Raw genomic sequence first — 144,179 nt, 5'->3', positions numbered from 1 at the left:
AGTTTTTTTTAGAGATTTTGTTACTGATGACCTATCCTCAGGTGCCTTCTCAAATAGCTGATCGGTGAGGGTCCCAAGTGTTGGACCCCCACCGATCAGATAATGATGACCTCTCCAGAGGAGAGGTCACCAGTGTCAAAACCTGGAAAAAACACTTTAATTGTTAGCAGCAGCTGCAGGTTTTAGGAGTAAACTATGTACGGAGCCTGAACACCACATCTCCATACAGTGTGTAGTGGCAGTTTTTCTTCACTGCAGCTGATGTTGCTATTTAAATGAATGGGAGCCAAGATGCAGTACCAAGAATGGCCACTACACAGTGTACGGTGCTGTGGTGTTCAGGCGCCGTACACTGTTTACTTTGGTAACCTGTGACTGCTGCTAATAGCTGATCAGTGGGGGTGCCAATTGTTGGACCTCATTGATCTCATATTGATGACCTACTCTATGAATAGATGAAAATCAAACAGCGGTGGCAGCATCTCCCATCATTCCATCTTTATTAGGGCTTCACAGCATACAAAAAATCAGCAAAGTCAGCAACGTTTCGGCTGTACAACAGCCTTTGTCAAGCATGCTTGACAAAGGCTGTTGTACAGCCGAAACGTTGCTGACTTTGCAGATTTTTTGTATGCTGTGAAGCCCTAATAAAGATGGAATGATGGGAGATGCTGCAACTGCTGTTTTATTTTCACATATTTTCTGGCTGATTGGATGAGTGGCTGGTGCGGGGCAGTTGCAACTCCCTACAACAAGGATGGACTGTTGAGTGCTGCTCCTGCACTATTGTTTCTACTCTATGAATAGGTCATCAGTTTGTTAGCTCCAGAGGACACTTATATAATGTTGTCCAGTTAAAAAAAATAAAAAAAAATTAATCTTCTGGTTCTGAAGAGCACTTTCTTTATAATCTCAGCACTTTTGACTTATAATAATACATGTGTCTTGACTATGATAGGAAATATCTGGTTTTATTTTAATTTCATAGAACTGATATCCAGACAGAAACCTTGACCTTCAAAGACATAGCAGACAAAACATTAAAAAAATATGATATCAGGATTGAAGAAATTTCTAGATTTGTGGACCATCTGAACAAACAAATTAAATTTATGGAAGCAAAATTGCACGATCGGTCCTCAATGGCAAGGGAGCTGCAACAAAAGAGACAAGGTATAGTTGTGAAATATTCTGTCATGTTTGATTCACTTATGTAAACTCCTTCAGTAAAAAGCTGTTATCCCAACTGGACATTTAATGGCATATTGATAGGATTTGCCAACAATCTCTGATAGGTGAGGGTTCCCCCTCTCGTGTGCACGGGCAACTCTCCAGTCTCTGCTATGAGACTTCCGAAAATAGCCGAGCCAGTTGACTATTGTGAGAAGTCCTATAGCAGTCAATGGCGAAAGCCACGGATGCGATTTGTGCTCTCCATTCTTGAGATAGCATCTTAAATAACCTAGATGGTAATATTCCTTTAAACAAAGAGCACTTGCACTCTAAGATATCATTGTAAATATGTCCTTAGGACCTTGAAGGCCAAAAGGTACATTTTGATTACCAGCAGGTGCGGCCTAGCCATAGCTCTCTCAGGGAAATTTCCCAGTGGGCCTAAGCCCTCCTCATGGCCCCCGGCTGGGTACATAATGATCTGATGCTTTCAGCATTAATGCATGCTAGGAGCTTAAGGTACTTAGGCTCCTAGCCAGTGCCCACCTAAATTCAATTTTGTCACCATCCTCAGGATGGCATCAATTTGGACCTTCCGGTCCTTCTGTCAATTTTGACCCACCTACAAAAAGGCCCTCATACTTATTAACTTATTTTTGGTCGAACCCACAGTTTTCAAGACCGGCCAACAATCTAATGTTTTTGGGGAGCTTCCAACTGACAGATAAAGCCTAGGGAGAGGAAGGATTGTTCTTACTGTATATAAGCCTCCGCCAGAGTTGCCTGGCAGTGGATTTCTCCTCTCTCCCCATTGAAAACAATACATACTGAGCCAATATTAGCATGTACATGTATGGGCAACTTAAGGGTAAGTCCAGATGTAGCAGATTCCACAGTGCAAGTACAGTCATGTGAAAAAATTAGGACACCCTTTGAAAGCATGTGGTTTTTTGTAACATTTTTAATAAAAGGTTATTTCATCTCCGTTTCAACAATACAGAGAGATTAAAGTAATCCGACTAAACAAAGAAAACTGAAGAAAAGTCTTTTCAAGATCTTCTGTAAATGTCATTCTACAAAAATGCCTATTCTAACTGAGGAAAAAGATAGGACACCCTCACATGTATTCCCTCTTAAATTGGCTCAGATCTCACACAGGTATATCACACCAGGTGCACATAATTAGTAGATCGTTACTCTGCATGTTGAATGAGGCTTGCCCTATTTAAACCTCAGACATTTAGTTTGGTGTGCTCCTGACTGTTGAAGTGAGAGTGAGCACCATGGTGAGAGCAAAAGAGCTGTCAGAGGACTTCAGAAAAAAGATTGTAGCAGCCTATGAGTCTGGGAAGGGATTTAAAAAGATCTCAAAAGATTTTGAAATCAGCCATTCCACTGTCCGGAAGATAGTCTACAAGTGGAGGGCTTTCAAAACAACTGCCAACATGCCCAGGACTGGTCGCCCCAGCAAGTTCACCCCAAGAGCAGACCGCAAGATGCTAAAAGAGGTCTCCAAAAACCCTAAAGTGTCATCTCGAGAACTACAGCAGGCTCTGGCTACTGTTGATGTAGAAGTACATGCCTCTACAATCAGAAAGAGACTGTACAAGTTTAACTTGCATAGGAGGTGTGCAAGGAGGAAACCTTTGCTTTCCAAGAGAAACATCGAGGCCAGACTGACATTTGCCAGATATAAAGTTGACAAAGACCAGGACTTCTGGAATAATGTTCTTTGGACAGATGAGTCCAAAATTGAATTATTTGGACACAACAGCAGAGGACATGTTTGGCGTAAACCAAACACAGCATTCCAATCATCAGTTAGAAAATTAAAGCTGAAGCGGAACTGGACCATGCAACATGACAATGACCCAAAAACATACTAGTAAATCAACCAAAGATTGGCTGAAAAAGAAGAAATGGAGAGTCCTGGAATGGCCAAGTCAAAGTCCAGATTTGAATCCCATTGAGATGCTGTGGGGTGACTTGAAAAGGGCTGTACGTGCAAGAAACCCCTCAAACATCTCACAGCTGAAAAAGTTCTGCATTGAGGAGTGGGGTAAAATTTCCTCAGACCGATGTCGAAGACTGGTAGATGGCTACAAGAACCGTCTCACTGCAGTTATTTCAGCCAAAGGAGGTAACACTCGCTATTAGGGGCAAGGGTGTCCTATCTTTTTCCTCAGTTAGAATAGGCATTTTTGTAGAATGACATTTACAGAAGATCTTGAAAATACTTTTCTTCAGTTTTCTTTGTTTAGTCGGATTACTTTAATCTCTCTGTATTGTTGAAACGGAGATGAAATAACCTTTTATTAAAAATGTTACAAAAAACCACATGCTTTCAAAGGGTGCCCTAATTTTTTCACATGACTGTAGGTAGCAAATTGCATTACAATATATGTGGATGGGGTTTTGGAAATGCCATCCACATGTTTTCTCTGTGCAGAAAACTAACATTTGTAGAGCTGTCACAGATTTTCACAGCAGATATCCTCAGTGAATTTGTAATGCAATGCATAGCAAAATCCTCCTATAAAGCAAGCAGATTTTGCGGTGGAATTGCCTTGGATTTCCCCCAGATTTGCAGCAAGGTTCGTGGTGAAAAAATTCTGCCACATGTTGTCTTACCTTTATGGGGTCATAGGGCATCTGAAAAGAAGCATGGAAAGGCATTTGCTGCAGTGTCCCCCTGGTAGATCATGTAACTCAGCCTCCACAAATAGATCCTTTGCTATTACAGCATTGTTTCAGTACAATATGCTGATGTATATTGCCAGGCCTTAGTGCACTGATATACTGTATCTCAATTCTGTAGAGCAAAGACTTGAAAAACGAAGAAAATTCAACCAGAAGATCACTGACAATTACAACAGCGTCTGTGAAGGACTGGGAAATCTATTTGGACAAGAGGATGTTGACCTTGCCAAAATGGCGAATCAATACTCGTTCAATGACATGAAAAATTATTCACTTTTCACATACGTCAATGTCCTGAATAGCGATGTGGAAATGATTAAACAGGAAATCAAAGCCACTGAGGTAAGTCCCTCATAACTCGAAGGAACTTTATCGTGTTGAATATGGCTTTTCCTTAACTTTGCATGAATTTAGACGTGCGTCGATGATATAACTAATTGTGCTTCCTGTTTAACTAGGATGAAATTTGTAGTATTGAATCTCAGAACGAAAACCTCCTGAATGAGCAACTGATCAGCCAAAAGCAGCTACAGGTAAGAGACTGTTATTATGGCGGATGAGTATGGTCACTTCGGTCCAGCGCAGCCTCAGTGATGCTCAGTGTATGGAATGGCATGTGCGTACCGTCATTTCAGGAGGATGATCGCGTCAGGCGTTGCTTTTCCAGGATGGACTGGGGACAGATATTGTGGCTCCTCTGCCACAGTTTATTCCACACCACAGTCCACTCTTGACTTGAACAATCTCTGTAAAGTCCCTGTCACCACTCCTGACATGCCTGTTTTAATAGCTTCATGCATTCCCCGTGTAATAACAATTCTGGAGCATCTATTCTTAAGGCTCTATGTTGTGCCATCCCTTTATTATTTCTACAAGAAGTTATGAATGAATTGCTAGCAGTCTGCAGTAAGGGTACAGAGGGGTGGTGACAAGTTGGGGGGTGTACCTGCACAGCCTGACGATGGCAGCACTGATTGGATAGAGTCAGTCTGTGCAGGTACACACCCCCAACTGGTTACCTCCCCTCTGTACCCTTACTGCAGACTGCTAGCAATCCATTCATAACTTCTAGTAGAAATAATACAGGAATGGCACAACATAGAGCCGTAAGAAAAGATGTTCCAGAATTGTTATTACACAGGGAATGCATGAAGCTATTAAAACAGGCATGTCAGGAGCAGTGACAGGTTCTAGTTAAGCCCATACATAGTGGTATTAGTTTGCCAAGGTACTGGATTCGTTTAAAGGGGTTCTCCAGGATTTACATATTGATTACCTATTTTCAGGATAGCTCATCAATATGAAATCGGTGGGGGTGCAACTACCAGGACCCCGGCAGATCAGCTTTACAAAGAGGCGAGCCTCTTAGGCCATGTGATGTCACAATCTTCAGTCACATGGCCTAGACTCAGCTCAGCCACAATTCAAGTGAATGAGTTGCAGTACCAAGCATAGCCACTATACTATGTACGGTGCTGTGCTTGGTAAGCTGCGCGAAAGCCGTGGCGCTCACAGGAGCGCTGCATCCTCATCAAACATGTGATTGGCAGGCGACCCAGTAGTTGGACCCTCGCTGATCTTATATTAATGAACTATTCTGAGTCATCAATATGTAAATCGCAGAGAACCCCATTAATGCGTAGTCTGCATAGTAATATTTTTTCCACACGAACAATAATATTCTGTATACCAACATATATAGTAATTACGGTACTTCATACTTCAATGTCAGATTGGTTCAAGTCAAAAGAAAAAAGTCTAGTACCGTGATAGCTAGTAGAAGGATGGTTTATTAAAGATAAGAGCCTTGCAGGATTGATATCATTTAATAGCAAAAATAGAAGCAATGATGTTACATAGTGAGCTTTCCAGACAACTTACGCATGTCCCACAGTTGATCAGTGGGGTAGCTGGGTGTCAGACCCAAACCAAAATGATTTTGATGGCCTATCCTGAGGATATGTTAGTATCTAAGTTACAGAAAACCCTTTAGGCTACTTTCACATCTGCATTTTTGCTGGTTCCGTCATGGGTTCAGCAAAAACGCATCCGGTATATCATACAAAATCTTCATGCATTTACAACAGATCTGGTTGTATTATATCCCAAATGAACAAGACTGATGCGTCACTAATCCACTGTAAGTCAATGGGCGCCGAATCATTATTATTTTTTTCGTGTCTGAAAAAACAGATCCGCTGCCATTGACTTTGAATTGTGTTTCATGACAAATCCATCTTGATGAGTATCCCATGACGCACTCAAAAACGCTGCTTACTGCGCTTTTGTGTGCGGCGTGGGAATGCAATGGAACGGAATGCATTCAGGTGCACTCTGTTCTGTTCAGTTTTATCCCCCTTGACAATGAATCGGGACAAAACTGAAGCGTTTTCCTCCGGTTTTGCGATCCTATGACGGATCTCAATAGCAGAAGGGAAAAGTGCAGATGTGAAAATAGCCTACGTGTTAATGGAGATGTTTGTAGGTGTTATTGTAGCATCAAATGATTTATGACTCTTGGAAGATTGCTCATCTTCACTCATAGCCTTAATTCTGTAAAATCCTCACAGGAAGAACTGCAGAAAACCTCCGAAACAACAGAAAAATACAAAAACAAATATATGGAAATGACAATAGATTTGAATCGGATCACATCAGCTACCGAGGATTTGGTGAAGAATCTTGGTTGTGACTTAGCATCAATGGAGAAGAACCTATGGTTTAAAAAACTTACGTGCCATGAAAAGCTAAAGTGTTTCAGTAAGTATTGTGTAATCCACAATCATCACATCTGTTACTGTATAAAGTGGGAGACGGTTTTATATGTTTTGGTAGATGATTTGTTCAGTCTCTGCTCACATGTTTGTGCCCCAATAAGACCACCGCACCTACATTACGATACTAGTTTTAAAGGGTCAAACATTATAAAGACTATGCAATATCTGCAGTGGTGGGAATAATGTTCTGTATAAAGCAATGCTCCTACCTACTGTTGTATTGCCTGCTATAAAAGCCGACTGGAAACTGAGATCATATAACTTAAAGGGAACCTGTCACCGGGATTTTGTGTATAGAGCTGAGGACATGGGTTACTAGATGGCCGCTAGCACATCCGCAATACCCAGTCCCCATAGCTCTGTGTGCTTTTATTGTGTAAAAATGACTCATCTCAGGTTAATTTGCATATGTATCAAATCAGGTTTTTTACACAATAAAAGCACACAGAGCTATGGGGACTGGGAATTGCGGATGTGCTAGCGGCCATCTAGCAACCCATGTCCTCGGCTCTATACACAAAATCCCGGTGACAGGTTCCCTTTAAAGGAGTTGTCTGACAAGCTTTGTAATAGTTTAAAATAAAAAAAATCATCTTATACTTAACCTTTTCCCCAGCGCCGTTCTCTTTAGCTCTGGTCCAGTACTCCTACCACTGCTTGTTTAGAAACTGTAGTGATGGCTAGTGATGAGCGGCAGGGGCTATATTCAAATTCGCGATATTTCATTAATATTTTGTAGAATATTCGTCATATATTCACGAGTTCCGAGAATTCGAGATTATTTTATTGAATGCGATAAATCGGCAATGTAAAAATCACGTAATGCGAATTCGTAATGCAAAATACAGGCGTGGGTCACTTTGGCTAAATTTTTTTAAGCTGGTACAAGTTTCCTGAGACTAGAGAAAATGGTTGGCACGGCAGAAAATTAGAATAGCTTCATATGCAGATAGTCAAGTGCTGCAATATACAAAAGATAAGAACTACTCTAAACCCCGATTTGATCCACCGCAGATACAAGTGGAGGTATCAAATGTAGAGAGAGAGTTATATCCACAAGAGAGAAGATTGGAGGGAGGACAAAATACCAACTATAGTCAGGGAGGATATAACATACCAACACATAATAGATATGAAACCTTACAAGACAAGTATTTTTTAGACAGGACTCCACCACATCACAAACCACGGATAAGACACAGATCACCCTCATTAAGACCAAATCAACACTCACAGACACCACTAAGGAATCACACACGTCAAACCCCACCAATTCATCCATACAATCTGAGACAGCGGAAATTGTCCCCAATACAATATCAACAATCATACAAACGACCATACAGGGGACAATACCAACAATATCAACACACAAATTTAGAGAAAGAAAGACAAGAAGAGGACAGAGGAAGAAGGGGGAGAGACAGAAGGAGAAACTAGCAAACACATTAGATTCAATAGTCAATATAAGTTCCACAGTACTTACGAATACACAGATGAAACTCCTAGACAAAGGATTGAAATTTGCACCCACATCCAAACTTAATAAGTTCGACACATATATAGGTCTTCAAAAATTTATGAGGAAATTATGTCTACGGAAATATTTCCAAAAAAATCCCATAATAGTAGAACCTCTAGTACGAGATGATAATGAGGATAGGGGAAAAGTACAACATACTAATTTGAAGAACAAGTCACGGAAATTTCCAAAAAATGAGATTAGCCATGATATGGCAACATTTCAAAGATCAATTGAAAACGATCTGAGAAAAATTAAAGATAGACAGAGTCAAAGAAATAACTTAACAGGGGGAGAAATTCGGGCCATAAAGGAACTGCAGAAACAGGAGAATATCACAATACGCCCCGCAGATAAAGGCGGGGCGATTGTAGTTATGAATACCACACAGTATGTAGATGAGTGTCTTAGACAATTGGAAGACACCAGGACATACAAAAAATTAAAAGCAGACCCAAGTCAGGAATTCAATAAAAATCTCACAAATTATTGTGATGGAGGTGTAAGCGACAAAATTCTGTCTGATCAGGAACGGAATTTTATTTTGGGCACGCAGGGAAGACTTCCAGTCTTCTACTGCCTGCCCAAAATTCATAAAAATTTGGAACAGCCACCTGGACGTCCCATAATATCTGGGATAGGATCTATGACCTCGAATCTCTCCCAGTATATTGATGTACTATTACAGCCTGTGGTGAGGAGAACTAGGTCGTACATTCGAGATACCACAGATATTGTTGGGACGTTAGAGAGTCTTGATGTAGAACCAGGTTGGATCATTGGGACATTGGATGTCCAGTCCCTCTATACCAGCATAAGACATGATCAAGGTATAGCAGCAGTCAAGTCACAATTAGAAATAGATGGGACTCTATGCCCTAAACAAATTGAATTCCTGATGGAGGGTATTCAATTCATACTCCATCACAATTATTTTTATTTTGAGGGCGATCATTACTTGCAGCTGTGTGGGACGGCCATGGGGACCAGGTTCGCCCCCAGTTATGCAAATTTATTTTTGGCACAGTGGGAATATGAAAACATCACCCCCAAACTGGGGACGGACCTGGCCCTATGGCGTCGTTATATAGATGACGTCCTGTTTATATGGAGAAAAGATGAACATCAATTGCAAGAATTCCTAGAGGCCCTGAATCAGAATGACAAAAACTTGATTTTTCTGTCCAAAATTAAGGAAACATCTATAGAGTTTCTGGACATCCAGATTACACAGTGTGACAATAAATACAGGTGTAATACCCACTATAAACCAACAGCAAAAAACAGCTTTATACCATTCACAAGCTGCCATTTACCCCAGTGGCTACTAAATATTCCCTCAGGACAGTTTCGCCGTATAAAGCGAAACTGTACCGAGGAAGTGGACTTTGAAACTGAGGCCCTGAAAATGAAAGATCAGTTCGAATGTAAAGGTTACCCCGAAAAAATCCTTACAGATGCTCTGGTAAAAATAAGAGAAACAGAGAGAGGGACCTTCTTTCAGCCAAATATTCACAAAAACACCAATAAGGAAGGGGAATTAAGAATTATTTTACCTTACAGTTCACAATCCAAACAAATACGGTACATCATAAATCAACACTGGCACTTTTTACTAAGAGATAAGGTCATTGGACCCATGTTGCACACTTCCCCACTTATCACTTTCACCAAGGCACCTAATTTAGGTTTAAAAATAGCACCCACTATAATTAATCACAAGAAAAAAGAGGCACCCACACTTCAAAAATGGCTGAATATGAATGGGTTTTTCAGATGTGGGAGATGTTCGGGGTGTAAAAACTCCACATTCCCAAAAAAGATAAGCAAGGTCCAATCCACTCAAAATGAATTTAGTTTGGATATTAAGGGTTGCCTGACATGTGACTCCTCCAGTGTTGTCTACCTTTTCCAGTGCCCCTGCCAGAAACAATACATTGGCAGAACAAAAAGACCCTTGAGAGTGAGAATAACAGAACATCTAAACAATATTAGAAAAGGATATGAAAATCACTCTCTATCCAAACACTTTAAAGTGTCACACAATAGTGACCCCAAGGGCTTTTCTTTTGTGGCCCTGGAAAAGGTGGACATACACTGGAGAGGAGGTAATCACATTATGAGGATGTCACGAGCTGAGTCCAGAAGAATTTATGATTTTGGCAGTCTCCTCCCTGCGGGGTTGAACTCAGATTTGGAGATTTTTGGTTTTATTTAGACTATAAGATTCTAATCATTTACAGCAGTATAGATGAGAATAGAGATGAATTTTAGAAATGAAAATATAGTAACATCTATTGAATCCAAAATCCCCTAAATAGAAGGAAGATAAAACCATTCTCTATATATGTAAAAAATCAAAAAACATTTTCCAAAAAAAACCGCACCCCCAGAAAAACCGCAGAGAAAAATTGGGAAAAGAAACCGCATGAAAAAACCGTAATATACAAAAAACGCTAAACTTCTAATAAGTATAAGAAAATCGCATATACGAATTATATTGAAATAAGGAATAAAGACTAAAGAAAAAATATATACAAGAAAGAAAAATAGATTGAAAATGAGGACCATATCCCGAAAAGGAACAATTGAATTTTAACAATATTCTGAGATTTAGCCAATCAGCCCTTAGGAGGATGGTGATTGATATATGCCCCTCAGGACTGATATGTAAAATATCTCACATTTTAAGATACTAATAATGGAATATGTGGGCGGATAATTATTCACCACATGATGGTGATATAAAAACATTTCCCCACAATGTAGGATTTCAAATGTCTGCCAATATATATTTTTTATACTCTTTTATACTTCTTATATTATATATATATTTTTTATATTTGATTATATAGTTACCATATGTGAACAAATATATATATGCAGAGATGTTTGATATTACTAATGCCATTGAAAGAGGACTCTAAGATAGAAATACTATATGGTAAAGAAAAGGTTAATGAAAAGCAAATCCTCTATGCTCTTACACAAGTCTTGGAACAGGTGAAAGGAATCAATTAATTAAGATGAGAGTATATCAAACACAAGAGCAGTGCTCACAGGTCATACCCACTGAGGAAGAGATAAGATATCTCGAAACGCGTCTGGGCGTATTACCTGTGAAAGAATCATCTCAGCGGTACATGGCCATGTACTAAAAGGACGGAGAGAACACATCCACCTATAGAAGATCAGTAAGTGTTGTAAGACTCACCGAAGCGAAACAGCTGAAATAGCTAATACAGGTCTAACACAGGTCTCTCACGAGAGTAGAGACGGGATTCCATAAAAACTGGACCCGACACAAATACAGCGGAGAAAGGCTAAAGCGTGGGACGCCACGGCAGAAACCCCTCCACAGACCTAACCGAGTGAGCCTACACGGAGACACAGTGAGTAACATCAAGTTCAGTGGAACTATACAGATTCTTTGCATGAGAGACGGCACAGACACTGTGATTACAGACGTGCTGGACAAGTGTCTTTGAATCTGAGACTGTTATCTGATGCTGGACAATCCATTCATGGTTCAATATACAGACCATATTTGACTATCTTCTATCCCTTACCCCAAATTTAGGACTATGTGGGATATAGACTATTGAATATATTTCAAATACATTAATCTGCTTTGTCACAGACGTCTGCGATCTAATTACCTTACCCAACTGGGGGGGATACGGATGCAGCTTGCTGTGCCCAACATTTAAGATTTCTCTATATCAGAGATATTTATTTTTATATGCCTTTTATGTCATTTTTATGAGTTTACCCTGATGTACACAGAATATAGCTTATTAAGCGTTTATTGTTTAATAAATAATTTTAATTTATTTCCACGCACAATCCGATTGTTTTGAGTGCCGGTTCTATCCAATCTATATATATCCAAGTGCTGCAATATATTCGCGATTGCGCTAATCGGCAGTGATTAGAATATTTTTTCGCACAACGTGCTACTTCACATTTTAGCAGGTCTGACTACAGATTACTGATTGGTGCACTAAGTATCGTTGTGAACTTGACATTGCTTCCTTCTCATTGGCCCACAAGCAAGAAGCAGAGAGGAATCATGTGTTCAGATGGAAACAAAATGCTGAATATTCGATATAATGAATATATAGCACTATATTCTAAATGTTTGCGAATTCTCGATAAAAATTCGCTATTCGAATATTCGTGCTCAACACTTGTGATGGCATGCCGGTATTCTGCATGTGACTACTGCAGCCAATCACTGCCCTTGGCAGTCTAACGCTGAGGACAGTGATTGGCTGCAGGGGTCACTTGTACACCTGCACATCACTGTGGATGTCACTGAAACTGTGACGTGCCCAGTGAGGTGCAGTTCTATGAAACATCACTGCTGAAGCCAGTCACTGTCCTCAGCATTAGACAGTTGAGGACAGTGATTGGCTGCAGCAGTCATGTGCTGTATACCAGCATGTCCCCACTACAGTTTGTTAAGAAGCAGCGGTAGGAGGACTGGAACAACGCTGCAGAATGAACAGCGCTGGAGAAAAAGGTGAGTGTAAGATTATTTTTTATTTTTAGGGCTTATTCAAGATTTACAATTAACTGAGACAACTTCTTTAATCATTAACAATGAGTGCTTTATCTGTTATAAGCAGGGGTGGATTGGTAATGTACCTCACTGGAAATTCTCTCCGCGGGCTGTGCACTCACTCTTTAACACACATCGCAGGCAGCCAGCATGTTGGGAGTCCCTGTGCTGATTAGGAGTCTTCTGTCTAACTCAATATTGGCTAACTCCATATGGAGTCAGTGCTCTGGGAGTCCTATGCTGGCTCCCTATATGGCTATTTACATATATAGAGTATCCCCAAACACTTAGAGTATTCTGGCAGTGTAGATTTAAAATGCACTCAGTCTTTACTTTTAAATTGTTACTACAAGGTCACAAACTCATGGCCTTCTGTATGGGAGACTGACACCTTACCAGGGTGCTACAGAGCACAGGAAGTCCTAAAGAACTAAATATATAAAAACCTTCTGTAGTATTCATGTACAATATATTGGTATATATAAATACATCTCTATATACCAGTACTTTGAGATAACGGTAATAGTCTAATTTAGTAAATTATAATAAACGCAGCTCTCTTTATACAAGGTTTCTGCCTTCCATACAGAAGGCCCTATATAGATATATAGGAATGTTCTCAAGCATTATTATAATACTGTAGGCCCTAGTTATCTGGGGTAATTACTTTTATTTTAACCCTTCTTGACCTCCACCATATATGAACAGTCGGGACTTTAACCCTGGTGCCCTCTCCGAAGCAGTGCTGGCACCATAGCTGCTGGATTCCGGCTGCTTTACACAGCAGGCACCAAGGGGCATTGTCTGCGATTTGCGTCAATCACGGACATTTAACCCCTCACATTGCTGTGGTCAATTGCAACCATGGCGTCTGATGGCATCTTTCCCCTGAAGCTCTGTGATACCTGGGCCAAACAGATCCCCCATGCCGAGATCGAGGGAGCTGTTCGGTTACTATGGTAGTGTTGGACTCCTTGGGGACTGAAGTGAAAAAAAGTGATTTGTAACAATCATATAGAAAGAGAAGAGAAATGGTCAGCACTACCTCATTGCAGTCTTGAATACAGGAATTAGGGGTGAAGCAGTTCGGTTAAGCACCACAATAATATACAGTGTAATTCCAATAATCCACAGTTCATGAAGAAGAATGATGCAGCACTCACCTCTGTAAAATCCAAGTACTTTATTCTTCCATTAAAACCGGGCTGACAAAGGTGCAGAATGTGATATAGGCAACGGCCGTTTTGCGGCAATATGTTTCTGTAGGCATTGCTGCAAAACAATGTTTCCTCTGTTGCATTCTGCATCTTTTGTCAGCCCGGTTTTAATGAATGAATAAAGTATTGAAATTTTACAGTGGTGAGTGACGCATCTTTCTTCTTCATAACTGTGAAAAAAACTTTTTAAGATTCTAAAAAAAAATAAAAAATTTCAAATCAGCCCGTTTCTCCATATAAAAAATAAACAATAAAAGATAAAGATCGTTGTCATTGTTGTGCACAAAATGCCCAAACTAATAAAATATAAATGTATTCCATATGGTGAACGCTGTAATGAAAAAAAAAGGATTTGACTTTTTTTTGTCACTTCATTTCCCCAAAAACTTTAAAAAAAGTGATCAAAAAGGCATATACATTCAAAAGTGGTATCAATAAAAACGACAGATCGACCCGAAAAAACCTCGCCTACTTGGCTTGGCCACACCTCCTACACAGTGATGTTGATCAGGGTCCTCTTCCACTTATCTTAGATAGTCTTTAAGGGGCTGTCTGGCTGTTTAAAGACTGTGCATGGTGTAACATAAAATAATTCATATCTTTTCAATCTTCCACTGTTCCCATTCCGACACATCATGGTCTCTCTCGTCTACTTCCAAGAGCATTATCTAAGTTGCCACCTTGATCTTCACCCTTTCATCCTTCTACAAGGATCTGGACTTCACTTCAGGGGAACCACAAAGCCGCTACCTCTTGGAGTAGTCCCTGTTCAAGTGACTGCTGACTCACAGCAGTCAAGAGACACCGGTGCTGAGCACCCAAGGGATCAGGCAAAACCATAGTCAGAGGCAGGCCGAGTTCAGGGCAGGCAGAATTAGTACAATCAGATAAACATTTTGAGGTTAGAGTTGGTAACTCTGGGTCATTAGAGAGGTCAGGCAGAGATCAAGTCAGACAGCAAAGGATCAAATCCAGAGGTCAGGCAGAAGTTGGTATGCAGAACAGGCAAACAAGCTAATCACATACCATTGCAGGAAACTAGCATACTAGAACCTATTGCTCAGGCACCCTTCCACAGGGGAGGCTGACTAAAATACCCCAAGGTGAACAGCCATAGGCTGAGGAAGAACAAGATGCACACATTGGTCCATTAAGATCAGGAGGGTATTATTCTATACCAGATAAAGCCTTTAAACATTTTAGACTACCTGACCACCCCTTTAGTGCCTATGCCATGCATGGATACATTCTTTGCACTGTAAGAACAAAATGTATAGTGGAGGCCCACCCAAAGCATAGTACAAGCATCAAAAGGAGGTGAAGGATAACATCAACGAGAGTCAAAAAATTTAGAATAGGTTTTCAATCATTGTCTGGGGCTGTCAGAACATGAACAATATCTATTTATGTATTCCTGTTTTTCCTAGGAATTCTGGAGATGAAAATGGATGACCTTATACAGATTCTCAATTTTTGTGCATTACGAGACATGGCTGAAGACGATTTTTCTTTTATCCCCATTGACCCCATTTTGGATGCATCTGATATGTCTGTGGTGCACAAGAGGATTTCTTTGCCATCCATGCCAAAAGTGATCAAACCAACTGATGATTCCGGTATGTTTATCTATTTCATTATAAGCAATGGATTGTATTAATGTTGCACATCTGTTCACTGTGAGCCATTATTTCCATGTGTGCTGGTTGCCGAATATTTGTGGAGGTGTATCTAGGGCTATATGTTGGTGTAATATTGCACATCTGCCTCTGTTCTATGCATACTGGCCACGGATTACTTGTGAGTGGGAACAGTTCTATTGTGACGTGTGCTCTCTCCAATCTGGTTCCTTATGGGTTAATTCCACAGTCTGTGTCTGAATCTGCACCTCAATCTGCTATTAAGTTCCTGAGCTCTGTCTGTTTGGAGTAAGTTTTGTCTGAAGTGTGTGGCCAGACCCTGGCTGTGCAGCCATGTTTGCGCCTGAAGTCTCAAGCCTGTTCCTGACGTTTTGTCTTGTATCTGCCTGTTCCTGCTTAGTGTGCCTGGGTTCCTGCAGTTCCTTGTCTACCTGCTATTATCTGGTATGTTCAGTTTCCTGAAGCTACTGCCATGTGTGCACTGGTCCCTGCAGTTGTTACTGTTTGGACCGGTCTTCTTTGATATGTACCGGTTCCTGAAGTCATTGCCATGTCTGCTGCTACTATCATCTGCTTGGGTTCCTGAAGTCATTGCCATGTCTGCTGCTACTATCATCTGCTTGGGTTCCTGAAGTCATTGCCATGTCTGCTGCTACTATCATCTGCTTGGGTTCCTGAAGTCATTGCCATGTCTGCTGCTACTATCATCTGCTTGGGTTCCTGAAGTTCTTATCCAAGTCTGAACATGTTCCGTCTATCTCTTTATGCCTTGATTCCTGAAGTTACTATTCTAAGTTTGATTGAGTTCCAAGTTTATGTCTCTAAATGCCTGGGTTCCTGAAGTTACTATTCCAAGTCTGAACATATTCCTAGTCTGCCCAGTCCTGAATCTTTCTCTGCCAAAGTGTCTGTTTAGTCTGTTTTGTTCTGTCCAGTAGGACAGCTGCTTTCTATCTGGAATCCACCCTTATGGTGTTTTCCAGTTTTAGACACAATGGCTCCACTAAATCCGTAACAACTAATAATTATAACCTAAATTAAATAGTAAATTCGTTGCTGTGATTCTTTTAAAATAATTCAAAAGCAATAAAGAAATACGATTCCAAATACTGAAAACTCTCCACTTAGTACATGCATAGATTGCACATATCAGGAATGGACCAAGCAAGGATGAGAGGCCAGAAACCTGAGTGTCCTGATGCCGGGACCCTCAACAATCAGCTATAGGGCTCATGCACACAACCATATGTATTTTGCGGATGCATGTTACTGCTTAAAGTCTGAGACACATACCATTACTAACTTTGCCTTATAAGTGTACCTGCACACGTTGCAGAATACGTGCGTTCTTTCTGTGCTGATTCCTGTGCAGAAAAAACGCTGTTTATTACAGTACCAGCAGAGCATATTACACTAATCTCATATACACTTTGCAGTTTTTTGCCGTATGCAAATTGACCTGCAGTGCAGATTTCAAGATTTTAAATGGAAGGATGAGATCTGTGACAAAACTGCATCAAATCTGCACTAAAAACCGCGGATGTTGCAGAAATTTGCCAACAGAAGATCAGTTTCATTCATTTGAATGGGGCAGCAGACACATGGATTTCTGCCCCATTTAGGGTTGTGGAATTATTGTTTTAATATTGCATTATACTGTATGTTAAAGGATATCTGTCAGCAGATTTGCACCTATGAAACTGGCTGACCTGTTACATGTGTGCTTGGCAGCTGAAGGCATCTATGTTCGTCCTATGCTCATATGTGCCTGCATGTCACGGCCTCAGTGTTGTGCGCTGTGACACATTTGCTGTGCATGCTGTTGCCTGTGGCAACGCGTTGTTGCTGCTGCATGTATGTGGTCTGCCCCTCATAATATGGTTCCTCCCTGTCTGGTGCTGGATGGGTTAACTACCTGGCTGGGTGTGGCCACTTGGTGTTTATCTTGCTTGTGGCTTCCAGGTTGGAGTCAGTTGTACTCCAGCTTCTGTTTGGGCTGGAGCTATGCTCCTGTCCTGGGTGTTCTATCTGCCCAGTCTTTGAGGGCCCCCTAGTGGGACATCAGTGTCTCCCCAATGTCTACCTTCCCTTCACTACCCTTGCATATGTTTGGTGATGTTTAGGTATGGGTGGTTGTTGTCTTATCTAGTGGTTGTTGTCTTATCTAGTGGTTGTTACATGTCTGGTCTGTTGGTGTCTGTAGTCCAGCATGTTTGCTAGACATGTTCCTGTGTTGTGTACCTCCGAAAGGGGGTCTCAGGATTCCCCGGAGGGGGAACCACAAGTCAGTGGGCAGCCCTGCCGGGGGCCGCCATGCATTCTGTCCGCATGGGGGTCCGGTTGCCGTTGTTGTCGCGGCAGGTAAGTACATGTTGTCTGTTGGCTCTTGCCTGCCAATTTAGTAGCGGTGCACTGTCTGTCCTTTCTGTGGCAGCTAGGCCAGTGAGACTTCTGTTCATCCGTGTCTGGGATGAACAGGTCGTCTCGACCCTTTCTCTATTTGGGTAATTTCACACTAGCGTTATTCTTTTCCGGCATTGAGTCCCATGCTAGGGGCTCAATACCGGAAAAGCACTGATCAGTTTTATCCTAATGCATTCTGAATGGAGAGCAATCCATTCAGGATGCATCAGGATGTCTTCAGTTTAGTCTTTTTGCCTTTTCAGGATGGAGATAATACCGCAGCATGCTGCGGTTTTTATCTCCGTCCAGAATTCTGGAACACTTGCCATTAATGCCGTTTCCAGCCCCGAGTGTTCCAGGAAAACGGATCAATATTTGCGCATGCTCGGACCACAAAAAATTTGAAAAAATTAAATGCCAGATCTAATTTTCCGGATGACATCCTGATCCATCTGACAAATGCCATCAGTTTGCATATGTTTTGATGGATCCTGCAGGTAGTTCCGGCGACAGAACTGCCTGCCGGAATCCTCTGCCGCAAGTGTGAAAGTACCCTTTGAGGGATTATCAGGGCGACTCGGGGTCCTAGGTTTCCTGGATATGAGCCATCCTACCATCCAGGTACGCTCATACGGTGAGGCGTTAGGGCGAGGATTAGGGGCGCTTTAGGAGGTGACCTGATCCAGGCCTAGTTGCTTTCCCGTCTGGCCCTCATGAAACGTTGGGCAATTTCCCCAGCGTGACACTGCATTGCTTGATGTTTTAATATATGAAAATTAGCCTCCGGGAGCAAAGGGGGCGTTGCCGTTACACTTAGAGGCTCTGCCTTCTCTGCAACTGCTCGGCGCGGGAGTTGCAGAGATAGCAGAACCTCTAGGTGTAACAGCAGTGCCCCCGTTGCTCCTAGGGGCTCATTTGCATAAAAAAATTAAATTCTCAGCAAGGCTATTTTATACAGTATATATATATATATCTGTGCAATTGTTTTTCTTCCTGAGTGTACCAGGGTTTATCCAGTGCACTCTGCACAAATAATACTCCATACTGTAGTTTTGGTGATTAGTCATATATTATAGGGTATGGCAGAGGTTGAACCCACTCCTATCTTAAGAATGGGGCCCCGACACACTCCTCTATGTTGGGAATTCCCCTAGCAGTGAATGGAAAGGACACATGCGCAGCCATTCCTCAATTCACTGGAGGGACTTCTGCACAGCCAAGCCAGAGGTGAATGGAGAAAGCATACATGTGTGGCTTGCTCTCCGTTAACCTCTGGACCCTGTCTGTGATAGTTTGTCCCAGCGGTGGGACCTGCACCTAACAGACATTTATGGCGATATGCTATAAATGTCCAGATGGGAATACCCCTTTAAAGAGTTTTGGGCTAGACTTCTACTCTGGAGAGTCTTGTAGGTTGAGAATATAAAGATAGCCAAATGTCCAGATGGACAGTATGACAATTTATGAGGACTGTTTGCAATTATAATATCCAAGTGAGCAAGACATCATTGGATGGGGCATTCTGTGATATACATATAAATGATCTTTTTTTTTTCTTCTAAAGTTGTTGAAGTCCTGGATTTAGCAGAACTACGGAAAAAGGTTCTGCGTGATGTGAGCTCCAGACAAAAGAAGGCAAAGAGAAAGAGACAAAGAAAAATGGTCTAAATAAATATGGACCTGGAGGAAACATCTAACATTTCTGCAATAAAAAAAAATATTACTTTAACACGTGTACCAAGGTTGTAAATTTAGACAATTACATTGAAGAGCTGCGTTCACAGTACATTTGTCATGTATACTACCTGAATAACTTCCTTTATATGAATGGAAATGATTTGATAATATTGAAGGGTAGAGGCAGGATATAAAGTTCTCAGAAGATTTCAGACACCATTTACATACGGTGCTGTTACAGTGTGGTAATACTTCTACTGTAGATGTGATATGCCCACTGCTATCAAGACATGCTGTATATTAGTGCACTTGTGTAATGGCATCTTAAGACCTCTTGGATCATGAATAGTCCTCCACTCCCCATCCTTATAGGTGCTGCTGGTGGTAACCTTGACACATTTACCCATGAGCATAAAATGTGAGATATATACATCAGGATGGGCGCGTGGACACATGATTGCCAGTAATCATGTCCATGAGGGCATTCTTAACCACTTTAACCCCGCTAGCTAAAACCCCCTTAATGACCAGAGCACTTTTTACACTTCGGCACTACACTACTTTCACCGTTTATTGCTCGGTCATGCAACTTACCACCCAAATGAATTTTACCTCCTTTTCTTCTCACTAATAGAGCTTTCATTTGGTGGTATTTCATTGCTGCTGACATTTTTACTTTTTTTGTTATTAATCAAAATTTAACGATTTGTTTGCAAAAAAATAAAAATTTTCACTTTCAGCTGTAAAATTTTGCAAAAAAAACGACATCCATATATACATTTTTCACTAAATTTATTGTTCTACATGTCTTTGATAAAAAAAAAAATGTTTGGGCAAAAAAAAATGGTTTGGGTAAAAGTTATAGCGTTTACAAACTAAGGTACAAAAATGTGAATTTCCGCTTTTTGAAGCAGCTCTGACTTTCTGAGCACCTGTCATGTTTCCTGAGGTTCTACAATGCCCAGACAGTAGAAAAACCCCACAAATTACCCCATTTCGGAAAGTAGACACCCTAAGGTATTCGCTGATGGGTATAGTGAGTTCATAGAACTTTTTATTTTTTGTCACAAGTTAGCGGAAAATTATGATTTTTTTTTTTTTTCTTACAAAGTCTCATATTCCACTAACTTGCGACAAAAAATAAAAAATTCTAGGAACTCGCCATGCCCCTCACGGAATTTAGGGGCCCATATGTGTGAGAAGTACTTTGCAATCAAAATGTGTAAAAAATGGCCTGCGAAATCCGAAAGGTGCACTTTGGAATATGTGCACCTTTGCCCACCTAGGCTGCAATAAAGTGTCACACATCTGGTATCGCCGTACTCAGGAGAAGTTGGGGAATGTGTTTTGGGGTGTCATTTTACATATACCCATGCTGGGTGAGAGAAATATCTTGGCAAAAGACAACTTTTCCAATTTTTTTATACAAAGCTGGCATTTGACCAAGATATTTATCTCACCCAGCATGGGTATATGTAAAATGACACCCCAAAACACATTCCCCAACTTCTCCTGAGTACGGCGATACCACATGTGTGACACTTTTTTGCAGCCTAGATACGCAAAGCGGCCCAAATTCCTTTTAGGAGGGCATTTTTAGACATTTGGATCCCAGACTTCTTCTCACGCTTTCGGGCCCCTAACATGCCAGGGCAGTATAAATACACCACATGTGACCCCATTTTGGAAAGAAGACACCCCAAGGTATTCCGTGAGGGGCATGGCGAGTTCCTAGAATTTTTTATTTTTTTGGCACAAGTTAGCGGAAATTGATTTTTTTTTTTTGTATTTTCTCACAAAGTCTCCCTTTCCGCTAACTTGGGACAAAAATTTCAATCTTTCATGGACTCAATATGCCCCTCACGGAATACCTTGGGGTGTCTTCTTTCCGAAATGGGGTCACATGTGGGGTATTTATACTGCCCTGTCATTTTAGGGGCCCTAAAGCGTGAGAAGAAGTCTGGAATATAAATGTCTAAAAAATTTTACGCATTTGGATTCCGTGAGGGGTATGGCGAGTTCATGTGAGATTTTATTTTTTGACACAAGTTAGTGGAATATGAGACTTAGTAAGAAAAAACAAAAACAAACAAAAAATTTCCGCTAACTTGTGCCCAAAAAAATGTCTGAATGGAGCCTTACAGGGGGTGATCAATGACAGGAGGGTGATCAGGGAGTCTATATGGGGTGATCACCCCCCTGTCATTGATCACCCCCCTGTAAGGCTCCATTCAGAGGTCCGTATGATTTTTACGGATCCACTGATACATGGATCGGATCCGCAAAATACATGCGGACGTCTGAATGGAGCCTTACAGGGGGGTGATCAATGACAGAGGGGTGATCACCCATATAGACTCCCTGATCACCTCCGTCATTGATCACCCCCCCTGTAAGGCTCCATTCAGACGTCCGTATGATTTTTTACGGATACATGGATCGGATCCGCAAAACACATGCGGACGTCTGAATGGAGCCTTACATCAATGACGGAGGTGATCAGGGAGTCTATATGGGTGATCACCCCTCTGTCATTGATCACCCCCCTGTAAGGCTTCATTCAGACGTCCGCATGTGTTTTGCGGATCCGATCCATGTATCAGAGGATCCGTAAAAATCATACGGACGTCTGAATGAAGCCTTACAGGGGGGTGATCAATGACGGAGGTGATCAGGGAGTCTATATGGGTGATCACCCCTCTGTCATTGATCACCCCCCTGTAAGGCTCCATTCAGACGTCCGCATGTGTTTTGCGGATCCGATCCATGTATCAGTGGATCCGTAAAAATCATACGGACCTCTGAATGGAGCCTTACAGGGGGGTGATCAGGGAGTCTATATGGGGTGATCAGGGGTGATCAGTGGTTCATAAGGGGTTAATAAGTGACAGGGGGGGGTGTAGTGTAGTGTTTTGTGGTACTTTACACAGCTACCTGTGTCCTCTGGTGGTCGATCCAAACATAAGGGACCACCAGAGGACCAGGTAGCAGGTATATTAGATGCTGTTATCAAAACAGCGTCTAATATACCTGTTAGGGGTTAAATAAATTACATCTCCAGCCTGCCAGCGAGCGATCGCCGCTGGCAGGCTGGAGATCCACTCGCTTACCTTCTGTTCCTGTGAGCGCGCGTTCACAGGAAATCCCGGCTCTTGCGAGATGACGCATATATGCGTGACTCTGCGCAGAGCTGCCACCTCCGGACCGCACATCTGCGTTAGGCGGTCCGGAGGTGGTTAAAGGGGTATCCCCTTCAGGGTATATCTACTGTACAGTCGTGGCCAAAAGTTTTGAGAATTACACAAATATTAGTTTTCACAAAGTTTGCTGCTAAACTGCTTTTAGATATTTGTTTCAGTTGTTTCTGTGATGTAGTGAAATATAATTACACGCAATTCATACGTTTCTAAGGCTTTTATCGACAATTACATTACATTTATGCAAAGAGTCAGTATTTGCAGTGTTGGCCCTTCTATTTCAGGACCTCTGCATTTCGACTGGGCATGCTCTCAATCAATTTCTGGGCCAATTCCTGACTGATAAGCAACCCATTCTTTCATAATCACTTCTTGGAGTTTGTCAGAATTAGTGGGGGGTTTTTGTCCACCCGCCTCTTTATTCATGGCTGTGTTTTTGGGCAAAATTGTGAGTGAGCCCACTCCCTTGGATGAGAAGCAACCCCACACATGAATGGTCTCAGGATGCTTTACTGTTGGCATGACACAGGACTGATGGTAGCGCTCACCTTTTCTTCTCCAGACAAGCCTTTTTCCAGAGGCCCAAAACAATCGGAAAGAGGCTTCATCAGAGAATATGACTTTGCCCCAGTCCTCAGCAGTCCATTCACCATACTTTCTGCAGAAGATCAATCTGTCCCTGATGGTTTTTTTTGGAGAGAAGTGGCTTCTTTGCTGGCCTTCTTGACACCAGGCCATCTTCCAAAAGTCTTTGCCTCACTGTGCGTGCAGATGCGCTCACACCTGCCTGCTGCCATTCCTGAGCAAGCTCTGCACTGGTGGCACTCCGATCCCGCAGCTGAATCCTCTTTAGGAGACGATCCTGGCACTTGCTGGACTTTCTTCGACGCCCTGAAGCCTTCTTAACAAGAATTGAACCTCTTTCCTTGAAGTTCTTGATGATCCTATAAATTGTTGATTGAGGTGCAATCTTAGTAGCCACAATATCCTTGCCTGTGAAGCCATTTTTATGCACTGCACGCATTTCTTTGCAGGCCACCATGGTTAACAATGGAAGAACAGGCCACCATGGTTAACAATGGAAGAACAATGATTTCAAGCATCACCCTCCTTTTAACAGGAGTCTGCCATTTTAACCCAATCAGCCTGACATAATGATCTCCAGCCTTGTGCTCGTCAACATTCTCACCTGAGTTAACAAGACGATTACTGAAATGATCTCAGCAGGTCCTTTAATGACAGCAATGAAATGCAGTGGAAAGTTTTTTTGGGGGATTAAGTTAATTTTCATGGCAAAGAAGGACTATGCAATTCATCTGATCACTCTTCATAACATTCTGGAGTATATGCAAATTGCTATTATAAAAACTTAAGCAGCAACTTTTCCAATTTGCAATATTTATCTAATTCTCAAAACTTTTGGCCACGACTGTATATACCAGGGATCAGAAACCTCCGGCGCTCCAGCTGTTCTAAAACTACAACTCCCAGAATCCTGCTTTCTCTTCTATGGGAGTTAAAAAAAAACAGCCAAGCAAGTGTGCATGCTGGGAGTTGTAGTTTCACAGCAGTTGGATTGCCAAAGGTTGCTGACAACTGGTATATACTGTAAATGTCTGAAAGGAAGGATTTATTACTGCTAATGCCAAGGTTGATATCTGATAAACATTCCCCTGTGATACTGTCTGTATGTAGTTACTTATCGGTACATATACAGTACAGACCAAAAGTTTGGACACACCTTCTCATTCTAAGAGTTTTCTTTATTTTCACGACTATGAAAATTGTAGATTCACACTGAAGGCATCAAAACTATGAATTAACACATGTGGAATTATATACATAACAAAAAAGTGTGAAACAACTGAAAATATGTCATATTCTAGGTTCTTCAAAGTAGCCACCTTTTGCTTTGATTACTGCTTTGCACACTCTTGGCATTCTCTTGATGAGTTTCAAGAGGTAGTCACCTGAAATGGTTTTCACTTCACAGGTGTGCCCTGTCAGGTTTAATAAGTGGGATTTCTTGCCTTATAAATGGGGTTGGGACCATCAGTTGCGTTGTGGAGAAGTCAGGTGAATACACAGCTGATAGTCCTACTGAATAGACTGTTAGAATTTGTATTATGGCAAGAAAAAAGCAGCTAAGTAAAGAAAAACGAGTGGCTATCATTACTTTAAGAAATGAAGGTCAGTCAGTCCGAAAAATTAGGAAAACTTTGAAAGTGTCCCCAAGTGCAGTGACAAAAACCATCAAGTGCCACAAAGAAACTGGTTCACATGCGGACCGCCCCAGGAAAGGAAGACCAAGAGTCACCTTTGCTGCGGAGGAAAAGTTCATCCGAGTCACCAGCCTCAGAAATTGCAGGTTAACAGCAGCTCAGATTAGAGACCAGGTCAATGCCACACAGAGTTCTAGCAGCAGACACATCTCTAGAACAACTGTTAAGAGGAGACTGTGTGAATCAGGCCTTCATGGTAGAATATCTGCTAGGAAACCACTGCTAAGGACAGGCAACAAGCAGAAGAGACTTGTTTGGGCTAAAGAACACAAGGAATGGACATTAGACCAGTGGAAATCTGTGCTGTGGTCTGATGAGTCCAAATTTGAGATCTTTGGTTCCAACCACCGTGTCTTTGTGCGACGCAGAAAAGGTGAACGGATGGACTCTACATGCCTGGTTCCCACCGTGAAGCATGGAGGAGGAGGTGTGATGGTGTGGGGGTGCTTTGCTGGTGACACTGTTGGGGATTTATTCAAAATTGAAGGCATACTGAACCAGCATGGCTACCACAGCATCTTGCAGCGGCATGCTATTCCATCCGGTTTGCGTTTAGTTGGACCATCATTTATTTTTCAACAGGACAATGACCCCAAACACACCTCCAGGCTGTGTAAGGGCCATTTGACCATGAAGGAGAGTGATGGGGTGCTGCGCCGGATGACCTGGCCTCCACAGTCACCGGACCTGAACCCAATCGAGATGGTTTGGGGTGAGCTGGACCGCAGAGTGAAGGCAAAAGGGCCAACAAGTGCTAAGCATCTCTGGGAACTCCTTCAAGACTGTTGGAAGACCATTTCAGGTGACTACCTCTTGAAGCACATCAAGAGAATGCCAAGAGTGTGCAAAGCAGTAATCAAAGCAAAAGGTGGCTACTTTGAAGAACCTAGAATATGACATATTTTCAGTTGTTTCACACTTTTTTGTTATGTATATAATTCAACATGTGTTAATTCATAGTTTTGATGCCTTCAGTGTGAATCTACAATTTTCATAGTCATGAAAATAAAGAAAACTCTTTGAATGAGAAGGTGTGTCCAAACTTTTGGTCTGTACTACATAATATATATATATATATATATATATATATATATTAGTACACATAAGGAAAGGCAGTTTTTCAGCTATTATTCTGAACTATGCTTCTTCATGTGGCAGTGGTGACGTTCAGTAATAGCTTTCAAAATTGTTTTACAAGAATTCCATTATAGTCACTGGGGCTCATTGGCTCGTTTACTGCTCTGGGGCTCAAGCTTCACCCTATTTTACATTTTATTTTTTACTTTCATCCTATTCTTAAAGAGGTTGTCGAAGTTATTTTTTTGTTCTTTGTATGTTTCTAACTAAGCAAATTTAAGGGGTTTTCAATTCACTTCCTTCATCTACAGTTTATCTCCTAGTTTGCTGATATCACGTGACTTGTGATGTCAGCTTCTTTCCTTGCTCTGATGATGTTCCATGCACAAGCCTGAGGAGCAGGAGGAGCAGGTCTGCCTCTATGCAGGGAGCGTCACTGTGAAGTCTGTGCTGGCTTAAGGGGTTATCTCAACATTACTAAGCGAGATGAGACACAGTTCTGATTACAGTTCTGACCACCTCCCGGCCGGGAAACATTGTCCTGGGCCTGGATGGCATCCTGTAAACCATTGCAGCAATCACTGGCCTCAGTGGCAGTGGCGTACATAAAGAAGTAACAGCCCCATAGCATTGGGCCATTTTTACACTGCTTAATTTGCTAAAAGTTGTTCCTTTAGAGGGTAGAGTCCTGACCGAGTTTTTACCTCCAGTAGAAGATGAGATAATCCCAACTAAGACTGGGCCCTCTCTTGCCCTGGGCCTCATAGCAGTCGCATGGTCTGCCGCTATGGCAGTTACACCCCTATTTAGTGGTGTACTGGATGTGACTGCTGAGGTCAGTGATTGGCTACAGATGTGTACATGATATTACTGCTGCAGCCACAACAATATGTCACTAGCTATAGACAAGGGAAAGGACAAAGTCTTAGATTGAAGGGGCTTGGGAAGGTGAGTGTAAGTGAGGGGCGGCCACAGCCCAATCGGTACAGACTGTTCATCCGACAGCTATTGAATGTCTATGCTCAACTTTATACAGTGCTAATCTCTGGGCTGTTGATGTTAACCATGAACATGGGCAAAAAGCAGTATAATAATATTACAAGCAATAAGAGTAATGTCAATGGAAGCAATTATATGATGATAACAAACAACAGTACCATAACATAATACTAGAAACGAAAAAGCCACCCAAAAATTGAAATACATGCAAAATATTGAATGTAGAAAGCAATATCACCATGTATGATAGACAGTGGAGGGGTAGCAACAGGAGGGGTTGGGACCAACCTGTCACCACCAGACATCTGAGAAGCTCTGTCAGACGTTCTTCAGAACCTCATGCTTGAGGTTCCTTTTGTTTTGCTTTCGTTTTCTCATCTCGTTAGCCTCTCTCAGCTGTCATGTAGTTGCACTGATTGCATCCCTTTAAATCCCTTCCCATACTGCATCACTTTGCGGTTTATACAACTTCCTGGAGTGTGTGCATGCTGGATGCTACTACTGAGTCTTCTATAGATAAGTTTGTTCATTCATTTGTGTTTTTCTGTTTGCTGGATCCTAGGTGACCCTGACTCCCTCCGTATTAAGTGTAGGGAGCCGGTGGTCGTGTCCCCTCACTATTATAGGGTGTTCAGGATTCATACAGTCGAGGAACGAGGATATGCAATCATCTACCATAGAGATTTTTGCATAGGCTGAGCAGTAAGGGAGAGAGCCAGGTCTGTTACAGGGCTTACCCTCTGGTTCCTTAGTTTTGGATCCAGTCAGTCGGATCTTCATTTTGTGTCTTCTAGTTTCTGTACACCTTCCGTGACACAACCTTTATTATCCAGAGTTGAACACAGAACAACTGGCTGATCACTAGAATGTCCTGAAAAGGGGTTGTTGACCTGAGAAAACCCCTTTTCAAAAACTTTCTAATTAAATTAGAAAACAATTATTAGAAACGGCTCCAATCGTGACTATTTACATCCATTTAATGGCTCTAGCAGAAATTCCTAGAAATGCAACCCTATGTTGTTCCAGTTGACCGCAAGGGTTTGTTTACTTGGCTCAAGGCTCTATTGTACTGAAACTCAGTAGTAGTGTTCCTGTTTGGTGTGATAAGATATTGAATCTCCAATAGAAGAAAATTTAAAAGGACACTCCCATCAAATATATGTGAATATCCTATGTATTTTTTAATGGGTGGATGGTTTTCTGGATACTGTAAAAAAAAAAAAATCTTTAAGTCACTTTATGTATACTAGATTCTGTCCTAGCTTTTACTTTCTCTCTGTCTGGTCTCACCGAAGGCTAGGGCTACACGACGATCTTGGCCATGTCACCCAAGACATGACAAAAGATTGATATGCTACAGTTCAGCCATTGAACCGAATTGGGTAACAGCACAACTTTTTTTGTGATTCCGGGGTCTCCGTCATTGCAACTTGGCAGTCTCACTGCGATCCTATTCAGTTCAATGGCTGCACTGCTGCACATTGATCTTTCTGGTAGTTTAGGGTAGTGAAGGGGTTAATGCCAGCCATCTTGGTAGTCTTGCAGTTTAAGTTTTTTTTGCCAGCTTCGCTGTGGTCTATGGTAGTGTAGAGGGGTTAATACCAACTTCCCTGATGGATTGGGTTGTAGTAGAATGCTTGGTTTAGGCTACTTTTACACGAACGTTTTTACTGGATCCGGCAGGGTTCAGCAAAAACGCTTCCGTTACTGATAATACAATTATCTGCATCCATTATAAACAGATCCGGTTGTATTATCTTTAACATTGCCAAGACGGATCCATCATGAACTCCATTGAAAGTCAACGGAGGACGGATCCGTTTTCGATTGTGGCAGAGAAAACGGATCCGTCCCCATTGACTTGCATTGTGGGTCATAACGTCTTGCTCCACATCCCAGAAATGGAAAGCAAAATACAACATGTTGCAGTTTGCTCTCCGGTATGGGAACGCAACTTAACGGAACGGAATGCATTTTCGAGCATTCTGTTCTGTTCAGTTCAGTTTTGTCCCCATTGGCAATGAATAGGGACGAAACTGAAGCCTTATTCTCCGGTATTGAGCCCCTATGATGGATCTCAATACCGGAAAACTAAAACGCTAGTGTGAAAGTAGCCTTATTGTTGGTCAACGGTTTTTGGTGGAAATAGAAGTTATACAGCACATTTTCTCCTGTCAACTGAAACCTGACGGAACTAGCACAAACTTAAAATCTTGAAATTCATTTTGTTTGTTTCTGATTCTCTAGATCGGTCCAAAAATTTGATTTGGGTCACTCTAAATTAGTTTTACCTGAATCAAAAGTGCTTCAGTACGCCTGAAAATTGCCACATTGAGGTCTCCTAGAACGCATATTTCTTATGTCTTTTTCCATTTTTTTTTCTTTTTTTTTCACATTTTTGCTCCCCCTCCCCTTTAAGCGCTTTACCGCTATGACAGTAATAGTAATCAATGACAGAGTAACACTGACATATGTAATGATAGGTAAACGCATGGTTGACGGTGTTAAGAAACAGCCTGTTTAAAAACACACTGTGCATGTGTTATACTTTTTAAAATACAATAATGGCATAAAAAATGTTCCTTACTGAGGACAGATGCCTGGAGGTGTTTATACACACACAGTAGCAGTAGTGGTCTGAGCAAGCGCCCTAAAATTCTCCCTTTATTTGGGAGCAGCAGTGCCGTGCAGAACCGCACAGACAAGGCAGGAGATATGTAGCTGTTTAGGTAGCGGCATCAGGCAGAGTAGCAGCTGCAGTATAATATAGAACGTGATGGACAGGTCAGCAATGACAGATCTGCTCATTGTCATCAGCCATGGTTGTCAAAATCCTCACAGATCCATGTGCCTGATTCATTTTGACAATCTAGAGAGAGTTCAGAGAAGAGCTACTAAACTAGTACATGGATTGCAGGATAAAACTTACCAGGAAAGGTTAAAAGACCTTAACATGTATAGCTTGGAAGAAAGAAGAGACAGAGGGGATATGATAGAAACTTTTAAATACATAAAGGGAATCAACTCGGTAAAGGAGGAGAGAATATTTAAAAGAAGAAAAACTACCACAAGAGGACACAGTTTTAAATTAGAGGGGCAAAGGTTTAAAAGTAATATCAGGAAGTATTACTTTACTGAGAGAGTAGTGGATGCATGGAATAGCCTTCCTGCAGAAGTGGTAGCTGCAAATACAGTGAAGGAGTTTAAGCATGCATGGGATAGGCACAAGGCTATCCTTCATATAAGATAGAGCCAGGGACTATTCATAGGATTCAGATATATTGGGCAGACTAGATGGGCCAAATGGTTCTTATCTGCCGACACATTCTATGTTTCTATGGACACTTGTACAGGACAAATTTGCCCACTTTGGAGAGAAGACGCTACCTGCTGTGCTCGAAACCCTCTCTGACAGTACGCTAGTGGCTGGACAAGACAGTATAGCGATAGAAGTTTAGAGGTAAGGTTTATTACATGACTGGCACAAAGTGCAAGTACCAGTCACACGGTTAGAAAAACGGATAACCCTTTGTGACAGAATGGCTCAATATTTGTAATAAAGGCCAATTGAAAAAATTATTTTTAGCCAAAAATGAGTAAAATGAAATCATAAACAAAAATTGCCTTCGAAGGACTACATAGCCTTTAAGGCTTTACGTTTTTGTCTTATATTTAATGTATACAAAAAACATATAAGTTTAACGGATGCCTCAGACAGATAACATATAGTGGCACCCGTCACCATAGGGTTCCATTGTAAAAAAAAACATATACGTTAATGCATACATTTTTTGTCAGATACTGCAGGATGGAAAAGCGTGGTGTGCTATGCATCAATTTTTTCTCCAAAATATATGTTACAGGTAGTGCAAAAACATGATGTTTTTGTTTGGTAGTATCTTGCAAGGTCTTCATTCAACAAACGGGTCTACTTGATCCGAAGGATTAATCTAAAGGATTACCATGTTCATATAACCTGTAGCTAAATATGTCAATTCATATAATAAAATCCACAAAAAGAATTGGCATCCACGAGCCTACTGTATAGGGACTGCCCTTGTAACATAGATTTGACACATTTTGGACTTTTTCTAGTGAAATGTGTGTGGTTATGGAACCGTCACCACAATTGTGTGGTAAATGAAAGAGTTTCTCAGTTAAATACATAGCGGGGGTCACAGACAGCACCACGTTTATCATATGTTACGTTATTTTTGGCCCAGCTTCGCAAAAGTCAAAGAACATGAAATCACAGCCTGCACGTAAAAATTATACATTCCCTCCCCCCAAAAAAAGAACAGGTCATCTTATTGCATATTAAAGGCAATCTTTTAACATAAATGTCTGTAATGTAGAAAGAATGATCTAAGGCACTGCTAACACCATCTCCACTCCTTCTCATCAACACAACCACCACAAGAATTCATCTGATTCTCATTTTCCAAACATTTTTCCACTGACTTAAGATAAAGCATGTGCAAGCCCACAGACTCAAGGATCTACCAAAACCCTGCCCCCTGATTGGCTCGCAGGTTGTCTGTAAGCCTCTGAGTTAATCAGGGCAAGCCCTTCTCTCTACAAGGGTCATTTGATACAACACAGGGCCGGGGCAAGGTATTTCGGCGCCCTAAGCGGAGCAGGCAAATTACACATGCCAATCAATTAAAAGTGACATTATTTCCTAATAAAAAGATTAAAACACATTTAAAAGAAGCAGTCAGGGGCAGATCCAGTGACTTACCCTGGGTTCACACCTGAGCGTTTCTGAGACGCGCGTAAAACGTGCGTATTTGTCGCGCGTTTTTATGCGCGTTTTTTGCAATAGTAAACGCGCGTTTGACGCGCGTTTGTGTGATTGACTGCAATGTTGTCCAATGAGTCTATGGCCCAAACGCGCGACAAACGCCCCAAAAAAAGCTCAAGAACTTGTTTAATGCGTCGGGCGTTTTACAGCACGTTCAAACGCGCTGTAAAACGCTCAAGTGTGAACCAGGGCCATAGGGAAGCATTGGTTTTCACGTGTTGAGCGTTTTACAGCGCGTTGAACGCGCTGTAAAACGCTCAGGTGTGAACTTAGGGTTACAGGTGACGTCTCAATGGATTTCAATTCTTCACTTTCCTTTTCTTCTCCATTTCGTCCAGACCATCAAACATAGACGTCTTTGGTCAGGGGTGTGCAGTCCCCTCTGCCATATAAGAGTAAGAAGACACCAGCATTACTATATTGCTGTTTTCACACCTAAACTATTTCCAGATGATCAGGTCCGGAGATTTACCAGAGTTGACCTTTCACACATGTAGCTATCACCCCAGAGATGTTCCATGTCTGGTGTGTTCTCACCACAGAGGAAATTTTCTGGAGCATTTACTGCTGTTTTCACACATGCGCTCACTCGGACATAGCCCGGAGTTAGTACTAGGCCTCTGGGGAGAAAGCGTCTGGGTAAAGTCCGGGACTGATATTGCGGATGTATGAGTTCACACATACAGCCCCTCCGGGTAAACTCCAGAAAATGTCAGGATTCCACTGTAAGTGGGAATGGGGCTTAGGCACATGGGGAATTGTTACAGATTCTGCAAATCAGCCCCCGAACTTATACAGATCACTGACATCCTGCTGATACTCCCAATACTGTGCCCGCTGTGCTCCCCTATCCCGACAAACACGGAACACATCCCGTAGAACCAGTATATCCCCTTAGTGACCACAATATGCCTTTTTACTGACGTAAGCAAAGGAGGTTTAAGACAAATAGCTGGTGTTAATCAATGATTATATATACCCAAAATGGTGCAACTTGTCCTGCAAAAGGTATATTAATGAAAAAACTAATAAGTTATAGCTCTTGAAATGCAATTTTGAAAAATTGAGTGTGGCCACTAAGGGGATATAATGCTTCCCCCCCATCCTAGTGGCCTGAAGCCTATGAGACTGAACGGCTTCAGATGCGGCCATGATTGTGCCCCCACTTCTGGGTAGCGAGGTTTCTCCCTAAGCGGGCGCCTTCCCTCGCCTGCCCTTTGACCCAGCCTTGAGCCAATATCTTCATCCTTCCTGCCCTGTTCCACATTAAAGGGCACTGGCGCCATTTTGCTCGTTTTGTCCGAAGTAAATTGCCAAAACTTCAGATTCATTTGGCAGCAGAATTTTTGTGAAATTCCTAACAAATCTGATTTGTTCAGAATCCATTTGCTGATTTTCAGGGTGATTTCATATTGTTAGTTTCTATTAACTATTGATACGTCATTCTGTTCTCAATGAATTTCATCTTGACTCTCGTTCATCAATATCTCATGTGAGATATGTATTCCTTAAAATTTTTTGATCAGTGTAGCTTTAGGGGAAAAAGGCAATTACTGTGAGTTAGGCCTCATGCACAAAACCGTAAGTATTTTGCGGTCCGCAAAAAACGGGTCCACAAGAAATACAGATGACATCTGTGTGCATTCGGTATTTTGCAGATTGGGACAGCTGGCACCTAATAGAACAGTACTATCCTTGTCCGTATTACGGACAATAATAGGAGATGTTCTACTTTTTGCGGAACAGAAATACGGACATACGGAAACGGAATGCACACGGTGAAACTTCCTTTTTTTTGCGAACACATTTAAATTAATGGTTCCGTATATGGTCCGCAAAAAAACGGAACAGACACGGAAAGAAAGTACGTTTGTGTGCATGAGGCCTTAAAGTATTCAGTCTCAGGCCTTGTTCACATTTCTATGTTCGTTTCACATCCTTTCAAGTCCTTAGGCCCCTTCCACACGAGCAATTTTTCTGCGCGGGTGTAATGTGTGACGTGAATGCATAGCACCCGCACTGAATCCTGACCCATTAATTTCTATGGATCTGTGTGCATGAGCGTTTTTTTCATGCATCAGTTCTGCGTTGTGTGAAAAATGCAGCATGTTCTATATTCTGAGTTTTTCACACAGCCCTGGCCCCATAGAAGTAAATGGGGCTTCAGTAAAAAAAAGCATTGCATCCGCAAGCAAGTTCGGATGCAATGCTTTTTTCACTGATGGTTGGTAAGAGATTATTGTTTCCGTCTTTTATCACGTGCGTGAAAAACGCATCAAAACGCATTGCACCCGCGCGAAAAAAACTGAACAAAGAACGCAATCGCCGACAAAACTGACTGAACTTGCTTGCAAAATGGTGCGAGTTTCCCTAAACGCACCCTGAACGCATCCGAAGCCAATCCGTATTGTTCATGTGAAAGAGGCCTTAGGCTTCATTCACGTTTTCGTTTTTCACAGATGTGTGCTTTCTACGTTTTCCGTGGACAGCAAACGTACCATTAATGCAATGACCTTGGGTCAGTGGAAAAATGTGGATAAATGCATTACTTTGGTCTACGATGTGGACCAAACACGCCCATTGAAGTCTACGGGCCCATGAAAAACCACTGACACAACACGGATGGCATCCATCTTCTGTCAGTGTTTCAATGATCATTGGTAGGAGATTATCTGGAAATGAAATTTCAGCTGAGTAGTGTGAGTGGAATATGGATGACACACAAAGGGCAAAAAAACTGACGCACAGACCAAGCACAGATGAAACACGGACGGATTTTCCTCAGACGTCAAATGGACACAGAAAGGAGGCCTTAGCTTTACACCATAACATCATCTCATGCTTCATCTTAATGGGGTTGTCCGGGATCAAAGTGTTTTTTAAAACATTATATCTCACCACGTCTAGCTGATTCAAGGTCCCCCTGTTGTTTTCCTGTATTTTTACCACTTCTCCAGTGCTCCTACGGTCCCCACTGATTGTTTACATGTTTGTATATGTGTGTGGTAACTTCCTGCCGCACTGCCTTGTGGGTCCCACAAGGCAGCCCAGCATTGCGTCGTCCGGGCTGTCCGCCATAGCAGTCACCACTCCTCCATGCATCCTCCCCCCTCATTGATATTCCGCCTCCTACTGCGTATATCCCTCCTCTTTACTCCTCCCCCTTCTTAGTTACGCCCCTAAACCCGCCCATTTCTACACCTCCACGCATAATGTTCTTGTGTGCCTGTGACATCACCAGACCATAGGGGCGTTACTTAGCGCTGCCTGTTGCCGCCTACTAACCGCCCTCCCTGCGCTCTGAATAATGACTGTGGGTGCCGGTGACGTTACCGAGCTTGTTGCAAAGTGGAAGAAGAGGCTTCGCTCTCCACAAAGGGGCCCGGTACGTCACTCACTTGCAGAAAATCCGCACTTTCGGCTCAGAATTTTAAGATTTAAAAACTGGGCACAAAAGGAAAATAAAGGTAACATAGGCATGTACACTCACCTAAAGAATTATTAGGAACGCCATACTAATACGGTGTTGGACCCCTTTTGCCTTCAGAACTGCCTTAATTCTACGTGGCATTGATTCAACAAGGTGCTGATAGCATTCTTTAGAAATGTTGGCCCATATTGATAGGATAGCATCTTACAGTTGATGGAGATTTGAGGGATGCACATCCAGGGCACGAAGCTCCCATTCCACCACATCCCAAAGATGCTCGGTTGGGCATTCAATGCTTGGGTTGAGATCTGGTGACTGTGGGGGCCATTTTAGTACAGTGAAATCATTGTCATGTTCAAGAAACCAATTTGAAATGATTTGAGCTTTGTGACATGGTGCATGGAAGTAGCCATCAGAGGATGGGTACATGGTGGTCATGAAGGGATGGACATGGTCAGAAACAATGTTCAGGTAGCCCGTGGCATTTAAACGATGGCCAATTGGCACTAAGGGGCCTAAAGTGTGCCCAGAAAACATCCCCCACACCATTACACCCCCACCAGCCTGCACAGTGGTAACAAGGCATGATGGATACATGTTCTCATTCTGTTTATGCCAAATTCGGACTCTACCATTTGAATGTCTCAACAGAAATCGAGACTCATCAGACCAGGCAACATTTTTCCAGTCTTCAACAGTCCAATTTTGGTGAGCTCGTGCAAATTGTAGCCTCTTTTTCCTATTTGTAGAGGAGATGAGTGGTACCCGGTGGGGTCTTCTGCTGTTGTAGCCCACCTTTCTTTCCCATTCTGACATTCAGTTTGGAGTTCAGGAGATTGTCTTGACCAGGACCACAACTCTACATGCATTAAAGCAACTGCCATGTGATTGGTTGACTAAATAATCGCATTAATGAGAAATAGAACAGGTGTTCCTAATAATTCTTTAGGTGAGTGTATGTACAATTTAGGTGACTAAGGTCCACTTAAACAAATGTCACCAATCCTGGACAACCCCTTTAAGTCAAATGTGTGGAAAAGGATGAGCATATAAGTCCTGTGTTCATGAGAAGTAGTGGAGATTGTGTTAGCAGTGCCTTAGATCTTTTTTTTTTTTTACATTACAGACATTTATGTTAAAAGATTATCTTTAATATACAATAAGGTGACCTGTTCTATTTCTCTTGGGGAATGTATAATTTTTACGTGCAGGCTGTGATTTCGTGTTCTTTGACTTTCGAGAAGCTAGACCAAAAATAATGTATCATATGATAAACGTGGTGCTGTCCGTGACCCCCGCTATGTATTTAACTGAGAAACTCTTTAATTTACTACACAGTCCTGGTAATGGTTCCATAACCACATACATTTTACTAGAAAAGGTCCTAAATGTGTCAAATCTACGCTACAAAAGCAGCCCCTATACAGTAGGCTCGTGGTTGCAAATTCTTTTAGTGGATTCTATTATAGGAATTGACATATTTATCTACAGGTTATATGAACATGGTAATCCTTCAGATTCAAGTAGACCCATTTGTTCAATGAAGACCTTAAAGGCTACTGCCAAATAAAAAAGAAGTGTAAGGCATGTTGGGAGAACTTATGTAGGCTGGGTTCACATCATGTTTTTGCACTACCTTTAGTGTATACATTGGGAAAAAATCTATGCAGAAGAATAGCACACCACGCTTTTCCACCCTGCAGCATCTGGCAAAAAAAATTCTACATTAACATATATATTTTTTTTTTTTTTACGATGGAACTCTATGGTGACAGATGCCACTGTATGATATCTGTCTGAGGCATCCATTTAATGAATATGTTTTTTTGTGTACATTAAACATAAGACAAAAACATGATGTGAACCCAGCCTTAACCCCTTAAGGACCGGGCTCATTTTCACCTTAAGGACCAGGCCATTTTTTGCAAATCTGACCAGTGTCACTTTAAGTGGTGATAACTTTAAAACGCTTTGACTTATCCAGGCCATTCTGAGATTGTTTTTTCGTCACATATTGTACTTCATGATACTAGTAAAAAAAAGTAAAAAAAATTAATTTTTTTGCATAATAAAATACCTAATTTACCAAAAATTTGGAAAAATTAGCAAATTTCAAAGTTTCAGTTTCTCTACTTCTGTAATACATAGTAATACCCCAAAAAATTGTGATGACTTAACATTCCCCATATGTCTACTTCATGTTTGAATTATTTTGGGAATGATATTTTATTTTTTGGGGATGTTACAAGGCTTAGAAGTTTAGAAGCAAATCTTGAAATTTTTCAGAAATTTACAAAAACCCAATTTTTAGGGACCACTACAGCTCTGAAGTCACTTTGCGAGGCTTACATAATAGAAACCGCCCAAAAATGACCCCATTCTATAAACTACACCCCTCAAGGTATTCAAAACTGATTTTACAAACTCCGTTAACCCTTTAGGTGTTGCACAAGAGTTATTGGCAAATGGGGATGAAATTTGAGAGTTTCATTTTTTTGCCTAATTTTCCATTTTAACCCATTTTTTCCACTAACAAAGCAAGGGTTAACAGCCAAACAAGACTGTATCTTTATTGCCCTGACTCTGCTGTTTACAGAAACACCCCATATGTGGCCATAAACTACTGTACGGCCACACAGCGGGGCGTAGAGTGAAAGGTGCGCCGTATGGTTTTTGGAAGCCAGATTTTGCTGGACAGTTTTTTTGACACCATGTCCCATTTGAAGCCCCCTGATGCACCCCTAGAGTAGAAACTCCATAAAAGTGACCCCATCTAAGAAACTACACCCCTCAAGGTATTCAAAACTGATTTTACAAACTCCGTTAACCCTTTAGGTGTTGCACAAGAGTTATTGGCAAATGGGGATGAAATTTGAGAATTTCATTTTTTTGCCTAATTTTCCATTTTAACCCATTTTTTCCACTAACAAAGCAAGGGTTAACAGCCAAACAAGACTGTATCTTTATTGCCCTGACTCTACTGTTTACAGAAACACCCCATATGTGGCCATAAACTACTGTACGGCCACACAGCGGGGCGTAGAGTGAAAGGTGCGCCGTATGGTTTTTGGAAGCCAGATTGTGCTGGACAGTTTTTTTGACACCATGTCCCATTTGAAGCCCCCCTGATGCACCCCTAGAGTAGAAACTCCATAAAAGTGACCCCATCTAAGAAACTACACCCCTCAAGGTATTCAAAACTGATTTTACAAACTTTGTTAACCCTTTAGGTGTTGCACAAGATTCAATGGAAAATAGAGATACAATTTCAAAATTTCACTTTTTTGGCAGATTTTCCATTTTAATATTTTTTTTCCAGTAACAAAGCAAGGGTTAACAGCCAAACAAAACTCATTATTTATGGCCCTGATTCTGTAGTTTACAGAAACACCCCATATGTGGTCGTAAACTACTGTACGGGCACACGGCAGGGCGCAGAAGGAAAGGAATGCCATACGGTTTTTGGAAGACAGATTTTGCTGGACTGGTTTTTTGACACCATGTCCCATTTGGAGCCCCCCTGATGCCCCCCTAGAGTAGAAACTCCATAAAAGTGACCCCATCTAAGAAACTACACCCCTCAAGGTATTCAAAACTGATTTTACAAACTTTGTTAACCCTTTAGGTGTTGCACAAGATTCAATGGAAAATAGAGATACAATTTCAAAATTTCACTTTTTTGGCAGATTTTCCATTTTAATATTTTTTTTCCTGTAACAAAGCAAGGGTTAACAGCCAAACAAAACTCATTATTTATGGCCCTGATTCTGTAGTTTACAGAAACACCCCATATGTGGTCCTAAACTACTGTACGGGCACACGGCAGGGTGCAGAAGAAAAGGAATGCCATACGGTTTTTGGAAGGCAGATTTTGCTGGACTGGTTTTTTGACACCATGTCCCATTTGAAGCCCCCCTGATGCACCCCTAGAGTAGAAACTCCAAAAAAAGTGACCCCATTTTAGAAAGTACGGAATAGGGTGGCAGTATTGTTGGTACTAGTTTAGGGTACATATGATTTTTGGTTGCTCTATATTACACTTTTTGTGCGGCAAGGTAACAAGAAATAGCTTTTTTGGCATGTTTTTTTTTTTTGTTATTTACAACATTCATCTGACAGGTTAGATCACGTGGTAATTTTATAGAGCAGGTTGTCACGGACGCGGCGATACCTAATATGTATACAATTTTTTTTATTTATGTAAGTTTTATACAATAACTTCATTTTGAAAACCAAAAAATTGTTTAGTGTCTCCATAGTCTAAGAGCCATAGTTTTTTCAGTTTTTGGGTGATTATCTTGAGTAGGGTCTAATTTTTTGCGGGGTGAGATGACAGTTTGATTGGCACTATTTTGGGGTGCATATGACTTTTTGATCGCTTGCTATTACACTTTTTGTGACGTAAGATGGCAAAAAATTGCTTTTTTTACACAGTTTTTTTTTTTTTTTTTTTACGGTGGTCACCTGAGGGGTTAGGTCATGTGATATTTATATAGAGCCGGTCGATACGGACGCGGCGATACCTAATATGTATACTTTATTTTTATTTATGTACATTTTACACAATGATTTTATTTTTGAAACCAAAAAAAATCATGTTTTAGTGTTTCCATAGTCTAAGAGCCATAGTTTTTTCAGTTTTTGGGCGATTATCTTGAGTAGGGTCTCATTTTTTGCGGGATGAGATGACGGTTTGATTGGTACTATTTTGGCGTACATGCGACTTTTTTGATCACTTTTATTACCTTTTTTGGGAAGTAAGGTGGGCAAAATTTCAATTTTCTCATAGTTTTTATTTTTTTATTTTTATGGCGTTCACTGTGCGGGGAAAGTAACATGACCTATTTTATAGATCAGGTCGTTACGGACGCGGCGATACCTAATATGTGTAGTGTATTTTATTTTTTTAATTTTTATTCAGTGATAAATGTTTTTTTTTTTTATCTTAACTTTTTTCACTTTTTATTTGATTTTTTTGACCCAGACCCACTTGGTTCTTGAAGATCCAGTGGGTCTGATGTCTGTAAAATACAGAACAGAACCTATATTGGTTTCTGCACTGTATTTTACTTACACTGAACAGGTCTATGCTTTCAGCACAGATCTGTTCAGCACCATGGACAGCAGGACGCCTGATCAGGCGTCCTGTTGCCATGGGAACCTTCCCCGTCTGCTCAGTTATGGTCAGAACTTCGCAGACGGGGAAGGGTAAGGACGGGGTTCTGGGGGGGCTGTCTGGGGGCTCTCTCCTTCTCCCATCGGGGGGCTGCAAAGGCACAGCAGCCCCCCGATCGGAGAGGGAGGGAGCTCCCTCTTACTGTTAACCTTTTCCATACAGCGGTCCGTACGGACCGCTGTATGGAAAGGGTTAAACGGCTGACATCGCATCAACGATGTCAGCCGTTTATACCAGGGTGCCAGCAATGTGCTGGCACCCTGGTATACCCACTGTACACCAACGATTATGCAATGGGAGGCGGGCGGGGGATCGCGATCCCGCCTGCCGCACCGCCCGCCTCCCGCAACGCCCCCACTGCATGCGACACCCCCCCTGCACCACCCGCCGCCATCAAATCGTGCAGGGGTGCAGGGGGGGGTTAACAATATTGATTTCGGGCACTCTGAAGTTTCTGATCCCCGCGGTCAGGGACCGCGGGGATCAGAAACGGCAAAAAGCGCAGCAAACCGCAGGTCTGAATTGACCTGCGGTTTTCTGCGATCGCCGATACGGGGGGGTCAAATGACCCCCCCCTGCGTTGTTACGGGATGCCGGCTGAATGATTTCAGCCGAAATCCCGTTCCGATTAACCCCAGCGGCGCCGGAATTAAGATTTTAAGTTAGGACGTACCGGTACGCCCTTGGTCCTTAAGGACTCGGGAAATAGGGCGTACCGGTACGCCCTATGTCCTTAAGGGGTTAATATCCCCGTAACTCTTTCTGCCATAATAGCACGTCATGACGATGACATGAGCTCAGGAGCTGGGCTTGCTCCATCTCTTTTGGGGGCCAGCTGTATTATACAGCCGGCACCATGCTCACGTTGCCAGGATCGGAGGTAACTCCAATCCCGGGAGTTTAACCTATCTGGTGCCATTGTCAGCCAGAGAAAGGCCTTGGTAAGAGATGTGATCAAGAACCCAATGCTTACTCTGACTGAGCTCCAAAGATCCTGTGTGCAAATGGGAGAAACTTCCAAAAGGTCAACCATCACTGCAGCAACAATCTGGGCTTTATAGCCAAATGACCAGAAAGATACCTCATGTAAAAGAAAGGCACAAGCCTGCCTGGAGTTTGCAGAGAAGCACCTAAAGGACTCAAATCTGGAGGAAACCAGGAACTGCTCATACCATCCCTACAGTGAAGCATGGTCCTCACTGGAGTGAAATTGCGACTTTTTTGCAACTTTTTTGCAACTTTTTAAATAGTCCCAATAGTAAATCTGTCTAGAGATTCATTTACATAAGAAAACACGCCCACTTTCAGAAAACTGGCAAATTTGTGAGCAGTTTTAGCGTTTGGGACTTTTTGGGGGACTTTTTCACTCCATTATTCTGACCTGAGCTAATGATAAATCTGGCCCTTTGTCTTCTAAGTTAGCAATGAGAGGTAAATATATGTTTGCTGAAAATCATGTAGTAATTTTCATTTTTTAGCCCAGACATGCTTATTACCAGGCATCCAAACTTGGCAAATTTCTAGCTTCTATTTATCTAGAGGGATGGAAATATAACAAGTAGTGCACACTCCCTCTCCCATTTAAACAAATACTAGTTATTTGATGCATATTTCTGGTGCATATGCTGTGTCATTTCACCTTTATAGCAATTTTTTAATCCATGAATAGACACTCTTAAGTAGTGATGAGCGGCAGGGGCAATATTCGAATTTGCAATATTTTGAAAATATTTGGGCGAATATTCGTCATATATTCGAGAATTCGCGATTATGTAATATGAGCGTATTGCGTGCGCAGTACAGGCGAGGGTCACTGTTGCTAAATTTTTCAAACTGCTAGAAGTTTCCTGAGACTGGAGAAAATGGTTGGCACGGCAGAACATTACAATAGCTTTATATGCAGATAGGGTGCTCCAATATATTCGCGATTGTGCAAATCGGCATTTAATGATGGACATATTTTGGCGCAATACGTGCAAATTCACATTTTAGCAGGTCTGACTACATATTACTGATTGGTGCACTAAGTATTGTTGTGAACTTGTGATATCACAGCTCTATGTATGTAGCATGTATGTATGGACAGCAGAGCCTATCACACTACCTAACACCCTGCACTGGAACCTATCAGCTACACTATATCAGGATATAACCTACACTGACTATCTCCCACTAACTATCTGTATTTTATATATATATATATATATATATATATATATATATATATACTAACTAACTAACTATCTAATGTAATTGAACAGTAAAGCACAGAGCTCAGCAATGACACTGCTGTCTCTCTCTGAACTCCATAAAACTACAAAAAATGACAGCTGGGGAGGTTCTTATATAGTAAGGGGTGGGCAACTTTCCTATTGGTTGTTAAGCTCAGACAAAGACATTGCAGCCTTTTCATTGGCCCACAAGCAAGAAGGGAGGTTACTGATGAAAAAAAAATCTATTTGTGATTAAAATTCGCGATTCGAATATTCGTGCCCAACACTATTCTTAAGCTCACCATTCCTATCACTTATATAGACCAGTAGTGGTGTTGGGAAAATGTACTTGAACTTTCAACAGATTATTTTCATGACAGTTATAAGATCATGGGGTATGACTCCCAGCACAAGAGCAGACTGGTTAGGTTTAGTGATGGCCAGTTCGCAGTGTTCGTCTGCGAACACTGCGAACTGGCCATCACTGGTTAGGTTACCAGAGTGATGGACTTGGTCCGCCCCCTGGTTAGTTAGTAGTGGACTTAGCAGAGCTACAGACAAGACCTACATGTGCAAGTTCCTGCAGACTAGGCTAAAGTCCAGAAAACTTTTCTCCCTGAGACTTTAGCTGCTAAAGAAGCAATTTTGTCATCAGAGTATCCCTGAAGGAAAGAGACTAGCCATCTTAGAAGGTCCATAGCCATTAGAGTCGTGCTTGTTTATCGCAGAAAGACTTTGCTGCTGTGGAAAGGGTATATTTCCTCTGGCACCCACCATACTTTGAGATCGACTGCCCATATGGATCTAGATCTGCACCCAGCAGTAGGGACTGCAGTACTGATTGCGAGACTATTGCACGCCTGTGGTTATTTGGAGAGACTGCCAAGAGTCCTTAAAAGGAGAGTCAGGGAGTACTACTGTTACCATTATTACCATTAGAGATGAGCGAATCAAATCCCACGAAGTGGAATTCGATCTGAATTTCAGGATAAATTTGATTTGCGTTATTTAATTCGTGTTAGTGAATCATATACAATGCAAGAAAAGAAATACCGCATAGAAGGCTACACCTCAGGTGCAGCCTTCTATGCGGTATTTCTTTTCTTTCATTGTATATGGTTTTGCAGCAATACCGTGTTTAGCACTCCTTCGCATTTGGTGTGCCCCCTAAACTCAGTTTCTTAATTTCGTGTTAGTGAATTGATTTAACCTGAAATAGTGTAAAAAACGATTGAAGATCTCAGTCAAAATCCCGTGCGCAGTGACGTATGACGTCACCATGCCACATGAGATTTCGCACCAGATCTTCAAGCAAGATGGCGGCTGGCCCGTCGCGAGGAAATGGAGGTGGTAAGTTTGATAAAAAAAATCTTTAAGTTTAATTTTACACAGTTTTTACACTCAGATGCCGTGATTGTGTATGAACGCGGCATCTGAGGCGTACAATGACGGGGGGCGGCACTATCACAGCTCCCTGTTATTGCACCCGCTGCTTTAAAAAAATGTTCTAAAAAAAAATTGCACCCTGCCTAACATCCACCATTAAGGGCACCCCACCTAACACCAGTAGGAGCCCAACGAGTGCCCTGAAGAAAGGAAATGTGTGCGCTCTATTTTTTGCACGGCCAGGATGAGGGCTGCCACCCTGAACTGTTAGGCCCCTTGCAGACGGGCGTTCCTTCCGCAGCGAGTCCGCATCCCAGCACTGATGGGTTTCACATAGCATTATATTAATTTATGATGCTATGTAACCCTTACAGTTCTGGAATGTATTGGATAACACGGACAGCATTATGCCAGTGTCATCCAATACATTCCTGAACTGTAAAGGTTACATAGCATCATAAATCAATATAATGCTATGTGACCCCCAGCAGCGCTGGAAGGTAAGGCTGAGAGCTGCATTGCGGACTGGCTGCGGGAGGAACGCTCGCCTGCAAGGGGCCTTAGGGCTGTTTCACATGAGCGGATGCCGTGCGTGGCATCCGCTCCGTGAAAGACAGCCAAGCCCCGCTCTGGACAGCAGAGACACGGAGCAGTAACATGACTGATAATGCTCCGTGCCTCTCTGTGACCTTTTTAATACAAAATCACAGTGACAACTTTACCTCACTGTGATTTTGTAGTAAAAATATCACAGAGGCACGGAGCATGATCAATCATGTTACTGCTCCGTGTCTCTGCTGTCCAGAGCGCGGCTTGGCTGTCTTTCACGCAGCGGATGACACGCGTGTGAAACAGCCCTTAGTACTGCAGTGCTACCACTCCTCCCATCCTCCTCTCCACTCCTGCAGGTTGCTGCATATGCATTAGATTCTTTTATAGTTTTCACCTCCCGTATTCTGACAGCAGTAACTTTTTTATCTTTTCTTTGCTGTTGCTGTATAAGGCCTTGTCTTTTGTGGGACGTGTTGGATTACTTTACAGAACTATTTCAGACTGGATTATAATTTTATGTTTAACCTTTGGAATGCATAGGTTATTTTGGTTAGTTTAATGAAACCCAAAAAGGTATTTTTATTTATGATTTTTTATTTTAAAAAGTAATGCATTAAAACTCTATTGTAGTGTAATGCATTAGTGTAATGACCGGCGTCACGCACAGGGAGGGAAAAGGGAAAGCCCTGCCCAAGGGGGAGGGAAAGGTGGTGACCCCTGACTCACCTTGCGGCTGGCACCTGACTGCCCTGACGTCCCTAGACGGGTTCCTCACCCGTGCGGCGATCACGTGCCTAAACCCTGGCTTTCCCTAAAATGAGCCCTAGATAGTGAACGGGCCGGTGGGATCGCTAGTCCGCACCACTGACACTAAGAGGAAAACACCAGGGAGAGGACAGACAATACAGACAAACATATAATCCCAGGTGGGCGACAACAGCAGACCACAAAGGCCCAACAGGGATCCGGAGGGTAACGTTCTGGACCAACAACCAGAGAACGCAGCAACACAGCTCCAGTGGGTATAGAAGTCCAGGCAGGAAGCTCTATATCTGGCAACCAGAGAAGTGGGAAAGGGGAATATAAGGAGGTTGGGAGTGCTGGACAAGGAACAGCTGAGGAGAAGGAGCTACGGATCCCTGAGTGAGCCAAAAAGGGTTGCAAAGCAAACCCAGAAAGCTACCATAAGGAAACCGCCCTATCTTACATAGAGCGCGCAGCCAACTGCTGCGACTTCCTGACCCCGGGTATAACGGAGTCAGGCGTGGCTCTTGACACCCTCGTGACAATTAGTGCCTGTCACTAAAATACTAACAGGGACCTGTAAGGCCATATCAAAGGTAATTGTGAGAGGACAGTATTAAGGGTCTCTACTGCAAACCCTTCATGCAGCACTGTATGGATGAGTTCAGAATATTAAACAACTTGGTAGCATAACTTTGCTATATTTAAATTTATGTCCATTCTTGACTTTGTAATCAGTATTTTACTGAATACGTAGAGGTAGTAATACAGCACAACTATAATACAGATACCTTTATTGCTTTTCAAACTCAAACTTTTCTTCTTTTCCATAGGTTCATGACTACTTACATTGTATCATCTATAGCGAACTTTGTGTTTCAAGTTTGGCGTACAAGGTTGGGGTTATGTAAGAATTCCGTTATGGATTCCGCTATCAAGCACCAGAAGTTATGCTCCATGGTAGCGGAATCCATAACGAAATTCTTAGATAACCCAAACCTGAACCTTGTACGGCGAACTTGAAACACAAATTCGCTCACCACTAATTACAATGCATTATGTGTAAGAAATAATATCATCTACAGGTGAAATGTGCTTGATTTTTCTCCGTGGCTTTATCCAGTCCAGGTTTAGTTGCATACAGAACCACAAGATAGAGCTGCCTATTACATGTATGATGTTATATATTAAATATAACAATAAATTATATATAATAGAAATTCAAGTACTTGGATAAAGTCGATTGATTGACAGTGCCTGCCAAGCCAGCACAATCAGCTTAATTTCTTAATAGATGTAATTAAAGGGGTTGTCAGAGATTATAAAAAATCTTAGCTAAAATAAAAATGATGTTATCATACTCATCCATTCTCTGTGCGGCTGGCTGGTTGTCCTATCGCTGTTGCGGTGACGTGCCAGTATACATTGTGTGATCACTGCAGCCGATCCCTGTCCTCAGCGGTCTACCTCTGAGGACAGTGATTGGCTGCAGTGGTTACACACTGTACACCTGCATGACACTGTGCACGTCACCCTAATCACTATAGAAACACCTACCTCAGCACTTTTATTTTGTGACCAAGTAAATCTCACACTAAGGCCTCATGCACACGACCGTTGTGTGCATCGGTGGCCGTTGTGCCGTTTTCCGTTTTTTTTCGCAGACCCATTGACTTTCAATGGGTCCGTGGAAAAATCGGAAAATGCACCGTTTTGCAGCCGAGGCCGTGATCCGTGTATCCTGTCCGTCAAAAAAATATGACCTGTCCTATTTTTTTGACGGACAACGGTTCACGGACCCATTCAAGTCAATGGGTCCGTGAAAGAACACGGATGCACACAAGATTGGCATCCGTGTCCGTGATCCGTGGCTTAGGTTGCTTTCATACAGACGGATCCGAAGATCCGTCTGCATAAAAGCTTTTTCTGATCTAAGTTTTCACTTCGTGAAAACTCATATCCGACAGTATATTCTAACACAGAAGCGTTCCCATGGTGATGGGGATGCTTCTAGTTAGAATACACTACAAACTTTGTACAAGACTGCCCCCTGCTGCCTGGCAGCACCCGATCTCTTACAGGGGGATATGATAGCACAATTAACCCCTTCAGGTGCGGCACCTAAAGGGGTTAATTGTACTATCATATTCCCCTGTAAGAGATCAGGGCTGCCAGGCAGCAGGGGGCAGACCCCCCCCCCCCTCCCCAGTTTGAATATCGTTGGTGGCACAGTATCGGGCCCCCCCTTCCTCCCTTTAATGTTAGAAATCGTTGGTGGCACAGTGTGCGCCCACCATCGCCCCTCCCCTCCCTCCCTCTATTGTAATAAATCGTTGGTGGCACAGTGTGCGCCCACCATCGCCCCCCCTCCCTCCCGGCTCCCTCTATTGTAATAAATCGTTGGTGGCACAGTGTGCACCCACCATCGGCCCCCCCTCCCTCTATAGCAGTAACAACATTGGTGGCAGTGTGCGGCCTCCCATTCCCCCCCCCATCATTGGTGGCAGCGGAGTTTAATCGCTGGGGCTCCGATCGGTAACCATGGCAACCAGGAAGCTACTGCAGCCCTGGTTGCCATGGTTACTTAGCAATAGTACAACAGTAGAAGATTCATACTTACCTGCTTGCTGCTGCGATGTCTGTGACCGGCCGGGAGCTCCTCCTACTGGTAAGTGACAGTTCTTTAGCAATGCGCGCACAGACCTTTCACTTACCAGTAGGTGGAGCTCCCGGCCGGACACAGACATCGCAGCAGCAAGCAGGTAACTATGAGTCTTCTACTATTGTACTATTGCTAAGTAACCATGGCAACCAGGACTGCAGTAGCGTCCTGGTTGCCATGGTTACCGATCGGAGCCCCAGCGATTAAACTGGGACTCCGATCGGAACTCCGCTGCCACCAATGATGGGGGGGGGGGAATGGGAGGCCGCACACTGCCACCAACGATTTATTACAATAGAGGGAGGGAGGGGGGGCGATGGTGGGCGCACACTGTGCCACCAACAATTTATTATAAATAGAGGGAGGGAGGGGGGGCGATGGTGGGCGCACACTGTGCCACCAACGATTTCTAACATTAGAGGGAGGAAGGGGGGGCCCGATGGGGGGCGCACACTGTGCCACCAACGATATTCAAACTGGGGAGAGGGGGGGGGTCTGCTCCCTGCTGCCTGGCAGCCCTGATCTCTTACAGGGGAATATGATAGTACAATTAACCCCTTTAGGTGACGCACCTGAAGGGGTTAATTGTGCTATCATATCCCCCTGTAAGAGATCGGCTGCTGCCAGGCAGCAGGGGGCAGTCTTGTACAAAGTTTGTAGTGTATTCTAACTAGAAGCGTCCCCATCACCATGGGAACGCCTCTGTGTTAGAATATACTGTCGGATCTGAGTTTCACTAAGTAGCTCATATCCGACAGTATATTCTAACTTAGAGGCGTTCCCATGGTGATGGGGACGCTTCAAGTTAAAATATACCATCGGATTGGAGAAAACTCCAATCCGATGGTATAAAAGAACTCCAGACTTTACATTGAAAGTCAATGGGGACGGATCCGTTTGAAATGGCACCATATTGTGTCAACATCAAACGGATCCGTCCCCATTGACTTGCATTGTAATTCAGGACGGATCCGTTTGGCTCCGCACGGCCAAGCGGACGCCAAAACGACTTTTTTTTCATGTCCGTGAATCCTCCAAAAATCAAGGAAGACCCACGGACGAAAAAACGGTCACGGATCACGGACCTACGGACCCCGTTTTTGCGGACCGTGAAAATAAACTGTCGTGTGCATGAGGCCTAACTATCTGTATTATATATATGAGCTAACTAACTAACTATCTAATGTAATCCAGATCCAGATGACTCCGCAAAGCACAGAGCACAGCAATGACACTGCTGTCTCCCTCAGAACTGCAAAAAACTGCAGAAAATGGCTGCTGGGGAGTTTCTTATATAGTAAGGGGTAGGCAACTTTCCTATTGGTTGCTAGGGATGTTGCTAAGCTCAGACAAAGATATTGCAGCCTTCTCATTGGCCCACAAGCAAGAACCAGGGAGGTTACTGATGAAAAAAAATCTTGAATTTTTGCGATTACGGAGATCTAGCACTATATTCTACATCTTCGCCGATAGTGCCGATATTCGCGATAAAAATTTGCGATTAGAATATTCGCGATCAACACTAAAAGTTAGGTCATCAGTATCTAAAAGCTAGAATACCCCTTTAATTTTTTTTTTATATATATAAAAGCAATTTCCTATTAAGGTATATATAATTTACAATCCAAAAACCTTCAATTAGACACAAGTGAGAAAAAAGCTAATACAGTAAAATCAAAGCCTTAACATCTATTCTTCCTTATACTGCCAACTAAATACTGGGGCTGTTTAGGCTGCCTACATTGTTTTTGGGAAGAGAAGGCTGCCATAATTTTGTATGACATTACATTTCTGAAGATCAAGCCCGTAATCTGGACATGTATGGGAAATATAAGCCAGGATTCATCAATAGACAACCTTTGCTTTAGATAATATAACTAATCGGTACCGAAGAACATAAAGATCACATTTCTAGAACTTGACTAAGCTGAAGAGCCATTGTAATATAATTTAGGTCCATCACTTACTGCTCTTGTTAAAATAACAGAGGGAAATCTGTTTTAATATTTTACAATGTATAGCATTAGATAATACGTATGACATATAAATATACCCCATAACAGACCCTAAAACACTCTGCAATCATCTTTTACATAAGTTAATTAAAGGGGTTGTCTCATCATGGACAATTGGGGCATATCGTTAGGATATGCCCCCATTGTCCTTTAGATGCAGGTCCCACCGCTAGGACCTGCACCTATATCGAGAACGGAGCCCCGCAAGTGAAGGAGGGCACACTGCGCATGCGCAGCCGCCCTCTATTCAATTTCTTTTGGGCCAGCGAAAATAGCCGAGCGCTGGCTCGGCTATTTCCGTCGGCCCCCTAGAAATGAATGGGGGCGGGGACCACGCATGCGCTGTACGCTAATATTCACTTCTATGGGGAGCCGGCTCTATGAGGACTCCGGTCCGGCCACTACCTTGCGGGGCTCTGTTCTCGATATAGGTGCAGGTGCCAGCGGTGGGACCTGCACCTATAAGACAATGGGGGCATAGCCTAGCGATATGCCCCCATTGTCCATGATGAGACAACCCCTATAAATATATTGAGGTAATAAAGCATTTACAGGAGATGCATTAGACAAGCTTTGTCAAGATGTCACGAGTGTAATAGGTACTATACATACATATTATACAGAAATCTGTAATCCTATACAGATTGTCTTACATGGATTCTACAGGGATACACCTTTTAAGGCTTCCACAAGATTCCCTCACAGATATTAGCTTGTGAAAGGCACTAAATCGCAGCTGGGTCTGGTGCTTCACCTTCCTATTGATCTCCTTCTTCAGGGATCAAATGAGTCTTCTCTGAGCTTTTGACTTCTGGGACTAATCAGTACATGCAAATATACCCACTAGGGACTCTCTTTGATGGCATGTTGGAGATGCCCTGGGTTAAAGGGATGTCTCCTGTCAAGGAACTAAAGTAAATCTATGTAGTCATCTTTCTAAATGGTCTCCTGATGTACTTTATGATATGGTGTAAGAACATACAAATCATTTGGTAGTTCATTTATTCTTTCAGCATAGAACAGACATAGTTTATCAGATACATCACAATAAAACTGTCTCAACTGAGACATGTGCAATTGACAGTTGAAGATCATGGTCTGGATCCCATCTTTTTGGGTGCCTGCCTGATGTTTTATAATATGCAAATGAGCTCCTAGGAGCAAAGATGACTGTTCCTTTGCACCTTGTTGCTCCTAGAGGCTCTGCTCACTGCCATTCATGTCATGCCCCCAACCAGTGACTGACAGGGCCAGGCAGTGAAGACATAATGTACTTGCCCTGTAGTTTCAAGTGAGTATGTTCGGTGCATGGGCTCTACAGGGATAGAGATCACTTGGCGTTCCAGACCATGAACATCACTGTAACTAACGTAACCTCTTCTCCGTTTCTGCACTGAGGGTCTGGTGTGGCTCCTTCTGGTCCCTGGTATGCAAACCTCTGGATGGGATCACATGCTGCTTGGGGAAACATCATCCCTGAGGCCAGCGATTGGCAACACATATGACCTTGTGGCCAGAAGTAGTCAGACTAGACGCTCGGTGATCGAAAGGAGCAGTAGGGAGCAGGTGAGTTCCTTTCTACAAGATTACTATTAATTAAGCATATGTGAAACTAAAATGATTGCTCACTATAGTGAGTACTGGTACTGTGCTGCACTTACTTTAAAGAACAGTTATGACACTCTGACCAAGTATGGACACATCTAAAAATGCAGAAACCCATTCGTCTCTGAACACTGCATAGATAGTTTATACAATTTTACTAAATTAACTGTAGAATTTTCTTAAAATAAAAAAACAACGCACTGTTCATGGTCATATCAATAGTCATCTGAAGTTTATCTTAAATACTGGAGAATAATACTAAGAGAGTGCTAATTTACATCTACAGTATATATACATAACTGGATACTTCAGACCCATTAAACTGGGCAGTAAAGATCAGATGGAGAAGAACTGATTTCCACTAAATTATCCAGTTGTCTATGCTCCACCTTTCACAGAAGGGGCATTGCCACGTGTGAGAGTCTCGCAAAATGGGCTACAACTATAAGACAACTAAATCCCACACTCATTAAAATAAGACAGATAACAACAGATGACCAACTAGCCGATACGTTGGTTGCCTTTGTTGTAAGCTAGGGATGAGCAAACTTGTGTTTTTGAGTTTGGCATACAGGTTCGGGTTCTCTAAGAATCCCGTTATGGATTCCGCTACCACAGACCATAAGGGAATTCTATGATGGCATGCACCACGGAAGCCTATAAGAGGCATTCTGTATTGCATTCCTTCATAATAGAAGTCTATGGACAGCAATACAGGATGCCTCTTATAGGCTTCCGTGGTGCATGCCATCATAAAATTCTAAAATTCCGTTATGGTCTGTGGTAGCGGAATCCATAACGGGATTCTTAGATAACCCGAACCCATACACCGAACTTGAAAGCACAAGTTCGCTCATCCCTATGGTAAGCCACTGACAGGTCCATATGACTTCACTATTACAGTAAATTCTAATACTAATCACCATACAGGGGAAACCTAAATAATTAACAACAACTTGTGCAAAATAAGTATTCACAAAAAAGGGACATTTGTGTTGTTAAATGTCCGACACTGAAGTCAGTTTATGTAATCTCCTTTGATCAGTCGCCTCTGCTCTTGATTTGGTAAGGGGTTTATGATTAATGTATCCATGACCCACATTTTATTCACAAGTTTTCCTTGTTCTTCATGAGTCTTGTGGGCTTGTCTGTGACTTCATTTAAAATGAATATTCATCAATTTCCATCTGTACTGTTGGCCCAGATTGGGAAAGTATCCAAATGAAACATGGGTCGGCCCCAGCTGTTGATAGCTATGGTGGTGCATACGACACCAATGACATTCATCATGATGCCTGTTCTCACCTAAAACAGAATAAAAACAATAAGATTTAGTAGATGGCATTTACTGTATATTCACTGCAATTAGTATAGAAAATGACTTCCCAGAATAGAAAATCATGGTATATTGCTTATGACCATCGTGGTCCAACCTGTGGGACCAAGTGTGGTATGGTGGGGGTGGTATCACACAGTTTTTTTTCTGGCATTTTTGAGGGCTTTTGAATTTTTGTGAGTGGGGGGAGGTTTGCTTGGGTTTTTCACCATGATTTTTAGGGGGGGGGGGAAATCCAGTTTCAGTTGTTGCATCGAAGTGTATGTGAAATATAAAACTTGGGTCAGTGTAATTTTTTTGTGGTGTTTTTTCCCCCTCATTTTGTGCAGTTATTGTCCCATTGACATCCCTTTTTTTTTTATCCTCTGCTTGAAAAAAACACATGTGCAATGCATGTTGTGTTTAATGGCATTTTTGCCAATGTTTTTTTTTTCTATACAGCTCTACAGAGGAAGTGACATTACAGAGGAGGCACATACTTTGCTATAAAAAAAATGTCAGGTGCTAAAATACACTACATTGTCAAAAGTGCCCCTAAAATACTGATCAAGTTAGGTATTACTTGAGGCTTTCTCCCCCCCCCCGCCACAAAAAAAAATAGCCAGGACAAAAACTGTGTGTTAATGAACACATGGTGGATGCCCTATATCTATCTATCTATCTATCTATCTATCTATCTATCTATCTATCTAATAAAAAATAAAGCGATTGGGGCGGCACTGCAGTGTATCAGTATCAACGGAGTGCCAGCGGCTGTGAAGGCGATCCCCCTTCAAATAATTAGTATAAGAAATTCCACGGCACCTCCAAGGCGTAAAATCAGAAAAGACTTTTATTCACCAGACAGCGACATTTCGATCATAAAAATGTACCGCAGATATATATACTCGAATACACTTTAAGTATATATATCTGCGGTACATTTATTGCATGATACACGTATAATGTCACTATTTACACCTTATATTTGATGTATTTTGAGGGTTATATTATGATTTTTTCTGATGGCTTTATTAATTGATATTTGATATAATTTGATTGAATAAGGATGTAAGTTGTATAAATACATGCTGAGCACTAGTATTGTTTGTCACTGCTTGAGAAAGATCCCAGGAGGAGGATCGAAACGTCGCTGTCTGGTGAATAAAAGTCTTTTCTGATTTTACGCCTTGGAGGTGCCGTGGAATTTCTTATACTATCTATCTATCTATTTGTACCTATGAAACTGGTTGACCTGTTACATGTGCACTTGGCAGCTGCAGACATCTGTGTTGGTCCCATGTTTCTATGTGCACATTACTGTGAAATATGATGTTTTAATAAGTTTTAATATATGCAAATGAGCCTCTAGAAGCAACAGGAGCGTTGCTGTTACACCGACAGGCTCAGCTCTCTATCACTTTGACACAGGACACAGGTGAATGTCCATTCACCTGTGTCCTGTCTGCGTCCACGATGTGCATTTGAAAAATAAAACTGCAAACAGCAACTTTGTGACCAGTGGTGAGTGCCGCGGTGCTTTTTTCTTCTGCTATCATCATAACTACTATACCACCGACAGAGCACCACCGTGAAGGTTCGGGATCCAAGTGTTTTATGTGCTCCAGTGACTGCATGGGTGCATGTAGCACTCTCACTCCCTGTGACACATTTAGATAAAAAGTTGGCACAAAAGTTTGGCTGAAAAAATGGAGTCTAGCATGTCATAAGTAAAACGAAATTGTGGCTTGTACACTTCATTTATTCGGTGTAGTATGCGGGTCCTACATATTCTGGTGCAAGTCAAGACACTTTCCAGGTGCAGGGACATTGGTATATCTGCAGCAGTCTTCTTATAGGTAGCTATCTCCCTTGCCCAACCACCCTCACCGGTGGTCCCTTATTCACAAAAAACTAAAAGGGTAGTTACCATATCCAACACACGAAGATGTCCATATGAGAAGACAATGGCATTTGGTGGTGTGGCCACAGGTAACATAAAAGCAAAGGAAGTGCTGAGAGTGCAAGGGATCATGATGTATAGTGGGTTTACCATGATTGATTTTGCCTAGAATGAGAAAAAGGGGGTATTAGAGCAGTCATTATAATGAGGCGGTGGGGGTTATCAGCCGATCATCATCAATCAGGTTTTTAGTTAAAAAGAATGATATTCCTACCATGGAGGCAAGAATTGGGAGAAAGAGGGTTGCTGTGGCAACATTGCTGGCACATTCGGTAAAGACGGCAATCAACAAAGACAAGATGATGGCAATGGCCCATGCTGGAATGCTATGCAAAAACGTCATCTGTTCACCTAGCCAAGATGACAGTCCTGAAGCCTGCAAAGATAAGGAAAATTGAGAGGGATGAACAACTTGTCCATACCACACTGTCACATCTTTAAAGGAGTTTCTACGTTTTATTTTTATTTACACCTCAGACTGAAATACCTGTGGCGAAATTCATACTACTGTCACTCCATTCTGGCTCCCTTCCTCTCTTCAACTTCCGAGTGGACAGGGTCATATGTGCCACTGCAGCAAATCACTGGCCTTAATGGTGACATGACTCCAAGTGGCCCATAACGGCTGGGTCATGTGATGCTTGGGATGATTAGCCATAGCGGTGCATGTATACATGTCCATGTAAATTGATAGATGTGGACCGGAAGACCAATGAAGAGAGCAAGGGAGCTGGAATGGAGCGGCGGGGAGCAGGAGGGTATGGATGTCTCCACACGTATTCTGTTCTGGCATGAAAAAAAAACCTTTGTTGTCGAGCAGTAAATTCATCCAAACATTCTCAACACCCAAAAACATGATTTGATTTCCAATAATTTATAGAGCACAGGCAAGTTCCTCAGCGATGAACTTTGACCCAGTCATCTTTTTAAAAATTCCAGGTGAGAACCTCCAGCACAATCCAAGTGTCCTAATGTTCTTGAACGACAGCTGCACTACACCAGAAGATGGGGAGGGATGGGGACTCCTGAGCTTATGCACTGTATTGAGTGGAGTCCAATGCGGCTCAAAACAAGCAAGTGACCCAGTGTTTATGTCAGGGTTCCTGTCATCGGCTTATGCTGTCCTCAAACAGGAACCTAAACTGGTGACAGATTCCCTCAAAAACGTGTGCTTCATTAAAGGCTATGTACACCTTGAGATGCAATTTTTTTAATGATTGCATGTGATTCATTTTTGGAAAAAAATCATTTTTTCAATTGGCCTTTATTAAAATGTTGAGCCGTTCTGACACAAAGGGTTAACTGTTTTTCTAGCTGTGTAACTGTATGAAATATAAATATAATTTATTGGCATAATTCATGATTGATAATTCATATATAAAACAAGTGCAGGGAAAAAGGCAACATGGATGTCGCTTTTTTCCCGGCACTTGTTTTTATATATGAATTGTCAATCATGAATTATGCCAATAAATTATATTTATATTTCATGTGGTCTGGTCATTTTTAATAGGTATATGTATATAGGCATGTGTGGATTGCATATTACATGGTGTTGATATATATGGGCGGTTACTCAATTTTTTTATGATTTTTTTGGCTTACACATTATTTTTTTAGCTGTGCAACTGGTACGTTCACTTTCACTTTGTGCCAGTCATCTAATAAACCTTATATGTAAACTACTGAAAGGTCATAAACACATATTTAAGCCACATTCTTATCAGTAGTATGAGTGTTTCTGAGCTATAATGAGTGTTTAGGAGGTCAGAGAGCAGAGATAAGGAGTCCATCAGCTCCTGGTCTGACGGAAAAGACAGAAAATCTAAAGGGTGCTACTAGAGCATGTCAGCTCTGTACAGAAAAATGGACGCCATATTTTTTAATAAAGACCAATTAAAAAAAATATTTTTAACTCAAAATGAGTACAATGCAATAATTTAAAAAAATGGCCCTCAAAGGTGCACATAGACTTTAAGACATGTCAAAAGCTAGCACTGGTGGTCTTTAAGCTGGGACCCTACCAATCAGCAAGAATGCAGAAGTCACAGCACATTACTTGTTGATTTAACATCTGCAGCCACTCCAGCCTTTATGATGTGACCTACCAAAAGCCATATGTTTTTACATCAACATTCTTGTACTGCATTGTTATTTTTTTCACTATTTTGGGGTTTATGTAATGTATTGAAAAAAATATTAACACTTTCTAGGAGGAAATGCAAAAAACAGCAATTCTGCAAGTGTTTTTCTATTTTTTTTTTGCCATGTGGTATAAATAACGTGTTGAGTCAGTACGATTGTGATTATGTTTTACTACATTTCTACAATGCGCAATCATTCATTTTTTTATTTTTAAGAGCTGTGTGAGGGATTGCTTTTAGCAGGACAAGCTGTAGTTTCCACCACTTTGGGTTGCATTAGACAATTAAAGAAAAGGCATCCAACGTTTTCAACTAGAAAATATGTTTATATAACCATATAAAATCCTTTCTGAGGTGCAGTGCGTTTCAGCCTGCAGAATGGGTCTTAATCTTAAGACTTTTTTTTCTTCATTTTTGTGAGGCAGATTGAACAAATACCAGCAATTCTGGATTTTTTTTAAGTATTCACCATGTGGTGTAAATTACTATTAATTTTATGCTGTGGATCAGGATGACTACAATTTTTTTTTTTTAGGTTTTACTACTTTTGCACAGTAAATACATTTAAAGACCCATAACATTTCTATTTTTCAATGGACGGAGCTGCGCGAGGGCTTGTTTTTATTGGTACCACTTTTGTGATACCTATGACTTTTTGATAACTTTGATTGCAGATTGCTCATTTTGTGTTTCATGTGAGATGGCACTATAGACCTGTCATTGAATAATTAATTATTCAGTCCTTTGTTACCACTGCCAATATACTGCCCTGCCCATTACTTCTATAGGCTTTGTTAGGGTTTATGGAAAGGGGTTGTGCACAGGGTTTAACTATAAAAACATGTTGATACTTACATCACTCCCTTTGGCCAAGGCAAAGCCTCCACCTAGAAGAAGTACAATACTCCAGGGCATCTTCTTATGAACCACTTTCCATGTCAGTAATGGTGCAGACATAAATGACTCATGCTCTATAAAAATTAAGAAGAATTCAGTTTCTAACCACCACAAGAAATGATGGCATATCAACGCTGGCAGTTCTGTATCTTGTATAGGGTATCACACAGTGTGCCCACACATGTGGTGTGTTCTCTGCTGCAAACTGTGACATGGAATCCTTGCTTCCACAGACCCCTCGAAATATTTATTTCATATCCTATCGCATGGTTGAGTATCCTGTTAATATTGTCACTTTAACCACCTTGTTCCAGAGTCGTGGAAGCCAAAACCTTAACAATGGGTTAAGTTTTAAAGGATTTTCTCAGGTCAATAACCCCTGTTTATCGGGGCATATCCAGGTCACAGTGGGGCGTCCTTACTCTATATGAACCTGTATGAGGATGAGACATCTATTTCCCTAAATGAGCACATGTAATACTGCAATTTACACAGGTAAATGAACAGCAAACAGATGCCTCTGACGAGACAACCCTTTTAAAGAGGTTTTCCGGTAATATTGATTTTTAAACAAGTGCCTGCTGCCTGCCCCCTGAAATAGAAGATTCATACTTTCATGCTCTAAAAATAAACTGTCAGATGAAATGCAGAAAGATTCCCCATTAAAAGTGCCCTGTCTGACCCAGGAAGAAGTACAGCGGATTAAAACAGACAAATCGCCAGGACCAGATGGCATACACCCCCGTATCCTAAAAGAATTAAGTAATGTCATAGCCAGTCCCTTATTTCTGATATTTAAGGGAGTGTTCCACAGGATTGGCGCATAGCAAATGTGGTGCCAATATTCAAAAAGGGGTCCAAAAACAGAGCCCGGAAACTATAGGCCGGTAAGTTTAACATCTGTCGTGGGTAAACTGTTTAAAGGTTTTCTAAGAGATGCTATCTTGGAGTACCTCAATAAAAGTAAGCAAATAACACCATATCAGCATAGCTTCATAAGGGATCGGTCATGTCGAACTAATTTAATCAGTTTCTATGAGGAGGTAAGTTCTAGACTTGACAGCAGTGAATCAATGGATGTCGTATATCTGGACTTCTCCAACACATTTGACACTGTACCACATAAAGGGTTAGTATATAAAATGAGAATGCTCGGACTGGGAGAAAATGTCTGTATGTGGGTAAGTAACTGGCTCAATGATAGAAAACAGAGGGTGGTTATTAATGGTACACACTCAGATTGGGTTACTGTCACTAATGGGGTACCACAGGGGTCAGTATTGGAGGGGTCACCATCACTAGTGGAGTACCTCAGGGGTCAGTATTGGGCCCTATTCTCTTTAATATATTTATTAATGATCTTGTAGAAGGCTTGCACAGTAAAATATCAATTTTTGCAGATGACACTAAACTGTGTAAAGTTATTAACACTGAAGAGGACACTATACAGCTACAGAGGGATCTGGATAGATTGGAGACTTGGGCAGATAAGTGGCAGATGAGGTTTAACTCTGACAAATGTAAGGTTATGCACATGGGAAGGAATAATGCAAGTCACCCATACATACTAAATGGTAAAACACTGGGTAACACTGACACGGAAAAGGACCTAGGAATTTTAATAAACAGCAAACTAAGCAGTAAAAAACAGTGTCAGGCAGCTGCTGCCAAGGCCAATAAGGTAATGGGTTGCATAAAAAAGGGGCATAGATTCCCGTGATGAGAACATAGTCCTACCACTTTACAAATCACTAGTCAGACCACACATGGAGTACTGTGTACAGTTCTGGGCTCCTGTGAACAAGGCAGACATAGCAGAGCTGGAGAGGGTTCAGAGGAGGGCAAGTAAAGTAATAACTGGAATGGGTGGACTAAAGTACCCTGAAAGATTATCAAAATTAGGGTTATTCACTTTAGAAAAAAGATGACTGAGAGTAGATCTAATAACTATGTATAAATATATCAGGGGTCAGTACAGAGATCTATCCCATTAGCTATTTATCCCCAGGACTGTGACTGTGACGAGGGGACATCCTCTGCGTCTGGAGAAAAGAAGGTTTGTACACAAATATAGAAGAGGATTCTTTACGGTAAGAGCAGTGAGACTATGGAACTCTCTGCCTGAGGAGGTGGTGATGGTGAGTTCACTAAAAGAGTTCAGGGGGGGGCCTGGATGTATTTCTGGAGTGTAATAATATTACAGGCTATAGCTACTAGAGAGGGGTCGTTGATCAAGGGAATTATTCTGATTGCCTGATTGGAAAGTGGGGAAAATTGGCTTCTACCTCACAGGTTTTTTTTTGCCTTCCTTTGGATCAACTGGCAGGATAACAGGCTGAACTGGATGGACAGATGTCTTTTTTCGGCCTTATAAATTACGTTACTATGTATATTACTCCTGTCCTCCTCGCTGCCTCCACTTTCTCCATCTTCCAGACCCCGTACTGTTTACATCCAGCAGTGCATGGACATAGTCACATGCATCACTCTGGCCAATGACTGGCTTCAGCGGTGATATGCTGCTTGTGGCCACGTCGCAGCTGCAGCCAGTCATTGGCTGGAACGGTGCATGTGACCATGACCATACACTTCTGAATGTAAAAAGGGCAAGGACTAGAACATAGATAAAGCAGAGGCAGCGAGGAGGACCGGAGCAGCGTGGGGTAGATAAGTATGAATCTTCTATTTTAAGGGGCAGGCTGCTTAAAAATTAATATTACTGGAAAACGCTTTTAAGATCATGTTTTATGTATTCTTTTAGACCTGTGATGGCTAACCTTCGGCACTCCAGCTGTGGTAAAACTACAACTCCCAAGATATACACTTGCTTGGCTGTTCTCAGAACTGCATAGAAATGAATAGAGTATGCTGAGAGTCGTAGTTTCACCACAGCTGGAGTGCTGGAGGTTGGCCATCACTGGTCTAGACCATGTCATCATATCAACAACTTTATAACTTCTTTATTATTATACTGGTTTTAATGCACGAAGACCAGCAAATCAGTTGATACATTAATATACATCAGCTGATGCATGGAAAAATCAAGTTTACCTGTCAATGAAAATAGTCAGCATGGAGCAAAATTATGAAAACTTCAATTTGTCTGCTTCAACGAATTTCACATAGAAATTTGCTCCTTGACGAATTACTTCGTCATGAAGCGCATTTCTTTGTAAGTAGTGGGCGCAATGACGGGGAACGGTGATTGCGCCCCCCCCCCCCCCCGTCATTGAACCCCTCAGATGCCGAGTTCATTGCTGATCGTGGCATCTAAGGAGAAAAATGAGGGCTTTCAGGGGTTTAAAAAAATACCTCATCCGTTTGAGCTTGTAGAGGCCGCCACGGCCATCTTGATTGGAGATACCACGCAAAAACGTGCGTGGTGCGTGAAGACGTCATCACACTGGCCAGCGTGGAGATGTCATACATCACCATGCATGAGATTTTGCCGGGATCTTCCATCAAGATGGCCATGGCAGCCTCTACATTATGTTGACTTGGATTAGCATTGAATAGAGTTTTTGGATGACAGTTTTACCTTCTTCTGGATCTTCAAGATCAAAGCTGTTTTGTTTGTGACATGAAAACTTGGGTCTTTTTGCTGGTAGAATAAAAAGAAGGACAGCTATAAAGATTGCAACCGTGGCATCTGTTACATACCTGCAATTAAAAAGAGAAGATAAAGTAATGATTATAGATTGTTTTTTTCTCAATATTAATGGTTAATGACCAGACACCTAGTAATTTCCCTACAAACGGAAAACGCTACTCATAGAATACCACTAAGCAAAAAAAAATTATTCTTATGATGCTGATCACGTCTGCATATACTCCCTCTATTTTCTACCTCTAGGAATTAGCAATTATAGTTGTTTTCATACAAACGAAGAATGTGCAACAAATGATAGGTTGGACATGATGGACCTGTGTCCTTTTTCAACTTTATCAAGTATGCTTCATGCCAAACATTCATGGGTGATACTTCAGAGCAGCCTTGGTCTCTGTGGCCATTCTTATGATCTCATTTTATTTATAAAAAGTTGCTTGACTTTGATGGTCTTAAAGGTGGCCACTTACATTAGTCGAAAGTGGGTCAAAAGGGAAAATTTCAACCAAAACCATCACTCATCGAGTGAGTCGAAAATTCTTGTCCAAAAGTTGGACAAGAGATCTTTTTTTGAAAGAACATTCCCAGAAAGCTCTTTTGCGCATCGCCCGGTTTCAACAACTGTAACGTTCAATATGGAGTAAAATGTGTATGGCCGTGTCTGCAAACAATTGTTCACCAGATGTTTCTTCAACTGTTGTTCAACCATCAACCTACTTCTATCTGATAATATGTATGGCCTCTTAACGGGTTTGTGCCATCTCTCTATTTCCATGCTGAGATGAAAGTAAGCGCTTTGCCTAGGTGGCTAGGTTTACGGAAATAGCCAAGCAGGCCAGCAGTCCACTGTTTCTGTAGCTCCAATTGCACTGAATGGGAGCTATGCAAAAAGCATAGCAGAATAAGCTACGCTGCTTCAATAACTTACTGCAATGGGAGCTACGGAAATAGTGGAGCGCCAGCTCTGCCATTTCCATAAGCCTGGCCATGGAGGGCAATCACTTAGTCCCATGGGAATGGCGAGATCAGACAACCCTTTAAGGGTCCTTTTACATGGACAGTAATTAAATGCTGCTGGGTGATATACAATCCAATTGGCCCTCATTTAAACAACCTTTCATGCAGCACAATGCTACTTTTAGGATCCGTTCATGCAACATTTTTTTCCCACTGGATTTTCCGCTGAAACTCCGCTGGCTTCGATGTCCTTTCTACCCCCCATTCTTTTCAGTGGGAGGAAGTGCTGATGATCGTGGAGCTGCAGTTTAAAGTCGTGACTGTGCCATAAGGTAGATGTCCCTTCTTGGAGCGGTCGTGGCCACTCCAGGATCTTCAGCGCTGCCTCCCGCTGAAATGAATGGGAGGCAAAAGGGACGCAGCCGCTAGCATAATTTCGGTGTGGGTGTCCAAGCCAAACTTCCGCAGGAGAAAATGCTGTGTGAACAGGCCCTTAGGGTATTACCAGACAGTGTGGCTGGCCACATGCGGCCAAAAGACAACCACCGGTGGCCACCAATGGACACATAATTTTAAGGCCATTCCTTACATCGGAAATGAGGATTCATTAAAACATGCATTCCTAATAATTGGCTCAATCCTCAATCCTGGCCATTGCCCAGCCGTTCTGTGCATTGGGGACCACAATTTGCAGTCCCCAATGGACAGACACCACCTGTGAAGCTGCCGCAACGGATCCAGATCCTTTCAACTTGAATGGGTCCGTGATCCATCCGCACCGCAAAGAAATAGAACAAGTTCTATTTTTTCTGCAGTGTGGAGGCACGGACAGAAACCATGCTTCTGTGGGGTTCCGCGCCTTCGTTCCGCTTCGCAGCTTTGGATTGCAGACACATTCAAGTAAATGGGTCCGCATCCGAGATGCGGTGAGCACGCAGCCGGTCCCACATAATGCAGACCCGCTGTTTGCAGACTGCAATACGGGCCGCGGCATAACGGCCGTGTGCATGAGCCCTAAATGGGCCCTAAATTTTCTGTGTATGGAGCATAATACAGTCCCTTTTGGAATAGTTTTAACAAACGTTTGTCAATTATTACAAACTCGATAGCTAATCAGAAGAAGGTACAAGGTGCAACCAGCTATTTTAAGACCAGTACCATATGCCACATCATGGTTCTTTTAGCTACATAGAAAAGTTGCATCTATATTGCTTAAAAAGGACCTGCCTGCAACCTCTCCTGACATGTCAGTTTTCATAACTATGTGCATTCCCCATCCCATAAGAATTCTGGAACATCTATTCTTATGACTATTATTCTTGCTAGAAGTTTATGATTGCCAGCAGTTTGCAATAAAGCTCTAACTGAATGTTGCCAGTTGGGGGTGTGTCCCTGCACACACTGGCAGCACTGATTGGCTAATGTCAGACTGGGACACACCCAACTGATAATACTCATCTGGACCTTCATTGCAAACTGTTAGTAATGCATTTATAAACTTCCAGCCGGAAAAATAGAGAAATGGCACTTCATAGGGATGTATGCGCCATCATTTCTCTTACATGAGGAATTTAAGCAGTTACTAAAACAGATATGTCATGAGAGATGACGGGTCCCCTTAAATAAAAATAAAGCCTAATTCTGTCAACTATTGTGGCCAATTGCCATATCGAGTTACTATTCCTTCTTGGCCCAAGCAAGAGTAGTTGCCTACAGTATATGTCCTCTGTCAGATTATCCGTTCTCTTTAGGGTTGTCCTTCTTAGTGGATGAGAGCAATATTAACTTTACAGTATTAAAGGGCTTCTGTCAGCAGGTTTGTACCTATGAAACCTGCTGACCTGTTGCACGTGCAATTGGCAGCTGAAAACATCTGTGTTGGTCCCATGTTCATATGTGTCCGCATTACTAAGAAATATGTTGTTTTAATATATGCAAATGAGCCTCTAGGAGCAACGGGGGCGTTGCCGTTACACCCAGAGGTTCTGCTCTCTCTGCAACTGCTGCACCATGTGCACTTTTATTGACAGGGCCAGGAGTGGTCACATTTACACTGATGGTCCTGTCAACCAAAGTGCAGAGGGCGTGGCAGTTGCAGAGAAAGCAGAGCCCCTAGGTGTAACGGCAACACTCCCGTTGCTCCTAGAGGCTTATTTGCATCTATTAAAACATAATTTTTCTCAGCAATGCGGACACATATGAACATGTGACCAACACAGATGTCTTCAGCTTCCTAGAGCACATGCAACAGATCAGCCAGTTACATAGGTGCAAATCTGCTGACAGATGCCCTTTAACATTGTGACTACCATGTGCCATTTATATTACTGGTGTCTTCTTAGAGGAAGAGCGGCCTTTGAACTACCTCGGGCACCAGGGCCTGGGTGTTACCGCTACCTCATCTATGCCATTGACTACAGGATGAAGGAGTTGTGGTATACAGTATGTAGCTGATTTTCCTTCTTGACCTCGGGTGGTATAAAAGTCTCATAAATGACAAAGAATACATTTTGTACAAGCATGGAAAGCTATAAAAATAAAAACCTTTATAAGAAATCCAGAGCTCCTTACTCAATGTTGCCTTTATTGAAGAGCACAGTAGCCCAACCTTTCACAAAGCCTGGATCTCTTGTAAACCAGAGGATGACCAGAAGAGTAAAGAGCAGAAGAACATTAGACTCTGCAAAGGATATAGGACCCAGCTTGCGGTATTCTTCCCGGATCACGTTATAAGCTGCGCGTTCCTTCTCTGACCTGGTGGTGCCACAGCCCCATGTCTTCTTAAAGCTTAATATGAGGAAAAGGTGAGGTGGTTACTCTTATATCAAGAGATAAAAGCAGTTTCAGGAAGAACACTATAACTCCCTCCTAGTTTCACAGGTCTGAATTTCTGACTGAATGATTAGTCCAGAAGATTTCCCTATGGAAAGAAAAGATATAGAAAAAGGAAACTGAATAATAGAAGGAAGAGGAGTTAAAGGGCATCTTCAGCAGATTTGTACCTAGGAAACTGGCTGACCTGTTTCATGAGTGCTTGGCAGCTGAAGGCATCTGTGTTGGTCCCATGTTCATATGTGTCCGCATTGCTGAGAAATATGATGTTTAAATGTATGTAAATGAGCTTCTAGGAGCAATGAGGGCATTGCTGTTACACCTAGAGGCTCTGCTGTCTTTGTAACTGCCGCTCCTCTGCACTGTGATTGAGAGGACCAGGCAGTGAAAACGTCATCATGCCTGGCCCTGTCCATCAAAGTACAGGGGTCGCAGCAGTTGCAGAGAGAGCAGAGCCTCTAAGTGTAACAGCAACGCCCCCATTGCTCCTAGAAGCTCATTTACATACATTTAAACATCATATTTCTCAGCAATGCAGGCACATATGAACCTGGGACCAACACAGATGTCTTCAGCTGCCAACCGCACATGCAACAGGTCAGCCACTTTTATAGGTACAAATCTGCTGACAGATGCCCTTTAATGGAGTAGTAAGCAGCAATTAATAGTAAAATAGGAAGGAAAGAATGTTAGAGATGACCCAGAAAAAGACAACATAGACTCCAGCCTGATTAGTCAAATAGTCAATAGTGGGGATAGCACTCATGTACGGCCAATCTTTATCTATAATGGTATATGAGTATGTGAAGAGACACTGACATTCCCTCACAGTTAAAGGGGTTGGCTCATCTCATACACTGATAGAATATCGCTAGGATATGCCATCAATGTCATATCGATGCGGGTCTCACCTCTGGGACTCTCTCATATCTCCAGATTGGGGACTGCAAAGTGAAGGAGAGCACATGTGCAGCGCGCTCTACATTTATCACTATGGGAGTTCCAAATATAGCTTTTATGGGACGTTCCATATTGATGAATGCAGAGCGCACTGTGCAATCACAGCCACTGCTCCATTCACCGCTCGGGGACTGCCAGAAATAGCTGAACTGGCGTTATTTTTTTAACTCCCATAGTAGTGAATGAAAGGTGGCCGCACATGTGTGGCTGCTCTCCGTTCACTTCAGAGGCCCCTTTTCGGAGATTGAAGCGAGTCTCAGAGGTGGGATATACCATCAATGTGAGAGATAAGCCAACCTTTATAAGGGCACCTAAGCTTGGTGATATAATGGAGAGAATTCAGAAGCTCGGTGACACAATGAAGAGGGCTCCTATGTTTTCTGCTGTAATGGAAAGGACTCCTAAGTGCTTCATTGCTCGGACTCTTTGCAGGCTGACTACGATGAATGCCAGTGAGTACCGCGATACCAATGACATTTATGGAATCGGCATCTTTTCACCTATACACCAGTTTGTAGGGGTAAATCATAAGCCTTTTTTTCACTGCATGGAACTGGGTCGACTTTACCCAGCTCTACTCTGCTTTTCTTGTTTTTCCACTAGGCCAAAGCTAAAAATAGCACCTGGTACTTTTTTGGTACCTCATGTGAGGAGGTTTCCATAAAGTCACATTATAAGAATAGTAGAAAGATTAATAACCAATATTTTAGGTGTAATATTATCTCGCATGACCCTGGTGGCTTCACCTCACTGTTAAATGAGTCACAAATGAGAGGTCCAATAAAGTGTGGCCTCAGCAGGTCACAGCACCATGTACTATGTACCGGTGAGATGAGCATGTCACTGGTACAGAGTAAATGACGCTGTGACCTGCCAAGAGCTGTTTCTGTGTACTTGTTGGAAGAAAAAGTGGAATACTTTCTGTTTATCAAAGGATATATCCTTGTTATTTCAATATTTGTTATACAGTTGTATATACAGTCAGGTCCATAAATATTGGGACATTGACACAATTCTAAACATTTTGGCTCTATACACCACCACAATGGATTTGAAATGAAACGTACAAGATGTGCTTTAACTGCAGACTGTCAGCTTTAATTTGAGTGTATTTACATCCAAATCAGGTGAACGTTGTAGGAATTACAACAGTTTGCATATGTACCTCCCACTTGTTAAGTGACCAAAAGTAATGGGACATAATAATAATCATAAATCAAACTTTCACTTTTTAATACTTGGTTGCAAATCCTTTGCAGTCAATTACAGCCTGAAGTCTGGAACGCATAGACATCACCAGACGCTGGGTTTCATCCCTGGTGATGCTCTTCCAGGCCTCTACTGCAACTGTCTTCAGTTCCTGGTTGTTCTTGGGGGCATTTTCCCTTTAGTTTTGTCTTCAGCAAGTAAAATGCATGCTCAATCAGATTCAGGTCAGGTGATTGACCTGGCCATTGCATAACATTCCACTTCTTTCCCTTAAAAAACTCTTTGGTTGCTTTTGCAGTATGCTTTGGGTCATTGTCTATCTGCACTGTGAAGCGCCGATCAATGAGTTCTGAAGCATTTGGCTGAATATGAGCAGATAATATTGCCTGAAACACTTCAGAATTCATCCTGCTGCTTTTGTCAGCATTCACATCATCAATAAATACAAGAGAACCAGTTCCATTGGAAGCCATACATGCCCACGCCATGACACTACCACCACCATGCTTCACTGATGAGGTGGTATGCTTAGGATCATGAGCAGTTCATTTCCTTCTCCATACTCTTCTCTTCCCATCACTCTGGTACAAGTTGATCTTGATCTCATCTGTCCATAGGATGTTGTTCCAGAACTGTGAAGGCTTTTTTAGATGTCGTTTAGCAAACTCTAATCTGGCCTTCCTGTTTTTGAGGCTCATCAATGGTTTACATCTTGTGGTGAACCCTCTGTATTCACTCTGGTGAAGTCTTCTCTTGATTGTTGACTTTGACACACATACACCTACCTCCTGGAGAGTGTTCTTGATCTGGCCAACTTTTGTGAAGGGTGTTTTCTTCACCAGGGAAAGAATTCTTCAGTCATCCACCACAGTTGTTTTCCGTGGTCTTCCGGGTCTTTTGGTGTTGCTGAGCGCACCGGTTCGTTCATTCTTTTTAAGAATGTTCCAAACAGTTGTTTTGGCCAGGCCTAATGTTTTTGCGTTCTCTCTGATGGGTTTGTTTTGTTTTTTCAGCCTAATGATGGCTTGCTTCACTGATAGTGACAGCTCTTTGGATCTCATCTTGAGAGTTGACAGCAACAGATTCCAAATGCAAATAGCACACTTGAAATGAACTCTGGACCTTTTATCTGCTCATTGTAATTGGGATAATGAGGGAATAACACACACCTGGCCATGGAACAGCTGAGAAGCCAATTGTCCCATTACTTTTGGTCCCTTAACAAGTGGGAGGCACATATGCAAACTGTTGTATTCTTACATCATTCACCTGATTTGGATGTAAATACCCTCAAATTAAAGCTGGCAGTCTGCAGTTAAAGCACATTTTGATCGTTTAATTTAAAATCCATTATGGTGGTGTATAGAGCCAAAAATGTTAGAATTGTGTCAGTGTCCCAATATTTATGGACCTGGCTGTACTATATGGACATCCATGTGCACCCAAAGCCTTATTTTGTTTATGGGTTGACACCTGTATATATTGTATGGACATATTTGTGTACCCGTAACATCAAATTTTTTTGGCAGTGGCTCCTTTCGCTGATCAGAGCATCTATGGGGTGTTACATAAGGTTCCTGACAGGGGATGACCCTTATCGCGGTGGCCATGCTGCTTTGATAGACAGAACCATTATAGAATAGGGAAATATTGGGTTAGTGTAACGCATCCCCCGGTTGTGCTGGATTTAGTGTGTTTATATGATTTATAACATTAGCAAATTTTAATTATAATATCAATAAAGGTTACGTTTTATGGTGGCCATTCTGTGAATCACATATACATGGGGGCTATAATAAGCAGGCACATTGCCGGATGTCACGCCAGATTTATGATGGGGTATACGCCTCATCATAAATTAGGAGGGGGATCCGTCAGTCCGTGTGCCTGAACTGTCCCTGGCATATATTTCAGTGTTCCTCTAATCCAGAAAAATGGAGTAGAAGATGATAAATATGGTGGGGCCATCTACTTGACCTCATAGTGAGGTCAGTGGAGAAACGGCACTGGCCATTGAAAAAGTTGCAAATGTGCAGTTTGTGACATATTGTGGCATATTTTAATGATAAATGGGCCATACTGTGCACCCTTATCTTAGCATGTTATCTTTTCCTGTGTTTCTGTTGGTACTATGAAGTAACACGACCATGCTGCTGTCTAGTGATTGCCCCGTAAGAATCTTCACCAATGTTACCAGCTATATTGAGGGGATACCATATCCATAGTGGAAAACCAACTACCTGGTGTCAAATCTAAGCAGAGATGAGTAGAGTACAGTAAGTTAGAGCCAGGAATATGCACATTAATATCTGCACACATTGAATATGACTTCTCTCTATAACATATATGACTTACTTCATTCCCATGAATGAGAACTGGAGCCAGAGCCAAGCTATAGACAACATCACTATCATGTTGGGAAAGGCAAATCCAAACCAAGATGCAAAATTAAGAATATCTCCATTGTCTGGAAATATGCTGTAAAAAAAATAAGAAATATGTAAGATCATTTTATCAGGAAAACTGTTGAGAAAACAATGAAGGGAATCTATTAAGACTGATGTTTCTAATTGCAGTCTTAGTAATAAACTGTGTTCCGTGGTATTAAAAACTATGGGGGAGATTTATCAAACTGGTGTAAAGTAGAACTGGCTTAGTTGCCCATAGCAACCAATCAGATTCCACCTTTCATTTTCCAAAGGAGCTGTGAAAAATTAAGGGTGGAATCTGATTGGTTGCTATGGGCAACTAAGCCAGTTCTACTTTACACCAGTCTAATAAATCTCCCCCTATGTTTTTGAAAAATATGCAAAAACTATTCTTACTGTAAAATTTTCTGTCCAATGCTAGAAACTGGTGACCTAGTTATAGGAGCACTGGTAGTACATCATCTAAAAGCACCATCAGTGTTTTTGCAGATAGGTAGTTGACTATTCTGGTCTTCATAACGTAATGACCCCCTGCCCAGGGGATCCCTAACATGTCTAATAGTTATAAATGACATAATTCCTGTGGTTAGCTTTAGAAACAGTAGCTGTCATCTATGGTTTACTATGTATGATGGTGTATTGTGTGTGACATTGTGTGTGTGTGGTTTAGTTGCAAATCTTTGGATTCTGAGTGATGAGTAAAAACACTGCCTGAATTTTTTAGTTGAATTTTCCTTTGGATTTTGACTATGATATTCTAATCTCCAGTCTACGGTTCTTTGGAGCCACCTTCAACCTAAATAGAACATGTGCACGTCCACTTTTAACTGCATTGTAATTTTCGTTATTATTGTAGGTACAGGAATATCATCGATACCATCTAATAGGTTATTTGTGAACCCACATATACCTTAGTGGAAAATGACTGACTCCAAAGTTACTAGCAAATAAACTGACCCTTTGGTGCCTGTATTCTGGTGGATCATTCCAAATCTGCTAATCCCCAATGCTACCAACCAAAACCAGGGCAAGCTTAACAACAGAGAAATCTGCTCAATATAACTTCACTCTCATCCAATCTGGAGACATTCATTTACTGCTTTTTCATGCACTTATATCCATCAGTTTGAGAGAGAAGAAATACGGTAGGGGTCATCATGACATTTCGTGAGAAAACCAGCGCATTGTCTTTCTACAAAGTTTTCCCACTAACTAATATTAGGCCTTTTACTTAAAATAATACAATAAAACCATTCCCATATGTTCTGCTTACTCAGGCGCATCAGAGGTTTAAATAAGTATTCTTGTAGAACAATTACACTGAGATGATTTTCTTTGGAAAACTAGAAGATGCCTTCACAAAATAGATGTAGAGACGCCAGCTCAAGTTTAATAGATAAAAGACAAGACAGTGGTTTCTGTCAATTAATATATATATATATATATATATATATATATACAGACTAGACAATATATTCACTCATCAAACTCAATTAGATGAATGAGTAAACCAGTGATCCCTTACACAACCAGTAACCAATAAGTCCTTCACCTGAATAAGAAACCCTATTTAGATACAGCATATTATTTATCAATTTCTGGTATCTTGCATATCAAATTGTCAGATGGTGGAGGTATGAGGCTTCAACAATCAACTCAACAATACTTCAAATCTTTTTGGTGTTGAGACCACCCAGAATTAGAAAACATGCAGATGTGGCCATTTCAAGTGTCTAAAACACTACTGATGGACCACTTGTGGATGTGAGCTGCATTTCCTACAGTTCTTCTATGTAAACCCTGGCATACTCATTTTAATATTAGAAGCCCCAAGCTGGTCCATATGACATTAATGTGGGTTAACAGAATTAGAAAAACATGGCTGCTTTCTGCTTTCTTCCCAAAAACAGTGCCACACCTGTCCTTGGGTTGTGTCTGGTATTGCAGCTCCGCTCCATTGAAGTGAAGGATGTTGAGCTAATAAGACCAGACCTGGCAGCCTGTGAATTGGTGTGGTGTTGTTTCTGGAAGGAAGCCATGTTTAACTTATTCTGGACAAAACCTTTAAATGGAGTAACAATCAGACCTGCGTATTTTTGACAGTAAAGATGATTAGTAATAAACATAATTATATGCCTTTACAAATGTAATCAACTAGTTCATTTATTATTTGCATTGCATGGATTGAGCAATCGTTAACTATTGTATTCTTGTTTCCCTTGACATTGGCACTGGCTCCTGGTACTTTCAAATCCAACCAACCAATTATGTAATGTATTTATTTCCTTTACTGTTCTTTTAAGACTCGCATTTCCCCGTCTTTATACCTCGGATACAACATGTCATATTCTCTTCTCCAGTAAGCTGATGTTAGGCACTACACACCTGCAAAAAAATTTTGGGCACAGGAGCAGAGTACTGGTTCCGTCCTATGAGAGAATTTCCAACGAAAATGTGAACGGACCAATACTAGTGCGTAAAATTGTATCTACTTACGAGCTAAACTGTCCTTTCAGCACAAGGTTTGGCCCAGTTCCTGTTAATGTGGCTGTCCCTCCAATACTGGCTGCATAGCATACACACAGCATCATGCCCTTGTTCATTAATTTCTTCTCTTTTTTTTCTTTAGCTTCTAAGGAAATGTCTTGTGTATGTCCATTGGCCACAACTGCAGAAAGAAAAGTACATTTTTCATCTAAAAGGACACACTACAGGAAAAAGATACGAATGGGTTATCTCTCAGTACAAACTTTAGAAACTTTAGGTATAGTAAAAACAATAGTATCAAGTGACCTACATCAGTTTTCAGGACCCTCTTAGGCTCTGTTCACACCTCAGGAGATCCCATTACATTTGACTTGAAGAATAGTGCAGCATGCAGCATTATTTTTCTTGTCAAAATGATGGACACCCAAGCTTAACATTTTATTGACTTCTGTCTTTAGGCCTTTCCACCAAATTAGAATTGTACCATAAATACCTAAGCAATTCTCCCACAAAGCAATTGCTGTGGTCAAGTCTTACCTGCTCAATAGACAATGGACTCTGCTATTCAGGGGTGTCGCTAGGTCAAAATATCCTGGGCTTGGGCACCAAATATTTAGTCCAAGTTCCCGAATGTAGTTGCCGCCGACTACACAACTGTATTGCCATCTTCAGGACCTAGGCCTGAGGTCTATGAGACAGAAGAACAGCGCAGGCGGTCATATTGTGATGACATCATCACAACCTCCTGCACCAGATCTCAGGCACCACGATGCATGTTGCACATTGATTTCATTGCTAGTACCTGAGCCAGGAAGCGTGCAGTGGCTTGCATTGCAGACGATTATGGGGAGTCAAGTGAGTATTATGTATTTTTTGTCTACACTATAGTACTAGGGGCACCATGTGGCAGACGGGTCACTATAACTACAGGGGGGGTACTATAACTCCTAGGGGCACCACAGAGGGGCATTATACCCACTGCTTGACCTTTAGAAGAAGTAAAACTCTGGATTCATGGATGCCACCTACAGGAAGGTGTTACCACCTTCAACTGTGTCTGAAAGTTATAAATGGATTGTGCTGATCGGCAGACAGTACCCTGGAGGTTTTCCAGGGATGGCAATGTATGGGCTACGTGTGTGTATGACTAGTATATAAGTTTGTACAAAAGACTAGTTTGGTAGTTACCCCCCTACCCCTTACCTGTATGTCCCCTGTGTTTCTTCCCATAGTTAGATAGTTAACTTTTTATTCATAATTCCCCATATCATTAATAAATCCCCTTCTAAAGATCCAGTATCTATTGTTGTTAATATACTATTAGCTGGCACCCCGACACGCAGCAGATTTTAGTGGCGGACCCAGCTAGCCCTTTATAAATCAGTGGTGTCTGTCAGGCACTGTTGGTGATGAATCTGGCTCTCTGATATTTTAATTTTTTTCTGCTGAACAGAGCCTTAGTCCTCAGGCACAGGTTCCCAGATATTTCTTGCTGAAGGGCCCATATTGTACAGAGACACACAGAAGTTATTTTCTTGAAAATTCATATGCAATCCTTAAAGGGGTTGCCCAGGATTTTACTATGGATGACCTAGCCTCATAATAGACCATCCGTTTCTGATTGTTGGCATTCCGACACCCTGTACCCCTATGATCAAGTGTTTCAGAGTAGCTCTATTGCCAGAAGTCGGCACCTGAACTCTACAGCTCCATCCATTGTGTAGTGGATGGAGCTGGTTACTGCAATACTGCTTCCATTCACTCCCATGGGAGGAGCATTGCAGTAACCATTCCCGTCCATTACACAATGAACAGACCTGAGAAGTTCCAGTGACAACTTCTAGCACAGGAGCTACAGCCGGTTAGTTGATCATGGGGGTGCAGAGTATGGGACCCCTGCCGATCAGATATTGATGGCCTATCCTGAGGATAAATACCACATTAACAAGAGACAATAGGGAAAAAGTAAAAGGATAAGCAGAATGGAAATCAAATGGTGCCAAAGGATTTGGTATTTGTTTTTTTCTCCTGATGAAGGGGATAAGAGTATTCCCTGAAACATGTTGAGGTTATTAAAGATTCCCTAGGAACGGAGAGAGTGATTCTTCACAAGTCATCTGTGGGATTCTAACTTTGGTCGACCCTGTCATGGGTGGTGTGGGACACAAGCTAGATGCTCCCCCTGATGATTCCCCCTCCCTAGTGAAGTGAGTAAAATATCTACAGGTGGGTATAGGTCACCTCTAGTTGTTTTAACTGTCTCTTATGCTAAGGATAGACAACCAATAAGCAAAATCCTGGACAACTGCTTAAAGAACATACTGTATATTTTGGCATGTGCCTCTGTTTTTTCAGCAGCATACTGTGCTTTGTGTGGGAACCATAAGGCAGAGCAGGGAACTTTAGTGATTCCATGTGGTGAAAGACAGGTTCTGTGCACACAGCTCTGCCATTAGCATGAACATTGCTATACAGTCCATACTTAGAATTTTTATAAAGTTTTTGTATTTAGATCCCCCCCCCCAATCTTTTCAATAAAAAAATGCAAAGTCTGAACTAAACCAGTTTTGCAGCACAGCGATATATTTCCGCCATTATATATACAGTGTGGTCATTTTCTTCTGAAATGTACTCCAGATGTAAGCACCATTCGTGTAAGGCCTCATGCACACGACAGTTTTTTTTCACGGCCCGCAAAAACGGGGTCCGTGGGTCCGTGATCCGTGACCGTTTTTTCGTCCGTGGGTCTTCCTTGATTTTTGGAGGATCCACGGACATGAAAAAAAAGTCGTTTTGGCGTCCGCCTGGCCGTGCGGAGCCAAACGGATCCGTCCTGAATTACAATGCAAGTCAATAGGGACGGATCCGTTTGAAGTTGACACAATATGGTGCCATTTCAAACGGATCCGTCCCCATTGACTTTCAATGTAAAGTCTAGAGTTCTTTTATACCATCGGATTGGAGTTTTCTCCAATCCGATGGTATATTTTAACTTGAAGCGTCCCCATCACCATGGAAAAGCCTCTATGTTAGAATATACTGTCGGATATGAGCTACATCGTGAAAATCAGATCCGACAGTATATTCTAACACAGAGGCGTTCCCATGGTGATGGGGACGCTTCAGGTTAGAATATACTGAAAAACTGTGTACATGACTGCCCCCTGCTGCCTGGCAGGTGCTGCCAGGCAGCAGGGGGCAGACCCCCCCCCCCTGTTTTTAACTCATTGGTGGCCAGTGCGGCCGCCCCCCCTCCCTCCCCTGTAGTTAACTCATTGGTGGCCAGTGCGGCCGCCCCCCCCCCTCCCTCCCCTGTGCGGCCGCCCCCCCCCTCCCTCCCCTGTAGTAAACTCGTTGGTGTCCAGTGGGCCCCCCCTCCCTCCCCTGTAGTTAACTCGTTGGTGGCCAGTGGGCCCCCCCTCCGTCCGCTATAGATAACTCATTGGTGTCCAGTGGGCCCCCCCTCCGTCCGCTATAGATAACTCATTGGTGTCCAGTGGGCCCCCCCTCCGTCCGCTATAGATAACTCATTGGTGTCCAGTGGGCCCCCCCTCCCTCCGCTGTAGATAACTCGTTGGTGGCCAGTGGGCCCTCTCCCCTCCCTCCCCCTCCTAATTAAAATCGCCCCCCTATCATTGGTGGCAGTGGTGAGTACCGATCGGAGTCCCAGTGTAATCGCTGGGGCTCCGATCGGTAACCATGGCAACCGGGACGCTACTGCAGTCCCGGTTGCCATGGTAGCTTAGCAATTTGTAGAAGCTTCATACTTACCTGAAGAGCTGCGATGTCTGTGACCGGCCGGGAGCTCCTCCTACTGGTAAGTGAAAGGTCTGTGCGGCGCATTGCTTATAGCACAGACCTGTCACTTACCAGTAGGAGGAGCTCCCGGCCGGTCACAGACATCGCTGCTCTTCAGGTAAGTATAAAGCTTCTACAAATTGCTAAGCTACCATGGCAACCGGGACTGCAGTAGCGTCCTGGTTGCCATGGTTACCGATCGGAGCCCCAGCGATTACACTGGGACTCCGATCGGTACTCACCACTGCCACCAATGATAGGGGGGCGATTTTAATTAGGAGGGGGTGGGAGGGGAGAGGGCCCACTGGCCACCAATGAGTTATCTATAGCGGACGGAGGGGGGGCCCACTGGACACCAATGAGTTATCTATAGCGGACGGAGGGGGGGCCCACTGGACACCAATTAGTTAACTACAGGGGAGGGAGGGGGGGCTGGCTACCAAGAAGTTAACTACAGGGGAGGGAGGGGGGGGGGGCGGCCGCACTGGCCACAAATGAGTTAAAAACAGGGGGGGGGGGGGTCTGCCCCCTGCTGCCTGGCAGCACCTGCCAGGCAGCAGGGGGCAGTCATGTACACAGTTTTTCAGTATATTCTAACCTGAAGCGTCCCCATCACCATGGGAACGCTTCTGTGTTAGAATATACTGTCGGAAATGAGTTTTCACGAAGTGAAAACTTAGATCAGAAAAAGCTTTTATGCAGACGGATCTTCGGATCCGTCTGTATGAAAGCAACCTACGGCCACGGATCACAGGACACGGATGCCAATCTTGTGTGCATCCGTGTTCTTTCACGGACCCATTGACTTGAATGGGCCCGTGAACCGTTGGCCGTGAAAAAAATAGGACAGGTTATATTTTTTTCACGGCCTCGAAACACGGGTCACGGGCGCGGTGTAAAAACGGTGCACAAGCCGAGTTTTCTACGGCCCCATTGAAAGTCAATGGAGCCGCAGAAAAAAACGGAAAACGGCACAACGGCCACGGGTGCACACAACGGTCGTGTGCATGAGGCCTAAATCACCATTCAGCATTGGCTCAAAGGTTTAAAAGTCCAGAAGTAGAAAGACGGTCAGATTAACTTTTAGGAGAATCTTAAGGTCAATGTTTAATTGGTGAAGTTAAATAAGTAATTTTAGACAAACTATACCAGAAACCAGCGTAATGTAAATGTCCTATTTCTTAACACAATATTAACCCTTTAAAACAACAATTGATAACCAAAGAACAATCCTGGGAGTATCTGTATTTTGTGTGTAAGTAAAATAGAAGAATGTTTCCACTGTCAGCAGATGTTCTAGTTGTGGTTAATGGATGCCTTTTTTTTTTTTTTTTTACTGAGAATTACAATGATCTGTGCCTTTACTACACATTTACTGCTTGGCCATTATAGAGTCCATATCAAAAACTTTAATTCTGTAAATGTAAAATTAAAATGAAATGTCAAATGTAAAATTAAAAACACAATGCTACCTTTTGGTTGCAATTGTTTACTGTTTTTCTATATAGCACCCGATGACGCGTTCCTGCCAGCCAATCACTGTAATGCCAGCAGCCAACATGGCTACTGGCATTACAGTGAGGGCAGTACTTAGCTGCACGTTTATTGGCTGCTTAGCAGGTTTTCGGCCGAGCATGCTCAATCATCACTACTTCTGACACGTCTGTTTTAATAGCTTCATGCATTTCCCACATACTAACAATTCTGGAGCATCTATTCTTAAGGCTCTATGTTGTGCTATTCCTTTATTATTTCTGCTAGAAGTTATGAATAATTTCTAGCAGTCTGCAGTAAGGGTACAGAGGGGAGGTAACCAGTTGGGGGGCGTGTACCTGCACAGTCTGACGATGGCAGCACTGATTGGATAGAGTGAGTCTGTGCAGGTACACGCCCCCAACTGGTTACCGCCCCTCTGTACCCTTACTGCAGACTGCTAGCAATTCATTCATAACTTCTAGAAATAATAAAGGAACGGCACAACATAGAGACATAAGAATTGTTATTACATGGGAATGCATGGAGCTATTAAAACAGACATGTCAGGAGCGGTGAAAGGTCCTCTTTAAACTTTTAAACATGGCACAACAAATTTAAAGGAAATCTATATACAGTAAGGGTACTTTCACACTTGCGGCAAAGGGATCCGGCAATCCGGACGCAAACGGATGCATTTATGAGACAGATCCGGATGTGGATCCGTCTCACAAATGCATTGCAATACCGGATATGTCTTTCCGGTTGTCATCTGGAAAAACGGATCCGGTATTTATTTTTTTCTCATTTTTAAAGGTCTGCACTTGTGCAGACTGCAAAACCGAATCCGTTTTGCTGGAACACTTGGTGCCGGATCCGTTATTAATGCATTTTTATGGAAATTAATGCCGGATCCGGCATTCCGGTAAGTGTTCAGGATTTTTGGCCGGAGAGAAAACTGCAGCATGCTGCAGTATTTTCTCCGGCCAAAAAACATAAGAGGGACTGAACTGATGCATCCTGATGCATACTGAACGGATTGCTCTCCATTTAGAACGCATTAGGATAAAACTGATCATTTTTTTTCCGGTATTGAGCCCCTGTGATGGAACTCAAAACAAAAACGCTAGTGTGAAAGTACCCTAATAGATTCACTGTGACAGAAAGAGACTATCGTGTGTGTGGTAGCTGCCCCTGGCACTTCCTGGTCTTTGATGGAGGTTGGCAGTAATCCTCCTCTTCCTGGAGACTATATGAAGCAACGAACAGGTATGACCACTCTCAATAGGCGTCTCAGCAAATAAAGTGTTTCATAATCTGTATTGTGATTGTATTAGCGATGAGAATATCCAGAGAGTTAATATCCATGCACAGTATTTCAGGGATGGGCCAGTTTCAGAATACATCCCTGAAAATTATGCAGAGTTATACAGTACAACACTGGTATTAAATGTGCAGAATAAGGTCAGAATAATTCCTGTACTTACCATGCACATCAGTCAAGGGGATGATATTCTTTTTATCCATAAAATCAGATTGGCCTGAAACGATGACAATATTAAGGTTAATAACTAACACTAACCATATGTGTAGTTGTCTTCCATCCATCCTAGGTCAGGTTCACACTGCTTTATAGCACCTCTGAAAAAAAGTATTCCTATGTATACCACGACAGGTAAATTCACTCCACTGCTTGAAAAGGACTTAGGTCTCCGTTTGACCTGCTATCTGTTCATTTCCATTGCTTTGCTTGACATTGTAGCACAGCCTACCACACTTTTCTGTCTGACAAAAAATCCAGAAAACAAGCAGAAAGCAGGTCAAAGTGAGTTCAGAGATGAATTCTTTTAACTCTGTTTCGCCCATTAAAGTTAATTTACCTGACAGGATATTCAAGTATTCAACATTTAATTTACCTGACAGTATTTTCAAGTATTCAAACATATATCCCCCATGGAAAACCCAATGGGGAGCCTTCATGGGGTTCATCCATCTGAAACATTGATGGCTAGGAAGGATATGCCATCAATGTCAGAAAGGTGCGGGTCTCACTTCTATCTCCAGAACAGGGCCCAGACATGAAGGAGAGCACACCGTGCATTCGAGGCGTGCTTTCCATTCACAGCTATGGGGGTTCTGCAAATAGCTGAACGGATGCGCTTGGCTTTTTTTGGAAGCCCCACGATGGTGAATAGAGAGCACACTAGCACATTTATCGACTGCCGGAAATTTCTGATCTGGTGCTCGGCTATTTTCAAACCTCCCATAGTGATGAAAGAAGGGGGGCTGCGCATGCGTGGTGTGCTGTCCTTGACTTCAGGTGGACCATTCTAGAGATAGGAGCGGGTCTCAGAGGTGGGACTGGCATCTATCTGATATTGATGGCATATCCTAGCGATATGATATCAATCTCTGAGATGGGAATACCCCTTTAACCCACTGTAAACCCATTCTTATAGGCATGTCAAAAGAGGAGTTGATTTCTGAGACTTTGTGTTGCACATATATTGTTATATATAGTATATATATATTATATATTGTTATATATAGTTTATGGTTATTTTGGACAATTTGCTGCTGGTTCTAGAGATGCAGCAGGTCGCGAATAGAGAATCATAGTCGAAAGTGATTGTCCAAAGTGACTGAGCAGATTAAGATCAGAACAGTTCCTGCACTTACCTTGCACATTGGTCATGGGGATGGTATTCTTCTCATCTAGTTGCATTTCTGAATTTGTTTGTCCGTCTGGATCCAAAATGGAAGGGTCCGTGCTTGGTATTATTAAGCTGACTTAAAACTGCTTGAACAATAGGGACCATCATGGCTGTGGTTGCTGTATTGCTAATCCACATAGACAGAAAGGCGGTGACTCCCATGAACCCCAACATTAATCTAAGGAGAATTCGGAGGAAATCATTGTTAGTAATGAACACACCCTTGCGGTGGTCCTGCTGTATGTGAACCACTGCATTACAGTGTTAGTTCATCTTTGGACAACAATTTGCAGGTTTTATCCACCTGTCATATCCACTGGCAATCAAAATTAGAGAACAATTTATGAACACTTGATTTTTTCAGAAATAATGTAATCTACATTGATCATCATTTGAAGTATTTTTTGTAAGGGCTACACCATGCCATTAGAACAGTGTTTTCCCAAAATAACCAAAGTATATCAACATAAATCCTTTATTTTTCAAAAAACCTGATGATCATAATTGGAGAACAGCAATGACTGTAGCTCAGAGAAAGATTCTAACTAAATTTTCTGAAGGTTACAACAGTCACCAATCAATAGGAAGTGTACAGGCCCTTGCTTTGAATGACTTGAGCACATCTGCAGCCACAGGACATCACTAGTCTCTCACACTGCTCTGGTATGATTTTGGTCCACTCTTCTTCCAGTCTCTTCAACAGTTCTGTGACTGTTGTGGGTTTCTTGACCATAACTTTGTCACCAAGGATTTTCCAGAAGTTCTCTATTGGGTTTAGATCAGGGTTCTGGGCTGGGCATTTCATTGTTTCAATGTGTTCAGTTTCAAGGAACTGCTTTACCCGTTTTGCTGTGTGATAGGGGACATTGTCCTGCATTAAGATATCTGGGTGATTGAGTGATGAACGCAAGGAAGGAACCATGTGTTGTTGAAGAAAGTTCTGATACACACTTGCGTTTACTCTGCCATGTAGCTGTATGAGAGGTCCAACTCCTGCTGCAGAAAACATTTCCCAAACCATGACACTTCCTTCTCCACCTTTCACTGACTTCTTTACACACTTTGGGTTCAGTCTTTCCCAGTTGTTGACGAAACATATTGTTTCCCTATACGACCCAAATACGGTACATTAAACTTGCTTTCATCACTAAAATGAACTCTGGACCACTTCTCCTCTGTCCACACAACATGCTCCTCAGCAAAGGGGAGTCTAGCCTTTTGATTCTTTCTGATAATGAGAGGGCTTTGAGTCCAAATGTTCTTAAACGTCGAGACAATGTATGGCGAGACAGATCCTCACCCTGTTCGGTGCTGAACTGGCGAGCAATTCCAGCTGCAGTTTTAAAACGATTATCCATGGAGATTCTCTGCATTATCCTGTCCTCTCTTGCATTTGTCTTTCGAGGGCGACCAGCCTTCTTGGGGGACTTGAATGAGTTTGTGATGTTGTAAAGACGCAATATTCTAGAAATCAGACTTGGAACAACCAACTTCTCTTGCTATGGCTGATAGGGTCACCCCTTTGGCATTCATCTGGACAACCTGCTGCCAGAGGGTTTCAGTCACTTTGGAACGGCACACCATTTTGGCAAAGTCACAGAAAACTGGAAAGTAAGACTGCCAGTTAAATAGGAAATTAGCACCAGTTGCCAGATTAACACCAATAACTTGCAGGTATCTGAAAGTGTTCTCCAATTTTGATCAGTGTTCTTTTTCAATTATCTTATTTACTTTTTTATTCTGTGCTTTAGAATAAATACAATTTATAAAAGAATCCATAAATACTGCGATTTTACTCATGTTAGGATATATTAACATAGGACTACACTACGACCTTGACATTTCGGAAATTGTGTGTTGTTCTCTAATTTTAATCGCCACTGGGTATATGTAATGCTGGATAATATGGAAATATTTGACTAATTATGAACTTATTCTGAATTACATGGTGCACACAATCTCACCCTAAGGTGAAATCACAATTCTGATGATGGTCTCAAAGTTACTAATAAATCTGTCAAAGAATTACTTTTATGGGCATCACGGACAAGTATTTGGTACCTCCTGTGACTTAATTGCAGCGTCACACATTACACTAATCCTAGAATGCTGTTCTAGGAGCTACTTTATCTAAACCTATTAAGAGAACAATAGAGCTGTCATACTGTTACTCCAATTCTACACCTACTATGAGCAGGGCCGTTTCTTGGGGCGGGGCGGGCAGCCGCCCGGGGCGCTGTCAGAAGGGGGGCGCCGGCAGGGCACAGCAGGAGGTGAGCGCTGCGCTTCCATTGTGGAAGCGCTCACTCATCTCCAAAGTCATCTCATCTGTATCGCCGTCCTCCCTGTTCCTCTGATAGGCTGCCAGCACTAGGCCAGCAGCCTATCAGAGGCCGGTGCAGGCGGCGCGATGACGTCAGGCCAGCGAGGGACACAGGCCGGAAGAGGCTGCATCGCATCCTGGAGGAGGTAAGTATACGTTTTTTTTTATATATGTAAAAATGACAATCCTGGCACATAAGGGGAGATGCTGGGCTGGCACAAACATAAGGGGGGCTGATGGCACATAAGGGGGGATACTGGCTACTGGCACATAAGGGGGGCTTCTGGCACAGACATAAGGTGGGATACTGGCTACTGACACATAAGGGGACTGCTGCCACATAAGGGGGGCTACTGGCACATAAGGGGGGCTGCTGGCACATAAGGGGGGCTACTGGCACATAAGGGGGCTTCTGGCACAGACATAAGGGGGGCTTCTGGCACAGACATAAGGGGGCTGCTGGCACATAAGGGGGTCTGCTGGCACAGACATAAGGGGGGCTACTGGCACATAAGGGGGGCTTCTGGCACAGACATAAGGGGGCTGCTGGCACAGACATAAGGGGGGCTGCTGGCACAGACATAAGGGGGGCTGCTGGCACATAAGGGGGGCTACTGGCACATAAGGGGGGCTACTGGCACAGACATAAGGGGGGCTACTGGCACATAAGGGGGGATACTGGAACATGATAGGAGGCTACTGGCACTTGATAGGGGGGCTACTGGCACTTGATAGGGGGGCTACTGGCACATGATAGGGGGGCACTCAGGCTACTGGCACATGATGGTGGGGGGCTCTTATTACTGGCACATGATTGGGGGGCATCTATGGGGGCACATCTTAGGCTAGTTTCACACTTGCGGCAGGACGGATCCGACATGCTGTTCACCATGTCGGATCCGTCCTGCGGCTATTTCGCCGTGCCTGCGGACCGCCGCTCCGTCCCCATTGACTACAATGGGGACGGGGGCGGAGCTCCGGCGCAGCACGGCGGTGCACGGAGAAAGCCGCCGGACTAAAAAGCCTGACATGCAGTAGTTTTAGTCCGGCGGCCTTTCTCCGTGCAGCGCCGTGCTGCGCCGGAGCTCCGCCCCCGTCCCCATTATAGTCAATGGGGACGGAGCGGCGGTCCGCGGGCACGGCGAAATAGCCGCAGGACGGATCCGACATGGTGAACAGCATGTCGGATCCGTCCTGCCGCAAGTGTGAAAGTACCCTTACTGGCACATGATATGGGGGCACATCTTATTGGTACATGATTGGGGGCATCTATTGGGGCACTTATTACTGGCACATTATTGGGTGGCACTATAGGGACATCTACAGAGGCTAAAAAGAAGGGGTATTTTATATGGGGGCTCTGTATAGGAGCATTTTATACTGGGACACATTATGGTGGGTACTATGGGGAAGGGGGGAGAGGAGCACTATGGGGTCATCTACGGGGGCACTAGAAGAGGTATTTTATATTGGCACATTATGGGAACATTAGCTCAACTGGGGGCATTACGAGGGGGTATGTTTTGCACATTATAAGGAGAATTATTTCTACTGGGGGGCATTATGGTGGGCTTTTTTACTCCCCCATGGTATGACCCCCTAGTAGCAGCACCAGCCTATCCCTGCTTTGCTATCCCTCTGCCCCTTAATCCTTATTATGAAATCTTTCTCATTAGGATAAAACACTACATCAGCTCCCGCCGAGCCCCGGCCAAAGTGTTGAAGTGGCGTCCGAGATCCCCAAGGGCCAAGCCAAGTAATTGTAAGTTTTCATGTGAAATATGTTTATGTTATACACATATAGCCTACACTGTGCCACACAATGTACAGTATACCGCTACACTGTGCCACATCATATACAGTATACCTCTACACTGTGCCACACAATATACAGTATACCGCTAAACTGTGCCACGCAATATACAGTATACCGCTACACTGCGCCACGCAATATACAGTATACCGCTACACTGTGCCACGCAATATACAGTATACTGCTACACTGTGCCACACAATATACAGTATACCACTACACTGTGCCCCACAATATACAGTATACCTCTACACTGTGCCCCACAATATACAGTATACCGCTACACTGTGCCACACAATATACAGTATACCTCTACACTGTGCCACACAATATACAGTATACCGCTACACTGTGCCACACAATATACAGTATACCTCTACACTGTGCCACAAAATATACAGTATACCTCTACACTGTGCCACAAAATATACAGTATACCTCTACACTGTGCCACACAATATACAGTATACCTCTACACTGTGCCCCACAATATACAGTATACCTATACTACTGCTGAAATGAAAAAGATAAACGGACAAAAATTCTTAAAAAATTGTTTTCTATGAGCATTCAGTTTAAAATAAATGACCCTTTATAATGCCAGTGTCCCTTTAAGTGTGTTTTCATGCTTTTTCCCATAGGCTTCTGTATAAAATGCATGACAAAAACATATTTAAAAATGTTTAATTCTAAAAGGCCACCCCAAAAAAACACTTACAAAAATTGCATCTAAATACAATATCTATGTGCCCAATGGTTATTAGTAATTCAATTCTATGCGATAACCTTGTGAAGGGTCCTCAGAACAGAAAAAAGCTCCTAGAGCCAGAATATGACAGCACAAATAAGGTTTAACTGTATGAAAATGTTCATTTGTGTTTTGCATAAATAGATTAGTAACATTCAGGTAGAAGAAGAACTTAGGACGGGTCTTACAAGGGAGGTCTAACTCCAACAATGAGCAGAACCTTCAATGCAATTCTCTTATGTAGGTTCCAGTGCTCCACAGCCACTGCTACGATGAGGCCTCCAACAAACAACATGTTAGTGTCCGTCAGGTACTGCATGCAAACCTAGGAAAAATAACATTGGTAGCTGTCACATTGTATTATGGACAAATAGGAGCATAGAACTGATTATAGAGTTATTGATTTACATCTCTGCTCTTTTTGTGCTCAGGAGTCCAGTGGGTGGTCTTACTCAATGGCAAGTGTTAGGGTCCATTCACACGTCCGTTTTTTCTTTCCTGATCTGTTCCGTTTTTTGCGGAACAGATCAGGACCAGATCTGGACCCATTCATTTTCAATGGGTCCTGGAAAAAATCGGACAGCACAATGTGTGCTGTCCGTTTCCGTTGTTCCGTTCCGCATGTCCGTTTAAATATAAAACATGTCCTATTCTTTTCCGCAAAATTCGGATCCTGGTACAATGCAAAGTCAATGGATCCGCAAAAAACTGAAGACATTCAGATGTCATTCCGTATGTCTTCCGTTTTTTGCGGAATCCGTTCCTGGAAACACATAGCAAATGTTTTTTTTCTTTTTTTCAAAGAAATCCAAACAACTTTATTTGATTATTGAAATGTATGCATGTTTCCGTTTTTTGCGGATCCGCAAAAAACGGATGACATACGGAAACATTTTCAGGAACAACGGATCCGCAAAAAACGGACCGAAATTCGGATTATAGAAAAATACTGACGTGTGAATGTAGCCTTACTTGAAGCTCCTGGAACCCAGTGCAAAATCTGTAATCTTTAACAGTGGCCGCTGGGTGTCTTTTTATGTTTAAAAGGAACCTGTCACATTGAACAGTGGTGTCTGAGTTGCTGGCACCATGTTACAGAGCAGGAGGAGCTGAGCAGATTTATATATAGATTTGTGGGGAAATCTGTATTTATTCATATAAATTCCTGCTCTTTCTGGACTTTGTAGTCCAGGAGGCAGTCATATCAGTGATTGACAGGTACCTCTGTATACACAGTCATAGAGGTCAGGCTGTCAGTCACCGATAGGACCGCCTCCGGGACTTCAAACCACTGAATGAGCAGAATTTAAATGAATAAATGACTCCTCCTGCTCTATAACATGGTGCCTGTAGCTTACATTGCATTTGCACGGTGACAGGTTCCCTTTAGAGGGTGCTTTGTGCCCTCTCAGGTACCACGGGCTGTGTGTAACCTCTAACCCTAAATCTCCTATAGCTGCACCCCTGTGAATTTATCGATAGGCCCAGGCATCTGCCTTGAATCTCCAGCAACGTATCTGTGTATCCACAATGTCCCAAGACCATGCCTGTACTGTAATACTGTGTCTGTCTAAATAACATAGTTGACCAAGAGGGTGGCTATCTGTCAATTCAGCACCGTAAAATAGACGCTTCTGTTGGCCCATGTAGGAGACCCGCATGACCAACATGGATGCTAAACATCAACAGGGATAACATGAATAGAATCATGGTCTCTATGGATGGCTCAGTTATGAGGCCTCTGCTGCAAGTACTGCTCAACAGACTTTGGGACAATCAGGGTTCTAGGTTCACTATGGCTGGTACAGTTCTGGGGACTCTGTGACTAGTACTACTAGTACTACTACTACTACTAGTTTGACACATCTTGAGGGTCAACATTATGGGTGATGTATGGCTAGTACTGTTATTGGGGTGTTTTCACTGTTACAGTCGCTATCATAAATCTCACCACATGCTGGAGTACTGTATATGCTTTGGCAGCATATCTTTAGGGATCATAATATTTTTTCTAGTCTCACCACTTTTTAGGGTCAGAAGGGAGTGAATGAAAGAAAAAAAAAAAGAAAAAATTCTGTCATTGTTTTTTGTGTTTCCTTTTTCTAGCTTTTGTTATAGATAACATAATAATTTAATTCTATGGGGCAATATGATTGTGGTGATATAGTTTTTATTTTAAGTTGAACTACTTTCACATTTATAAAAAAAAAAAGAAAAAAATCTGTCACCACATTCCAAGTCCCATAACTTTTTTTCCATTGACAGAGCTGTGTGAGGGCTTTCTTTTTTGGGCTAAGCCAGGCATCCTCAAACTGCGGCCCTCCAGCTGTTTTAAAACTACAACTCCCACAATGCCCTGCTGTAGGCTGATACCTGTAGGCTGTTTGGGCATGCTGGGAGTTGTAGTTTTGCAACAGCTGGAGGGCCGCAGTTTGAGGATGCCTGGGCTAAGCTTTCATTGGAACTATTTTGCATTACATACAACCTTTTGATCACTTTTTTAGGGCTCTTTCACACTAGCGTTGTCCGGATCCGGCGTGTACACGCCGGATCCGGAAAAACGCAAGTGAACTGAAAGCATTTGAAGACGGATCCGTCTTCAAAATGCGTTCAGTGTTACTATGGCAGCCAGGACGCTATTAAAGTCCTGGTTGCCATAGTAGGAGCGGGGAGCGGGGGAGCGGTATACTTACCGTCCGTGCGGCTCCCGGGGCGCTCCAGAATGACGTCAGAGCGCCCCATGCGCATGTATGACGTGCCATGTGATCACGTCATCCATGCGCGTGGGGCTCCCTGACGTCACTCTGGAGCGCCCCGGGAGCCGCACGGACGGTAAGTATGCTTCTCCCCCGCTCCGCACTACACTTTACCATGGCAGACAGGACTTTAGCGTCCCGGCAGCCATGGTAACCATTCAGAAAAAGCTAAACGTCGGATCCGGCAATGCGCCGAAACGACGTTTAGCTTAAGGCCGGATCCGGATCAATGCCTTTCAATGGGCATTCATTCCGGATCCGGCCTTGCGGCAAGTGTTCAGGATTTTTGGCCGGAGCAAAAAGCGCAGCATGCTGCGGTATTTTCTCCGGCCAAAAAACTTTCCAGTCCTGAACTGAAGACATCCTGATGCATCCTGAACGGATTTCTCTCCATTCAGAATGCATTAGGATAAAACTGATCAGGATTCTTCCGGCATAGAGCCCCGACGACGGAACTCTATGCCGGAAGAAAAGAACGCAGGTGTGAAAGAGCCCTTATTCAGTTTTTTTTCAGAGGTGGCAAAAACAAACAAACAAATAATTGCAATTCTCGCACAATGTATTAAAGTTTTTTTATGACATTCGCTGAGCAGAATAAATAACATGATAACTTTGGAATTCGGATTGTTACAGATACAGTGATACAGATTATATACATTATCTTTCCTTTTTTTCCAAGATAAAGGTCTTTGTAAGGAAAAACAAAATAGTGACAAGTGGTGACAGAGACTAGGGCGGTCACTTCTTGATTGATGAAGACCGTAGCAATGCCCCTGCCTTAAATCCGTGAACAAAAATTAATTTTGCTAATTTTTTGCAGTAAAAAGTGTCAGACCCCAAATTTGCAAAAAGCAAGGAAATCAGTAAGGGTACAGCTACATTGCGACATGTGTCACACCAAAGTCTCAATTATTTTTTTAGAATGATTGTCAATGGTCGACTTGGATGGATCTTTTGCTACTGTCGTGTCGCAGTATGTCGCCATGTAGACCTAGCCTAAAAGCACAGGCATAAAAGGCAGCTGTCGGAGAACTGTTTACCTGCTTTGACTCCAGAATGCCAAACATTGGGAACAACAGGACCGGCAGCAGAGCAGTGACCGAAAGGGGTATGACCTCAGTACACCAGTACACAGCCATGAGGATTATTGAGTAGGCACAACTGGCTTCCTGGATGGAGGAAAAGAAAAGGAAAATAATGATCCCAGCCTTTTAAACCATGTTATATATATTCATATACCTGGTAGCTAATTAAACATTTTAGTGGTTGGATTATAAAATGAAGGATAAGGCAGTAATGGTTGTTCGAAGGACAGGTACAGACAGGTGAAAAGGTGATCAGCCATTAGAGAGGACCTGTCTCCACAAAAGGCTGTGCAATCTGCAGACAGCATGTTATAGAGCAGGAGGAGCTGAGCAGATTGATATATAGTTTTGTGGAAAAAGATTCAGTAAAACTTGAATTTATACATTTAAATCTCTCTTCTTTGTGATTTAATTGTTTATGGGGGAAGTGTTAGGCTGAATGCATGCGGCCGTGGAACACAGACGTGAGCGGTCCGTGGTATCCCGGCCTGGCATCCTGCTGACAGCAGGAGCGCACGGCGCCATTGGTTGCTATGATGCAGTGCGCTTCATGCTGCTGCTGCTTTACAGTAATACACTGGTATGATCTATACTAGTGTATTACTGTAGTGCAGCGTCGGCATGAAGCGCACAGTGTCATAGCAACCAATGGCGCCGTGCGCTCCTGCTGTCAGCAGGATGCCAGGCCGGGATACCACGGACCGCTCAGGTCCATGTTCCACGGCCGCGTGCATTCGGCCTTATCAGGGGCTGACAGCTATCTCTGTATACTTAAGGCCTGTATTACACTGGCAAATATTTCGGCCGATAATCACTAACTAGTGTTCGCATGAATGCTCGTTAGCGATCATCTTGCAGTGTAATTCTGCCGGCGTTTGCCCAATGAACAAGCAAATGCTCATTCATCGGGCACTTCTGATCTTTAAGCATGCATTCGGCAGCTTCGCATTGAGCTGCTTAGGGGTTAATTAGGGATTTAAAAAAAATATACTCCCCTCATCCACTCGATTGCGGAGAGGCCGTCTGCTCCTGTCTTGACTGAAGGAAACCTGCCAAAGGACCTTGCGCTCCCAGCGTGATCATGTGGTGATGTCATCACACTCGTCGTAGGTCTTTTGGCAGGTTTTCTTCAATCAAGATGGGCGCGGACGGCCTCTCCGCGATCAAGTGAATGAGGTGAGCAGATTTTTTTTTACTTTCAGCCACCATTTTAGAAAAATCAATTGTTACCACTGAAGTGCAAGCAAATTTGACTTTGTTGCGAATTGAATTTTTCCTCGAAGTCCACTTTGAATACTTAGATTCACTCAACCCTAGTAATAATCAAAGACTTATTGAAAATCTGCAACATATCAGGAATGCAGAGCTGGCTTATTTCTATTTCAGCATGTTCCGTTCTTTAGGACACTTCCTCCTGACCACCTATGGTGCCTACATTAGACTGGTCCATTAGCATAACATTAAAGGAAATCTGTCACCAGGAAATTCTGTGTTAAACCAGGCAGAATGCCTGGTAAATGCAATGCCTCAGCTGAATGTAGCTTTCACATAGTGAACCTTAGCTTCATATTGGAGAAAAAGTACTTTTAATCCATATGAGAATGAGCAGTCAAGTGAACTTCGAGCAGGACCAAGCCAGTCAGTCCACCCTAGCTCCTCCCACTCTTTATTGATTGATAGGGCCAGGGAAGGTGACTATGCAGGAACATGACCCTGTCAATCAAGGAGAGGCAGTGTCTGGCAGAGAAGTCAGGAAGAGGAAGGTTGCACAGAGTGGCTAGGACCCGCCATCGGTGCACTTAACTGCTCATTTGCTTATTAATTAGAAGTACTTTTTGTCCAGAATGAAGCAATGGATTACTAACTTAAAGATATTGCATTTAGCTAATCTAGCCTGTACAATGAAATTGTGCCTGGTATAACAGTCGTTTTGTTGGTGACAGACTCCCTTTAAACAAAATATAGACCGGACATATCAACTTTTCAAGAAAATAGCCATTGTCAAATATATAATAGTCATACTATAGTTAAAACCTTGTTTGTGTAATGCAGGTGGCAGGTTTCCCAGCTAAAAATATAAGCAGATAAGTGATAAAATAGGTGTACCTAAATAAGACAGATCATCAATGGGACCTGTGTTGTGCAATAGTATTTCCTCAGATCAACTCACAACGCATTGTGTCCATGTATAATACAGGTAGCAGCCTTTACTATTATACATAATGTGGATAACAGGTGAAAATACGTAGGAGGCCTAGATCACTAATATATCAATATAAAGAATGTCTAAATGTCTAATTTATAAATAGAAAAAAACACCTAGATCACTCATGTAGAAATATATAAAATGCTTAGATCAGTAATCTATAAATATATAAAATGCTTAGATCAGTAATCTATAAATATATAAAATGCTTAGCTCAGTAATGTATAAATATATAGAAGGTCTAGATCATGATTGTATAAATATACAGGATATTCAGATCACTAATGTATAAATATAAAGAATGTATAATCTATAAATATAAAGAACACCTAGATTACTCATGTATAAATATATAAAATGCCTTATTCAGTAATGTATAAATATAAAGAATGTCTGAATGAATGTGTAACTATAAAGAACACCTAGATCACTCTTGTATAAATATATAGGACACCTAGATCACTAATGTATAGATATAAATAATGTCTAGATCACTTATTGTCACGGTTTGGTTCACTGTGACAGTTGTGGCCGTGTAGGCTGGCTGCATGCTCTCTTGTGTACTGGCTGCATGCTCTCTTGTGTACTGGCTGCAGGCTGACACCTGTGTATGCTGGTTGCTTGGGACTACGTGCTGGCTGCGGTGTAGTGTGTGAACTGTGGCCTGTGTTTGTGGATTCTGTGGTTCCTGTGACCGGTGCCTTGCTGGCTGGCTGTTTACGATTTGCGTACTGGCTGTGAGAGTTTCGATGTATGCTGGTTCTGCAATGTGTACTGGCTGCGGCCTTGTGTATGAACAGTGTCTGAATATGGATGATTTTCTGTTTGTCACTGTGACACTGGTTGTTTTTGCTCTGGCGTACTGGCTGCGGTGGACTCCGTTTATGCTGGTTGCCAGGGGCAATGTCCTGTACTGCAGCCTGTGTGTTCTGTTGTTCTGGTACTCCTGTTCTGATGGGGTTAACGTTCCATGATCTGTTTCTGGGTATAGTTTATCAGGTGCCCTCGTTAGGCAGCTTTATCTATCTGTGAGCTGTGGGGCTTGTGGTCAGTCTATCTTCTGCCTTGCTGGGTGTTGCACCTTGCTGCTCACCCAGGGGGTCAGTCTATCTTCTGTCCTGTTCCTTACTGGGTGTAGCCCCTTGCTGCTGACCCAGGTTTTTTTGTCATCTGCCCTTGTTTGTGGTGTCGCCTGGTTATGTGTTGTTGTTAATATTCTGTCCTTGTCTGTTCTTCTGTACCTGTCCTGAATGATGTTCATGTTGTTATCCTTGACCATGCTTTGCCTGATCTCCTGTACCTGTTCTCTGTCTGAATCCACTCTGTAGCCTAGCAGTGCTCCAACTGCATCTGATAGCTTGGCAGTGCCTAACTGCTTCTGACCATGCCTGTTCCATGTCCAGCCTGGCAGTGCCTTCTGCTTCTGATCTAGTCCTTTCCCTGTCTGTCCTGCAGTGCCTTACTGCTTCTGTTCCTGTCCCATGTGTGTCCTGCCTTCGTGAGAGGGTCCCTCGGTTCTTCAGAGGGAGGATCTCTTTTCTGTGTGCAGCTCTGCCTGAGACCTTGGGGTCCAGGCATCTTCTTCTGTGCTGGTACCTGTTTGTCTTGTTGTCTGTCCCATGTCCTGTGTTTGCTTAGGTTCCAGTTCTGTTGTCTGTTTCTGCTGGTTTTACCTTTGCAGGTAGGGGCCAAGTGTACCGGGACCTTCCTGGAGGTGCGACCAGTGAGGCCTCGGCCCAGTTCATCCCCACCACCAGGGGCTCTGTGAAGAACGGGGCTCACTGGCTCTCCTCTCTCTGGGTTTTGCCTCTGGTCTGCTGGTGAACCTGCATATATTGTACTGTCATGCTCTTTTATTACATATATAATAAAGTTCTCTGTTGGTCCTTGGTCTGTTTTTCATGACGTCCTGGAGGTCTGCCTTTGAGCCTCCAGCACGTGACATTCATGTATAAGTTTTATTTATTTTATGCAATATAGCGCTGACATATTCTGTAGCGCTTTACAGACATTTGCATCAAGCTGTCCCCAATAGGACTCACAATCTAAGTTCCCTATCAGTATGTCTTTGGAGTGTGGGAGGAAATGGAAGTACCCGGTGGGAACCAACGCAAACACAGGAAGAACATACAAACTTAATGCAAACTCCATGGATTTGAACCTAGGACACCAGCACTGCAAGCTACCAGGGCTAACCACTCAGCTATTATATAGAACACCTAGATCACTCATATATAGTTAAAACCAGAAGTTTACATACATTATATAAAAAGTCACATATGCATGTTTTTCTCAATATCTGACAGGAAATCAGAATAAACTTTTCCTGTTTTTGGTCAATTAGGATTACCATAATTATTATACCAGAATAATGAGAAAGAGAGAGAATGTTTTAAGGCATTTTTATTACTTTCTGCAATGTCAAAAGTTTACATACACTAAGATTACTATGCCTTTAAACAATTCTGGACTGCCCATATAATGATGTTGTGTGTTTGGAAGCTGGCAACATCTGAGTTAATTAGAGACACACCTGTGGATGTATTTAAATGCACACCTGAAACACACTGCTTCTTTGTGTAGCTTCATGTGAAAGTATAAAGAAATCAGCCAAGATATCAGGAAGAGAATTGTGGACTTGCACAAGTCTGGCTCAACCTTGGGTGCAATTTCAAGATACCTGAATCTGCCTCGTTCATCTGTACAAATTATACAAACAAGTAAAAAACAAGATGAGAATGTCCAGCCATCATATACCGCTCAGGAAGGACACAGGTTCTGTGTCCTAGAGATGAATGTACTTTGGTCCGACATGGGCATATCAACCCAAGAACAAACAGACCTCGCGAAGATGATGGCGGAAGCTGGTAAGATTGTGTCAATATCCACAGTGAAGCGAGTTCTGTATCAACATGGGCTGAAAGGCCACTCTGCCAGGAAGAAGCCATCACTCCAAAAGAAACATAAAAAAGCCAGAATAATGTTTGCAAATGCACACAGGAACAAAGACCTACATTTTTGGAGACACGTCTTGTGGTCTGATGAAAGATTGAGAAACTTTTTGGCCATAATGACCATCGTTAAGTTTGGAGGAAAAAAGGAGAAGCTTGGAAGCCTAAGAACACCATCCCAACTGTGAAACACGGGGGTGGCAGCATCATGTTGTGGGGTTGTTTTGCTGCAAGAGGGACTGGTAATAGATGGACTAATGTCTAAATATATAGAATACCTACCCTCACCTACTGTGTGTTTCCCCTTTCTCTTGTAGATTTTAAGCTCTCATGGTCAGGGTCCTCTTCCCCTCTGTACCAGTCTGTTTCTAAGTTCATGCACATTGTACTAGTGCCTTTTTATATTAAGTATGTACACCCCCTCTTAAATGTACAGCGTCACAGAATTAACCGCACATTCAAATGAATAATAATAATAATAATAGATCTCTAATGTCTAAATATATTGAACACCTAGACCAATCTACTAATGACCAATATTTAATAAAATGTCATCTTATTGACAACAACTTATAGAACTGTTCTATTACTTGTCTGGTGGTTACATAGACCTCATCATCTATGGTTACTGTTCTATAACTATACAGGATTTTGCTTTCAATATGTAATCTGATTGGCGGAGATGTGGGGTTCCAGACCCCCTACGATCATCTAGTGATGGCCTATCCTGTGGACAGTGGCGTACCTCCAATAGAGGCAGACCACGTAGCCGCTATGGGGCCCCTGGGGGAAGGGGGCCCGCAGTGGAGGATAGGCCCCACCCACTAATTACAGTTGTATAGCTACCTGTGAAAAGAGAATGTAAGATGTGGTGAAGGACCTTTGGTGATGTCATCAACCATGTGACCAGTGCAGGAAACCAAGGAATAGCAGAGCAGCAGAAGTCTGAAGGACTTTTGGTGATGTCATCATCATGTGACCAGTGCAGAGGACTGGTGAAAGCCCTGTGTGATGTCGCTGTGAGGGGGAGGAGCTTCTGTATGGTGCCTGCTGGAGGAGAGGTTAGTGGTGTCCAGGGATAACCCATATAACATCCTATAAAAGCTGGGAGTTGTAATTCTGTCTTGTCCATGCAATTTCAACTTATGCACTAGTAGTCTGGTAATGCTGGGAGTTGTAGTTCACTCATACTTCCTCTTTGTAATGTATACTGATGCACCATAATAAGTCTGCCGGGAGTTTTAGTTCTCTCCACTTTTACCTTTCTCTGTGTTGCCTCCTAATTTCCAATAATATCTGGTGATGATGAGACTTGTAGTCCCCTTGTCACTATTACAATGTTCTGCAGCTTCTGAGGTGTGTATTAGGCTTTGTTCACATCTGTTCTGGTGACGTTCGCTGTTCTACCTGTCATAGGAGCACAACAGCATAAATCACCCCAATTATGGATCTGGCACTTCATGGACGACAACACCTGATGGATCCCACTGACTATGATGAGCTCTAACGAGTTCCATCTGCCAGGTTATAAAATTGTGTCCAGCATTTATGATCTGATCTGTGAATGAGGCCCCAACACAGATGTGATCAAAGCCTTATATGTTCTCTAGCATCATTATGAGGTCCTGCAGTAGCTGAGGTGTGTGTTATGAGGTTCTGCAGCAGCTGCGGTGTGTATTAGGAGGTTCTGCAGCAGTTGAGGTGTGTATTATGAGGTTCTGCAGCAGCTGAGGTGTGTATTAGAAGGTTCTGCAGCAGCTGATGTGTGTATTAGGAAAGTCCTGCAGCAGCTTAGATATGTATTATGAAGCTCTGCAGCAGCTGAGGTGTGTATTATGAAGTTCTGCAGCAGCTAATGTGTGTATTATGAAGTTCTGCAGCAGCTGATGTGTGTATTATAAAGTTCTTCAGCAGCTGAGGTGTGTATTAGGAGGTTCTGCAGCAGCTGAGGTGCGTATTAGGAGGTTCTGCTGCAGTCAGACAAACATCAGTTGTGACTGGATTAAATCCTTTAGTTTTCTGAGTCTGCACTTTGTAAAATGTCCCTTTCCTGTCCCTCTGCCAGCATGCGTCACACTGTGACCTGACTGACCAGTCCGGACCTGACCTGATCGAGCAGTGTCACCAGTTAAGACTCCAGTCCAGCTCGGTGAAGATCTGCCCCAGGCCCTGACCACGCTCTGCCAGCAGCACAAACAGTTAGTCAGCATCGGGAAGGAGGTGAAGCAGGAGCAGGCACAGTCCATGGGGGAAGGATGGCACACTATATAAAAAGTAGCAGCAATGGGCACAGTCCATGGGGAAGGGTGACAACTATATAAGAAGTAGCAGCAGCAGGCACAGTTCATCGGTTAAGGCTAGGTAATCACTTGCGATCAGATTTCGGTATTCTGTTCCAGCATACCAGCAGAATTCCAGAATCGCCAGATCCAGCATATGCCAAACACTGCTGGCACAATCATGGGGTCATTTGAGATCCGGCATGCAGCAGTGTTTTGCCCTTTGTTTTTGCCAGAACCTGCAATGGAGGCTTCTACGGGAACCTCTGCAGCAGTTGTGCACGTACCCTAAGGGGTGCTCTGGGTCACTCACAAGGGGGCCCAATTCAGATTCTTGCCATGGGGCCCAGTGGTTTCTATGTACGCCCCTACCTGTGGATAGACCATCACTTACTAAATGCTGGACAACCCCTTTTAACTGGTCCTAACTTCTTATTTGACTCTTACCTAAAGCAATTTATAGCTAAGGGCACCATTTTCTTTTTTCTTTTTTCACCATCATGGTTCCTAGTTCTGTATATTTTCAAGGTAAGGAGAATTCTAAACAAAAACAAGTGGTAATGTAATATTAAGTCTACAGACCCGAAATGTCTGATGAGGATCCCTCCTCTGGGACTCACTTCTTTTGGAAGAACCAGAGAACCTGTTCTCCTCATTTGAGAGATGGCTGCTCTCCAGTGTCAACACGGACAAATAAGTGAAAAGTGAAATATTTGACATTATGAAATATGTTCTAACTACTAGGTTACTTGATTTCTTCAAAATACGAGTGGTTCCCAGCTCTGAATTTCACCATATGAAAGAAAAGTACATAACGTTGCGAAATCAACATCATGTACCTCTTGCCAAGTAAGATTCAAATGGCTAGGTTACATCTTTGTCTGTAAAACACAAGTAGTTTCCAGCTCTCGATTTGGACATTTCAAAGGTAAGTAAATAATTCAGTGAAATTGACATCATACTACTCTTCTGCCAAACGGCAAATTCCTGACACTTTTATCTTGTTCCGTGTGTCCTATACACTTCAACCTCTGAACAGGTAACATCAAGTTGATGAATAAAACAAACACCAGCGGCTCAACCTCTCACCTTAAATGGATAAGGTGCTGACCTAAAAAGGCCCACCCTCAGGCCAAAAGGGAAGTGAACAATATACAAAAATATAGGGGCACACTCAATTGGGAGTACTAAATCCACCAAGTGGATGTAATTTATTAAAACCCACACAATAGTTAAAATCCTAAAATGGCAACAATATATATACCATAAGTGCTACAACAAACACAAAACCACAGCGAATCCTATACTGGCTATATACTGGTTATACACTCCCTATCTTTATCCAGTATGGAGCTGCTTCTAAAATCGTCCAGCATGAGCAGATATCAGCCAGATGATAAAATCAACCTGCCAATGTGTTATATGCAGGTGGCTGTTACACTGTAGAGGACCATTGCACTGTAGAAGATCGTATCATAAATAAGTTCAGACTCCAGGTATAGTCCGATGCGTGTTTCTATTATATCAATAAGCAGTCACTGATCACTTCAGAACAGCCGCAACCGCTGCACCTTAGAGATGTACAACGAACAAATACATTTGTCCTCCCTGGCTGCCTTCGTCATTGTCCGTGTCCAGCCACATTAGCGGCGAGTAGCCTCGGTGGTCAGCTGCCGTTGTCAACCTATTCAGCGCTGCAGTCCCAGGCCCTATCTTTGTAGGTGCCGCCCTGCCCAGACACCTCCCCCACGGTTTCCTTCCAGTTCCGCAGCATGCCTTCCAGCCTGTTCCTGTAGCGCATTGTTTAACGCCCATCACGCGTTCCTTCCTGTGATTTAAGGGTTAAGCACATGTGACTTGTGCTGACCTTCTGACCAATCCCAGCAAATTAGTTTTTCCTCTGCCCAAAAGCAGAAATAGTACCCCCCTCACCTCCTGGATCCTGAGCAAGGTTTCTCAACTAGCTGAGCTGGTCCTCTCTGCTCTGGTCTGATGTGGGGCAATCTAATATATGCTTCAAGGCCTGTTTAGAAGACTGAGTATTGACTTATTGTGTTGATAACTAACAGCTGATAGCATGAGAGACTTTGTCTTTTTTGGATGGAAAGATCATTTGCATACTCGTAGGAGGATAGTCTTAGCTGTAAGAAGACTCTTTATTTGGGTGAAGCTCTTGCTCTCGCTTTCCTCAATTTGTACCCAAATAGAATTTCTTTACTGTGTAAATTTGCTCATGCCTACCCTTAAGCAAAGGGAGGCCATTTAAACCTCACTTTTGCATGGCCTCCTGATCAACAAGGTCAAAGAACAGATTTAGGCTACTTTCACACTGGCGTTGTGGTTTCCGTTTGTGAGATCCGTTCAGGGATCTCACAAGCGGTCCAAAACGGATCAGTTTTGCCCTTAATGCATTCTGAATGGATAAGGATCCGCTCAGAATGCTTCAGTTTGGCTCTGCTCCGTCTCCATTCCGCTTTAGAGGCGGACACCAAAACGCTGCTTGCAGCGTTTTGGTGTCCGTCTGACGAAACTGAGCCAAACAGATCCGTCCTGACACACAATGTAAGTCAATGGGAACGGATCTGTTTTCACCGACACAATATGACACAATAAAAAACGGATCCGTCCCCTATTGACTTTTGTTTTGGCTATGTTAAAGATAATGAACACAGTGAGACAAATGAGCAGGACGGCACTGCTTCAGCTTCCCCTCAAATCCCGGGATCACACTCTTCACTCTCTCCCAGCGGTGACACAGGGACCCGATCGACTTCGGTGGTGCTCAGTCTCAAACACAAAGTCCCCCACACAGTTAGAAGATACGAGACGGCACTCACCAAGAACGTCCAAACTTTACTCGGATAAAAGACATGCGTAGCAGGCAATCAAGGCGAGGTGCTCCACACAGACAACATGAGGCGACGGCCGTTTCGCATATGTTACGCTTTTTCTGGCCTCCTAATGTGATGACGTCAAGTGCGTCACCTTTAGAGAAGCGCCACCCCTACAGACATGCGCAGAGACGGTCTTACATAAACTGCATATAAAATACACAAGACATAGTCTAAAATACAGCAAATCAGCAGGATTTAGAGAAAAACACTTAAATCATTACTGTCATTCAGACCTAAGGGGCCCAAGGCCCTGGCTTTTATAATCCAGTTGGCTTCCTTTTGTAGAAGCTGAGTATGTCTATCTCCCCCTGTAGGAAGAAAGGGGACAATTTCTAGACCTGAGAATGTTAATACCCTGGGGTCGTCTCCTATGTACTTCTTTGACATGTTTAATTAAACGGGGACAACCTCTACCGAATGTCACTGATCCAAAGTGTTCCCTTATCCTTTTGAATAACGGTCTGATGGTTTTGCCTATATAGAAGCGACCACAGGGGCACATTATTAAGTACACTAGAAATTTGCTCCGACAAGTGATTAGATGATTAACCTTATGTTGTAACCCTCCAAAATAAACCACCCTATGCTGGGGGTTATAGCGACAGAATGAACAATTACCACATTTTCGATTGCCTTTAGGTACAAACTCCCTCAACCATCTATCTGGTCTTTTTTCTAAATACCAGCTTCTGACCAGCCTATCTTTCAATGTACGGCTCTGCCTAAACGCAATAATAGGTTTGTTCTGTGCCAAATCTTTCAAGGCTTCATCACCACTTAGTATATCCCAGTTCTGATATATAGTTTTTCGAATGGCATCCACCATTGGGCTATATTTGAATGAAAACATAAACCTTTGGGTTTTTGTGTTTCCAACCTCTCTATTGGGACTTTTTTTTACCCTTTAATAATGCATCATGGGTGAAAAGAGCAGCTTTTGACATTGCTTTATGGAGGTCCAGAAGGGGATAACCTCTCTTTAACAGATGTTTAGTAAGGTCAATAGCCTGGGATTTAAAATCCTCATCCCGGCCATTGATTCTCCTTAAAGGGGTTCTGCACTTTGTTTTAACTGATGATCTATCCTCTGTATAGATCATCAGCTTCTGATCGGCGGGGGTCCGACACCCAGGGCCCCGCCGATCAGCTGTTTGAAAAGGCAGCGGTGCTCCAGCAGCGCCGCGGCCTTCTCACTGTTTACCGCTGGCCGAGTGACGTCATGACTAGTATCAACTAGCGTGGGCGGGGCTAAGCTCTGTTCACTTGAATGGAGCTTAGCCCCGCCCAGGCTAGTTGATACTAGTCATGAAGTCAGTGGGCCGGCAGTAAACAGTGAGAAGGCCGCGGCGCTGCTGGAGCGCCGCTGCCTTCTCAAACAGCTGATCGGCGGGGGTCCCGGGTGTCGGACCAGCTGATCGGCGGGGGTCCCGGGTGTCGGACCCCTGCCGATCAGAAGCTGATGATCTATCCAGAGGATAGATCATCAGTTAAAACAAAGTGCAGAACCCCTTTAATCTTATCAGCTGTTTTAACACTTTGTGGGTGGAAGCTCTCATGGTGCAACAGTGAGTTGGTCGCCGTGGGTTTTCTGTATCCCCTGGTGACCAACTGATTATCCTCCACTCTCACCAGGACGTTGGGGAACTCCAACTTGTGGCCTCCAAATTTATATGTGAACTTCATATTCATATCATTCTTGGTATTGAGATAATCGACAAGCTCACTAAATTGGCACTCCGTGCCTGACCAAACAATGAACATATTGTCTATATAACATAAAAACTGTTGTATGTAGCGCAGATATGGATTAGCCAATGAATAGACAAATTTGTCTTCAAACCTAGCCAGAAAAAGATTGGCGACGATACATGCTACCGGGGTCCCCATTGCAGTACCATATTTTTGCTTATACCACTTATTATATACACCAACTTAACACATATGATACACCATTTGTCCCCTACATGGGCAAGATACAGACACAGACAGATTAAACTTAAAGCACATATTTGACTATGACTTATATATCATTAGCATTATGTTCTTTTGAATCTAAACCTTTGTAATGAAATATAATAATTCTATTGAAAGAGGACTTGTCATCGGGAGGCTGTACAAATGTCACCACTGGTGAGGACAGTTTAATAATCTCTTAAAGGAACTCTTAAGGTCACCGGTACACCTACAGTCGTCGTCAGCCAATTGCCCATTTGATTGTCGGCTGTTTCTCCTGACTGCCGCATGCACATACATGCTAAGCCTCATGTGTTTTCTATGAGAAGAGGGGAAAAGGAGATTGGCATTGAGATTCAACATGCCTGATCCTTCTCTCCCCTGACATAATCTGTTGAGGGAGAGTTGGGAGCCCCCACACACATTAGGTTGTTAATCATTCCCTCCAAAAGTGGCAGGTTCAGCTGACAGTAGTTAGAGGTATCAAAATAATAATGAATGAAGTTCCAGTACTGCAAAGTAATTGTTGTGTTGCTTGTCTCTTTATTCGTGGTAGCAAAATTACAGCTTGTGGATGTCACGGGTAGTACGGAGAAGGAAGGACAACCAAAGGGAACCACATCAAAACAACAACAGACTAGGCCTCAAACCTAGGGAAAAGAGGTCACCTCCTAGCAATCCCTGAATATCTCTCCCTAAGCTGCCAACATGTGCAAATCTCAAAGGTAGAAATGCACATGCACCGGAACCTGAGACTGCTGAAACACTGCACCAAACCCTCAGCTTAGGGAACAGGGAAAGAGGCAACCAGCTCCTTTCAAACTAAAGGAGCCAATGTCTCCCTGAGGCCTAGTCAAAACAGACACAACAGGAAAGGGAAAAGTTCTTAGCTTGAGAAGCAACTGGAACAGTAGAACCACCACACAAGCAGAGCACTCACAGAAGAACTATCAGCCGCAGGGAAACAAGTAAGAGGCGGAACATATAAAGAGCCACCTGACTGATAATGAGCAGCATCTGTGAAGGGGTGGAAACCTGTCAGCAGCAATGAAAACAAGAGAGATCTGTCAGATAGATTCCTGAGTCTTCTGTCTATCTGAACTTCTAAGATCTCTCCCAGGGCCGGCGGTGACAGTGGATCAAACCTCACACTCCAACACCATTTGACTCGTTTCAGACACTTAGTCCTTAGTCATAACTGTTATGACTAAGGACTGAGTGTCTGAAACGCGTCAACTGGTGTTGGAGTGTGAGGTTTGATGCACATGCTGTCATTTTGCTACCACGAATAAAGAGACAAGCAACACAACAATTACTTTGCAGTACTGGAACTTCATTTATTATTGTTTTGCTACCAAAGGACTCTTTTACATGTTTCGTGCACCAGGGGCTGATTGAATCTACAAAAGGTGAGCTGGAATTTTACTATGGAAGTTAGTTAGAGGTATATCTGGGCTTTTAAGGCATTATTTCAGCCATTTAACATGTACATATCACAATCCACGGTTGATAAATGTATGGAGCAGTGGTATGTACACTGCTGTTTCTATCCCTTCCATAGAGTTGTATGAAGAGGCAGAATGAGCAAATAGGTGATAACTGAATTCTTAAAATATATAGGCTGTTACACTATACTTTGTGATTTTTTTTCTCCAGACATTAAATGCTTTGTACTCCCTGAATTTACCAGTGCAGCAAAGTCTCCACTGTCAGTTCCATGGCAGTATTCTGACCATAAGGTCTGTCACTCACCCTTCTCCCATAGAAGTGTCACATAGTGTACACTAACTGAGCTCCATCCAGAGTCCGCAACATTTATATATGTCAGATGCATCATGTGGCAGAAGCGCAATAAAAACACATTATGAAATATTTGTAATCTATTTCCTGGCTATCTACAGGTATCTATTTTCTGACTATCTGTCTGTCTGCAGGGGTGGACTGGCCATAGACCCTACAGCGAAATTTCCCAGTTGGTCGATGCAGAGGGGGCCACCTGAACCCTCCTCATGGCTGCCAGACAGGTACATAACGATCTGATGCTCTTAGCATTAAAGGGGTTCTCCGAGTTATATTTATTGATGACCTATCCTCAGGATAGGTTATCAATATCAGATAGGCGGGGGTCCGACACCCGGCACCCCCGCCGATCAGCTGTTTGAAGAGAAGGTGCGCGTCATGCCAACGCTGCCTCCTCTTCACTGTTTACCTTCTCGCCGTTGCATCTGCAGCAGTGACAAGGTGTAATTACACCTAACTGTCCCATTCATTTCTATGGGACGGATCGCTCCGTATATGTATACACTTGTATAGGAGACATCCGTCCCTTTGAAGTTAATGGAGATGCAACGGCGAGAAGGTAAACAGTGAAGAGGAGGCAGCGTTGGCACGGCGCGCACCTTCTCTTAAACAGCTGATCGACTGGGGTGCCGGGTGTCGGACCCCCGCCAATCTGATATTGATGACCTATCCTGAGGATATGTCATCAATAAATATAACTCGGACAACCCCTTTAATTAATGCTAGAAGCATCAGGTAGTTGTGAACCTGGTTGGCGGCCGCAGGTGCCCTTCTGAATTCAACTGTATCATCATCCTCAGGAAGGTGATACAGATCGATTCTGTAGCAGGGGTGGAAATATTTTAGCTGTGGTATTTGGTTATATTAGGGTGGTATTTTGTGCTGTACTACAGTATTGCTGGCCTCACCTACTTCTGTTGTCCCTAATTAGTTGTGTTGTCCCTTCTTCATTTAGTTTGACCCTCCAACAACATGAGCAGTGGTGTACCTCTAATCGAAGCAGACCACACAGCTGCTATGGGGTCCGACCCTGCAGGAAATCCCCACCCACATATAAAGTTACATAGCTAACCTAGCTAGCTGTGCAGAAGGACCTGCGATGATGTCATCAGCATGTGATCAGGGCAGCCATACAGAGTACAGAATCAGTAGTTTTACAGCTGAAGGAGCTGTGATGATGTCATTGTCATGTGACCAGGGAAGGGAGACAGAGCTCAGCAGTGAAGAGGAAAATATAGTGAAACCTCTGTGTGTGCCTGAAGGAGAGGTGAGTGGTGTCATGGGAGAGCCCATAACATAATAAATACTGGGAGTTTTGTCCTACGGTATCCCCCTCCATGTAATGTTCACTGATTCCCTACAATAACAGTATGGACATGCTGGGAGTTGTAGTTCTCTCCTCTTATAATATCCACTGATGCTGTATAATAACAGTCTGGTTATGCTGAGGGTTGTAATTCTCTTCACTTATTTCCTTTCCCTGTAATGTCAACTTGTGTTCCATAATAACATCCTGGACATGCTGAGAGTTGTAGTTCTCTCCTCTTTTACCCATCCATGTATTGTCCACAAATTTTCACCTTTTTGCAATAGTTCAAGCAGTAGTTCAAGAGAAAAATCTACTAGAGTCATGTTTCCAGACTGGTTATTCCTAAATTGGTTAATCATAATGAATACACAATGTTTCTACTACGGTAATTTGCTTTGACCTTTCACTGACATTTTTTTTGTCAAATAGAATTTCAGAAATTGCAAATATTTGAACCTACATACAAAGGGACCTATATATCATTCAGCCTTGTTACAAAGAGCTATTTTAGATTTTTTTTTGTGTGAATATTATATAACAAATCATGTAGAAATCCTCATCTTGAGTATTGATGCATTAAGAAAACATTGGCAAGAAAGTGTTCATTTATATTTTTAATGGCTTTCAATGTATTTTGTGTCATGATATTATACTCAGGTTTAGATCTGCCATATCTGTAATACAGCAGAAGGTGAATATAAAATGCTTACTAAAAATGCACTTAAGGTGCTCAAATAATGTCTGCTGTTTGAGGTAACAATAAAACCATATTCTCATATTATATATTGTATGATTTTATATATATATATATATATATATATATATATATATATACATACCAAGAAGGAAAAGTCATGGAATTGTAGGATCAATAGACAGGTTAACAATTTGCAAATGATAGAAAAATTAAAACAAAATATTCTAAACATCTCAATATATTCAGTATAGAGTATGAGTGCCCCATGCAGAAATACAGCTACACACACTATACTCCTTGGCATGCCATGCCATCAGTGAGGTTATTAATGATAGTCTGAGGAATGTTCTGCTACATTGAATGAACTTGGGCTCACAAATGATCAAGATCCACTGCTGGCAGTTCCCTTTGGATCCCTTTGTAATTGCCGACCAATGAGATCCCAGATGTGCTCAATTAGAGACAAGTCCAGAAAAGTTGCAGACCATGGTAGCACATTTAGGCTACACAGGCTGCTCACAGTAGCACGAGCAACATGAGACCTGGAATTTTCCTGTTGAAAAATGGCCCTTAGGACACTTTGGAGAAATGACTATCTGGTTCCTAGACCAAATGTAATGCAGAGCTGTAAGTGTACCTGAAAGACTAGAGGGATCCAACTACTGTACATTATGTTACCCCACAACATAGGAGTAGGACTGGCATGACGTTCCCTTGTGGCTTCTTCATGGTGTTGCCCACATGTTCTCAAGACCAATTTCCAGCTATCATTGTGTCCGAGACAAAGTCGAAACTCATCACTGAAGACTATAGACTTCCATCTCAACCTCCATTGCTCTCTTACCTTGCACCATGATAGCCTTTGAGAGCAGTGGCGTGAGGTCAATGGGATGCCTGTAGCTAAATGTATGGCTTGTAGCCCAATGTTATACAAGCACCTTCTGATGGTCTGTATAGAAGTATTCTTATGCAAATCATGTCAAAATTAACCACCAAGGTGGTCTCAAACTTGGAAAGTGCTCTGGGTCTCATTGCTTTCATCTTGATAGATGCCATCTGACTTTTGCAATGACACTGGTGGCTGCACTGAAATCCGGTGCATGTGCAGTTCGCTCCCAGCCCCTACAGTGCAGCTAACAGTGATGTTGCCAAATGCGGCTAAGTTGCGCACTGTGTATAATGTTGCCATCCTATTTTATGAGCCCTTTAGCAGTACAAGAGAGCTGTCACCCCCCCCCCATATAATGATAAAGAGATGAATATTCGTATCTTCTATACAGCGTAGCTGACAAGTAAACTGCGGAAAACAATCAGTCTTTTGAGTCTGCTCTTTTGGCCAGTCTGAAAACTAGAATATTTCAGGAATTTTATGTTTATAGTAAAAAAATATATATATATTGAATTTTATAATTTTTGTAATTCTGTAACTGTTGTAATTGTCAGATATCATTTTCTTTGAAGGCTACGAACACCTTCATGGCTATTTTTTTCTCATTAAATTTAATTTATTTTTCCAATTGGTCTTTATTATAAATCTTCAACCGTTTTTGTTTTACAGGGTTATATTTCTGCAGAGGGTCTTGTTTGAAGTTTTACACTTAACTTGTCAGGTTTCTCACACTCTATTTATAGCCCGTATCTCTGAATTCCTGACAGCTCATAAACACTCGTAAGAGAGCATTTACACGAGCGAATGTAATTTCTGGCCTTCAAAACGTGGTTCTGCAAAATATGTGGGACATCCATGTGACAACCGTGTTGCATTTTTTTTTTCTTTGCTGACCCATTGACTTCAATGGGTCTGTGTTCCGCATTTATGGCCAAGAATAGGACATGTTCTATTTTTGTGGAATAGACATATGAATGCGGAAAGCACACGGAAGACATATATACATGTAAATATTCAATTATAGCTGAATTCTTATCAAACTGATAAGAATGTGGCTTACAATGTATTTGTAAAGTGTTCAGACCCTTCCACTTTCTTCACGTCTTCTTATGTTGTGGCCTTGTGGTAAAAAAATAAATAAATCAAGTTTTCCCCCAATATTCTACAATCAATACCCCATAATTACAAAGTGAAAACAGAGTGTCAGACATCTTTGCTAATTTATTAAAAAGGAAAACAAAATCTTGCATTGAAATAAGTATTCAGACCCTTTACTCAGGACTTAGTTTAAACACCTTTGGCAGTAATTACAGCCTCCAGTCTTCTTAGGTATGATGCCACAAAATTGGCACACCTGGATTTGGGGATTGTCTTCCATTTTCTCTACAGATCATCTGAAGCTTTGGCATGTTGCATGTGGACCATCAGTGGACAGTCATTTTCAGGTCTCTCCAGAGATTGGGTTCAACTCAGGGCTTTGGCTGGGCCATTCGAGGACATTCGCAGAGTTATCCCCGAGCCACTCCTATGTTGTCATGTGCTTAGGGTCATTGTTTGGAAGGTGAACCTTCAGCAGTCTGAGGTCCAGAAGTAAAGTGTCATAGCAAATGGTCGCTGAATGCTTATGTGCATACGATTTATTTATTTTTTATATACATTTGCAAACATTTCTAAAATTCTGTTTTCACTTTCTCATTATAGGGTATTGAGTGCTGATTAATGGGGGAAAACCTGTCTTTTATTTTAGCATAAGACTGCAACATAACAAAATGTGAAAAGAGTGAAAGGGTCTGAAGACTTTCCAAATGCAGTGTAAATGAGGGTTTTATGAGCTTTCAGGGGTTCACAGATAAGAGCTATACATTAAGCCATCAGAGCAGCAAACTGATGGGTTCAGTGTGAAAGCAAGATAGACTGAAACTAAACCCTGCTGAACATTTCTAATACAGACCAACTGAAAACATTTTAGCCCACAATGAGTAAAATGCAATGATAAAAAATGGTCCTTGAAAATGTTCATAACCTTTAAGGGTTTCACTTTAAATAAAGACTCACTCTATCACATATTACTTATTTGAATTGGTGTCTGGCTTCTCATCAAATCATGGTATAAAAAACTATCAAAAATCCATATGTACCCCAAATTTTTGCATACCTAACCTCCTAAAAAATGGTATAAACACAATCAAAAAGTCATTTGTGCCCCAAAATGGTACCAATAAAAACTACAGTCCATCCTGCAAAAAACATACAGCTATGTTGGCAGAAAAATAAAAATTTTAGTATATGGTGGTGCAAAATACAACAGATTTTTTAATAAAAAGTGATTTTATAATGCAAAGGAAGTAAAACATAAAATATATATATATATATATATATATATATATACTTGGTATCACCATAATCATATCGGCTTGCAGAATAAATTTAGCATATCACATATATACTGTATGGAGAACCACATAAAAAAATAAAAAAAACAATGACAGAATAGCAATTTTTGCCCAACTCACCTCCCAAAATATGGAATAAAAAATAATCAAAAAGTTATTTGTACCCCAAAATGGTACCAATAAAAAATACTGCTTCACCTTCAAAAAATTACTAAAGCTGTAGCACAGATCAGTCAATAAAAAAGTAACAGCTCTTAAAACCATTTTAGCAAATACCAGTTAGAAAATCCAGATGCCGCTCCTTCCCTTCTGAACCTTGCGGTGTTTCCATACAGCAGTTTACAAGCACAAATGGGGTGTTATTCAGGAAAAAATGCATGGCGTGCATTTTGAACAGTTACCCCTTTTGAAAATGAAACATTTGGGACTAAAACAACATTTTACTGGAAAAAATGCTTGTTTTTTTCACAGCCAAGTGTTTCTAAAAGCTTGTTAGGTCAAAGTGCTCCCTTCCTTAAGGTCTCTTCGAATGCGACATGGCACCTGAAAACCATTCCAGCAAAACATGCCCTCCAAAGCTATATTGCACTCCATACCAGGGTACTCTTTATACAGAAGAGACAGAGAAGGCAAGAAAGGAGGAGGAGTGGCCCTGTATGTGAAAGATAGCATTAAATCTAACCTAATACAAGTTGGTGAGGCCAACATAGAGTCAGTTTGGGTTACGTTGCAGTTTGCTAATCATGCAGTAACTCGTGTAGGTGTGATATATAGACCACCTGATCAAGTTAAAGAACTAGATGATCTACTAGTTGAAGAAATAGCTAAAATGACAATGAAAGGAGAAGTTATCATTATGGGAGATTTCAATCTTCCAGATATAAACTGGAAAACCAAAATAGCAAATTCTACCAGGAGTACAGATATTCTAAATTCCCTACTGGGGTTATCCCTACAACAAATGGTTGAGGAGCCAACCCGGAGGGAGGCCATTTTGGATTTGATATTCACAAATGGGGATTCGGTATATGATGTCATTGTAGGCGAAACCTTGGGATCTAGTGATCACCAGTCAGTGTGGTTTAATATAAGAACTGTGAAAGAGTCCCACCACACAAAAACAAAAGTTTTAGATTTTAGAAAAACAGACTTTTCAAAAATGAAATTAGTCATAAATGAGTCCTTATCAGACTGGAACGGATTACATGGAGTCCAGGAGAAATGGGACTACTTAAAAGGTGCATTATTGAAGGCAACAGAAAATTGCATTAGACTTGTCAGTAAAAGCAAAAAAAGGAAGAGACCGCTGTGGTACTCAGCAGAAGTGGCCCAAATCATAAAAAATAAAAAGCTAGCATTTTGTAATTATAAAAAAACCCAGAGCAATGAAGATAAGGAAATCTACAAGATTAGGCAGAAAGAGGCCAAGCAAGTTATAAGAACTTCTAAAGCGCAGGCAGAAGAAAAACTAGCTCAGTCTATGAAAAAAGGGGATAAGACATTCTTCAGATATATAAATGAAAAAAGGAAATTAAAACAAGGAATAACTAAATTAAAAATAAAGGACGAAAGGTATGTAGAAGAGAATAAAGGGCTAGCCGACTGCCTTAATGAATACTTCTGTTCAGTTTTTACAAAAGAAAAAGAAGGAGAAGGACCTCCACTAGAAAGGATGACTATTAAATCGTTTGATGCATGTGTCTTTACAGAGGAAGATGTTCTAAGTTTGCTGTCTAAAGTGAAGACAAATAAGTCACAGGGGCCTGATGAGATACACCCAAAATTATTAAAAGAGCTTAGTGGTGAGCTGGCAAAACCGTTAACAGATTTATTTAACCAATCATTAGTAACAGGAGTCGTCCCGGAAGATTGGAAATTGGCAAATGTCGTGCCCATTCACAAGAAAGGTAGTAGGGAGGAATCGAGCAACTATAGACCAGTGAGTCTGACATCAATAGTAGGCAAATTAATGGAAACCCTATTAAAGGATAGGATTGTGGAACATCTAAAATCCCATGGATTGCAAGATGAAAAACAGCATGGGTTTACTTCAGGGAGATCATGTCAAACAAATCTTATAGATTTTTTTGACTGGGTGACTAAAATAATAGACGGTGGAGGTGCAGTAGACATCGCATATCTAGATTTTAGTAAGGCTTTTGACACTGTCCCACATAGAAGACTTATCAATTAACTGCAGTCATTGAGCATGGACTCCCATATTGTTGAGTGGATTAGGCAGTGGCTGAGTGACAGACAACAGAGGGTTGTAGTCAATGGAGAACATTCAAAACAAGGTCATGTTACCAGTGGGATTCCACAGGGATCTGTACTGGGACCAATTTTGTTTAATATCTTCATAAGTGACATTGCAAAAGGCCTCGATGGTAAGGTTTGTCTTTTTGCTGATGACACAAAGATATGTAACAGGGTTGATGTTCCTGGAGGGAAACGCCAAATGGAAAAGGACTTAGGAAAACTAGAAGAATGGTCAGAACTCTGGCAACTGAAATTTAATGTGGATAAGTGCAAGATAATGCACCTAGGGCGTAAAAACCCAAGGGCAGAATATAGAATATTCGACACAGTCCTGACCTCAGTATCTGAGGAAAGGGATTTAGGAGTAATTATTTCAGAAGACTTAAAGGTGGGAAGACAATGTAATAAAGCAGCACGAAATGCAAGCAGAATGCTTGGATGTATAGGGAGAGGTATAAGCAGTAGAAAGAGTGAAGTGCTTATGCCGCTGTACAGATCACTAGTGAGACCTCACTTGGAGTATTGTGCGCAGTACTGGAGGCCATATCTCCAGTAGGATATAGATACTCTAGAGAGAGTTCAGAGAAGAGCTACTAAACTAGTACATGGATTGCAGGATAAAACTTACCAGGAAAGGTTAAAAGACCTTAATATGTATAGCTTGGAAGAAAGAAGAGACCGAGGGGATATGATAGAAACTTTTAAATACATAAAGGGAATCAACTCGGTAAAGGAGGAGAGCATATTTAAAAGAAGAAAAACTACCACAAGAGGACACAGTTTTAAATTAGAGGGGCAAAGGTTTAAAAGTAATATAAGGAAGTATTACTTTACTGAGAGGGTAGTGGATGCATGGAATAGCCTTCCTGCAGAAGTGGTAGCTGCAAATACAGTGAAGGAGTTTAAGCATGCATGGGATAGGCATAAGGCCATCCTTCATATAAGATAGGGCCGGGGCTATTCATAGGATTCAGATATATTGGGCAGACTAGATGGGCCAAATGGTTCTTATCTGCCGACACATTCTATGTTTCTATGTTTCTATGTTCCTTTTAAGCCCTGCCATGCACCCATACAGCATTTTACGACCATATTCAGGAAAAAATTCCTGCCATATTCAGGAAAAAATTAAGCTTGCTGTTTCCCCTATTACTCCTTGTGAAAATGGATAAATGTAGGGCTAAAGCAATGTTTTATTGGAAAAAATATATGGGGTAAATTATCAAACTGGTGTAAAGTAGAACTGGCTTAGTTTTCCATAGCAATTAATCAGATTCCACCTTTCATTTTTCAAAGGAACTGTCAAAATGAAAGGTGGAATTTGATTGTTGCTATGGGCAACTAAGTCAGTTCTACTTTACACAAGTTTGGAAAATGATCCCAATAATGTTTCATTTTCAAAGCCAAGTGCTTCTATGAACCATCTGTTGGGTCATAACAATCACTACACCTCTTAAAAAAATTATTTGAGGGTAGTAATTTCCTAAATGTTTTTTTTGGGAGGGGGGGTTCCACTGTAGGAGCAGCTCAGGGTCTCTTCAAATGTGTCAAGGCACCCAAAAATGATTCCAGCAAAAACTAACATCCAAAAACCATATGGCACTCCTTTCCTTCGGAGCCCTGTGGTGTGCTCATGCGAGATAAAGGAGATAAAAAAAGGAAGGGGGGGGGGTTAATCTCTAGTCTTCCCTAAGGAAGTTCAAGAGTATCCAGCAGGGCGCCAAGGGAGGGACCTGCAAATGTATTTGACCAAGGCAAAAAAGTGATGTACTTTCGTAATAATGCTGTTGGAGGGATATTAGGCTGCCAGGGGGAAAGAACCAACAGGGGAACCCCCTAATGGATGAAGTATAAGCACGCAAGGATAAAAAAAAAATTTTTTCACCCCTTTAGACGGCGCCACCGTCCCTTAGATGAGAGATATGTATTAAAATATCCGCTTATTAATAAGTTATTAAGATTTAAGTTTGGTATGTTATTAAAATTCATATATTCAAAGGCTCAAATAGCGGCTATGATGTCATATTATAAATGTGCTCATGCAGCAGTGTACAACCACATATGGGGTGTTTCTGTAAACTGCAAAATTAGTATAATAAATATTGAGGTTTGTGTTGCTGTTAACTCTTGTTGTATTACAGAAAAAATGGATCAAAATGGAAAATCTGCACAAAAAATGACATTTGTAAATTTCTCCTCCATTTTGTTTTAATTCCTTTGGAACACCTAAAAGGTTAACAAAAGTTTAAAAAATAGTTTTTTTTATTATTTAATTTTAGAAATTTGCATGGTGTAGTTTCTACAATTTGGTCATTTATGATTGATTTCTACTATGTAAACCCCTCAAAGTCACTTCAGAACTCAATTGGGCCTTAAAAAGTCAGTTTTTGAAATTTTCTTGAAAATGTGAAAAATTGCTTCTAAAAATCTAAGCCTTGTCTTAACAATAAAAAAGACATTTACAAAATGATGTAGACATAAAATAGTTGTTTGGAGAATGTTAATTAATAGCTAATTTGTGAAGAAATTGTGTTGAAGAAATTGAAATTCAGAAAGTTGCACATTTTGCCAAATTTTCCATAAATAAAGATTTAATATATCGACCCATGTTTACCACTAACATGAAGTACGATGTGTCATGAAAACTAGTCTGAGAATGGCTTGGATAAGTAACAGCATTTCAATGTTATTACCACATAAAGTGAAACATCAGATTTGAAAAATAGGGCTTTGGCATTTGGTCCAAACTGGCTTCTGCTTGACAACCCCTTTAAAGAATGCACATTTTATGTGAGGGATATTATGCAGTATATATAGATATACTGTAGATATACATCTCTTTTAATAATCCTAAATGGCAGGCATCCTAATACCGGCAACACTATTTGTAGAACATACTGTAGAACAGTTCTGTAGTTTACTCTACGTTCTCCATGAGAGAATACAACTTTATGCTTAAATGGATTAACTGTGCTTAAAATGTTCTTTTTGGCCAATTCAGGACGTAACGGTCGGTAAGACTGGATGAAGGAGTGTGTGATCCCTTCAAGTGAAAAGTGCATCTGAGGTGCAGTACACAGAGTATCATAACCGGGAGAAAAGTAACTGTGAGGGTCTGTGTGTACTTGGCCCAAACCACGTAAGTTATTCTAGGGCTTTTGTGGGACTCTTGTCCAGAGATATAACGTTTGTTTACTTGTGGTTTGAAACATTTCCAGAAACCTATGAATGGCCATTCTATGGAGCTCGGTTCTCTCACTGCGGAAATCCAGATGAAAGACTCACAATAAGAGTCAGGTGGATGCAGAACCTTTACTCTGCTGTCTCAAAGCATGTCATTACAGGACAAATGTGAAATTATTGTCATTTAGAATATGATAGTATACTATTAGTGGGTAATTTCCTTGATGCTAAAGCTGCCAACTTAACACTGTTACACTGGAGGCCTGTCCCCGCGGCTCCATTCACCTTGTGCCTGCGTGTATGTGTAGCTAAGTCATTGCATCCCACCTCTGGTCCAAAGCTGCAGGAGTTAATCTTCCTTAGCTCTGAGGTTGCAGCTATCTTATTACTCTCCTATATAGTCTGGCTCCTTATTCCACCCCCTTGCCTGATCAACCAGGCCAGTTTGGTTCTGCTTTCTGACAGACCTTGCTAAAAGAGCTAGAATTCTGTTTGCCTGCTGTGTACCGACTTCTGGACTGTATTACGGATCTGCACAAACATTAAAAGTGTATTCCCATCTGGGACATTGATGGCATATCACTAGGATATACCACAAATGTTAGATAGGTACGGGTCCCACCTCTAAGACCGGCTTCTATCTCCAAAACTAGGGACTGAAGTTAAAAAATAAAAAACTCACCTCCCATGTGTAGCTTTTTCTCTATTCACTGATATGAGACTTCCAAAAATAGCCGAGTGACCAGGCTCTGCTATTTTCAGAAAACCCATAGTAGAGAGAGTGGCCATGCATGAGCAGCTACTCTACCTTCACTTCAGGGGTCACTTTTTGGAGATAGAAGTGGGTCCCAAAGGTGGGACTCTCTGACATTTGTGGCATATCCTAGTTATATGCCATCAATGTCCCACATGGGAATATCCCTTTAAAGGACTATTCAGGGAGTTAAAGAGGACCTTTCACTACTCCTGACCTGCCTATTTTAATAGCTACATGCATTCCCCACCTACTAACAATTCTGGAGCATCTATTCTTAGTTACAGTTAAATAGAATGGAGAAGCAGATACCACCAGTTACCCGGCTACTGGGAATTTAATGCTAGAACTTACCCACCAGGCAGACCAAAGCAGATCTGCAATGAGAGATCTGCTCTGTTCATCATGGGAACATGAACTAGGTGTGTATTCATTTTATAGACACTAAATGGGCAGCATTTTGTGTTGGTGGCACATAAGGTGCCACCAAATTGTGTTGGGGGCATGCAAGCAGGCTGTATGTTGTGGTCAAAGCACATGAAGAGGCACCATATTGTGTTGGGAGCACAAAAAGAACACCATATTGTGTTGGGAGTTCATAAGGGGGCACCATAATATATTGAAAGAACTTAAGGGGGAACCATGTTGTTTTGGGAGCACATAAGGAGCAACCATATTCTGTTGGGTAAACATTGGGGGCATCATGTTGTGTTGGGGGACATAAGGAGCCATCATAATGTGTGAGGGCCACATAAAGGGGCATCATACTGTTTGAGGGCCACATAAGAAGATAGGTAAAGATTGTATTTTGCTATATAAAAAGAATGCCTTTGATTAGGGACCCTAGACATACCAAATCCACTGTATCAGTAGTCCTATTGAAGCGCATGGACAAGAGAGGTGCAGTTTTTTGGTTTAAAAAAAAACACCAAATAGAATCTTGTTTTCTAGTTATGAAAAATCCCTTTAATTCTGAAAAAGAGACATACCATGTGGTAAACATTTTCTTTCACATACAGTTGTATTCAAAAGCATGATCAGCATCAGCGATTTACTACATCAGGTGGGGTTTATGTCGGATATAGAAGGTCACACACGTTCCATGACCTGGGTAACCCATTAACTAGATTAACTCTTTTACCTGACTCCTTTCTTTTCAATCATTTAATAATTAGTGTGAAGTTCTTTTACCAGATGAGAGCTTTTTATCAGCAGGTGTCATTTATGCTAAGATGTTAATTCATAAATTGGAATTTATTTATTTTTTACAATTTTATTACTTGGAACCTGTTCTACTGATTTTTAATGTGATGGAACCATATTGTGGTTTGTCACACTTAAGTTGGAACCAGTCCGTCATTGTAGGACTGCCATATGTGTTTATAGGTTTGCTGGGATATTTGGTGCTAAATAAGAAAGAACCGAGCAATCCTAATTGGAGCTTTGTCGAATGCAACATGAAGAGAAGAAACAAAATATCTTGTGGCACTCACCGAAGTTGAAACAGTGTAAAGCTTTATTCTTCCTCTTTTCAGGACACTTATGAGCGGGGTGCAGGGGTGGACAGCTAGTTACAGATGATCGGCGGCCCTAATTGGAGCTTGGTAACAGTGAAATCAGAAGTCATCAAGTGTGATGGAAGAATGCTGGAGGATTAGTAAATACTGTATATAACGGGTCCTTTTCATCCCAGTGTTCACTCAACTTTTTTTTTGCAGATATAGACTACCAGAGAACCTTAAAGAGGAGCTGTCACCTTGCCTGACATATCTGTTTTAGCAGTAGGGCCCGAGGTTCGTGTGTATGAGCCCTCCTACCATCTGGGTCCGCTCATACGGTTAGGAGTCAGGGCGATGTTTAGGGTTGCATTCTGAGGTTCCCATTGCCCATTTCCTCTGTGTCCTGGCCTAGTTTCTATTCCCACTTCCCAACGGTGTTCGGTGTGGTTTTTTTTCCCCCCACACCGCACCGTGACAGTATGTCAAACTACGTGCCCCTAACACTGGACAGATGGAATATCCAGGAAGGAGCCAGGCTCCAGCACCAACCAAGGTTGGAATACAACTGTCTTCAATATCACAGCAACAGGATAAGTAGAGCCATGAGACCACAGATCCCAGATCCACACCTTAACCCCATAACCACCAGACTGGGGAGAGACCAGGAAACAGGAGCAGTGCACACACATGCTGAAACAACACATTGCCCCAGGCAACTGCATGCACGGCAGACGTGTCACGGCAAACTACACTGGGACCGAGAGACAGCCGTGATTGTCAGAGATTATCTTTTCTTTCCTTGCACAATGACCTTGTACAGAACATGCCTACAAATAATTTTCTCATCTCTTTAGATTCTGTGACATGGGCAACATGTTTGTCTGCCTGTTTCTAACTATATAAGTCTTTAATGTAACATACCTCCCAACTTTTTGAATGGTCAAAGAGGGACATTTATGGTTCATTGTGTGAAAGATCCATTTTGCCTGCATATCTATACACTTCCATAGTTTTCTCTTCAGAATCAGAATCAATTTATTTGGCCAAATAAGCTTGCACTTACAAGGAATTTGACTTGGTAGTTGCTTGACAGACACAAACAAAACAGTACAAGGACAGACAGTATGGATAGTGCAGGACAAGGACAGTAAGGCTCCATTCACACGTCCAAAATTTCGTTCCGCATTTTGCAGAACGGAATTGCAGACCCATTCATTTCTATGGGGCAGCACGACGTGCTTCCCGGATACGGAATTGCGGACCAGCAATTCCGTCCCCGAAAAAAATAGAACATGTCCTATTCTTGTCCGCAATTGCGAACAAGAATAGGCATATTCTATTAGTGCCGGCGATGTGCGGTCTGCAAAATGCGGAACGCACATTGCCGGTGCCCGTGTTTTGCGGATCTGCAAAACACGCTATGGGCGTGTGAATGGAGCCTAAGTTTTAGTGGCAATAAACTGGGAGAAGTGATTGTTTTCAGTTCTAGGCTGTAATGCTTCCAAGTAATAGCGGCTTTAGCGTGGTTCTGCATTAAACAAGGCAACTGCCTGAGGAAAAAAACTGTTCCTGTGCCTGAAAGTTTTAGTAGCCACTGAACGGTATCTCACTCCTGAAGGCATAGGCTGGAAGATGGAGTGAGCAGGGTGAGAGGGGTCTGAGGCAATCTTAGCCGCTCTCTTTCTACGCCTGCTAGTGTGAAGATCCTGCAGGGAAGGTCAGCTACAGCCAATTATCCTTTCCGCTGTTCTGATAATGCGCTTCAGTCTCACCTTTTCTAATACTGAGCAGGAACCAAACCATACAGTCATAGATGATGTCATGATGGATTAGATGATCACGGTGTAGAACTGCACCATTAATTTTTGTGGTAGGCCAAACATTTTCAGCTGCCGTAGGTGGTACATACTCTGTTGGCTTTCTTGATTATAGTGGCAGTATTGTTGTTCCATTTTAGATTTTTGGAAATTGTGGTCCCAAGAAACTTGAATAAATCTACTCGGGTTACTGTAGATCTATTTATGATTAGGGGAGGTGCTCGGGGGGAGATCTCCTAAAGTCTATTATCATCTCCATGGTCTTCAGAGCATTAAGTTCCAAGTTGTTGTTGTTGCTGCACCAGGTGGAAAGTTGTCCCACTACATGCCTATATGCAGACTCATCCCCATTTAGTATGAGACCAACTACTGTTGTGTCATCTGCAAACTTCAGAACCTTAACAGATGGATCTGTGGAGATGCAGTCATTGGTGTACAGTGAGTAGAGCAGTGGGGAAAGCACTGGGGAGCTCCCGTACTGACTGTCAAAGAGATTGAGGTGTGTTTCCCAAGTCTAACCTGCTGTCTCCTGTCGGTTAAGAAATTGGTTATCCTTTTGCAGATAGATTCAGATATGCGAAGGTGGGAGAGCTTGCTGAGTAGCAGCAATGGTATTATGGTATTAAATGCAGAGCTAATATCCACAAATAAAATTCGGGCATAGATTCCCGGGGAGTCTAGATGTTCTAGAACATAATGCATACACATGTTTATAGCATCATCTGCTATTAGACCTGTAGGCTAATTGCAGAGAGTCCAGCAGGGGATCTGTGATGGATTTCAGATAAGCCATTATCAGTTTGTAAGAGCAACAGGCCTATTGTCATTTAGACATGTAGGTTTAGATTTTTTAGGAACTGGGACAATGGTTGAGCGTTTAAAACAGGCAGGGACCATTGAGAGTCCCAGAGATTATTTAAATATGTCTGTGAAAACAAAGGCTATAGCTGATCAGTGCAGAATTTCAGACATTTCGCAGACACAGAGTCTGGGCCGGCTGCTTTCTTAATATTTTGTCTTTTGAAAAGATAGTTTACATCTAATTGGCATAATGATAGTGGATGCCATCCTGTGTTGTGCAGATGCTGAGGCACCGCAGGGGTGGAGACGTTGACTGGCTGGAGCGCTCGGATTGCCTGTTGGAACAGATATGCAAATTATGTGAATTGACTAGGAGTGGATGGCTGTTGTTGGTTGTATCAAACCTACAATAGAATGTGTTCAGCTCATTTGCAAGCAGAAGGTTATCTACTGATTGTGGGGCTTTCCTTCTGTAGTTGGTAATTTGATGTAGAGACTTCCATATTGTGGTAGACTCCATTGTGAAACATTTTTCTTCAAGTCTTTTTGAATAATCATTTTTTGCGGCAACGATGGCCTTCTGCAGTTTGTATCTGCCAGCTTTGTAGAGGACGTTATCGCTTGTACGATACGCCCTTTCTTTATCGAGGCGCAGCTTTCTAAGATGCGATGTAAACCAGGGTTTATCGTTGTTGTACCTGGTGCACTTTTTGATGGGAATGCAGGACTCTTCGCAAAAGGTAATATATGACGTCACAGCGTCAGTGTATTCATTTAGGTCACTGGTGGATTCTTTGAATATATTCCAGTCTGTTGAATCAAAGCAACTCTGTAGTTTTTCTACCGCTTCACTAGTCCATATCTTGACTGGGGTCACTACAGGTTTGGCCGTTTTTAGTCTTTGTCTGTATGTTGGGATGAGCTCTGAGAGCTGCTCTGCTGACAGTGTGATATGAAATGGCGGAAAAATAATCTGAATATAGATGTTTCTAAAATCCAAATTGCATCAAATAATGAAATAATATACAAGATGGGCTCAAATATACAGAGAGGAACCAAACACTTTCTGGGTGAATATTGTGAATGTAATAATTAAAATCTACACCTCAGATCAAAAAGACAGACATTTAAGGAGCAAAGAGGGACAGCGGGACCTGGGTCAAAAAGAGGGACTGTCCCTCCAAAAGAGGGACACTTGGAAAGTCTGATGTAAGACAAGTGGGGGCTCCAAACTATTGAAAAAAAAACACAGAAACGGCCATGCGTTTCATAATCTACAAAGGAGAGAACAGTGCTACCAGTCATGCACCACACCCTAAGACCTGCACAAGTCACAACACAGTAACAGTTTACCTGGAGTGCTCTTTTAAGTAGCTTAGGGTATTTTCCCACTAGCGTTAAAGTTTTCCCGTATTAAGATCCATCATAGGGGCTCAATACCAGAAAAAAACGCTTCAGTTCTGTCCCCATTCATTGTCAATGGGGACAAAACTGAACTGAACTGAACAGAACGGAGTGCTCCAAAATGCATTCCATTCCATTTAGTTGCATTCCTATACCGGAGAGAAAACCACAACATGTTGTATTTTGCTTTCAGTCCTGGGAATGTTTGGCACAATCTGCCACAATAGAAAACTGATCCGTTCCCCATTGACTTTCAATGGAGTTCATGACGGATCCGTTTTGGCTATGTTAAAGATAATACAACCGGATCGGTCAAATGAATGCAGATGGTTGTATTATCAGTAATGGAAGCGTTTTTGCTGAACCCTGCCGTATCCAACAAAAACGCTAGTGTGAAAGTAGCCTTAATGGCCCCATCACTTCCTCCCATACATACAGTGCCTAATTAAGTACCTCCCAAAACTGTGCTATAACAGTGCAGCCATACAGTTCCCTCTTTGTCGACTGCCATATCAGTGCCAGACACAGAGTCCTCCATAACAGTGACACACGTTGTCTCCATTATACTGCCAACCAGATTACGCCCACCATAACAGTGCCTCTAATAGTGCCAACCACACAGTGCCCCCTAGTAGTGCCAGCAGCAGTGTCCCATAATAATACCAGTACATTTTCCCATTAAACTGACAGCCATACACTGCCACCCCAGTTATACCAACCACAAAGTGCCCTCCATAATAGTGCCAGCCACACATTGCCAACTTCTCTTCTGCATCAGAAGGACATGACTGCAATGTCTTTCTGAACTTATGAACTGTTACTTTAAGTTGCTTGAAATAAACCTCACACAGCCCTACAGGGACCCATAAAATTCCAACCACATAGCGTCCTTCTGTAACGGCCATGCATTGCTTCCCTTTTGTTTCTTCCATAATGAATGCTGCCAGTCACACAATGCCCAGTTTAGTGTCTCTGTGTCCTATAACAGCACTAGTCACACTGTGCCCTTCCTTAGTTCCAGTCCAACAGTGCTATCTTTAGTTCCTACCATGAAAGTGCCAGCTACACAGTTACCTGCATAGTGCTGGTCACACAGTCCCTCAAGTGTCATAGATTACCCCCAAGATAATGCCCTCCTCCACACTGCCGACCACAAATGGCCTACCATAGCAGTGTCCCTAACAATTCTAGCTCATACAGTTGTGCCAGCAACACAATGTTCTCATAACAGTGAAAGCAAAGCAGAGCCCACCTTAACAGTACCACACATTACCCCATAACAATGCCAGCCACACAGTGCTCTCTATTAAAGTGCCAACCAGAAAATGTCCACCATAACAGTGTCCCCCTATTAGTGTCAGCAACACAGTTCTCCCTTTATTGTTTCCAATAATACTATTGGCCACACGCGCCCTCCATAACAGTGCCAGGCACATATTGCCCACCATAAAAGTACCAGCCATACAGTGAACTCCATAATAGTTTCTTATTCACAATACAAGAACAGCACGAAGTCCCTCACCATCAAACTGGTCCCACTGATGGATCCACATCAGGCTCCAAAGTATATCTCAAAAAACTTCCAATGACTTCAGCATCTCCATCATTAATGGTTTATTAGGTCATTCCAACAGGTACAAAAAGTGTGACATTTCGGCCATGTCCTACCCTTTCTCAAGCATTCTTAGAAAAGACAGGACATGGCCGAAACATCCCACTTTCTGTACCTGTTGGAAGGACCTAATAAACCTTGAATGATGAGATGCTAACTCCATAATAGTTTGTCATTTGCCCCAGAAGCACATCTTTCTGAATTTTTTTATTATTTTTTTTTATTGAGAGCCACTTAAATGAAACTTTGTGACGGGAACATAGCCAGAGAGGGCTTGCTGAAAAGAGAAGAATGATGTCATACTATGTGCGTAGTAAGTTTGAACTGGCAAAGGAAAGCCCATTGTTTATTCAGCAGCGAACAGAACATAACATTCACTTTTCAATTCACCCAGAACATCTTGTTTGCTTACTTGTCTGCAATGAATCACCAGCAGTTAATGGGGTCGTTTAAAGTGTAACCCAAAGCGACCACTCAGCTGATATTCTCTATAAAATACAACTAGTCCATTTTATTTTATTTTTTTAAGGGATTGTTCAGGAGAACAAACAGTTGGTAAAAAGGGCCAGAAAGGGTTGTTGCTCCTTTCGCTACATACTAGCATTTTTTTGGGGCAGTTTTTCCTTTCAGAAGTACCATTAAAATTATCAAAATATTGCCCTGGTGTAGCCGTCAGTATAAGTGAGAGGACCCCCTATATTGATAGGTTCTTTAATGTCAATTTGCTGCTGCTGGGAGGGAAGATGCTATCTGCTAGAATAATAGGACATTATAGAATTGGGATGACAGTATTCTATTATTCTCTTATAGGCCTAAATAAAAATGTCCATAGAAGATTCGTGTAAAGTGTGATGCTAGTGGAGTCACTACAGGGGTTCTCTCCCTGGTCGCAGTGAACTGAAAAAGTTAAAGAGGTTGTCTCTCTTCTGCAAATAGCATTTATCATGTAGAGAAAGTTTTTTTTTGTTCTTCTACTTTTAGTTTATTTTTTTCCTTCATCATATATAAAAAGTTCAGGAACAAGACATGACAATAAACAGTAATACAGCAGGACATAAACAATGCTAATTCCTGTATATACACATACATTTGTTACTCGCTTATCCTTAGACATCTGGAATATATCCCTGTCCTGTTTCTTTCCTCATGTCGTATACAAAACCAAAAAAGAGAAAAAGAAAAACAATATAACCCCTCCCCTTCCCGCCCCCCCATGGTTGTCTTGATGGATACCACAAATTTTCCTTCCTTCTTCCACATCCTCCATTTATTTATGGGTACCGGCATATTCATATCTACATACCCTCCCACATAAGTTCTTCCATGCTTCGATGTTTGGTGGTGTGTCCGCCCCCCACTCCCTAGCCACTACCACCCTCGCCAGCATTAATCCTTTGGCCCATTTTGTTTCTATTTCTATGTCGAGACCTATTTTCCTGATATATCCAAGCACCGCTATAGCGATCTCCATTGGGGCTGAGCACCCAGTTGATCTGGTCAGCTCCCGAAAAACCTGAGTCCAGTAATCCTGCATTAGGGGGCAGTGCCAGATCAAATGGGTGAAATCCGCATTATCCATCCTGCACTTCCAGCATCTAGCGTCCCTTGTTTTATACATCCTACTCAACACCCATGGGGTGATATAGGTACGATGGACAATAAAGAACTGTATCAGTCGGAAATTACTCGATACTGTACTTCTTTTTATACTTTTATAGATACATCTCCAATCTAGCGCGTTAGGTTCCACTTCTAGTGCCCATTTTTGTTCACTATTAAACTTTATCACTCCCCTTAAACCCCTTTTAATTTTTTTATATATCTGTGATATTGATATTTTGGTCCCCTTATTGAGACAGCAAAATTCTACAAATTCTGATTGTTTGGTGATTAAATACGATTTATTCTCAGTGCTGTCAAATGCGTGTTTTAACCGAAAATATCTAAAACGTGTAAGAGTATCTAGTTTTATACTAAGTCCTAATTCTTCTAATGTCCTGAGCTTTCCTTTTATCTCAATCTGTGAAATAAACTTAATACCATTTTTTTCCCAAAATACATAATCCTCTAACTTCTGAAACTCGCCTAAGTTTATATTCCCCCATAGTGGGGTAATCTTTAATGAGTAATTTATCCCCAGTAATTTTTTAACATTCACCCATATCAAGTGCATCATATTACTAATAGGGCACTTCTTACCCTTTATTTTTAATATCCCAGCTTCCAAGACACAAAAAATATTATATTGGAGACCTACAAACTCGCCCACTAGGTACTGACGTAGTCTATCATCCTCTATCATTAACCATTGTAGCTGGGATGCGTAATAGTAGCCTCTGAAGCAGGGCACGGACAAGCCACCATCTTCTTCATCAAGCCATAAGTATTTTTGTTTGAGCCTGACCCTTTTTTTCCCCATATAAGATCATTTATCAATCCCTCCAATACATTGAAAAGGTGGTCACCTATCCAGACAGGGCATGAGGATATAACATAGAGGACCTGCGGCAACAAAATCATTTTAATAATAGCTATACGGTCTACCTGTCTTATCAGTATTTTTTGCCAAATACTTATTTTATTTTTAACCCTTTTAAGCAGCGGGGCAAGATTCAATTCTATATATTCCTGGATCCTCGCACTAATTTTGATTCCAAGGTATTCCAGTGCATCTGTGGATTTCAATATTTTAACATTAAGATCCATTCTCCTGGTTTCGTAGCCAATTGGGAGTAACACTGATTTCATCCAATTCACCCTGAAGCCGGAGATTTGACCAAATTGATTTACAGTTCGCATCAGGTATGGAACCGTCGACGCCCCCCCTTACAAGAAAAACAAGACATCATCCGCGTATAAACACATTTTATCTGAAGCGCCCCTACTCCCGAATCCCCTGATGTTATCATCTGATCGTACCTTGCATGCTAACGGTTCGACGAAGATGGCAAACAGTAATGGTGAAAGGGGGCACCCCTGCCTAGTTCCCCTTTGCAACACCATCGATTCAGATGTCTCTCCGTTGATTTTAATCCTTACTTTCGGATGTTGGTACAGTAGTTGCACCCAGCCAATAAATTTGTCCCCCAAGTTTAGCTCCCGCATTATGTTCCAGAGGTATGCCCACTCCACCCTGTCAAACGCTTTTTCTGCGTCCAGTGACAGGAGGGAGTGGGCACCCTCCCCACTCATCTGGATATTAAGGAGGGCCCGACGGATATTCATTTGAGCCTGACGTTTCGGTATAAACCCCGATTGATCTGGGTGTATTATCTTACCTATCACTTTTTTTAGGCGGTTTGCCAACAATTTGGCACATATTTTATAGTCCGTGTTGAGAAGAGAGATGGGGCGATACGAGTCCACCTTACTCTCGTCTTTCCCCTTTTTCCCTATCAGGGTTATTACAGCCTCTGACAGGGAGGCCGGGAGTTCGCCCCCGTCCATAGATTCCTTAAGGACCCGCAGGAGTACTGGGAGGATAACCTCCCCGTATCTTCTATATATCTCGAAGGGGAGACCATCCGGCCCGGGGCTAGAGTTACCCTTTATCGATTTCAGGGTATCACGTAATTCCTCCTGTTCTATTGGACCATTCAAATACTCCCTGTCCTCCTCGGAGAGAGTAGGGAGCGAGGCCCCCTCCAAAAAGTGTTTTATGTCTCCACCATCCCCCACTCCCTCCGAGGAGTAGAGGTCCCCATAATATTTAACAAATTCCTGCTCAATTTCTCCCGGGCTGGATGTTATCACCCCATCTCTCCTCTCAACTCGCTTAATTCTACCATCCCCCCTCTGATTCTGTACGATAGTGGAAAGCAGTCTACCTGGTTTCCCAGATTCCCTGAAATAACGGGCCCCCTCAAAAAACACTCTTTGTTGTGCCTTATTCTCCAGATAATTATTTAGAGAAATTTTAGACTCTTCTAACTCCGCCATCGTCTCAGGTGAATTATTAACCAGGAGTTTCTCCTCTAGTTTCTTTATTTTTTCGCTCAGCTCCCTCTCCTTTTTGGCGAATTCAGTTTTTAAGCCCTGAATTCTGCCAACGAGGATGCCCCGTAGGTATGCTTTAAATGCGTCCCATACATAACCTATTTGTGCAGATCCAAGATTAATTTTCCAGTACTCCGCTATCTCGGCGCTAATACTCTCATCTTTATTTATCAGGTTTAGCCAATGTGGGTTTAGCCGGAACACTCTACCCTTAGGTTTAACCGTTGTTTTAAATGTCAGGCAGATTGGGGAGTGGTCTGAGATACTATTCACCTCATACCTCATTTTCGATATCTGCTCTACCAGTTCTGGGCTAGCTAATGCCATATCTATTCTTGACATGATTTTACTCCCATAACCAAACCATGAGTACGCTCGCTTATCATCATACAGATACCTCCATACATCTATTAACAGCAGTTCTTGTGATATTCTTTTGAGAAGTGTTGGTTGACTTGTCCCATATTTATCATTTGGTATCACAGAGTATCTATCTAAACAGCTATTCATAACGGAGTTAAAGTCTCCCATTACCAATACGGGGCATTTACCTCGCGACTCTGCAAACTCCACTAAGCTATTAATAACACATAGTGAAAATGGTGGGGGTATGTAAACAAAGGCTAGAACGCACCGTCTCCCATTCCACTGGCAGTGGAGGAAAACATATCTGCCCCTATCATCGATCTTCTGATCTAGTGGGAGGTAGTCCACTTTGTGGTGAATATATACACTGACTCCACATGAGTAGGTAGAGAAACATGAATGATACTGGAACTTGGCCCATTTCCGAGTTAATAAGTATGTCTTATCCTTAGTGTTATGTGTCTCCGTTAGTCCCACAATTGCTGGGAGGTGTCTAGTAACCGTGTCAAAAACCATAACCCTCTTAACCTTATCCCCCAGACCTCGTACATTCCATGTTAAGATCCTACTCATGTGTGCCTTCCACCTGTGTTTTCATTCTTATCTTCATTAGTAATCCCATCAAGACAACCATCCCTCTCATATCCCCTCCTCCTTCCCCCCACCCCTACCCCCTCCCTCCCCCCCCTGCTGGTTGGCGAAATAGAACATTTCCCCCTCCTCTTACTCTACGCCCCCTTCCCTCCCCCCCCGCACCCCCCTCACCCACTCCACAGGCCATCTCATGATCCTATTCCCTTGGAATCCATCCATTCAGCGGCCTCCTCTGGTGATCCAAAAAAACTAACTTGATCGTGGTATATTACGCGTAACTTAGTTGGGTATATCAAGGAGTATTGTAACTGGGCGGCTGCTAACCTCCTCTTTACTTCTCTAAATTCACGTCTCTTTTCCTGCGTTGCTCTGGAGTAATCTGGGTATATTTCTATATTACGGCCATTGTACTCTATTGTCTGCATCTTCCTTTTTGCCCTCATTATTACGTCTCTGTCTCTGGAACTTAAGATTTTAACTAAGATGGCCCTGGGGGGACTCCCTTTTAACGGTGGTCTTCCCGGGATTCTATGTGCTCTATCAACTAAAAACCATTTAGACAGGGTACTTTTATCAAAACTATCCTCCAGCCACTGCTGGATAAACCCGGTTATATCTTCTCCTTCCACCCCCTCCGGAAATCCCACTAATCTCATATTTGATCTCCGGGATCTATCCTCCATTGTGGTAACTCTCTCTAGCAGGATTTTCTTTTCACCTTCTAAAGCTTCTACTCTTTTTTTTGTCCCATCAATATCTCTCCTCATCCCTCCTGAGGATGTCTGCAGCTCCTTAACCTTTTCCCTCACCTTATTCATCTCCTCCTTGATCAAGGAGAGGTCAGCCTGAGCAGAAGCGATCTTAGTGGTCAGATCCTCTAAGCTATGATTTGACTGTTGTACCGCCCCTAAAATTTCTCCCAGTTTTTTATCAACTGAATTTATTCTTTCCTCCATCCCTTCTCCATTCCCTATCCTACTCTCAGCCCCGGGGCATTCGTCTGGGACGGGTGGGTCACCTCCATCTTTCTGGGCCTCCTTATTCCCCCGTAGTGCACTCCTACTCTTTGGGTTTGGAGGGGATTTAAGGTATTTTTCTAGGCCAGTTACTGTGCTGCTCCCTTTTCCCCCACCCGGTGAGGAGGTTCCCACCGATTTTCTGCTATAGTTTTTTGGTGGCATCTTTTCATCTCTTCCCCTCCCTATCCTCTCCCTATTACAACCTCCCGCGCACAAAAAGGGGAAAAAAAAACAATCATGAGCCACACACAAAAGCCACACACAAAAAAAATAAAGATATCAAATAGCTGCCGTGCCGTCACACGGAAATATGGGCAATGAAGAGAAAAAACAAAACGAAGATATGTCCCCTCGACGGAGTCCAAGAAGTGGGCCAAGAACCACAGGTCTATTTACCAGTCCGTATCCAAAGAAAAAAAAAAAAAAAAAAGTCCGGTTTATTCTTCCTACCAAACAACGAATAATGTCCAGAGGCTGGGTGCAAGCAAATTTCAGGAGAAGGGAGGACATGAACGAAGGGCGATCAGAAAGTCGATTCATGAGATATGATTATCATACCACTTATGCTGTTATACCGTCGGGTGCACCGCACGAAGGTACATAATGTGTCAATGGTCTCCCAGGTCGCCTGCTGTTAAAGAGGACCTTTCACTACTCTACAAACTAAAAACTAACTATACCTGTGGGCAGAGCGGCGCCCAGGGGTCCCCCTGCACTTACTAGTAAGTCTGGGCGCCGCTCCGTTCGCCCGGTATATGCTCCGGTGTCTGCGCTCCCTCTGACTGATTTCTTGTAGGAGGCGTGTCCCTTGCTGCACTGCTGGCCAATCGCAGCGCACAGCTCATAGCCTGGCTATGAGCTGTGCGCTGCGATTGGCCAGCAGTGCAGCAAGGGACACGCCTCCTACAAGAAATCAGTCAGAGGGAGCGCAGACACCGGAGCCTATACCGGGCGAACGGAGCGGCGCCCAGACTTACTAGTAAGTGCAGGGGGACCCCTGGGCGCCGCTCTGCCCACAGGTATAGTTAGTTTTTAGTTTGTAGAGTAGTGAAAGGTCCTCTTTAAAGACACTTAAAGGGGACAAAATTCCGTTTTCTGGGCGGGCACCAGTCCTGCCGGGGGTACCTGACACCTTAGGACAGCTTGAGAGCCTCCATATATTTCCGGGTGTATACCCACTCGCAGGCCCACCTGAAGCAGCCGTGTGCCGGGCCAGCAGGGCAACTTTTGCGATACGCTGCACCCAGATTTTCAGCACAGTGCTGTGGTATACAACCAATTTATTTTTATCCCAGGTTCACCCGGCAATTGTTACAACAGAGGGGAAAGTGAGTAACACCCATCATCAAGCTGCCTTGTTCCCCTTCTTGTGTCTTCAGCCTCACCCCTCCAACATACCGCTGGGAGACCAACCGAGCACCACGGCATACAGCGCTGTCTCTCAGCAATGCTTAGCAATGCTTAGCTCACTGCACAGGCTCCAAGGAGTCGCTTCCGCATTCCCACAGGGTTACAAAGTTACAAAGTTGCCAGGCTACTTCACCATTACTTCGCTACACGGGTCAGCTCCTGCGGTCACAGTCCTCCGGAGCTCCAGGCGCTATCTCCGGATCAACTCGACGGATCACCAGTAAGGTCTGCGGATCATTCAGCGGCTCCCCCGTTCCATGCGTGCGCCTTCCATAGAGAGCCACACGCCGAGGCGCCGGCAGCCTGCAGGAGGGAGGAGGGAGGGAGGAGGAGAAAGCGCGGCACGTCCTCACGTCATGCCGCTACGGCTCCAAGCCTGATCTCTCATGTAGAGAAAGTTAATACAAGGCACTTACTAATGTATTGTGATTGTCCATATTGCCTCCTTGCTGGCTGGATTCATTTTTCCATCACATTATACTCTGCTCGTTTCCACGGTTACGACCACCCTGCAATCCAGCAGCGGTGGTCGTGCTTGCATACTATTGGAAAAAACACTAGCCTATAGTGTGGAAGCATGGCCACCGCTGATGGATTACAGGGTGGCCGTAAAAGTGGAAATGAAGAGCGTATAATGTGATGGAAATATGAATCCAGCCAGCAAAGGAAGCAATATAGATAATAACAATACATTAGTAAGTGCCTTATTTTAACATAATAAATGCTGTTTGCTGAAGTGAGACAACCTCTTTAAGTGAGAATGTTTGCTGTGTTAAAAGTACAAACAAAGGAGGAAGTTAAAGAGTTGGGAGAGGAAGTAAAATACATGGAATAACTTAAAAAATAATATCCAGAAAACCATCCACAAATTTTCTATATAAAAAAAAAAAAACACATAGAATATTCACATATAGTCTGTTAATATGTGATAACAACATTGATGGTAGTGTCCCTTTAATAGAAACTGTTCAACCAATTATTTCTTAATTACAACCTTTGCTTGCCATAAAGAAAAGCTTATGAATTTAATTTGAAATATTTAGTGGTCACTTTATGCTGGCTATAATAGGGCTGTGGAGCTTCCCTATACACAGCGAATGATGACCCCTGTTCACAGCACCTACAATGGGCACATGAGCATCAGCACTGGATTATGTGCAGCGAGCCCAGGAGGAGCCATAGAGGAGGATGGGAGAGGTAGTGGCTCTAGCTGTTACAGACAATCACAATGTCCTTCCTCATACCATTGCTCTCTGGGACAATGCAGTCAAAGGAGGGTGCATCCTTTCTTGTCCCAGTTCATACTCAGGTTCTAGAACTCCCACTTGATGGTGGTTGGGGTGCCCATGATGTTGGTGTTTGGATGGGTGCCAGGTATTGTGTTTAGAGTGCAATGGCTGGCGTATGGTGCAGGCCAAATTTAACAGAATAAAGATCTCTCTTTACTGAAGTGGAAAATAGGAGTTGTAGTACATCCAACAATAGCAAAACACAGCTCCAACTGTACACAGTACAATCTGTATGGATTTAGGCCAGGATGTGATTTACGACCCTTTCTCAAGTCTCTTCCTGCAGAATCCATGGCAGGCAATCATACTCTTTTAATGGTGGCTGTAATGTCCACTGAGGGATACAGGGTTTTAGAGATACGACTGGTCATTTCCAGGTTTGAAGGATGTCTTAGCAATATTCCCCTCAAGGCAGTGAAGTCTTATCAGCTTTTGGTAGCAGGTTACCTTACTGACTCCAATGCTCCTCCATGCAGACTCTAGGTTCTCTATTTCTCTCCTTTGTCTTTCTCCTTCTCTCCTTCTGTAGATCATGCGGAGACCGTGGAGTCTCTGTAGCTGTTTGGGCCTGAGGATAGGGAGCAAAAGGCACAGATTCCTCTCTTTACAAACTCCTGTCTAGACCTAAGGTTAGGAGTGAGGCCAGGATTGTGAACACCGGCTGTGCCATCCATACAGGCCTATGCTGGGTACAATACAGTACCTAACATGACAATACATAACAATATATTACATATCAAACCATTTGCAGATACTTCCTGCTCTGGGGTATTACAGATGGAGTAATGGAATAAAGTACCTGGGATTGGAATACCCCTTTAAGTGTTTCAGGAATTTGATGTACAGTAGTTCTTCTGTGGGATTGGGTTAGACTTTGTATGAGTAAGCCTTGGGCAGCCTGTTGCTGGTACACCGATTGTCCTTCATTGCACCACTTTTGGTAGGTATTAACCACTGCATATTGGGAACATCTCCCAAGAGCGGCCATTTTTGAACATGCCCTGACCAAGTCATCTAGCCGTAACAATTTGATCCTTGCCAAAGTTGCTCAGATCTTTCTGCTTGAGCATTTTTCCTGCTTCCAACACATGAATTTTAACGCATTGAGGGGGGCACTATTATTAGTCTTGATTCCCCCTATGCTCCTGGAGGATGGACTAAGTTTATGCAGAGAAGCACAATTGGTGTGCTCCCCACTCACGGCACATCCCCTTTTCTCGCCTCTTCTGAAAAGCCTGTTATGGCTGATGGGTGTATATCAGATCCTGCCCTGTTGGACTTTCTCCAAAAACATCATGCAAGCATGCAATTCTCTTAAAAATCATGTGCAGGAGTTATTTTTAAGCAGGAGTGTAATTAAAATGATTAATAAACATATTTTAGTAACAGAGGAGGCGGATGGGAGTGGAATGAAACTAATGTCTTACTTCATAGCAGTAAATGACATTATTATATTCCTGGTTTTTATTTGTGCTTCCTTCAGTGAAGTTCTGTGTAATGGCCTCATTCCATTGACAGAACTATGTGCAAACAAACAAGTCCCCTGCGGCTGTATGCTATACAGTATATACAGTACGTACAGTCAGTGGCGTACATAGAGAAGTAAGGGCCCCATAGCAAGGATCAGACCAGGTCCCTCATAAAGGTCAGACAACTTTCTGCCTAAACCCTTTCTATGACCCTTGGGCCATTTTTTCCACTGCCTCATTTGCTAACAGTTGTTCCTTTAGGCCTCCTGCACACGACCATTCCCCCCCCCCCCCCCCCGTTTACTGGCCGTTTTTTGCGTTCCGTATACGGTCCGTATACGGAACCATTCATTTCAATGGTTCCGCAAAAAAAAACGGAATGTACTCCGTATGCATTCCGTTTCCGTATTTCCGTTTTTCCGTTCTGTTTAAAGATAGAACATGTCCTATTATTGCCCGCAAATCACGTTCCGTGGCTCCATTCAAGTCAATGGGTCCGCAAAAAAACTGAACACATACAGAAATGCATACGTATGTCTTCCGTTTCGGTTTTTTGCGGAACCATCTATTGAAAATGTTAGGCCCAGCCCAATTTTATCTATGTAATTACTGCATACTGTATATGTCATACGGGAAAACGGAACAGAAACGGAAACACAACAGAAAAAAAAAAACGGAACAATGGATCCGTGAAAAACAGACCGCAAAACACTGAAAAAGACATACGGTCGTGTGCAGGAGGCCTTAGACTTAGGCCTCATGCACACGACTGTTGTTGTGTCCCGTGTCCGTTGTTCCGTTTTCCGTGATTTTCTGCGGACCTATTGACTTTCAATGGGTCCGTGGAAAACTCGGCTAATGCACCGTTTGTCATCCGCGTCTGTGATCCGTGTTTCCAGTCCGTGAAAAAAAAATATGACCTGTCCTATTTTTTTCACGGGCAACGCTTCGCGTTTTTTTTCCTATCATTTGCATGGCAAACTTGACTCCTTCATGTCTGGTGATCCTCCAAAAATAAAGGAAGACACACGGAAACAAAAATGGAAACGGATCACGGAACAACGGAACCCCATTTTGCGGAACGGAACACAATGGTCGTGTGCATGAGGCCTTAGAGGGTAGAGTCCTGACCAAGTTTTCACCCCCAGTAAAAGAATGGATGATCCCAACTGGGCCCCCTCTTGCCCTGGGCCCCATAGCAGCCGCATGGTCTGCCACTATGATAGTTACGCCCCTGCGTACAGTGTATATATAGCGCTCAGTGTGCCATGGTGCTCCGTGCAGTGCTATATGTCAGAGATATTCCCCCTGGAAGCAAGACTTCTAGGTGAGAATAGCTCCATAATATGGTGCCCAATGTACGCCGAAACTGGATGTATATTGAAACACTAGAGTCCCCTAAAAGTATATGGATGGCCTAATACAGCTTCATACACCATGACGTTTAAGTCCTTAGCCTGGATTCACGTGCAACATGTATTTAATTAAGATGTTCCAAACATTTTTCTTTTTGGTTGCTAAAAATGCAGCACGTAGATGTATAGGAGTTCTCTTCATGTAATGTGTTTTTGATTGTGGTGTTTTTCATAGCTTTTGGCCCTGATGGCCTTCTTCTCAAAAGGCAGCATCCTCAAGGTTTGACATCATGGTGTTTTTCATGCATGATCCCCAATTTTAAAGAAGATTGCAGCTGACTATGTGATCTGAGCAGTAGCTTTGGGAGGAGATGTGATACTGTGGCATATTCACAGGATACGCCATAAATGTCTGAGAGGTCTGGATCGCACCTCTGGGATCTGCTTCAGTAGAATGGGGCAACAGTTGCGGCTCTGTGAATGGAGAGGTGTGTACACATGTTTGGCTGTCTCCATTCTCTTCTATAGGACTTATAAAAATAGGCCATTGGCGGATCCTAGGGTGGGGCAGATAACAACAACTCATTTTAGAGTTGTTATTTTTTTCCTGAAATCTACTTTATGGTATTCTGACAGCCCAAACCCCACTGAGTATTAATTCCCATTGACATCAATAGAAGCCCCCATCCTGTTGTGCCTCCAGATACCGGGATGTCTATAGTGATCAGAAAGTCAATGTAGTGATGTATAGTAAAAGTTCCTTTACGTGGGTTGATGTGCAGACAATTATTGGGAAAGAACTGAACGTTCTCGATATTTGCCTACTCATCAGAAGAGGTGGCAGCTGCATTCAGGGCTGGCCTTATGGGTGTGCGAGCTGTGCGGCCGCACAGGGCGCCATGGCAACAGGGGCGCCCGGCGGCCGACACAGCCACTGGCGGATCCAGGGGCGCTGTAGGGTGCGGCAGGCCACAGGGAGATGAGCGCTTCCATTGTGGAAGCGCTCATCTCCATAGTCATCTGTATCGCTGTCCTGAGGACAGCGATACAGATGGCTGTGCTGAGGCAGGGGAGGGAGAGGCGTGTCCCTTTCCCTTCCTCTGATAGGCTGCCGGCCTAGTGCCTGAAGCCTATCAGAGGCCGGCGCAGGCGGCACGATGACGTCATCGCGCCGCCTGAGCCGTACAGCGCGGGATACAGGCCGGAAGAGGCCTGCATCGCATCGCTGACACTGAGGTAAGTATAAGTGTTTTTTTTTGTTTTTTTTATATATGCAATACTTTTACTGGCACATTGGGGGGCTGTTATTACTGGCACATTGGGGGGCTGTTATTACTGGCACATTGGGGGGCTGTTAGTACTGGCACATGATGGGGGGGCTGTTATTACTGGCACATGATGAGGGGGCTGTTATTACTGGCACATTGGGGGGCTGTTATTACTGGCACATGATGGGGGGGCTGTTATTACTGGCACATGATGAGGGGGCTGTTATTACTGGCACATGATGGGGGGGCTGTTATTACTGGCACATGATGAGGGGCTGTTATTACTGGCACATGATGGGGGGCTGTTATTATTGGCACATTGGGGGGGCTGTTATTTGTGGCACATTGGGGGGCTGTTATTACTGGCACATGGGGGGGCTGTTATTACTGGCACATTGGGGGGCTGTTATTACTGGCACATTATTGGGGGGTTGCTCTTGTTACTGGCACATTATTGGGAGCACTATAGGGGCATCTACTGAGGCCACAAAGAAGGGTTATTTTATATGGGGGCTCTGTACAGTAGAATTTTATACTGGGACACATTATGGTGGGTACTATGGGGAAGGGGGGAGAGGAGTCCTATGGGGTCATCTACGGGGGGCACTAAGAAGGGGTATTTTATACTTGCAAATTAAGGGGGACAGTGAGGGCATCTACTGGGGAATTTTATACTGGTACATTATGGGGGCACTAGAAGGAAGGGGGGAGAGGAGCACTATGGGGGCACTGTAGCTTTTGGCCCTGATGGCCTTCTTCTCAAAAGGCAACATCCTCAAGGTCTGACATCATGGTGTTTTTCCCCCTAGTAGCAGCACCAGCCTCTCTCTGCTCTGCAATTCCTCTGCCCCTTCTCCAAATCCTTATTATGAAATCTTTCTCATTAGGATAAAACACAACATCAGCTCCGCCGAGCTCCCGCCAAGTGTTGAAGTGGTGTCCGAGATCCCCAAGGGCCAAGCCAAGTAACTGTAAGTTTTCATGTGAAATATGGTTATACACATATAGCATACACTGTGCCACACAATATATAGTATACCGCTACACTGTGTAGTCTGTTCTATAAGCACCATTCTTTTGTGGCGGCGGACAGAAAATAATCTGGAAGTGCCCCTCGCGAGACCAGGCTCTGGATCCGCCACTGGACACAGCTTGCAGTCGGTCTCTTACAGCAGGCCGGCCCGAGATTGTGTGAAAAACTATTTGTTACAAAGATTGTTTTCCTCTTTGTGTATGTTTAAGTGAACCGGGGGGAAAAAGGGCGCGGGCGCCACAAGATTAGCTCGCACAGGGCGCCTGAACACCAATCATCTCCTCTGTATGGGGAGAAGTGATCACTACTGAGATTGTTGAGCCCCATACAGATTGAATGTTCCGGGGCACCAGATCACTGTTTACACTATGATTTTGAAACTATGATTTTGAAACTATGAAACTATGATTTTGGGTGCCATATGATGCTTTCACCCGATGAACGAGCATTTGCATCTGGTAATCAGTGGCACATTTACATAGGACAATTATCAGGAACGTACGTTCATGCGAATGTTTGTTCCCAATAAATGTTCCCCATAATCTGCTTGTGTAAAAGGGCCTTTAATTCCAAGTGAACATCATAGGAGGTATAAAAATAGATAAAAAAAGAGCAGAACATCTTGTAGGTGCCATACCATACTACAGACTATATACATAAAATACATTATATTTCTTTTTAAATACTAATAAAACAGCAGATAATAACAATAAAAAAAAATATATTTTTTAATTTTCTTGGTCATTACTTATCACACTGTCATACAAATTGAGGCAAGGATAATAAATGATAAAATAAAATTTGACAGGTCAAGAATAAATGTTACTTTCACACTAGCGTTTTGGCTGGATGCCCCAGGGCTCAGCAAAAACACTTCCATTACTGATAATACAACCTTCTGCATCCGTTATTAACGAATCCGGTTGCATTATCTTTAACATAGCCAAGACGGATCCGTCATGAACTCCATTGAAAGTCAGTTTTCTATTTTGTCAAATAGTGTCATAGTTAAACGGATCCGTCCCCACTGACTTGCATTGTAGGTCAGGTCATGACTGATCCGTCTTGCTCTGCATCTCAGGACGGAAAGAAAACCACAGCATGCTGCGGTTTGCTCCCCGGTATGAAAACGGAACGGAATGCATTTTGGAGCACTCCGTTCTGTTCAGTTACGTTTTGTCCCTATTCATAATGAATGGGGACAAAACGGAGGCGCTTTTTTCCGGCATTGAGACCCTATGATGGGTGTGAAAGTAGCCTTAGCAAAACATCCTGTTGTGTTATTCGGCTGTGTTCTCGCCTGCATTGGAGCCTTCAGCACAGATTCCAATGAAAATGTTGGGCGAATTACAGCAGGATGCTGCATTACCTGACGTGACCCATTATAATCAATAGGGGTCTGTCAGGTACCATTGATGGTCATCGTTGAGCTGATCCTGTGATGGAGCAGAACAATGCAGGTGTGAACAGAACCTTAAACCTCTTTCAGATACAAATATACTCATATCAAATAGATATACAGGCGGTCACTAATAAGTGCATTATAATGGTATATCGCTATAATAATAATGACTTACCTTTGTACGGATAACAAGGGGTAGTGGTAACAACAACAGGGGAGTTACCAAAAGAATGAAAAACCGCTTGCAGTTCAGAAGATGCTTCACACATGGTGCCATCATATGGAGAAGCAGATGTAGCAGTAAAGTATTTGTGAATCCTAGTTCTCTCTTGGCTCCCAACCAGCCCCAGAGGTGTAGTGTCCTTGAAGCGCTCTGAAGATGTGACTGCCTTAGGACTCCTCACATTCATACAGTGCAGAGTTAGGTAGTGGGAGGTAATCAAGGTGTGTTTTGAAATATCTTCTGTTGAGCTGCATTTCCACGGCAAGGTCACAGTCCAACCTCACTATACAAAATGATGGGTGGAGGGAGCCCTCCTGTCAAACAGCTTGTATCACAACTGCAAAAGATAAATGAGAGGTTAGGTTCCGTAGACTTCATTGGCTGGGTACATATAAATGTTGATGTATGCCCTGTGCTTAGATCAGCATTCTGCCTAATGGCATAAGACGACTGTGGGGACATTCCTGAGCCAGTACAGATAATACATGCATGATGATGGGGCTTTAAAGCTTCACTCCTACTCTTTGATCATGTCACAGAAACTGAGTGGAAGTTATGCTGGGAGCTCTCCAACGTGCATCGTTGCATCAGTAAAAATTTTGCAACTCTTTGGATCTCTTCTCTATCGCCATCTGCTGGGGAATATGGACATTAAAAAAAGTGCGACATAGTATATATCCTTGAAATACCTTGAAAATAAAAAATTTACATATAAAAAGTGCGACGAAGATGTTAGTAGAAAAATGTGGCTTTAAAGAGGTACTAGTACAAATAGGAATATGATCCATTGTATGTATTATCTATGTTATGCTATGTCCTCTCATTTAAAAAAAATATATATTTTTTTACTGCAATACTTTTCTGGGTTTAAAATAAAAAAAAATAAAAAATTTTAAGTATTATTTTTTAAGAATCAGAGTTTAATTGCAGATGATTTGTTGCAGAAATTTCTGTGCTGATGGATAGGGTTGTTTCTGCAGCATGCTCATGGATTTCTGCAATCTACAGTACATTCAGATGAATGGAAACGGTACAAAAATCCTACATAGTTACATAGTTAATACGGTTGAAAAAAGACATGTCTATGAAGTTCACCCAAAGGATAGTTGGGGATGCAAATTTTAGAAAAAGGGGAGTGAGACCCAGATTTCTACACATTTTCATAAGTATTAATGTCATTTACTTTCAAGAATTAATCTAAGCCCTTTTTTAAAACTGCCCTACTGATTCATAGTTCTTATGGTGAGGAAGCCTTGATGCCTCTGGAGACTGAACTTTTTCTTCTTCAGACAGAGGCAGTGCCCCTTGTCTTTTGAGGGCATTTTACATGAAACTGTTTTTCATTGTAGCTTTTGTATGGCCCATTTATATATTTGTATAGGTTAAAGGGGTTGTCCGAGTTATGGAAAAAAAAGATATAGCACTGTAAATCTGATGGTCAGTGATATATAACTAGGCTAAGCAAGTTTTAGGCAAAAATATATCTATTTCCTCATTTCCCTGGTTCTCTTCTGGCCCTTTGTTTACTTGCAAAAACAACAATCTGTGCCCCTTCCCCTGCACTGCTAAGGGCTCTTTCACACTTGCATTGTCCGGATCCGGCGTGTACTCCACTTGCCGGAATTACACGCCGGATCCGGAAAAACGCAAGTGAACTGAAAGCATTTGAAGACGGATCCGTCCTCAAAATGTGTTCAGTGTTACTATGGCAGCCAGGACGCTATTAAAGTCCTGGTTGCCATAGTAGGAGCGGGGAGCGGGGGAGCGGTATACTTACAGTCCGTGCGGCTCCTGGGGCGCTCCAGAATGACGTCAGAGCGCCCCATGCGCATGGATGATGTGCCATGCGATCACGTCATCCATGCGCGTGGGGCGCCCTGACGTCACTCTGGAGCGCCCGGGAAGCCGCACGGACGGTAAGTATACTGCTCCCCACTACACTTTACCATGGCTGCCAGGACTTTAGCGTCTTGGCAGCCATGGTAACCATTCAGAAAAAGCTAAACGTCGGATCCGGCATTGCGCCGAAACAACGTTTAGCTTAAGGCCGGATCCGGATTAATGCCTTTCAATGGGCATTAATTCCGGATCCGGCCTTGCGGCAAGTGTTCAGGATTTTTGGCCGGAGCAAAAAGCGCAGCATGCTGCGGTATTTTCTCGGGCCAAAAAACATTCCGGTCCAGAACTGAAGACATCCTGATGCATCCTAAACGGATTTCTCTCCATTCAGAATGCATTAGGATAAAACTGATCAGGATTCTTCCGGCATAGAGTCCCGACGACGGAACTCTATGCCGGAAGAAAAGAACGCAAGTGTGAAAGAGCCCTAAGAGAGTGAATACAAGTGCTGCCCTGAGTGACATGTCTGCCTGCTGGGAGACTCAGCAGCATGTTGTATGTGTAGGACTAAAAGTCCCAGCTGTAAAATGACACTGCTGATACACACAGGATCTTCCCCCTACCTGCAATGCTCTGCAGAACTTCTCTTTCAGCTCCTGTGCCCAGCATGCCTGCAGCTACACAGTAAACACTTCAGCCCTGAGTCTGTGCAGCTAAAGGGGTTAAGAATCCTGGGGGATAGCAATAAGCAGCAGCCGACAGTGCAGGGGGGCGTGGCCAGCACAGAGATGTCTGGTGTACAGCTCTCTCAGGCTTGTGCATCAACATTATCAGAGCAGGGAGAGAAGCTGAAATCACAGGTCATGTGACCCTCAGTGAAATCTGAGAAACCAGCCACTGGAGATAAAGTGAGTTAATTGGAAATCTGTTACATTTGCCTAATTAGAAACATAGAAAGAACAAAAGAATAACTCGGACAACCATTTTAATCATGTCTCCCCTTAGAAGTCTCTTCTGAAGACTAAATAAATGTAATTATTTTAATCTTTTCTCATAACTAAGACCCTCCATGCCCCTTATCAGTTTAGTCGCTATCCTTTGTACTTTTTCCAGCTCCAGGGCATCTTTTCTGTGGACTAGTGCATCCTTGTCCCTCTCCTGTCCTGATCCTGCAAAATGTATATGTAGTTCCATGCAACTGTTATGTTAAATGTAATGTGCCTGGTTCACCAGCAGATGGCGGCAATAATGGCAGAGCTATTTTGGCTGGAATGGAGCCTTTCTTTCCATTCTAGCCCTCTCTAGAGAGGGAGGAGTTCTAGTTAGTGTGAGTTGACCCCCTTCCAAGGGAGGTTGTATAGGAGGTTGCTCATCCCTTCTGGGTGAGCCCTGCCTTAGCCAGCAGAACACCATTACTTCTGTTGGACCTGGAGGCCCAAGTTACAAGCCTCAGAAGCAGGAGGTAAAGTTCCCTGGATAAAGATAAAGACAGATTCAGACTACAGAAAGTAAATTTCAACAGAAAGGAAAAGTTTCTATTTAATCGTGTCAGCACAGCAGAGACAGAGAGTGACAGATGTATCAGAGCTGAGCATATTTTCCTGCCAGAATTTATGCCAAAGCTTGCTGACGATCAAGATAAAATTGGACGATTGTTCCCTGATGCAAGTTTACTCCATTTCTTTCATTATTCCTTCACCCACTATACATCTTAGTTGCACGGCTGGGGACAACTAGGTATCCAGGTAGGAGCACCGTGACAAGTGCACAGCCACACCTAAAGGGACATTATAGACAAACCTTACACCACTCTGGCATTCCTACACCTGGGTACCACTATCACCATCTACTTAGGGGGACTCCGTCCCCTGTTGCTGATATGCAACTGGCGTCACGACCAAAACTCTTATAACATATTAAAGGGACCCCCTGGCCGACGTCTTCCCTGTGGCCACTGCAGATCTGCACTGAAACAGTTTTCAAGAGGAGGCCACTCCTCTGTTCACATGTCCAAGGGTTTTTGCCACTCAGTTTTTACAAACCTCCCCACCATATGATAAAATATATCATTAACAAAATGTTGGAAAACCGCAGGAGCATTAGTTAACCCAAACGGCATAACCAGATTCTCAAAATGACCCTCTGGGGTATTAAACGCAGTCTTCCATTCATCCCCTTCCTTGATCCTGACCAGATTATATGCCCCCCTTAAGTCCACCTTGGAGAACACCTTGGCACCAACAATGTGATTAAACAAGACGGGAATCAAAGGAACGGGGTATGGCTCACGGACCGTAATCCAATTGAGCTCTCAGAGGTCCAGACATGGCCTAAGAGTTCCGTCCTTCTTCTTTACAAAGAAAAACCCTGCTGCCATTCGGGATATGTCCGTTAGCCAGACTTTCAGCAATATACTCTCGCATTCTTTTGGGTTCAGAAAGGTTATATAACCTAGATATTCCTTGTGTCCTTTGGAGCAGGTCTATGGCTTCTTCGTCTGTAGGTAAAGACTTAAGTCCATCGTCAACATAAAAGTCTCTCTCAATGAAGTGTCGAACATCCGCGCCATACTCCTTTTATCCATCAATGGCAGTTCTTCGTAAACTGTATGTTGGAACAGATAGTAAGGGACTATTTCCGAAAATATGTACTTTCATGCGGTATTCAGTATTCTCATTGTCCATGTTGTTGTCATTGTGCCACAGAAACCTTAGGAAGTTCCTATGGTCTTCACGTACAATGAAGCAATGAAACATCTGTTCAATATCAGCAGTTATGGCAACTGGTTCTCTTCTAAATCTCTTCTAAATACGCCTACAAGGTTGTTGGTAACTTTTTCGGGCCAGTGAGAAGAACATAGTTTAGGGATACACCTTGATGCTTGGCACTGGAGTCAAATACTATCCTGATTTGTTTTGGCTTACGTGGATGATACACTCCGAAGAAAGGCAGATACCAGCACTCATCGTGTTTTTGAAGTGGTGCCGCTGGTTCGGAGTGATCCTTGTCAAAGATCCTTTTCATAAAGGTGATGAAATGGTCCTTCATTTCAGGCCTGTTCCTTAGTGTTCGTTGAAGTGAGTTGAATCTGGATAAAACCTGTTCCCGATTGGTTGGGAGTTTGGCCCTTGTAGCATGAAGAGGTAATGGTGCAACCCAACTGTTAGACTCATCCTGAAAGAATTCCTTATCCATTATTTTGATGAAATCTCTGTCTTCAACTGACAATGCTATTTTGTTGTCCTCACTTGTAGTACAAAACACCGTGGTAACTAAGTTGTCATCACAAAGGACAGGAGTAACATCAGGTACTTGGATGATGTCCAGAAGCTTCTCCTTTACTTCATAATGGTGAGGGCACTGTTTGAAGTGGGATCCACGTCTGTTTCCCAACATGTAAATCTTGAAGGAGTGGATCTCAGATGGCGTACACGTCCTGTTCAAGCATACATCGCCCACCATTTCCCAGCCTAAGATTTCAGCATTCTTGCCCATTGCAGGAATCTCATCTACAAGGTGCCTTAAATGAGGATGTTGATACTCAGCTTCTGGAGTGGGAATCTCTTCCCTTTTGTCTCGTATCTGGAATCAGACCATTAATCCATCAACCCTTCTGCCGAAGGTCTCTACACGACCAGAACAGGTTCTGAGAGTATATGGTGTTGCGTGACCCTCTATGCCAAAGATCTCAAAGAATTTAGGCTTAACCAGGGATCTGTTGCTCTGTTCATCTATTATGGCATACATCCTAGCAGCTTATCCCTTGCGTATATCTTGAGTAGGCATTTCTTGGCTAAGCATTTGTGGTCCTTGCCTTTTCCACAGACTTCTGTACATGAAGAAGAGACATTATCTTTGGTTGGAGCATGACCTTGTTGCTCCCCGCCATGATTTGAGACAGGAGTGGAGGTAGGAAGCTGTTGTGGGTTGTCTGGAAGTGGAGTAAGATGCATGGCTGTAACATGTCTGTCGCTACCGCATTCTGTGCACTTGATGACAACTTTACAGTCTTTAGCAAAATGGCTATAAGAAGCACAGCACTTGTAGCATTTGCCAAGTTTCCGTAGAATCTCCCTGCGCTCTTGTAAAGCCTTTGCCCTAAGCCCACAACATTTCTTAAGAGGATGAGGCTTCTTGTGAATAGGACACTGATCATTAGGGTCTTTATCTCTGTCATCCACAATGCCCTGATCAGTAGGTGAGGTTGGGAGGGTAAGATGTCTGTCCTTTTAACAAATATAGCTCTATTTAAGTCTCTATGTTTAGCTGCTGTGTTATCATACCTTGATGATGCTGAGGATGTACCAGGCAGATTGAATTCACAGAAGCTGAAGCTGGGATTGTTTCTTATCCAGGATTGATCACTAATGAACCTGCAGAAATATGAGAATGGATAAAAGGATACATTATGGTCTCTTTTGTATCTTGAGCCCTGTTGTGACCATTTCTCTTGTAGGCCGTATGGCAGTTTAGACACCACTGGATTGACACCATGAGCGGTGTCCAGGAAGCTTAGTCCAGGTAGACGTGGGTCAGTCTTTGCCAACTCTAGCTCCATGAGGAGGTCACTTAGATCTTGGAGCTTGCGGTAGTCTTTTTTTCCTATTTTTGGGAAGTTTTGCAGTCTCTTGAATAGAGCGCTTTCTATGGTTTCAGAGCTACCATAGCAACAAGACCTGCATCTGGGTGGTCAACATGTACTGTGCTGAGTCTTTTAACACGACCTGCAGATTCTGGTCCCAGACACTTTATGAGCAAATCAAGTTCTTCCTTAGCAGTAAGGTTGAGATCGGCAATAGTAGCCTTGAAGGTTGATCTCCAGGCCCTGTAGCTCTCTGGACAGTCGTCAAACCTTGAGAGGCTGGTGTTAATGAGCTCACGGCATACCATGTAT

General features: G+C 42.6%; 1 protein-coding gene across 1 annotated transcript; it reads right to left on the bottom strand.

Annotated features, from left to right (window-relative positions):
• Window positions 1–52,588: 52,588 nt before the first annotated feature.
• On the bottom strand, window positions 52,589–137,960 carry LOC122932452 (solute carrier family 13 member 5-like). Its single transcript, XM_044286860.1, is given in 14 exon segments — window positions 52,589–53,117; window positions 55,058–55,195; window positions 55,305–55,466; window positions 58,090–58,205; window positions 61,670–61,791; window positions 65,267–65,482; window positions 70,052–70,174; window positions 72,622–72,793; window positions 79,371–79,424; window positions 80,563–80,650; window positions 80,652–80,775; window positions 85,670–85,806; window positions 89,278–89,406; window positions 137,399–137,960. Coding segments are annotated over 14 exon segments (1,815 nt in total). The 5' UTR covers window positions 137,504–137,960; the 3' UTR covers window positions 52,589–52,988.
• Between the last annotated feature and the right edge of the window lie 6,219 nt (window positions 137,961–144,179).

The sequence above is a fragment of the Bufo gargarizans genome, chromosome 3 (assembly GCF_014858855.1).
Source record: "Bufo gargarizans isolate SCDJY-AF-19 chromosome 3, ASM1485885v1, whole genome shotgun sequence".
NCBI lineage: Eukaryota > Metazoa > Chordata > Amphibia > Anura > Bufonidae > Bufo > Bufo gargarizans.
This window is presented reverse-complemented; position numbering and strand designations above follow the sequence as displayed.